At 35.8% G+C, this 144,179-nt stretch overlaps 1 protein-coding gene, 7 long non-coding RNA genes and 1 pseudogene across 8 annotated transcripts; 3 read left to right on the top strand and 6 right to left on the bottom strand.

Moving 5' to 3' along the window:
* The first annotated feature begins 27,329 nt into the window (after positions 1-27,329).
* LOC138128827 (uncharacterized) lies at positions 27,330-107,197 on the top strand. The gene is made up of 3 exons (XR_011158929.1): positions 27,330-27,630; positions 27,876-28,002; positions 106,910-107,197. It is a non-coding gene; the product is annotated as an uncharacterized lncRNA (long non-coding RNA).
* On the bottom strand, positions 31,160-34,167 carry LOC138128139 (piggyBac transposable element-derived protein 4-like; annotated as a pseudogene).
* LOC138127792 (uncharacterized) lies at positions 50,577-52,001 on the bottom strand. The gene is made up of 3 exons (XR_011158418.1): positions 51,200-52,001; positions 51,043-51,118; positions 50,577-50,983 (listed from the first exon to the last, which is right to left on the bottom strand). It is a non-coding gene; the product is annotated as an uncharacterized lncRNA (long non-coding RNA).
* On the bottom strand, positions 71,865-82,921 carry LOC138127794 (uncharacterized). The gene is made up of 2 exons (XR_011158420.1): positions 82,605-82,921; positions 71,865-73,627 (listed from the first exon to the last, which is right to left on the bottom strand). It is a non-coding gene; the product is annotated as an uncharacterized lncRNA (long non-coding RNA).
* Positions 74,959-85,809, top strand: LOC138127793 (uncharacterized). The gene is made up of 2 exons (XR_011158419.1): positions 74,959-82,371; positions 82,523-85,809. It is a non-coding gene; the product is annotated as an uncharacterized lncRNA (long non-coding RNA).
* Positions 100,278-101,461, bottom strand: LOC138128980 (uncharacterized). The gene is made up of 3 exons (XR_011158983.1): positions 101,193-101,461; positions 100,675-100,792; positions 100,278-100,613 (listed from the first exon to the last, which is right to left on the bottom strand). It is a non-coding gene; the product is annotated as an uncharacterized lncRNA (long non-coding RNA).
* Positions 107,198-110,265: 3,068 nt separating the features above from the next.
* LOC138129142 (tyrosine recombinase XerC-like) lies at positions 110,266-111,762 on the bottom strand. The gene is made up of 2 exons (XM_069045405.1): positions 111,083-111,762; positions 110,266-111,029 (listed from the first exon to the last, which is right to left on the bottom strand). The coding sequence occupies exons 1-2, from the start codon at positions 111,521-111,523 to the stop codon at positions 110,394-110,396; spliced, it is 1,077 nt and encodes a 358-aa protein (XP_068901506.1). The 5' UTR covers positions 111,524-111,762; the 3' UTR covers positions 110,266-110,393.
* A 16,286-nt stretch (positions 111,763-128,048) lies between these two features.
* Positions 128,049-129,795, bottom strand: LOC138128578 (uncharacterized). Its single transcript, XR_011158784.1, has 3 exons — positions 129,259-129,795; positions 129,116-129,209; positions 128,049-129,066 (listed from the first exon to the last, which is right to left on the bottom strand). It is a non-coding gene; the product is annotated as an uncharacterized lncRNA (long non-coding RNA).
* Positions 129,643-135,586, top strand: LOC138128579 (uncharacterized). The gene is made up of 2 exons (XR_011158785.1): positions 129,643-129,743; positions 129,793-135,586. It is a non-coding gene; the product is annotated as an uncharacterized lncRNA (long non-coding RNA).
* Positions 135,587-144,179: the final 8,593 nt, after the last annotated feature.

Genomic DNA, 144,179 nt, shown 5'->3' on the forward strand with positions numbered 1-144,179 from the left:
CAAATTCGCGTTCCCAATTACCCTTTTTAAATGATTTTTGACACATTTAATATTTGCTTCCCACAAACCTCCCATGTGGGGACTACGTGGTGGAATGAAATGCCATTCTATATTGTGATCAGATTGAATTCTTTTTTTTAACTCGTTTTTTGATCCAATAAAATTCGTGGCGTTGTCAGAGTAAAGTTTTGAAACCATACCCCTTCGCGATATCAAACGTTTAAGTGCATTTAGAAATGACTCCGTTGTCAAATCACCAACCAATTCAACATGTACTGCCTTTGTTGTCATACATATAAATAACGCAATATAGGCCTTAATTATTCGCTTACCGCGACCTCTACCTTCCTTGAGGGCAATTGGACCGGCAAAATCTACACCACTAATTAGAAAAGGACGATTTTTAGCTACTCTATCGGATGGTAGATCACCCATGATTTGATCGAATGTGGTAGGATTTGTTTTGAAACACCTGATACATCGATGTATGACTTGTCGTACAGCATCACGTCCCGCAATTGGCCAATATTTTTGTCTTATATAGGCTAATGTGCCTTGATGACCTGCATGTAATTGACATTCGTGAGCATGTCTGATAATTAATGTCGTGACAAAATGTCCCTTTGGAAGCAAAATAGGAAATTTTTTATATGCACTTATTGAATGTGGGTTACGCAATCTTCCGCCCACCTTGATCAATCCGTCTGTACGGTCGATAAAGGGGTTAAGAGATTTGATTTTACTCTTGTTAGAAACTACATTGTTATTTCTTAAAAGAGACAATTCTTGGTGAAATGATTCCATTTGGACCAGTTTTAATATTGTATTGGTTGACGCACTTATTTCCTGTGGAGATAATCTGTTACCTGCGATTCGCTCAGCCTTTACTTTACGACAGTTGGAGATGAATCTTTTACAGTAACCGATCACGCGCTGTAATTTAGGAAATGTTGAAAAACGTCTCAAAATCTCTAGGTTCAATTCACATTGCGTTACAAAAGCGTTTGTTTTGACTTCTGGAATGTTTTCTGACCGCGCGTAGTTAGATATATGATTGCAGCGCCATGTATCAGGGTGTGAATGTAACCAACTTGGCCCATGAAACCATAATTTTGAATTACGTAATTGACTAGGTAATAAGCCCCGCGATATTATATCGGCTGGATTTTCTTCACCTTTTACATGATACCAACGGTCGCTATCCGTTTGTGATTGAATCTCTGACACCCGATTAGCAACAAAAACCTTCCATTGTGTGGGCTCACCCGAAAGCCAAGACAATACGATTGTACTATCCGTCCAAAAATAATGATCGTCAATTTTGTGAGAAATGATTGGATACACTTTGTTGAATAATTTAGCTAATAACATCGCCGCTGACAATTCTAATTTTGGTAATGATATCGTTTTGATAGCGCAAAGAATGTTAACATGACAATTTTGTTTTAGTGATTGAAATCTCTTTAATGCTTGATCAAATGAGAGACCAATATTCGGACTTTCACTTTTGAACATCAATGGTACCTGAAATTTACCGTTAGCAAGCCGTTTGTGACATTCTAGGAATTGTTTCTCGCACCTTTCATGTTCTCTGGACAGAATTGGTTTATGGTCTATTTCCTCAATTTGCCAAAACTTGACCATCTGTTTTTCCAAGTTCTTGCTGGAGAAAGTGCAGATCGTCTTTGTGTTTTCTTTGTTAGTGTCCCAACAACCGCCCAAAATCCACCCCAGCTGGGTATTTTGAGCTATCAACCGTTTGGCGGGACCTAATTGCACCTTGCCGACGCACAGTACCTTCCAGAACAGCTCGTTTCCGAGAAGAAGATCAATCGGACCGGGTTTATTGAACGTCGGGTCCGCCAATTTTATATTACTAGGGATTTTGAAAGTGTCGTAAACTAACGGACTCGCTGGGATGTTTTGAGTGATTTTTGGCAACACTAAACATTTTACTGAAGCTTGGAATTTATTGAAATTTGATTTGAAAATTAGCGTGGTACTTTTGTTTACCTTGCTGTGACTGTTGTTTACCCCAGATAACGTGATGTTCGTATTGTAAGATGGCAAATTTAACATTTTCAAAGCTGACTCTGTGATAAAATTTGACTGTGAGCCACTGTCTAGAAGAGCTCGTAATTGGGTGAAATTTCCTGCTTTATCTTGCACCTGCACCAGTGCCGTTGACAAAATGACATTGATTGGCAAGGTAGTGCTCGAATTTAGTACATTTACATCATTGTTAATTTCATCCAATTGCTCCGATGTGTCCTTGTGTAATAATGTATTGTGTATATTACTGCCACACACTCGGCAACAACCACTCTTGCAGCTGTCTGCGTCATGATTTGTTCTTAAGCAATTTTTACAAAGTTTTCGTTTGTTTATTTGATCAATTCTGTTTGATACCGGTAAGCTGAGAAACTCCTTGCATTGATACAAGTAATGATTTGACTTGTTACAATATGAGCATTTTTTTGTGGTAGTTTCATTTTTGACGCTAACAAACGATTTTTGCGATTGTTTGGGTTTTTCAATTGTTGATGATTTTCCTTTTTGCGAATCGCTCAAAGCTTCTAACGTGAGACAATGATTTGTTAGTGTATCGCTAAATTCTTTCAGTGTCGGAATGTTTGTTGTTTTGCAAGATGTTTCCCATTCTCTGCGGGATTGATAATCTAATTTTGACAACATTAACTGAATGAGAATGATATCCCAACTTTGTACTGGAATATCTAAATTTTGCAATATACTTAAATTGGTCGAAAGCCCATCTAACAGTTGTCTTAGGGACGCTGGCGATCCCTTTGTTACCTGCGGTAGATTTATTATCGTATTGACGTGCTGTTGTACGATACAGTGGCGGCTCGTAACATTTTTGGCTGGGTGGGCAGACATTTTAATACTTCCCTCCACCAATGTTATTATTGTTATTACATGTTATATTTTTTGTTATGTTTGTTGTAATTGCTGGAAAGGAATTTCTGTGTTAGTCACTGCTAATTGCAGTGTCCAGCAAGAACCTACGGGAAGGTCCAGAAAATCTCTTGCCGGGAAAGGAATTAGGAAGTGTTATTTGTTATTATGGAAGTGATGAGTGTTAGTATAGTCAACAAAAATAACAAGATTGTCATAAATATAAAACAAAAAATAAATTCTCAATAAAATAAATAAAATAAATTCTCAATAAAGTAAATAAAATAAATTCTAAATAAAATAAAAAACAAAATATAACATTCTTATTAACTAAACTAAAATTAATAAGAACAAAAAATGACGTTACAGTTTTTTATAAATTAAATCGATTCTTCTGTCTTTGGCTTCCGCGAAATGATCAATTACTTGGTCAAAAAATGTATCCGTTTTACGCAATGATTTTAGTAATTCTTTTTCTATCGAAATTTGACCGAGATTATTTAGTCGAGATTGATCAATTGTGTTGCGAGTGAAACTTTTAATACGTTTAAGAACGGAAAAACTTCTTTCTACCTACGCGGATGTAGCTGGAATTGTTAAAATTAAACTGATTAACTTAAATATTTCTGGAATATCTTCCTGAAGAGAATTGTCAGTTATAAATTTTAGTTTTTCTCGAATTTCTACAGAGTCGCCTAAAATTCCAGGATCGGAATATAAAACACGTAACTCATTTTCAAGTTTGTCATTATTGAAAAATTGGGGATAGTTATCTAAAAGTTTTTTTAATAAGTTATGAGGGAACTGTTGCTTGAAGGTTAAAAATTTATCATTATTCATAAGGTTAAAAAAATGTAATTGTTCAAAATCTTTAAATCTGTTTGAAATTTGGTTTGTAATCATATCAAAAATTTGATTATATAATCGTCTGCAATGTAGTTGTAAATCATTTTCCAAAATTGTTCGTCTGCGCTTTGTAGGTGGACCTACTGTATTCACACTTCTTTCAAAGATGTTATTAAAAAACTGTTCTTCCGTTCTGTACGTTTGAAATGTTTCTAAAAGTTTATTTACGCGATCTTTACAATATGAAATATCTAACAATTTTGTTTGAATAATAGAATAAATTAGATCCGTTTCTTCGAATATTAAGTGGAAAATCTGAAGGAAAAAATAAGCGTTAAAGTCGTTTAAAAAATTTAAATAGCCTATGGATTCACGTATCGTCTTGGAGTCTTTCGCGAATTCAGCACTGGTGGATATTTCATTAAAAACCTCCAAAAGTTCATCTCTATATTTTAAAACTGTACTTACTATACGTGACTTGAAATTCCAACGCGTTTGAGAATTTCCCGGAATTTTACGGCTACATATTCTATTTAGAACGTTTGTACGTTTTGTTGATTTTGAAAAAAAAAACGATATTCCTGAAAGTGTTGCAAAAAATATTTTAACTTCTTGAATTTCACCAACCGCATCTTGAAGTACCAAATTTAATCGATGTGCATAGCAATGAATAAATAGTGCCTGCGGGGCCGTACTCTTAATTTTTGATTGTAATCCGTTTAATTCGCCCGACATTACCGCGGCCCCATCGTACGTTTGAGCTACTAATTTCTTCTGTAAATTGAATTTTTCAAATTTACCTGTTAAAAAAGAAAATAATTGATCTGCTGTACGACCAGCACTAACGTCAAAAAATCCGAGAAACCGTTCCTTTATTTCACCAACGTAAGTATATCGAAAAACCACCGATAATTGAGAACGACAGGACAAATCTGTGGTTTCATCAATTTGCCAAGAAAAACAAACAGAATTTTGAATTTCTGACTCTATTTGCCGAGTTATGTAATAGTTAACCGATTCAATTAATTCATTTTGAATTGTTTTTGACATACCGCTAAAAACCGAAGACGATTTTAAAAATTCTTCAAATTTTGGATCATAAGAAGACAAGAATTCCGCGAGTTCCCTATAATTACCGCGATTTGACGAGTCTTCTTTTTCATTGTGACCTCGGAAAGCCAATTCTTGGGTACCCAAAAAAATTGTCATATCGATAAGACGTTTTAATATTTCCCGATTACTTTTTACCTTTTCATTATATTCTAAAATAAATGTGCGATGTGCTGAATCCAAAGAATTTTCTATGTTTTGCTTTCCAAATAATTTTAATTTTAAGGCCGCGTACGTATGATCTTTAGATTTCCCGTGTCTTTCGACCGATTGATGTAACGCCTTCAAATTGTCAACTCCTGTCGTACACCATGGGCTTTTTAATTTGGAATCGTTGAACAAAAGACAAGGCCAGCAAAAAAGTTTACTTTTGATTTCACTACCCGTCAGCCAATGACACTTTCCAAACCACGATGAATTAAATTTACGGTTAGAAGAATTTTTATTAGTGTTTACTAATGAATTTAATGAAGGGGTTGGCCTGTCTAATTGTTTAATAAAAACTTTGTCATCGTACGATAATTTATTAAACGCGTTTGTCAATAAATAATTAACCAAATCACCGTTATTTCTTACTAATTCTCGAAGATTCTCCATGACGAATTGACGAACTACCACCACATGTACAAACGACAGAATCACATGAAAGCCAACGACTAAGTTGTGCGGACGTTACCGATTAGGTACCGATTCTTGACGAAGTTTCAGGGAAGACATGTCTGGCCTGCTAGATATTATACGAATGAATTTATTTATTATTGTTTTAATAGCTTTATGGTTTATTTTAGACATATGCTGTCGCGGACTTTTTTGAAGATTTTTCTCTGATATTCAACTTTCTTTTATAACTCTTTTTTATATTTTTAAGAATAACCCCAGCGTTAGCAAAAATTAAATCTTGGTCAAAGAAAAATTGTTTTAATTTTTTTTTTATTTAAAATTAAGTGCATAATTTCTCACAATTACTAGTTATTTCAATGTATCTTAGTCCTAAATATTATTACACAAAATTTGAAATAAATTAATTGAACAGATTGGGAGAAATAAAATAAAATAAAATGTAATGTACAAATGAATGCTTTTCTACTCAGGGTAGACATGTCTTGCCTGCATTTCTCCAGCTTAAACAAACGTTTCTACTTCGGTCTCTTTCTTTCGCAGTTTTGCACGGTTGGCCATAATACGCGTAGAGCTTTCATATTTCAACGAACATCTCTCAGGGAAGACATGTCCACCCTGAGAAAAATTCGCCTCGGAAATGTTTTGATTTGCCTATAAAAACATTTACTTTCTAATAACAAATCATCAAATAAATAATTGATAAATTTAAAAATGAAAATAAAATTAAAAAAAAATATGTCATTTGGTTTTGGGTGGGCACTGCCCACTCTGCCACCCCTGACGAGCCGCCACTGGTACGATAATCCGTTTGTTCTCAAACCGTGATTTTAAAAGATTATAGGCGGTAATATAATTGTCATGGGTGATTGCTAAATGAACAATTAGCTTTTGTGCTTCCCCCTTTACACTTGATTTTAAATAGTGAAACTTTTGTATGTTGGTTAAGTCATTACGCTCGTGAATCATAGAATCAAATGTATTTTTGAAATTTACCCATTCAATATAATTTCCCTCAAACGAAGGTAGGTTTATTGGCGGGAGTTTGGCTATTACACTTTCAGCAATACCTTTGATTTTATATTACTAGATTGGCCCAGTGCCGCGCCGACCTTGGCGAGCGCCTGTGTGCGAAATCCACGAAGCGCTTCTTTGATAAATTAGTGAACCCTTCGCTGCCCTTTGGAGAAATTTACAAAAAAGGAAACTCATATTATATAATAATTATTTATTAGGTACCTACTAATTTAACTTAAATACAAATTATAAATGATTATGTCCTTAAGCACATACATATAAGTAACTAATTTGTTGCTTCCTACTTTTCTCACGTTTTCGCGCTTGTCGGTTATGGCTATGTGTCTCTGTTTGGAATTTATAACATTAGTAAAAATTAAGAACTGAGTTATAAAATTTCAACTCTTCTAGCTTTTCTGTTTGCAAATTCTTTAATAATGTCGTGAGTATCTATGTGTTCTAAGATGTTCTCTTCTATTGATATTACAGCTAAATTGGATAATCTTTCCTGACTCATTGTTGAACGCAAGTAATTTTTAATTAATTTCAATTTTGAAAAAGATCTTTCTGCGCTTGCTACTGTGACTGGCATAGTTAGCAAAATTCGTAAGGATATGGTTATATTAGGGCATATGGCTGTTAAATTATTCAAGAATATAAATTCTAGAATTTTTGTTATATCATTATTAAAATCTTTAAAAAGAGACTGACATGATATAATTTCCTCGCACAAATCATCAGCATCTATATCAGATACACTATCATTCGCTGAAAGTTTGTCCCTTAAACGATTACAATTAATGAAAAGCTGGCTTCTATCTTGAACATTGCTTAGTTTAAACAAAAAACTAAATACGTTTTCATGGTTAAATAACAAATCAAACCTTTCTTTCACTGACATCAGAGCTTGATCTAAAATGTAAAAGTACACATTAACCTTGAAAGAAGTTTTCAAGTCAATTTGAGCCGCCTGGTCTTCATGTTCATAGTCAAAAGTTTTTGGAGTCTTTCGACGCCTTAGGGGTCTGCTAGTTTCAAACTCAGCCTCTATTTCTAATTTTTCTGCAGTTTTTTTGGCATTATTTACAAGTATTTCAAATTTTTCGTCAGTTCGAGAGCCGACCAAAAATTTGTCTAAATCTGACAAAGCATCTAAAGCGACCTGGATATTCATATTCGTGGACTGTAAAATTTTGCTAACAAAGTTTACTTTTGTTAATACATCATGCCATACATGAATTGAACAAATAAACGAAAACGTCGATATTTTTTCTGCTAGACATTTCGCGTCATATTTTGTTTTTTGGTCGAAAGATGTACTGGTTGTAATTTCGTATAAAGCATCATAAATTTCTGCTAAATTATTATGCAACGGTCTTATGGCATCTATTCTACTTGACCATCTTGTCTCAGACAATGGTTTTAATGTTAATATAGTTATGTGTTTTTTTAATAAATCCCATCTTTTTGTAGACGATGAAAATAATTTGTATAATTCTTGGATTATACTGAAAAAACCAGTAGTATGGTAATTCAGATTAGCTGCGTCGTTCACTATTAAATTTAAACTATGAGCAGCACATGGTACATAGAAAGCGCGCGGATTTAGCTCCAACAATCTCTTTTGCAAACCATTGTTTTTACCGCGCATGTTTGAACCATTGTCGTAGCCCTGCCCCCTTAAATTGTTTATATCCAAATTATGTTTTGGTAGTTCTTCTGTGATAAAAGATGTCAAACCAGCACCAGTTGTATCGGTAATAGGACAAAAAGCTAGAAAGTGCTCTCTTATTTCCAACATTCTTAAGTTTATGTTGAAATTAACAAATCTAATTATTATACTAATTTGCTCTACATGTGAAACGTCGGGAGTACAGTCAAGTATCACTGAAAAATATTTATTAGCTCGGCATAAATTTAAAATGTAGTTCTGGATTTGAGTTGCAAGTATAGAAATTATTTGATTTTGAATTTTATCTCCAAGATATGTCGGCATATTCGGTTTTGAATCACTCGTCGCGCGTCTTATATGTTCAGTAATGATTGGATCGAATTTTCCTAACATTTCGATACATTTTAGAAAATTGCCATTGTTACGATCGTATAATTTACTGCTCTTTCCACGAAAACCCATATTTTGTGAACTTAAAAACTGAATCACATTTATAATCCTTTTAATTACATCGTACCAGCGCTGTTTCTCAACTTCTAGAAGTTTTTGCTGAACGCTGTCGATAGTGGTTTTATTTTTTAAAGATTGACGTAGTCCTATCCATTTTTTATAGTTATTGAAATGAACAAAACTTTTCTCATGTCTATTTAAATATAAAGCTAAATGTTGCCAGTCACTAATTCCCTCACAAAATTTATTATATTTTGAATCGAAAAGCTTACAACATAAGCAAAACACAGCATTTTTGGAAATTGAATAGAGTAGCCATTCTCTGTGATACTTTTCACCGTTTCCTAAACGCCTATCATAATAGTAATCTGAAAACCTGCGATTTGAAGTGTCACGCGGATAATCATAATTTCTGACTTGTTTAGGTGGGTTTTCTATTAAATATTGCAATATTGCAGAATTTAAAACTGCTGGCCAAAGTCCAGGATCATCTTTGGAAATACATGGTATCGACGGAGACGGTGGTCTTGGCGGTGGCAATTGTATACAGGCCGCAGATGTGATTTCAACGGCGTCGTCTTCTAATTTTTGATCCTTGTCAGTAGTCATGAAATCTGCAATATCAAAAAATATATATTCTACTTACACAATACTATAAATTTTAGTGAATATCTAATAAAAATCTATCTATCTAATAATCAGGCCTCTTTCTGTGTTATTATGAAATACTTACCACTGTATGAAGTATTTTTTGAAGTTCCCACAACATCTTGAATTGATTGATTGCTCTCAGATAATTGTTTGGAAGTAGATGGTAGAGTCGTAAAATAACTACTAATTTTTGTTGAATTTCTATCACGTTCCTCTTCTCGTTTTCTTTTTCTTATAAGATTTTGGTAACCAGATAGTTTTTTTTTTATCTTCATCACGCATTTTCAATTATCAGTAATAAAATACAGTTAAAGTAGTTAATAGTTTAGTTAATAAATAATTGGAAACGCGGCGCGCCCTCACTTTTTCACTATTTATTATTGAATAAGACGCGTTGATTGTTTTGGTTGGCTATGAAAGCAGCAGTAAATAGAATCGATTCCTAATAGATTGTATGCAAATTACACTATTCGCAGAGCCGGATTTGAAGGCGTCAGGGCTCGGGGCAGTGGCGGAAGTGGAGGCCCTTTAAATTAAAGAATATTTTTTAACAAATTTATTTGATCAATGAAAAAAAATAAGAATATGTATAATAAGAACAATTGAACAATATAATAGATGAAATGCAATACTTACCACTATGTTTTAAGATAAAAAAAAAGAAGATTCAACCACTTATTTCAACTGAATAAACGTACGTCTACGTAAAGAACGTCTTTAAACTCTTTTCACTGCATCACAGTTCACAGTATCACAGTTCGCATTCAACTGATTTGGTCCTCCCTTAAAAATCTTTAAATAGTTATTGAAAGTACCCAATAATTAAGAAATGGGTCTCAAAACTGTCACTGATATATGTACTTAGATTTATTGAGGTCTTAGACTGGCACGTCATCGGTGATGTACAAGTACAAGTGACAGTCATAAAATCTCGGTCCAGTTTTTTAACTTCAACTCTTTCATCGAAATCCATCTGACAAAATAGGTCCTATAAATCCATCTAATATTTGGACTTAGAAGGAGTGGTCGACTGATCTGGGATGGCTTTTTTAACAAAAAAAAAAATCAGGGTGCAGGCTGCTCATATACCCTGGAAGAAAACGCTCGAACGCTCGTAAATTAACGAGAAAAAAATGGTGGGCCAGTTGGCTAAAGGCGTTTAAAAATAAAATCATAAACAAGTTTACAATGCGTTGTCTTTCTTTCAGCCGTAGAGGGATACGCTTTCAGCAAAAAAATCTCCGACAATAAGATCGAACCGTAGGCGTCGATCGCTGGAGCGAGGCGCTTTAGCGTAACTTTCCGTAACTTTATGGTATTATGCTATTTTCAAATATTTCATTACCTTTTAATGACAAGACAATTTTACCTAACCTAAGTCAGGGGCGCCTCGCGGCGCCCCTTAGTATCTGGCGCCTGTGTGCGCTGTACACATTGCACGCAGGGGCGGCTCGGCCCTGGATTGGCCACCTAAATGGAAAACCGTATGCAAGAAATTTTACTTTTGGATGCCACTGATAGAGAGCGTGGCAATCAACGAAACAAATTTTTACAGTCGACCGAATGAATTTGTGAGCACTAATTAGAGTTGATGAATATTCAGGCGAGCGGTTCTTTCTTTGCAACTTTTCACAGAATCACAGACACAGCGTACGCTATCAAGGGCCGAGCCAAGCCAAGTAGTGGAGCAAAATCGGACTGAAATTATGACTTCTAGTGATTCCAAGGTATAACTAAATGAGACCGATACTATCTTGTAGAGGACATTTTGGGACATAAGGAATGGTCATCTACAACTTTTTTTAATAAGACCGAACTTTGAAAACGGCTTTTATACGTAGTTGAGGTGTAATCCGAAACACTACGTTTCTCGTAACATTTAACGCTGTGTTAATTCAACTATTGAAGCTATAATTATGATTTTCTGTATATTTATACTAAAAAGTACAGCGCTTCCAATAGGGAATTGGAAATTTCGCAAATATTGAGAGTTTTGAAAAAAATAATTAATAAATTTAGATGAATCAAAAATGCGCATAGTAAACTTCACTCTGCTGGGACCTATGTGAAATGTTGAAAATTTCGATACACATGCAGCGAGTCAAATGTAACTAAGATATCGGAAAAGTTTTTTAAAAAAGAATTAATTCGGTGGTCTGTATACTTTTTGAGAAAATAATTATTTTTTATTCGACGAGTGAACGCGCGGCAGCTTCTGGCAGGCAGAAATAACCCGGCACGCGTATTTAGTCTTCTATATCGATATAGATAGAGAGTGTAGCCGTGTAAATATAATATAAAATCAAAGGCAATACCTTGACTTGAATTGACTGATGTTGACGATGATGTAAGTGTATGTGACTCTAAATAACTGCTTACATCCGCGATAACTTTATAGTAATCAGTTTCAAAACTCTCTCGATACGCTTCTTCATCATCTTTTAATAATTCAATTGACGTTTGAATGTCATTAAAATCGTTAAAGGTTTTGTTTAAAACTTCTTTCCGAATTGAAATTTGTTTTGCGTGTGCAATATTTGATTTGTGATTTTCAAAAAATGTTGTGAATCGAGTTAAACTTGACTTTAATATCGCGCGTCTTTTCAATAGCTCTGGTAATTCTGCCATAATCAATTTGAGAAACTGTTCTACTGCTAGGAAATGACTGGAAAATGGGACTGACCTTTTGTTTCTTGAATTCGATTTCTTGTACCTCTGGCGGATACGATGTCACCTTGATGTTCCACAGCCGGTGAATCCGATTCGAGGAGGACCACACGGTTTGCTTGTTTCACTGAAGCGACTTGAGTTGCTTTGGATTCCAATTTTTGTTTGTTACACTTTTTTAATGCACTGTCACTGGATCCGGCTCGAAGGACCAAAAATGTTTAGGACTGTAACCCTTTTGTATGCTGTGTTTTTGCTGGGTTGATCGAATTGGACGCTTTGTGATGGACGTCTTTATTCGAGAAAAAATAACTGTCACTTTTGTTGAGTACTTTATTCGTCTCTGGTTTCTAGTTATTCTCTCCTACTATTTACAAAATTTTACCTTAAATACTACCTACTTCTAGAAAAATGAGGGTGGGGGTGTAAGCACCCGTCCAGACCTTCGTGGGTACAGTTGGACGTAACAGAAATGCAACAAAAACCTTAATACCATTTTTTCCTAACATGAATGGTTTTCTTAAAAATAAAAATTTTAAATAGTGCCCCACTGTTTGAGAGCTTTTGCACCATTTTATTGTTGTGATAATTAAATAAATTGTTAAGATTTTGTAATGAAAGTCAATTGCTTAGCAATCAAAAACAACAATGCCTCATGTCAGATTTTATCGAGTACCTACTGTCACAATGACGTTTCGGTTTTAAATATTTCCCTTGGATATAGATCATCAAAAACTACCAGGACTGCATTTTTTATTAACAAAATCAATAATTATATTCGAAATATTTATCTAGATTCACCACAACCTTGAGGTAAGTCCCCTTTTATTGCTGCAATGAACTGAAATTATTTGTGATACCACATCTCGATCAACCTCTAAAGGGATTTGAATTCGAGCACTGACCCTAATAAGATTCGTTAATTTCTGTGTAACTTTATTTATTTGTATTGAAAACATTCATAATAAATGCTTAAAATATCCTCCGTTTGCCATGACATAAGCATTACCTTCGGACAGCAGCGTTTGCATTTCCGCTACATTTCCCATATACAAAATGCATATCTGCATACTCCTCGATACAATATTCTGGCATTGTAAACTATTGCATCTTTGCGGGCGACGGATAAAAGATAGATCAAGTCAAAGTGTAGACTTTGACAGTAGTAAATTTCAAATCGTTACCAAGCAATCATTTTTAAATCGAAACATACAAGATTTTTTCGTGCACAAAGCAATATTTCAGCAGTCCCAAAACAACAGGGAACAATTTTATTTTCAGAAAACGGTTCAATTTATCCAAAAGCGGTATAAAGGTTTTCGACCACATTTTCCCTGATAAACTCACCCTGAAATTCTTGGGAGACCATTCCCTAACACCCTGTATTTTAAAATTTATTTTATTGGTGGGAAAATTACCGATGGGATTTTACTCAACGGGGATGCGCAAAAAATTAAGGTAATTACTGGTGGCGAGATTACCTGTCCCCGATGATAGTTAAATTCTTTTTGGAAATTGAAAATGTTGTTGGGGCGGCTTGTCCAATTTGGTTTATGACGCTGCTTCCAATAATTCCGCCGACAAGTACTTACCTACTTTCGGTACGTCCAATTCTCAAACAATTGGTTAAATCCCATCATTCGACGTCTATTTGTCGCCATCCTGTGGCAAAACCCACAGGAAGACAGGAGGCAATATAATATCAATTTATTATAGTACCTGCATAAGTGCTGAGCCTTCAGTTGGGGATTAAGCAACCCTTCTGACCTGACCAAGTGACCACCTGTTCCTAATCTGTGCGCAGTTCGAGTGCCTCCGAATATCGACATAGTACCGGGTGGGGCATCGTATACGCGCACGCGAGAAATCGCGACTTCTAATTAAATAAAATTGGCGAAATTTTATATACCTGACTAATTATTGATAAGGTATATTTGAGAATTTTTAAAATTTTTTTTGTTAATAAATAAGGCCGTAACAGTTTTATTAGTTTTCTGAAATTAACTGTTAATTTACCTATAAAGTTTTTACACTAAATGAATCTGTATCTGCTAGCCCATCAAACCCTGGTGGCACAATTACAAATTTTGACTTGGTTAGCTAAATAATTCGCTTTTTTATGTAAACGTAAACCAGACGGGTGATTTACGGCACAATGGTATAATTTCCCAACAAAGGTATAGCCGACCGTTTTAAACCTTTTTGCCATAAAATTGACAGTTTCCATTGTCACCTAAATTTACGACAGCACAAGTAGCAGGTCATAAATAAAAATGATTTTGAAAGTTGAAATGTAAAACTGCGTTTAATTCAAAATCTAATTGGTATTTTTTTCCGTAGATTTCGTAAATAATTATAGGAAGTGAATCTGGGTAGGTTAGTATAAAAATCAGAATTTGACTTTTTGGTTGAAATTTACATTTTAATTTTTTTTGGCTTTGTTTGTAAGTGAAAAATTATCAAAAAATTATGAAATGTACCTTACCAATAGCCAAGTAAGTCTGAAAAATTTAGACAATTTTATTTAATTAGAAGTCGCGATTTCTCGCGTGCGCGCATACGATGCCCCACCCGGTATAATTACCACATTTTTTTCAAACTTGCCAACTTTATTTAGTTAAAAAAATATTATTATTTTAAGAAATATTATATTCTATTATTAGGATTAAAAGTCACTTTTAATCCGAATGACACACACTATTTTTTTTCCAACCAAGTAAAGGAACCATGTCATGAAAAGCACGAAACCCGTAGCTACATTAAAAATTTTATAGCGAAATATTCGTGTAAACAAAGAGACAATTTTGACATTTGTTTTGTTTAGGTACATAATTTAGTTGTTTTTTTTTTAAATCAACGAAGTGTTGAACTATTAGTTGAAAGTAAAAAATTTTAACTTAGGATTTGTAGGGCAGGTAGCCACCGACCCCCGCGCCAAGGTGTGAAAAAACCCACCTGACCACTGGTCGAGGCGGCAGTTGTTTTGTTCATATTACAATGTAGTCAGGTAGTCTGTACGTGAGAATAAAAGTAGTAACACGACAGGATTCATTTTATTAATTACTTTTTCATGCCGCCGGCCGTTATCGACGATTTTGCATGATTCAAAATCCGCCGGGAACGTTAAATTCCCGGCCTAGTACTTATGCCGGCGCTACACGATGCTACGAACACCCTCCAACGCTGGAGGGTTGATAGTGCGTCGCATCGTGTGGTCGATCTTCAATCTACGAACGACAGATGTCGAGCATCCAACGTTCGCGTTGGATCACGTTCCGGCTGTTGTCGGTATTCCTGACCGCGTCAAAGGACTTCTTCCAAACGTTTGACGAAAACATTCGTTGGTTTGATTGACGGCTACACGATTTGTTCGAACTTCAAAGCAGTTTTCAATTTCTGGGTGGCTGTTCTGAGGGTACTAGGCTACTAGGTGTAGCGCAAAGTGTTTCATTTGTATTTCACAGGTGTGTATTGTATTGTAATGGTCCGAATAGGTTCGATAAATAATTTTTGTTTTTAAATAATTTCAACGAAACGTCCAAAGAACCGTTCACTGGGGCAAAAATCGGTTGTAAATTTTATATCTGGATGCCTTTGTCGGCACCGTAACTCTTAAAACCGAAATTTGCAGCTACGGTTGTACTCTAGAGTCTAGACAAACCGGACAAACGTTTGTACCACACTTTTTGGATCAAACATTCGCTACACCGTGTAGCCGGTACATTTGTCGCACCAACTGTCGAACGTATTTGTCTCAAATGTTCGGTCCAACGTTGGAGCCAACGTACGGAGCATATATTTGTACACAAAATGTTGTCTGAGACTTTGTGGTCATGTTGGTGTATACACAGAAAAATTCTCAACACATAAGTCAAAAGTGAAAACTAAAGCGAAATCTATCAAGAAGAAAAATCGTATACATAGTGCGGACTCTGATTGCGGTAAAACTGACGAAAATAAAGCAGATTCAACAATTTCTGATTTATCTTTAGAGGAATATGAGCTACGAAAAAATATCTTTTTAAATAATTTAGAGAAATGTGATATTAAATTAATTCAGGAAAAAACTATTAATCAAAACAGCGATGATGAATGGCGTCAAGAACGAAGTATACGTTTAACAGCAAGTAATTTCGGAAAAATATGTAGAATAAAAGATAATACAAATACAGCAAATACTGTGACAAATATTTTACGCGTCCGCGAATCAAACGAGAAACTGCCATTGGCAAAGCAATACGGAATAAATAACGAAAATATAGCTAAAGAAAAATTCAAAACAATGGTAGAGGTTGAGGTTCTTTCTTGTGGTTTATTCGTCGATGAAGAAATAAGATTTTTAGGCGCGTCACCGGATGGTTTAATAGGTTGCGATTCAATTTTAGAAATAAAATGTTCGTTTGCAGCAAGAGATCAAACAATTGAAGAAGCCATCAAAACGAAAAAATTAGTTATTGTACAATCGATCCCACTGAATATGCAGGCGAGAGTGATAAAAGAATTATACTGAAATCTACACATGTTTATATGTATCAAGTGTTATATATTTTTTTTATTAATTTATTTTATCGTTGTGTATAAAATACATCTACATTTTTGTACAGGATTGTGGATTATGCCTATCGGGGAAACCACGTTAAAAACACGCGCCTTTTATTCTACCTCTGTGGTGGTGTGGAAAAGAATAAATAACAAAGAATAAAGAGGTATTTGGCTAAAAGTATAACTTGTATTCGAAGTAATACCATCAGGTAGAAAAATGGAAATTAGCTCGGGGCAGAGAGAAGTCCGCCGGCCCCTTGGTCCTTCTCCCAGCTCAACTAATGGGTGCGTTAAAACATGGGCTGCTGATATTGTTGGTTGCCATCATCACACTTTCGTGCAATGAGTTTCGTTTTTTATTTTGCCTCGTACTCGTAGGTCAGAATTTAACCGATTTCAAGAAAAACTAAGATTTCTCCTCACTATATTTTTCATTCATGATTACAATGAGCTACTTTAGAACTCAAACAAGTTAAAAATGAGACCGCTACGAGTAATTATGAAATTCTGTTTGTTTAATCGTAACGACCAATTTATTGCCTTAATCGAAAAATCATTATATTTCCTCATTTGATTAAGTTAAAAGGAATCGATAGAACCGTCGAGCAAGTTTTCAACTTCAAATTTGAAGTTTTTAGGAGTAAATTGCGTTTACATTGGTTTAGTATAGGGCTACGATTTCGAGATGAGGACCCTCCACCACCCGGCGGCACGGCAATTTTGCCGGAGTACATACACTATTACGGATATTACTATCAAGTAATAGTGCAGTGCTAATCAACATAATTACCGCCATCTCGTCTCCACATTTTGACCTTGTTTAAAAAAAATACTATTATTCTATTTTGGTCAATAATCGTCTTTATATGCCCCCAAATGAGAGCATAAATTGGCCTTTATGGCCTGGATTTTTCAAAAATCTGCCAAGCAACGGTTGGTTTAATTATTCAAACAATGGTATCAAACATTATTTGATTAAAGAAAATCATACATTATATACAGAGTGATTTACGAGGAATAATGAGCCCGACGGAATAGAAAATGCAACCCACAATACATTGCAATTGCATTTTTGGACACAGATTTGACTAGTGGCTCCTTTTTTATTAATGGCAGTCTTAATCAAGCAAAATATCATGCTCTATTATCAAAGGAAATAAGCACCTTTCTGGGTGAAATGCCATTCCATTAGCAGTGTTGAACAAAGTCGTGTTTCAACAGAACGGCGCCACACCACATAATGCACGCACTAATATTGCATGTTTGAATAATCATTTTGGTGATAAAAAAATGGGTACTGTTACGTTTGAAAACTCTCCCGGCTTCACCATCCTGCGGAAGACACTCGCGCCTTCCGGAGCGAGGTTTTTTTGGAAGGCACGACCATCGTAGATGGAGACTGAGGAGTCAGTGGTGGACCGGCAGTTCCAGTGTGAAGGTGTGAAGACGTGATGGGGTCCCAGAAGTAGGTCGGTGTCCTGTGTGGACCGACGCCTAGCGCCGAGGGCGGATTGGGGGGCCCCTCAATGAAAAAAGGGACACAGTGGTTGTCGCCGTCGCCTAGTGCGGATAGTTTCTTCCCCTGATCGCTAGGACGCCGTCTCCACTCACCGAGGAGGCGCCTCCACAACCCCGCACCGAAGGGAGGATCTTCGTCTCCGACTTTCCAGTGGGATAAGGAGGAACTCGGTAAATGTTTCCCCTAGACATTCATTTTTTTGAACATCTGTTGTTCGTCCCGATGATACCGTGACCTCGTCAGGAATCGAGTCGTTATCGGGACGGACAACTTTTTGTGTCCTCCTTATCTTGCTTCGCCTCTGCTGTTTTTCGTTATTGTAACAGGACGGCGGCGGCGAGGGTCGGAGCCGGAAGCAGTTCTCCTGGAGTAGTCCGGTTGGATCCTCCGCGGATCGCGGCTGCAGTCAAAGTCAGAGCCAGCGGGCCAGGGTGCAGGATCCAGCTCGGCAGGTGGTGCGTTGGTGGTCCCCCTTTCCGGGACTTACTTCGAAGACGAGGACAAGGGGTGACCCGTGGAGAGACGCGTGTAGTGAAAAGGACCACCGTGAGGTGAAGTGTAGATTTAAGGGTAGTGTAAGGTTTAGGTTAAGGCTAGTTTGTAAGTTAGGGTAAGTTTTAGGTTTAAGTTTATTTGTCTAAGTCTTTGTAAATAACTCTCGACGAGAGAAATGTAACCCGGAGGTTAATAAAGAATTTTATTAACGTAACAGTACCTACTTACGAACCTATTTGATGGCCCCCTAGATCCCCAGATTTGAATCCATTGGATTTCTTTCTATGGGGTTACATTCGAGACAATGTTTATTTGACTCCACGTAACTCTTCTCACCTGAGAAGAGTTAAGAAGAAGGATAGTGCAAGTCTGTGAGAAAATACCCCCAAATTTTTTACTGAATGCAACGATGGGCGCTTCTAGAAGGTGTCGACAGTGTCTGGAACAGCATGGAGGCAATTTTGAGCAACTAGAGTAGATTTTTTATTGTTTATGAATTTGGTTACTTGATTTTTCATTTTTTTTTTCAATTAAATTAAATTTTCGCGCAATCGTGTTGTTATAGCTACTTACAATTGTTGTTGACACAATCTCAAAGTTGAACTTAACAACCCTAATGCTGTAAGTAAATAACGACACCGATACCTACCGAGGTAAGTCATTACTGACATTAATGTCTTCAAAATATTCCTGGCAAAAAATTACTTCGAAGCCATATTTTTTCGTATAAGCGATTATGCGAAAAATGTTATGGGATATACGGTTAGTAAGTGCCATAACAGAATCTCGGAAGTTGAAAAATCTCGACTTGTCTCGATTTTTCAAATTCTTTCTCGATTCTTCTTCCTAACCTTAGGTATATCACAATATACTATTGCTGTTCTTTCTTTTAATGTACGGATATTCAGGAGAAAATTCTCTATAAGAACGAATAGAAAAATATATACTGCGTAAAAAAAAGTTGACCACGGCTTGTCAAAAAATAGATATCGAATCAGATAATGTTGTTGTATTTTTCGAACTATTTCATTTGATGTGTCATTTGTCAAATCGGATAAAAAAATAAGCAAGATACAGCGTCAAAGGTTTTTCGTCAGTCACCCGGTATTTGATTTAAAGTCCAGCATAGTCGATTTCAATGTTTAGCTTAATCCATATTAATTAATGTCGGCTACGAGTTATTGGTTTTTTAGCAACATAAAAATGATTTACAATATATTAGAAAATTATTTTAATTCTTAAAATCGATTTTGGTGGCTTACAAGACTTTACATGGACCTAAAGTCGAGCTTATCCCATAAATATTTTGCTTATACAGGAAAAACACTTTTTTAATATTGTGGTTATCAGCCGTGATGTGCAAGGCTGATTTTGGTTCATGGTTTACAAAATAAAAGTTGATGTCGAGGCGGTGACGGTCAGTCAAGGTGCTAATAAATGAAATTCGACCCCAGGAGGCATGATTTACCAGTTAAATCACTACTCAGTTTTCTCTGTGACATGTTTCGCTTGAACATGTTTGCTTAAATCCGCTTTGCTTTTCGCCTGTTCACATCCCAGCCACACTTTTTTCATTTTCGTGAATTCTCACTTTGTGCATCAACAAGCAATGTTTTCTTTTCGTTCTGTAATCACACTTTTCACAATTCCACCATGTCGAAAAGTCGGGAACGGCGTGACTGTTCTGCATGTGCGCCTTTAAACAATACTTCCGTTTCGATTTAAACGTGCACTGTTCACATTTATACCACTTGATGTTCTCGTCCGCGATGTGTAGCGTCTCAATGTGTTTCTTCAAGTTACACTCGTGCTGAGTTTTAAAACCGCACACCCCACACTTGAACCAAGTAATACTTTCAACGGGAACGTGTTTGGTTTTTATGTGTTGATTTAAGTTGCGCCTGCGACATGTTTTGTAAGCGCAATGTTCACATTTCAGCCAGATTTCGTCCTCGGGGGCGGTGTGGTTGATTCGGGTGTGCAATTTTAACTGAAAGGCGACTTTGGCTCTGTACTGACATTTATCACATTCAAACCATTTGATTGCTTCGGCTGACGTGTGTCTGACTTTGATGTGTTTGGTAAGTTGAAAACGGCGCTTCGCCTTGTAGGGACAATGTTCACATTCAAACCAGTATATGGACTCGTTGGGCAGATGATGCGCTCGAATGTGCTTGTGCAAGTCGCCGCGCCGTTTTGATTTGTACGTGCACTGGTCACATTTGAACCATTCAATGTTCTCATCGGACGTGTGCCTTCCTAACACATGAGTTTTTAAGTGTGACCGCCTTTTAGCCTTGTAGGGGCAGTGTTCACATTGAAACCACTTTATTTCCTCAGAGGCCATGTGTCTAGCTTGAATGTGAGCCTTTAAGTGAGCCCGCCATTTTGCGCTATAAGAACACTGCTCACATTTGAACCGTTGGACCTTATGTGGTATTGCAAGCTTTCTCATTATGTCAATTTTTACATTATTTTGCCAAGGCGGTTTGTATCGACAGTATTGATATTTGAGACGTTTTCGATTGAGACATTTGTGGCTCACATGTTTCAGTAGTATCAACTGTGAGAATGTATTAAAATCACATGTCTGGCAGCATTGACAATTTTCTAGTAGACTTGATCGAAAGACTTCTTGGAGGTGAACCTCTTGAAAGTGCTTTTTGAGATCTTGTAGTAGTTGACATTTAAATTTACACTTCTTGCAGTCGTAAGGTTCTGGAGGGTTGAAACAGTTGAAAAGGTGAGAAGAGAATTCATTTAATTCTTCTTTCATAATGATGTCTAGTCTGTAAAATAATGAATTTCATTTTTCTAAAATAACTTCCAAGTTCTTCATTTACAAACAAGTGCACTGTACGAGTATTACATCAGTGTAAATTTAATCAATAGCAGAATCGTTGTTATGACGAAAACTCTCAATACCATTTTCAAAAACAATATTAGAAAATATTATTGGTTACTTACATCTATTAAATTTTCATTCAGTTATTACATTAGAACTGGATATAATGAATACCTAAAATTAAAATAATTGCACTGTAGTATTTCAAACAATAATTTCAAATTATTAAAAATAAATAAACAAGTTTATGGTTATCATCTGTCAAGTACACTTGTCAATTGTCAAAATAAATCGATCTTTCCGTCTACCGTACGATGTAAACTTTTCTTAAGGCATAGAAACTGATGTTCAATTGTGGAATCAAATATTATATCTCAAAATATATTATATATTTTGCGAGTTTCTCACAACGCAATGGGTTGTTAGAGTTTGATCGTAAGCTTGGTTGTATACTTAAACGCTGTTCAAAAATCAAAAAACTATTGTGATGTAAATGACTTATCTGTCACTGTGATAAGTAATAAGAAATGTCATAAAAATGTGTGTCATTTGCACCGCAATGTTTTTTTGATTTTTGAACAGCGTTTATGTTGAAGATTTTTGTCAGGATAATTCATAAGGAATAATGAGCCTGACCAAATTCTCGATGCAACCAACATTACACTTTCGCAACTTATTTTGCAAAAATTAAAAAAATTACAATTTGTATCCACCACCGCCGTCTTGATGATTGAGATATTTTACTATCAATGGTTTTCTAACGTCACATGAATAACAACAGAATTTTATGGTTATGTTGCAGAACGTTTTTGAAAATAAGAAGAGACGAGTGGTGTTATGTTTGCAACAAAATGGAGAGCACTTTCAACATCTGTTGCAAAAAGAATTAAAACGATCATCATTAAAGAATTATTATTACCTTTGTTTGTTCTTAAGTAGTATGAATTATCATGTAGAATGCAATGACGGAAAAGTTCATTATTCAAGATGTAGTGCAGATGTATAATTGATTTCATATAAATGTTCATCAAGTGAGCTGTGTATTTGTAAAAGCACCTTTAATTTAGTTACATCAGAGTTACATTACAAAAGTCACATTTATGAAGATCATGTCTAATAAATCTTTACTTGGTAAAAATACAAAGACAAAAACAAATAAGAATTACTTTAATTTAATCAGTAAAAAGATGTAACATTGCTTTTGAAATCAGCAATGTTAAAATGGACAAAAACTGAAAAATTAGTCAAATCGGGTTCGCGCAGAGCAAGCAACTTTGAAAGTCAAAGTCACTAGCTTTAGCTTTACTACCAACAGAAAATCAGATTTTCATGGCTTGCTTAGATACACATTTATATAAAATTTAGTATATCTTGAGTTTGCATGGCTCATTTTTTTAGGTGAAAAGTATGGTGATGAGACTTTTTATAAAATTAACAATTGGATATTTGACAAAACATTCAGTTGTTATGCAACCAATTTAACTCCTGTCTGTGAACGGTGTTATTCACATAATTTTGATAATTTTGATATGGCGCGGGAACCATACATTTTACATTCAGTTTTCACGCCAACTTAATGAAATGGTCATTGACCATTTTTCAAGACGAGACGAATCGACCTGATTTTCAAATCTCTTTGTGCTCATAGTTTCAAAATAGGTATTTCCCGGTAACCCTCGAAGTGTAGGAAGTCAGATTTTCTACACGCCGTGATTGTTGCTGTTTTAATGTCCTGAAATTTGAAACTGAAATGCTGTAAACTTGTTAACATTCTCAGCTATGATATTGTTATCACAAACAAACTGTTCAAACGTATTTTTACATAAAACACTATTATAAAATTGTGCATCGTATTTCTCAGAAACGTTTTGATTCTTTCCAATGTCGAAAAACATCTTTTGTTTTCTACAGTTGTCAGAGGCGTGGTGCAGGCTATATTTAGCAATTTGAAAGACTCAAACAATAAATTCGTTAAATTATTCTCAACAAAAACCTCTGACAAAGGCAGATGATCAGTAGTACTTGCAAAATCTCTTCTCCCTTGTAAGGTACGTACTCCTGATTTTAGTTTGGTACCATCTACAAAAGGATAATATTGCAAAACTGTGTTAAACTGTTTTCAGGAAAATTCACATCATTGTGTTCGAAATATCTTGGATCGAAAAGGATAGCAAGTGAATGAGCTGTGAAAGACATCCGATCTTCAACAGCAACTGTCATTATGCCAGAAACCTCTTTTGCCACTATGTTGTTAAATATTTTTTCTAATTTGCTGTTTTAACAAAGCTGTTAACGCATCCGGTGTGAATGCGTTAGTAAGCTATTAACACATCTGAAATCTAGGACTTTTTTCAGTTGGTAACACACATTGGCGGCAGCAAATTAACTCTGGTATTTGCCGCGTTTATGTATAATTCATCTTAATTGCAATGTTTCTTGCGAAAAATGACAATTATGTTTAGTCTATATTCAAAATTAGAATGATTTTATTTGTAAAAAAACATGTATTTAATATGCAAATTATAAAAAATAGCATAAAAAATTCGTTTTATAAAACTTAAGAGCACTCGTCATTTACAGGCACTCCTGCCTGCGGCAGTCGTGCTGCAAATCTGACTCGCGTCTTAATAAAGGTAAGTTTTATAAAACTCATGTTTTAATATACTATTCCTTTTACCAGTGTAGGTACTTAGACCAGCATCTTCCACTCTTATTTTATTTCTTACCAATAAAAGCTGTTGTTTAAAAGCATCGACAGCTTTTTGAATCTTTATTTGTAGCATCTACGGGTGTTATGGAAGTCCACGTAATAAATTTAATCATCAATAGAACTCTTTAAAATAAACATTTCCTAAATATTGACCTTTTTTTTATTCGTCAATTTAATTCATGTACAAAAAATCTCATAAGGCGCTGTGATTTTGTCACTTTGACGGCGGATAAAAGTTTGCCCTAACCTTTATCCGGCAAAAACACTGAGGTAACTTATACCTTTAGTTGCTACGCATCTAATACCTTTTTAATGCCAAATAAAAAAATTAAATTTGTATTGCTCATTCATTCACTCAAACGAATTGCTTGACAATTAGACTCGAAAAATTGCTAAGCAATACGTTTTCGTTGCAAAAAATATTTATCCGACTAAATGAAACCTCTTGTGTAATTACAGTTGAATAATTTGTTTTGAAATTTTTGCCGAAAAAAATTACTTATATAAAAAAAATATTTATTTTAACGAGTCCTACTGGTGACTAAATTTTTTAGGTGGACTTCCATAACACCCTGTATCTCTGCTATTATAGTCATGTTTGCTCAAATGTGCAAAGTTTGCAAAACATATTTTTGGCTTCCCTAACTGGTAAACACACATATACCTTTCAATTTAGGTTAAGGTAGCTGCCATTTCCCGACAGACACGGTACTAAATTTCACAGAAAACTTAGCAGTAAATTTTCGAGAAAATTTAGACCACCGTGTCATACACAAAATTACCAAATAAATTTACTACTGAATTTTTGCAGAAATTTACCACTACGTGTTCTAAATCCAACTAAAAATGTACGAAAATTAGCGCAAAAACCCCAAATTGAAACAGTTGTGCCAGAATGCATGTGCTACCTTTGAAACTTTGAATCCGTTCAATTCAATTGGGTCTTTCGCATTGTGTAGCCATAACGATCAGCTGATGCCTGTACCAATTTGTGGCTTCTGTGCACATTTCCTGACATTTTTCCTGAAAATTTTAAAATGCGTTGCAAACAAACTACCTAAAGTCCATTCAAAAATCAAAAAACCACCAACGTTGCATTTTCCTCGATAATCTATCGGCAAAGCTGTCTAGTGTAAAATTTGGTGAGACTTGTAATTTTGAGGTTAAATGTTTATAAGTGTCTTGTTTTTCTGGGCATGTTTAGGTAAAAATAATAAAAATCAATAAATATATGAAACGTGCTGTTAATAAAACAATATGAATGAAATTCAAAGCAATTGAATTTTATTTTGAATCAAATAAATGTCATAATTTATAGTTACCAACATAGTATGAAAGAATGTCTACCCAGGGTTTTTTAAATTTTACCAACCTAAAGCAACAGGTGGTGGTTTTTTGATTTTTGAATGGACTTCACTTGCCACTTTCTGATAAATTCATTACTAAATTTTCTCAACAATTTGCTATTAAATTTTCATATATTATACAACTAGAGGATTGAAAATTCTCGATTATACGAGACGTGTTGCCCGGAAACATCACGAGATCGTAGATCGAGTGGTGTTTCCGGCAACACAGGTTGGTATATTCGAATATACAAAGGTTCGTATATTCGAAATCGCCCTGGTTACTACAATAATCGCTGTAATACATGGTAACTAAAGAAAATCAAAGATTCTTATTGGTTTATAAAGTAATGAATGATATAGTCTGTGAAATTTAGTAACGTGTCACGCCAGCTTTAATCGATGTAATAATATCGGGTGTTCCTTTAAATTTCCGGTCAAAGCTAGCCTTGAAGAGTCGTTTGTGAAAGATATAAAGCACTACGGATTACGGATCACGAATCAGGTGTTTAAATTTTACGTTTTTACGTTTTTGACTATAATTCTAACCTCTTTCTTGTAAGACGGTTTCACATTATTAAAAAACCAAAAAAATTTTGTCAATTTTTTTTGACGTGTCCCGTTTTTCAAAATCCAACTGTAATCGGTTAAAATCTCAGATTTGACAGATGATAAAAATATTCAACAGGGTTATTGTTTTCCGAAAACCTTCATTCGATTTATTGATAAAAATACTCACATATTATATCCCGAGTGCAAAATTTTTTATCGGAAATTTTTTTGCAAATGAACGAAAATATCCATAAATGAGGTCAGAAGACCAATTATTAGCAAATAAGAGCACGAAACGAAGTCGAGGGCTTTTATTTGATAATAATTGGTCTTCTGACCGAATAATATATGGATGCTTGAGTTCATTAGCAAAAAAATTGCCGATATTAAAATTTTGCACGAGGGGTATACGGCTGATTATTTCCTGAATAGAATGAAACCAAACGCATTATTTCCAATCCTTTTATTCAAAATAATAATAAAAAAAAAATCAGGTACCGACATTTTTTATCAGATTATTGCACATGTGCATTTTAGAGAAATTTTATCGGTTTTTTTTGTTTTCTCGTTTTGATTGGTCAATAGATATTTGTCACGCAATTGGTTGCTAAACACATGAAGGAAATTATCACATATTATATCCCAAGTGCAAAATTTTTTATCGGAAATTTTTTTGCTAATGAACGAAAACATCCATAAATGAGGTCAGAAGACCAATTATTAGCAAATAAGAGCACGAGACGAATTCGAGGGCTTTTATTTGATAATAATAATTGGTCTTCTGACCGAATAATTTATGGATGTTTGAGTTCATTAACAAAAAAATTTTGCACGAGGGGTATACGGCTGATTATTTCCTGAATAGAATGAAACCAAACGCATTATTTCCAATCCTTTTTATTCTAAATAATAAAAAAAAAATCAGGTACCGACATTTTTTATCAGATTATTGCACATGTGCATTTTAGAGAAATATTATCGGGTTACTTTTTGTTTTCTCGTTTTGATTGGTCAATTCACGCAATTGGTTGCTAAACACATGAAGGAAATAATCAATTAAAAAACGGTTTCCTTGAAATAATTAATACCTGTCCTGTGACGCCTTTCAGTGTGAGGCATTTGTAAGAGAAAAATTTGTACCCTCAAGTGCGACGGCTCTGAACTCATTATTTTAACATTTACACTAATTTAATTCTTATCGCTTTTCTTTGATTTAATGACACAACAAATTTTCTGTTAATTATGTAGATAATACATTTATAATAGCTGCTTTCTACCGTTTTAAACCGCATAGTTTAGTTCGAAAGCGCTCCGTAATACCGCTTTCGAGGACGCCACTGTCAATACACTGTCAGTTGTCTTGTCACAATTCGACAACAACCCCCACTTCAAGTCAAGAACATCTGTGAAGAACAGTATCTATGGATGGACCATTTCTGTTTGATTTCTGTCTGACTCTGCTAGTAGTGCCAGGGCACTGCTAATGTGGTGCTAATAAATTCGACAATTCCTAACAATTCGTAAGTCGTATTCGGTTTTCGGTTCCTTTCCGTGGCGTATTGGAAGGGTAACCTCGGTGTTTGGTTGTTCACTTTTTTCTAGTTGTTGCGGTGAGTGTTTGAGAACCCTCTGTGTTGTGATTACAATGAAAAAGTTATCAAGATTTAACACGTGGTAAGTACATTTTATTTCCATTTACAACCATTTTACCCTGTTAAACAGTAACCTAACCTAAAAGCGGCCAAACGTTTACGGAAACCATGCTTCCTACTACGATGTCGGTGATGCACTACATCGACAATTATTATTGTTTTTGTTTGTTTGTTAAAAAATTGCAAGACATTGTTTACTATCATCAGTTTTCCATTCAATATGCATATTCTTTTTTTTTGGCTCATCTTTTTATTTGTTGTCTTTAGTTCGAAAGTGCCTAAAACTGCTGTGATCCCAGTGACTTCTGTGAGGACTTGTTGCTTGCTGCCAACTACAATCAACTTCTTTATCATTTATTTGTGAGTGTTTATGGAGTTGTCGCTGGTACACGTGGTAAGTACTTTTTTTTTATCCGACAAGATATTGTTTTTAACAAATTAGGTAGTACATAGGTATCTGCATATTGGGTATTGGTAAAATGTCGTCAGGTTCATAATAAAACTATGTTCGTTATCGTTATTCATTATTCAATTCGAAATAGTAATTTATTATACGAGTTTTATAAGACACCATTTGGTCGCAAGTGTTTCTTAAGAGCACGAGGAGCGCAGCGACGACTGCTATAAACAAACAAGTGCGACAAAATGGCTTATAAAACGAGTATAATACAATTGTTTTTCTATTTTGCCCCTTAAATTTAAAAAAAGTTCAAAATATAGTGCTAGGAAAATTATATTTGGCAAATATAAGGGTTGGTAACACTGGTAAATAAACGAACAATTGTAAATTTTGAATTTAAAGTGTCGTGAAGTGCAGTGATCACGTAGCAACAACTCACTATGAGTCACTGCCAAGATTAAAAATTTAAGTAAATGTTCCTGAAATGCGTATCGAAAAGAACTCCTTTTCGAAACCCGTTTAACACATTGTAAATATCGTCAATTTTATTGCCTTCTTGAAAAACATTAAGATTATTACTTAATTACGTCGAGGGTGCTTCAAACGCAAACTCTTTATTTAGTCAATTTTTTTAAACGGAACAGCCTGTATTTCGATATACCGTTGGATAGCTTTTTCAATGAGCGTTCAAAAGATATAAGGTGTTTGGCATCTAAAATAAATAGTTTATCCACAAATTTCTTTTAAAATGTCAAATATTTCAGATTTTTCTTTAATTTAACTGAACCAAAAAAATACATTTCATCGAGTTTAATATTACTATAGATTTACAAAATAATTCAAAAGAGAATAAATTTAACCTTTAATTAACTTAAAAAAAAGAAATAAAAAGAACAGTGGCGGTTGTACACTTTCCAAAAAAAAAAAAAAATTTGTGGATAAACTATTTATTTTAGATGCCAAACACCTTATATCTTTTGAACGCTCATTGAAAGACCTATCCAACGGTATGTCGAAATACAGGGAGTTCCATTTAAAAAAATTGACTAAATAAAGAGTTTCCGTTTGAAGCGCCCTCTACGTAATTAAGTAAAAATCTTAATGTTTTTCAACGAGGCAATAAAATTGACGATATTTACAATGTTCTAAAAAAACCTAATCTAAATAATTATCGTCTGTTATATTTTTTATCTACTTTCATACTGTAATGTGCCATATTTCACAATTTTTTTAAGTGTCGTAATGGCAGTTTTTACGGCACTAGTGCGGTAATAAAGCACTAGTGCAGTAAAGAGACTAAATTTTGCAAAATTTACAACTATTTATTAACATAAATTACACAGTTTGAGACATTTTCAATATTGACCCCAGACGCTGTCCCCAAGTTAATGCTGGGCTTTTCCACCATGACGTTACTTGTTGAACGTAGAGTATCTGAAGAGCCCATTATTTTCGTTGCAATTATTTTCTTATTTTGAACTGATGTTTCAACATATCCCTCTGCAACATTGTCAGACTTCCAGCCTCCATGACGCTTGAGAGTATGCATATCTGCCCCTGCATCTGCCAATAATGATGCTGAGGATCTCCGAAAACAATGTCCTGTATAGTTTGCTGGTTCAGATAATCCAGTAGCGATTTTCTTTGGATTTCCTCCGATTGTATTCACTCCAACAGGCTGCTGGGTACATTTACTTCCCCTGTAGGTGAGAAAAAATCTATCGTGCTTGGTCTGACTGGGTCGCAAATCCATATATTTTCGAAATAAATCCAAACAACTTATTCCCTGAATATTTCCGTCTGTTATGGCAAATTCCCGTGTAATTTTAGTTTTTGTATTCGGCAAGGTGATCCAGATAAATTCTCCTTTATCTTGAACGTCTCGTCTCATCAAATTTGTGATCTCCTCGCGTCGACAAGCACCAAAAATTCCAAATATCAAAACGACCTGAAAGCATAATACGTTTGAGATTGTTTTTTATTATCTCAGCTCCAATTTACCTTCATAAATAAGAAATCTTTATCATTCATTTCCTTAAGAAATTGGTGTATCTCCTCTTTGCAAAAAATGCACGATTTTTTAGGTCGGTATCCTTCTGATTTCCTCTTCAAGAAAGCCACAACCTGATGATATTGACTAATGTCAATCTTTATCTTAATCGACACCGTCGTCCGCAACATAGAATACCGGCACCATAAGGAGGATGGTTTTAGCTTCTCTGATTGTTCCGCAAAATAGGCAAGGACCACCTTTTCAGAGACTTCACGAATTTTCTTGATTTCCATCCATTCTTCAAAATATTTGTACACTATCTCATACCGCTCTTTGGGTTTGGCAGGAATTAATGTATCTATAGCAGATTGAGCAGCCAATTCTATATCAGAAGGCAAATTTTCCTCTGAATCACTCATTTTTGCACTGACACTGCAACTTGCTTTCATTGGAACATTTTTGAAAAAAGTAAACAACTTCGTAACCACGGTTATTAGATAGATTAGCCGCCCTATTATTTTTGCATAAACGCAATTTTAAAAATTTAATTAAACACAAAAATATTGGTATTAATTATTAAAGTAGATAAAACGTTGTACGATATTTGTATCGTAATGTGTCGTTACGATACTTGATGGATTATCCAACTCGCCTTCGGCTTGTTGGACAATTTTTCCATTGCGTATCGTAAAATTCCACATTACGATACACATATCGTAAATAACTATTACAAATTTTCAAAGTTTGGTTTGTCCGGACACAAAAGAGCGAATAGTTTACTAACAGTAGAAGCTCGACCCATCAAATGTGGTATCTTCCTCTTTGTTTTGACGAGAGATTTCCAAAAACGCAAAAAAATACTGGGTGTTCCATTTAAAAAAATATAAGTTTGTGTTGCCACCGATACACCAAACACCCTGTATAATCTAAAATATTTTTAAACCGTGCTCATAACTTGTATGTATAACATGAAATAATAACATTTTTCAAAAAACTTGTATTAACTTAGTAAATCTACTTTGCCAAACCGTTGGGACACCCGGTATATGCAGTAAAAACAAACATTCGCTAACGAAAAAACTTTGGAATGCTTAATAAAACATGCACACTAAACCAAAATAAATCTTATACTTAAGGTAATAAAACAATAAACGGTTTTTAAAATTTTATTCATAAAAAAAACTTAATTACTTAACACGTTCGCTGCTAACCAAATATAGCTTTCGAACCCCCAGGGCTCACTAACTTTTTTTTTTGAAATTCAAAATATAAATAGAGAATATGATTAAAAAATTTTTTTTTCATATATTATGTGTCTATTTTGAAAAACGCATATGGTGCGTCATCAGCGTATGGCAACTGTTTCAGTCGTCACGCGCTGACAACGCACCGTGTGCGTCTAACTCACATTAAATTTCATAAATCAAAAACAAACTTTATCAATAGTTAGTTTATTAAAATTTAACACAAAAAAGAAAGATGATTAAAATAACACAGAAAAATTACAATTAAAAAAACAAAACAATATAATAAATGATGCACAGAAAAATTACAAGAAAAAACAAACAAAAGAGCAATTTAGCTGGTTAAATTTCGATGAAATTCTTCGAAACAGGGTTCTAAACAAAAACCGGCTTTGCAAACCTTACACTCGTAAATTGTGTCTTTCCGCAACCCTTTTTGGTAACAATTTTTGCAACGTTTCCGCAGAGTTTTGCCTTTAGCACTAGGCGAACAATGACTTACAAAATGTGTTAGGACTGTTGGAGAATATTCTACAGGTTTTTCTGGAAGCAAATTTTTTATAATATTTAATCTAAAATCGTAGAAGGACATGCGCGGATTCGTATATTTTTTATAAAAAAAATGAATTTAACAGTAGCAACTGAAAGATGTGTATACTAATTTTTTTGTACCATCTCAAAGTTTTTCTGTGACACGGATAATATGAAAGATATTGATCTTGTCGATCAATACCGCCCATATTTTCATTATATTTTAAAATTGGTAACGGTTTTGATTTCGAATTACCTCTTTTATCGAAATAATCAACCAAGCGATTTTCAAATTCGGTACTGATAAAAGTCACGTCTCTTTTGTCTCTCCATTTTGCCACCAGTACACCGTTGGCATAGTTGGCCACAGTTTCCCCAGCTATTAGTTTTGCCGTTGTAACTTGCGTTGGTGTATTTTTCCTATTGACCCGCAAAGTGCCCGTACTATAGGTTTTTCTGTCTAATAATTGTTTTGCCAAATTATAACTATTGGAAAAATTGTCCATATAAATGGCATGTCCTACATCCAGTTTTTCATGCAACAAATGCAGCACTACATTTGCCGCATGCCCTACACCTCCAAAATCCCCTAGTGCCCCTGTATATATTAAAAATTTAATGATGGTCCCTGATGGTTCAGTTAACATGTAAAATTTTACCCCGTATTTATGTCTTTTATTTGGGATGTATTGACGAAAGCTTAGACGCCCTCGCCAAAGAACCATGGATTCATCAATGCATAAATTTCGTTGTGGATAATAAATATCCAGCATTTTTTTATTAAAATAATCAATTAGGGGACTTATTTTACACAAGCGGTTCTCTGGGTTAACGCCTGCGGGTGGATTTGGCGCAAAATGCAAGCAACGTAAAATTGAAAGAAACCCCTCGCGACCCATTGATTCTCGAAAAATCGGAATGTTAAAAAAGTCGATTGGTTTTTCAGTAGTCTTCCAATCGTGGCAGCTGAATGGTCCCCATATGGAAAAGTAAACCCAGAAAAACTTTGAATTCGTTCGTTGTAACTGGCCTCCAACGCGATATTCTAGCATGTTCGACCGACCCTCGTTGCAAAAAAACAATTTCGGCTTGTTTATTTGTTTCGTCAACAATCAAAGCGCATATTTGTTCATCGAACAGTAGATTGAAAATGTCCATTGGCTGATCTCCTGTAATAAAAGTAAATTTTGAACAACCAGTTTTAAATATTTGAGAGCTATGTAACAAAAACAAACGAGCAATGCGTACTAAAATTTTACCCTAAAGCAGGTATAAAACTGTGGCTTATTGAGAATTTACATTCTATTAGAAACAAGATAATATCGTATAAGCCAGAAACCCAACCACCAGGTATCAGCTACAAGTACCTGCTCAAGACCCTATAATCCCTAATATGCATTCTGTAGGATATTGAAAAGAAAGTACTGTCTTGTTCCACAATAACAAGTAAGATTTTAGAGAAATAAATTCTTACCTGCATACGGTACTAAAAACTGCTCCGTTTTCTCAAACTGAAAATTCACTAAATCACCGGTTTTCTGCCAATCAATTACTGAGGTTGATGGCGGTGGCGGTGGTGAGGACAGAGGTTGAGAAGCTGGTGATTGACGCGATTCTTCCTGTTTGTCTCCAGGGCACTTAAGTCAGTTTTAGTTGACTTAAGCCTACCTAAACGAAGAGCTTTGTTCGATTTTCTCCGTGATCCACAATTCGTTAAATCAAAATTGACTTACCTTTTTTGCGGACCGCGAAGAGACCATGGACCGATTGGCATGGGTGGAATTCGACGATAATTTTGGACTTCGGTGCCACTTCAATTAAGTGGGTTTCACGACACGAGACGATGAGTACGAAAACTAGGTGTGTTCACAAGGACGGTCAAATTCGAAGTCTCTGTTTCTTCTTTCTTCCAAAAATGTCCCTCACTCGCGGGGGATCTTTCGTCAACCCCGATTTTGCACGAAATTGTGAATCGGTTAACGCGCAATAACCAATGACAGAGGGTGCAACTATTTTCGAATTGAATTTTAAAGCTAACTTAAACTACGCGCTAAAACTAAACCGAACAAAACCAAACAAAAATGAAAAGAACTAAAATTAACTATTTACAAACGCCAACACTTCCTGTTCATCAGCAGTTCCTTCATCGTCTTCTCCTAAATTTCGGTCCTCGAGCTCTTCATCTTCCACCTCTTGCTCCGATGAGGCCTCGTCGTCTTTTGTGAGCAAGGCCCATTCGTCTATATCTTCATCCGAATCGTACAATAACCGCTCTAGATCATCTTCGGTTAAATACTTTTTCAACGCCGTTTTAGACGACCTTTTTGGTTGTTTACGAGGCGGAGATTCTGTTTCGCGGCTTGTTGAAGGACCGGGTAAGTTCGAATCCATCACAACAACTTGTCGCGGAACCAGATACTCAAATATAAAGTTTAAAATCGTCAAAATACGTTGACAACAATTTAAACACGTTAACTAAATACTAAACAATACGTAAATTTCAGTGCAAGTTTGTATCTAAACAATTTTAAATTTTTATTTATTACAATAAATAACTAAATATCGTTCAATATTTTCAACAAGAAAATTTTGACGTTTCTCTTCTAAAATTGTTTTACCTATAACTAGAAAAACTTCTCTCGACATCATAGGATTTTTCTGCATCCATTGGAATTTCGGTGTCATGTGACTCATTTGTAATGTTACCTTTTAAAATATTGTTTGCGTTTCGTAAAATAGACAAGCCAGTGTTTTTTTAAGTAAATCACTTAATTTAGAAGTGAGTATATTACATATTTTGGTATTATTTTTGCTTAATTTAAAATTAAAATCATCCACTAGGCTTCTGTCAGCGGCAAATTTTTAGTTTCAATCTTTTCAATAATACTTGGAATGTTAGCAAAATGAGCTCTAATGTAAGCTAATTGACCTGATAGTTCCGGTTTTTTAAAAATTGTTTGACATTCTGCCACAGACGCACAATTTGGGTCAAAGCTGTTTACTACGTTTTTAAGAGGTGCACCGGCGCAATGTGTTTTGAAAGATGGTGCCACTAGTAAAAACTTTGCATAAACTTTGTGGATGGAAATCTTTTCATTAAGATGAGATATGTACTTTGGCAAAAAGTCTCAACAACAATCGATCTTTCCTCTACAGGATGACCAAATCTAAAAGTAACCTGTTACATAGTTTCGAAGATACAGACAAAAGTAATTGCGACATTTTCATCCAAAATTTTGCACAGAGGATAAAGAAACTAAGTCATCCTGTACAGTTTTGAAAACAGATAAAATCTTGAAAATATTTTTGTTGTACTAGCGATAATTACGCTGATTTCCATCCAAAAGTATTCCAGTTAGTGACCCCGTAGGTTTTGGCAACAGTCTTCCCAAGATCACAACCTATAGCAGTTTGGATAGTATGACATAGATGTCGCAATTACAAACTGCTCTACATGACCAACTTCATTCATATCCGAAGCGAAGCGGATATGAACGAAGTTGGTCATGCTGCTCTATGACTGCTAAAAATAACGTTTCCAAATTTCAACTACAAATAGGCACGAAACAAAAGTACAGTTGCGGAATTAAAATTTCGGGCACTATTGTCAATGTCATGATATAAATTCTAAAACAACCTTTACGTTAATAACCTTATTTTTCACTCTTGTCATGTTTTTGTCTTTTTGACATTCAAAAATTGTCATTTTTGGCATAATAACGAGTAGGCAACATATCAAAGCCATGTTTTAATTGCACTCAGTGCAACTAACTGAAATCTCAAAATTCAAAATTGATTGGGTGACTGACACAAAAAAGTTTAATTTTTGAATGTCAGTCATGATGACAGTAGAAGGTGCTTTACAGAGATTTTGTTGAAGTGACAGAAAAATAGTGCCTGAAATTTTAATTCCCCAACTGTACGTGTCTCTCATGTTTTCGGGAAAGTTTGTTTTTATTATTTTAAACAGCAAGATAAACAACCCAATCATATTACTGTAAAATGATAAAAAAACATTATTTATTGTCGCAAGATGAACTATTATGGCATTTTGAGTTTTGAGTCAAACCGCCATTTTTTATCCAAAAACAAACGTTTTGATAAGGATTTATGATTTTAATTAGACATAAACAACAATAATGTATGTTAAGATAAAGGAAACAAAGTTACATATGTAGTTATTCATTATTATGTATTTATTGATTCTCTTCTAGTAACAAAATGCCATCATCATTACTACCGGATGCAGATTTTTCCTTGGATTTCTGTTTTTGCTGATGTGCCACAATTGCAGCAGTAATGCAAGGTGTATCTACACACTTCTTATTTTTTTCAAATTTCCTCTTACTATCTCTGGGGCTATACAATATTCATATAAGTAACATAATTTTGGTAGCATTTTGGAAATCCACAGATCTCTATCCCTTTTGATAACTTCAACGTGAATTGGCACCTTATCGTTGACGTAAACGACAAAATAACATTTGTCTCGTTGTGTTACACAGGCTGTTTGATGAAAAACGCCTCAATCCATAACTTTTTTATTTATTACCCGATTTCAATGAACAAAAAAGTCAAAGATATGGTTTTTCAAGCGCTACAAAACAGCCATAAAATGTATTTTTTTTTTTGCGTTATCTTCAATAGCTAACGGTCGTCAACTTTTTTTTTTTAATGGACACGTAGTTTTTTAGGCTTGATCTGGTAAGGTTTTTTTTTCTGAATCTAATGATGTATTGAAAGTTATCATTTGATTCATAGCTAATTGAAAAAAAAAAAAATTTTTGTGGTTCAGCTTATAAAATTTTTAAGAATCCCGTGAAAAACAATCGGAATACAAAGTACGATAAATGTCATCTAGACGTCAGCTTAGAAATTTTCATCTGCTTTTTTAAACTTTTTTTTACTTAAGAATAAAATAACATCAGTCAGTCATGCAGGATAGCAGTCATTTATTCATGTTTTCTAAGAAAGAAATAATAAAACTCTTCAAGATTGCACCTGAAAATTTTCAAACTCATACTTGACATTTGTTTATATTTGTATTCCAATTGTTTTTCACAGCACACTTGAAAATTTCATAATAAGCTGAACCACAATTAAAAGTTGTTTTATTTTTTTTTCCGTCAGCTATGGACCAAACGATAACTTTTAATACATCATTACATTCAGAAAAAAAAACTTTACCAGACTGAGCCTAAAAAACTACATGTGTCCATTAAAAAAAAAAAAAGTTGACGATCGTTAGCTACTGAAAATAACGCCAAAAAAATATATTTTATGGCTGCTTCGTAGCGCATGAAAAACCATATCTTTGGTTTTTTTGTTCATTGAAATCGGATAATAAATAAAAAGGTTATGGGTTGAGGCGTTTTTTATCAAACAGGCTGTATTCAGTTGACCCTGTACCTATGATGAAAAGCAAACATAAGATCCTTATAAAATATTGGCTTGTTACAAATACCTGCAAGTAGTAATTATGCTGCCGTTTCAAACTAATGCCAGTATCACTTTTTATCAAAAAAGAATTTTTTTAAAGTGGAATTAGTTCCTCAATAGAATTAAATATTTTATCAGGAGCATAGACACACTTGACTTCTATTATGGCATCATGGTCCATAAGTCCTAGTCAAAAAAGGAAAAAATTACTAAATAAGAAATAATAACTAAAGAAACATTTGCAAGCATTGTTATACCATCGGGGGATGCCCCCAAAAATCCATGCTCCTCGTCAACCCATAGTCCTGAACATTGTACGTGCAAATTGTACTGCTCTTCAAATTTCAGAATAGCTACCCCTTCTTTGGCAATGCCATATTCAGTTGCTTCTGTAGAAAAATTAGTCGGTCTCAGACATGATTTCACGAGCGAATGGCATGGCGTATGCGGTCGTCAGTGGATAACCTTTCCAAATAATGAGGCTGTCAAACGAAACTCTCGTTGTGCATCAAATTCTTTGTTTCCAAATTGCCCCACAGAGTCTTGCTGAATTTGATTTATTTTTTCCTTTGCTATCTGAAACATTTTGTTGCCAAACAAATAGATACATAAACACTTAATACTATATACTTGCAATCTTTCCATTACCAATTTTGATTCGTTTTGTATAAATTCCAGATCTTCAGCAGTTTCAGGTTCATCAGCAGATTGCACCATAATCAGTATTTTTTCCAACTACAGTTTTCCGTTTCTTAGTCTTGGTTCCCTGGGTTTTTGATTCTTCCTCTTGAAACAGACGTTTTTTTGATCTAGCTATTTTGTTTGAATTTTGCCGTTCCATGTACGACGAGAAGTGATCACCTGGGCTGCTGCCTGTATATTTTTTCCATGGACTGCGGTGCCACTTAAAGGCTTTGTTAAATCTCAAACCAGCAAGATAAACCCGTCTTGCATAAGAACCTCTTTGAATGAGATTCAATCGTTTTCCCATGGTGAATCGTGACACTGTAATAAGTAAATGAGCTTTTCGTACTAATACATTCAAAGCACCTAAAATAAACAGTTACATGTTCGTAATGCTCATTTCATATGTAAACTTACCCTGTAAATGATTATAAATAAAAGTAGATTTCAAAGCAGGTACTTCGTTATTTCCAAGATTATTACAAATAGATTCCCGGCACCCTGAATGATCACCAAAAACATGGTGCAAACTCAATTTTAAATCAAGTTGAAGCTGTTGAACATCTGGTTGTTCTTTCTTAGCATGCTCATAAATGGAGCATTTGGCTCATCTTGTTAGTGCTTCAATTTTCTTGAGTGTTAACAATTTGGGGCCTCTCAATTCAGTGGTTTTGTCAGCCTTAACTTTTCTCAAGTGCTTGCCATAATTTTTAAGCGCATGATTCGTGCAGTCAATTTTTCTCACATCACTACCATATGGAACTCTTTGCTTTATTTTGGCAAAAACACTAAAGTCTCCATCTGCTATGAACTGTAAATACCTCATGTTGTGCATAGCTAATTGTATTGGGGTGATTATTGAGGGATGAATGATGTTTGGCAAATAAGATTGTTACATTCTTCATTTAAATTAAATATTAATAAGTTTAATACATTTAGATGATCCTTTATTTGGGCTGACTTGGTTAAGACATTAATTCGATTAGAGGCATTTTTTGAAAATAAATTGAATTTTTTTATGTTATCGTTCAACATTTGTTCGCTCTGTTTGAAACTTTGAGCAGATTGGTTAAAATTTGAAATTGAGGATAATAGAACAGATATTTATTGTTTTAATAATAATAATTAAATTTCACGATTCTTGTGTGATACTGATAATGAATTTATAGCTTGACCGTAGTAAGCAGCGTCATTAGCGTCGAAGATACCAAAAAGAAGTTTGAACGCATAGGAGGCACCATTGAAAAGTCGTCGCTTCCTTCGTTGATAGTTGTGACCCGTAAGGTGTGAAATAGTATCTAGTTTCTCTTGTAGTTTTGGGATTTAAATTTTTGTTAATTTTAATGATTCATTGCAATGAAATGAGTATGAGCCATTCGTACTATACATACAAATATTCGAAGACTGTGCGTAAATGACATTTTGATTGTAATTTACTGATATTGGTGAAAGAAAGTAGTGTATGATAGTGTGTACTAATTTTTGAATATCCGAGGTTATTGTAAAATATGCCTGAAGTGGCATCCAGTTGCTTTATTGTAAATAATTCGTTTGCTAGGATCATTCCTAACCAATAGAGGTACCAATAATAATTGATTCATCTTGCATCCGATCCTGCAAAATACGGTTTAATTACATTTATTTTTCACTTTAGTATAATTGCATGATATCTCCTAGGATACGAAATACGTAAACATGTCCATAACAACCGGGGAATAATACAGGGCGTAATAAGAATAAGCGGGCGTAATGAATTCATAACGCCCTCATCAATTCAAAATTGCAGAGATGCCAATTTTTTTTTTTTTTAAGAACAAGTAGTGAAAAATAAAATCTTGTATGCACCACGGCGTCACCGAATGATTACGCCCATCGAACGATATCCATCTCTCGGGCTAAAGCCATCGAGTTGGATTCATCGTTCTCCGGGCGTAATCATCGTTGTAACGCCCTTGGTGCATAAATAGCTATTTTATGGTACGTAACTTTAGACTTTTTGATTTGAATGACAACAGTTTGATTTTCGTTCGTTTTTATGATCTTATTGTTTGCGGCTTTTTCGGCAACATATATTAAATCACCAACCTTGTAGTCGTGATCGTTAATATTATGATCGTATTTCTTTTTGGAGGCTGGGAATAAACTTCCGAAAGGGTTTTTAGATCTTTCCACCGTAAATAACGCGATATATTATTATGAGAATGACGGATAAAACGCTGCAAAGCTATTATTCGAACTGCTTCACATTTGCCATCTTGCTGACTGACATTTTTACTTAGACGAACTGAATCTAACGCGTCTTTTTGACTATTGGCAGCAAGTTCATCTGCAATAATTGCAACAACGAATGAATCGACTGAGTTCATCTCGTTTGCCCGTGAATTCTGTGTTTATGATTTTGAGTAAATCTGATATTGTCAATTATTGTGGATTTTGTGGAGGATCAATAAAAGACATTATAATTTTAAATAAACAGAATACAATAGAATGATGCATTAAATAACAATGCACAAATGCCAAATTAATTTATTGATGTTTAAAAAGTACAACATTTGTTAAAAGCTGTCTTACAGACTTACCTTTTAAATTTTTGTTGAATTCTTTGTCTAATTTTGGTATAACTAAAAATAATTTGTTTAATCAATAAAATTATGATTTTCCGAAAAAACTTCAAAATCTAAAATATGGTTATCTATAGAAGAAAATAATTTAGAGGGTAAAGTAGTGAACGATTAATCACTGTTGGGTGGTGATATTAGCCGTTCAAATGATATAGTCGTCTTTGTATAACTACTTAAAAACTTTATTGTATGACAAAATGTTGATGTACAAGTGTTAAGTACCAAGGATAGTGGTAGACTCTGGTTTTTACCGCTATATCTCGACTTAAATAAGGGTGGGTGATTTCACCCCTCTCACAAAGAAAGTAGGCAGGACTACCTGCTACAGTACCTGTTTCTAACAATAACGTTCAAAATTACATTATTTTGTACATATACCGCCCCCCTTGAAGGCACGGACTTCAAAAATATTGGAATTAGCAAAGATCGAACATGGTTATTAGAAAAAGGATTGTTACATAATAAACATGACAAAAAACATTAAAAAATACAAACATTGAAGTCAATTGTAAAAAAAAAAGGGTTAATGCATAATTATAACAAATATTTACACGATACAAACATAGTCTATTCATTCGCTGGCAGAACGCACACCTTTCGCGTGGCTCTTTTGAAGATGCCATTGACAGTCTTTACGGACACTACGCGCACAACACCGTCACTTCCGGGATGAAGTTCTACGATGCGTCCCAATTTCCATTGTAGTGGCGGCGTGTTGTCCTCAACTAGAATCACCATGGAACCAACTTCCAAGGCGGGGGTGGACGGTCTGGAACCGGAACCACGGAGCTGCTTGGAACGATTGATGTTTTGAACAAGGTACTCCCTTTGCCAGCGGTGCCAAAAGTGCTGCCTCATCTGTTCCACTCTTTGCCATTGCGTCAATCGGTTGATCCTCGTCGTCGTAAGATCTCTTTCGCTTATAGAAGTTAATGGCTCTCCGATGAGGAAGTGACCAGGGGTTATGGGATTAAGGTCATTAGGATCGTTACTCAAGGGACACAAAGGTCTGGAGTTTAGGACTGCTTCAATTCTTGTTAACAGGGTATACAATTCTTCGTAGGAAAGCACGACTTCTCCAATTGTTCTCTTTAAATGACCTTTAATGGATTTTACGTTTATTTCCCAAATACCGCCCATGTGCGGGGATCTGGGGGGAATGAAATGCCACGAGATACCCTTATTAGCCAGATTTTCTGTAATTTGACTAAATGAAGCTGACTTTAGAAATGTTCTTAGTTCCAGTAATTCTCTATTGGCGCCAACGAAATTTGTAGCATTGTCCGAATAAAGATGGTACACATGACCACGTCTTGATATGAAGCGTTTTAGCGCATTCAAAAAGGTTTGAGTCGTTAAGTCACCAACTAGTTCTAAATGAACGGCTTTAGTTGAAAAACAGACAAAGACGCAAATATATGCCTTCACAGTACGCTTACTGCGACCACGACATTCCTTGATGTAAATAGGCCCGGCATAATCTACGCCACTGATTGAAAATGGTCTGGTTGGTTCGACACGGGATTTGGGCAAATTACCCATAATAGGATACATAACGCTTGGTTTGACTTTAAAACATTGCAAACACTGGTGCAAAATCTTGCGTACCACACTGCGTGGAGAAATTATCCAAAAATTTTGACGTAACGCGGCTAAAGTTCCCTGAACACCAGCGTGCAGTTGCTCAATGTGCACGTGTTTGACTAATGCCTTAATCAAATGGTGATCGTTTGGTAGCACGATGGGATGTTTGACATCGTAAGTTAAGGATGAGTTTTGCAACCTACCTCCCGCGCGAATTAAATTATCATTCTTGTCGAGAAAAATATTTAAGCACAGTAAACGTGATTTCTTGTTAATCGGTTTGTTTTGTTTAAAGCAAGCTAATTCATCGTTGAATGCAACTTCTTGAATTAAACGCATGATGGCCTTCATGGAATCTTTTAATTCTTCACATGTTAAAGAACTAGAGATTTGCCTTTGGTTTGGCTTCCTACAATTGTTGATGAACCGTAATACCCATGACATTACGCGTTCAGTTTTTTTGTAATTTGAAAATTTTGTAAGAAGCGGTAGTTGTCTTTCGCGAGAATGAATATTGGTCAGAGTGACAGTTCGCCGTTCTGGAATTTCAATATCCGAAAGATTTACGTTAGATACGGGCCAAGTGTCGTTGTTTTCTGACAGCCAATCAGGACCGTTCCACCACAGTTTATTAGTTTTGAGTTGACCAGGTAAAGCACCTCGGCTTAGTACATCCGCAGGGTTACTTTCGCTTTTGACATGATACCAATCTTTCGCATCCGTTAGCGTTTGAATTTCGGAAACTCGATTTCCTACAAATGTTTGTAAGTTTGAAGATGTAGCGTTTATCCATGCCAGAACGACTGTGGAATCTGTCCAGAGAAATTGCTGATCAATTTTGACATTTATCGTTCGTAAAACTGTATTAAATAATCGCGACAACGTTAAGGCGGCACACAGCTCCAAGCGTGGTAACGTAACAGCGCGAAGAGGAGCCACACGAGATTTAGCGCAAATTAAGTGAACTTGATGATTGCCACTATGATCAGTTGTTCTTAGATAGACAGCAGCGCCATATGCGATTTGTGATGCGTCACCAAAACCATGTAGTTGCACCTGTACGGGGCTTGATTTTATTATGTTTCTGGGAATTTCGATTTCGTTTAAGTGAGCGAGTTCTTGCAAGATCTTAACCCATGCACAATAAATAGTTTCAGGTAATAGATCGTCCCATCCAATTTTCAAACTCCAGCACTGTTGAAGGATTATTTTTGCTTTTACTACTACTGGCGCCACAAGACCCAATGGATCGAATACCTGGGCAGTTTTAGACAGGATTTCGCGTTTTGTTAGTCTTTTCGGAATGTCGCACTGTTTTACCTGATAGCGTAACGAATCGTGATTAGGATTCCAAAAAAGCCCTAACGTTTTAGTGTAAGCATCCTTATCGAAACTGACGTTGAGATTAGGCTCGTGACTATCTGGAATTAATGCAGGATGATTGGCGGCCCATTTACGTAATAAGAAACCACCATGAGCTAAAACTTGAATTATTTGATCTCGTAAAATGATTAGGTTTTCAAGTGAGTCTCCTCCCGTCAGAAGATCGTCTACGTAAAAATCCTGTTGAATTGCTTTAGCGGCTTCCGGGTACTGATTTACGTTTTGAAGAGCTAGTTCTTTAAGACATCTTGTTGCTAGAAAACTGGCCGGTTTTGTACCGTAGGTTAGAGTGGTTAATCTATACGTTTTTAGCGGATCTTCGGTGTTCTCGCGCCAAACAATTCGTTGATAGTCACTGTGATCGGGATGTATTTCTATCATACGGTACATTTTAGCTATGTCCCCGTTTACGACGTATTTAAAAGTTCTGAATCTCAACAAAATTGCAAAAAGCTCTGGCTGGATTGTAGGTCCTGCCATAAGATTGTCATTTAGACTTAATGCATCAGCTGAGCGAAATGACGCGTTAAAAACAACTCTTAACTTGGTCGATGTAGAATCCTTGAGTACCGCGTGATGGGGCAAATATGTACAGTTCGGTTTATTTAATTCGCAACCCGGAACTTCCTCCATGTGACCCAAAGAGATGTAATCCCGCATGAATTGCACATAATCTGATTTTAGTGTAGGCCTTTTGTTTAGGTTTCGTTCCAGATTGTTAAAAAACTTTACAGCACTATCGCGGTTTGACTTGAGAATTGGAGGATCATTTTTTAATGGCAGTTTAACAAGAAACTTTCCGTTTGTTTGTCTGCACGTATTTTGAATAAAATGTTGCTCGCACATAATCTCTTCATTTGAAAAGCATTTTTGTTCGGAAGGGTTGCTGCATTGTTCTAGTTCGAAGAATTTCTGCACCCGGTTCTCTAAAATGTCGGTTACCGACGTTAGAGAAAGCGAGCAGGTGCTTGAGCTATTGTTATTGTTCATATTTAGTGACCCACCCGCAATGAAACCTAAATGGGTATTTTGCAGCATTAGTTTGTTATGGTTCTTCAGTGTTATTTCCTTGCGGTCTTGACATAAAAGGTTCCAAAACAAATCAGCCCCGATAAGTAAGTCTACTGGTGCAGTTTCTAAGAATTTCGGATCGGCTAGCTGTAATTCCTTTGGAATATTTATTGCAGACATGTTTATGGTCACCAGGGGAAGATTTTCGGTTATTTTTTCCAGAACAAAACAACTTAAGTTCGCCGAAAATTTATTGTACTGAGACTTGATGTTTACCTGGACGGCCTGTTTGATGTTCGTCGAAATTTGACCAATTCCGCCAACGGTTATATTTACGGCTTTCTGCTGTAGACGTAATTTTTTGGAAAATGATGACGTAATATAACTGTTCATGGACCCTGCATCCAGGAGAGCTCTACATTTATGTGACTTATTATTACGATCTTCTATGAGAACGATCGCGGTTGATAACAAAATAATTGATGATTGGGACCTCATAGAATGAGCGTTTAAACTTTCTACCTGTGCTGGTGTTTCATTGGTTTGCGTGATTTGTCTTTCTTTGTGAAGCAGCGTATTGTGGCTTTGATTGCATTTACGGCATTTGAATTTGGACTGACAGTTGTTAACAAAATGATTGGTTCTTAGACAATTAAGACATAACTTCAGGTTTCGAGCTTGAGCGTTTCTTTCCTCTACATTTAATTTTGTAAATTCATTGCACTGAAAGATTGTATGATCGTCATTTTTACAAAATGTACAATGTAGTTTGTTTGTGGCAACATAAGATGTAGTGCTTCGTTTTTGTGACATATTGTTTTTTGCATTATTGTGATTCGGATTGACGTTCGATTTGGGGTGCAATAGATTTAAGGATTCCAACAACTGACATTTCTTTTCTAAAAATTCGATCGTTTGACCGTAAGTTGGAACCTCGTCGGTTAATGTAGCCTGCCATTCTCTTGCAAGATTGTCGTCTAATTTGTCCACAATTATTACGACTAGAAGAGCGTGCCAAGTATCAATCGGTACTTCTAGCTGTCTTAACGCGGCAACATTTGAATTCAACGTATCTAAAAAACACCTAAGTGACGAATGCGAGGCTTTAATTACTTGGGGTGCCTTTGTGATGGCTATTATGTGATCGTGAACGATCAGCCGTTTGTTGCAGAACCGTTTCTTTAAGATATCCCACGCTACATTATAATTTTCTGATGACACCGTTAATGACTCGACTGCTCGCAAAGCTTCACCAGATAAACATGATCGCAAATATTGGAAACGTTGACAGTTGTTTAGCATGTTGTTTTCGTCTTCAATAATGGATTTAAATGAATTTTGAAATGACAACCATTCCTTATAGCAACCAGTGAAAGATTTTAAATTTAGAGTTGGCAGATTCAATTTGATTGATTGATCACGATTAGAACAATGTGAATTAGCGCTGGAACAACTACCGTTACCGTTCGTTGTGGCCGCAGTGTGCGGTGGAGGCGTCATTTGTTCAATTTTTGTTTGAATTGATGATAATACATCGAAATATTTTGACTCAATTTCGACGCGGTCCTGAGTCTGCGTTTCAACAGCTGTCGTTGAAGAATCAAATAATTCAATTTCAGTTTGTACCTCTTCATAATCTTTGAATGTCTGTTCGATGAATGTTTTTCTAAATTTTAGTGGATTTACATCGTTATCATTTGATTGAAAGTTAGCAACAAAGTTTTGAATTCGCGTAATTTTTGTTTTTAATGAGGTTCTTTTCTTTTTTAAAGCCTCTAATTTGGCAATTGATTCAACTAATAAGGATGTCTCGGGCATAATGATTGATTTGATTTACGTGGTCGAGATGAAAATTTGCGAAATTAAGAACAATAGAAAAAGTCGTACGTAGTAATGTAGTTTGGAAGGGAAATTGAAAGGATTGAGAGCCACTAACCTTTGTTGATGTCTTGAGTGATGATCGCTTCGCTGCTACCCAATTCGGTGACTATTCGTGCTGCCCTTTTGCCCTTGCTGAAGGTGACGAAATCGTTGCTGCCCTCTGGGTGTCGAAACTGCTTCTTGAATTGTTGTTGTATTACACTTGTTATTACACTAGACGACCGTCGTGTGATATGGATTTAATCATCCGGCTCGAAGGACCAAAATTATGAACGATTAATCACTGTTGGGTGGTGATATTAGCCGTTCAAATGATATAGTCGTCTTTGTATAACTACTTAAAAACTTTATTGTATGACAAAATGTTGATGTACAAGTGTTAAGTACCAAGGATAGTGGTAGACTCTGGTTTTTACCGCTATATCTCGACTTAAATAAGGGTGGGTGATTTCACCCCTCTCACAAAGAAAGTAGGCAGGACTACCTGCTACAGTACCTGTTTCTAACAATAACGTTCAAAATTACATTATTTTGTACAAGTAGCAAAAACAGCATTAGAGATCCTTGTAATGACATTATCTATAGAAGGAGGATTGTGTTTAGTTAAATTGAATACATATTTTCAAACACATTCGCTCAAAATATAATTGTTAATGTAGGTTATAATTAATTGGTGTACATACTTACCGATGAAAACTTGTACCGGGTTCGGAATATTGTTCTTTTTTGCAAATTTTAAAATAACACGTGGGAGTCATCTTCAAAAAGTATTAGGCCGGTTTGCACCATTGAGGATTAAAAGTTAATTCAAGATTAAAACCTTAAACCCCAGTTTAAAGTTTTGCACGACATTTAAATTTAAGGTTAATCTCTAGTTTAGGTAATCTGTGGAATTGGTACGGCTTAAGTTTCTGAACTGAAGATTACGTTTGAGACGCATGTGCAGTAAGCGTGTAGCGTGTACGCACTAGGGGCACATAGCCATCGATCACATGGCGGATTAGAGTTGAAAAGTTCGATTCTTTTCAGTGAATCAATTCATTTGATTAATTTTTTTTAATGATTCGTTCACCAAAATTCGTTCGCAGCTGATTCATGGATTTTATTAGCCTACTCGACCCGAGCCCGAGAGTCTAGATTCGAACTCGAGACGCCACCGCAGCTCGGCACTACTCGCCAATGAATCGTGAATTATAATTCGAATATTCGATTTGTGAAATCATGGTTAATAGAACACTACTTTTATTTAAAGTTATCTATCAATAATTGCATTGAATACATTTGTAGTTTAAAACGTTAACTAGAAATGTAAGTAAAAAATGTGTTTTTATTTGCAATGGTGAAAATAATTTTCTTTTTAATCCTTATGTCCCGGGCCCGTTTTTAATAGCTAGCCCTGTTCCGTAAACCGTAGGTACTCCGTACCGACCAAACAACAAACCAAACACGTACCGATAATGAAAGCCGCCAAGGCCCAAAGTTTGGAACAATTTTATTTGTGTCAATAAAGTATCAAAGAAAAAGCCCCACAAAAAAAATATATATTTTAGCAGACGGTGGACGCAAATTTCCAGATGTTCGTTATCGTACACGTACCGACAATAAAAACCGCCAAGGAGCAAACTGTTGGAAGATCACTTTTCCGTTTTCACACGGAAAGATCAAAGCACATTGTAAAATGAACCGTAACAATTTTATTTGTGTCAATAAAATATTAACGAAAAAGCTCACCCAAAAAAAAAATATATTTTGGCAGAGGGTGGACGCAAATTTGCAGATGTTCATCATTATTCGTACACGTACCGACAATAAAAGCCGCCAAGGCCCAAAATGTTGGAACATCACGTTTCACGGAAAGATCAAAGCACATTGTACAATTATTGGTATCAATTAAGTATTAGGGAAAAAGCCCAACTCCAAAAAAAATATATATTGGTGGAGGGTGGACGCAAAATTTGCAAATGTTGAAATGTTCATCATTATTCGATTCTTCCAAAATCTTTGAAGTTTATGAAGAACTAGTCCGTGAAAAGTTAAATTTAGTACGAAGACAACAAGAATACACTGAAGCCGAACATAAGGAAAGACTGCTTGAAATGCAATTAAAGCAAAAAATTCTTCAAATTGAACTCGAAATTAAAACAGAAGAATTTGCACAGTTGAGACAATAGTTTATATTTATTTAGGCAATAAAAATTAATTCATACTTATAAATGTCTAAAATAATTATTAATAAAATTTCTTCTAATTTGAGCACCTATTCCTCTTTCAATCCTGTCATGCTGAAAGTGCGGAATTTGACCATTGTCAATTAATACTTGGAGTTCATGTCCATTGACCTCTTGAGGTAAAGGAGGTTCCTCTTCTCCCATTTGTCTAGCTATATTATGGAGAACAGCACATGCTATAATGAGATTTAATAACGTCTCTTGTTTTAGTCTGCAACCATATGCTAAAATTGGAAAACACCTTTTCCATACTCCAAATGTTCTCTCTATTACATTTCGAGTCCGTATATGAGCTTCATTATATAGATGTTCTTGTGGACTAACTGGATTTAACAATGGTGTTAACAAATATGGAGAAACGGGATATCCACTATCCCCTATAAAAATTCAGGGATTACTGTACATACACCTATAGATGTTGCCACATTTACCTAATAATATGCTGTTTGGATAATCACCATTTTCAAATTTTCTTTTCCGTCTACAATTATTGAAAATTGTAGAATCATGACATGATCTTGGCCATCTATCAACGACGTCGATAAATTCTAAGTTGGCGTTGCATATGGCTTGAACATTTATGGAAAAATACTATTTCTTATTACGATATATTTCTGCATTTTCTTGACCTGAAATTTATAAATGTCATTATACTTGAATTATTATTTCTCTCACCCCAGGATTGTACTTTTATATGTGTACAGTCCAATGCACCAATCGCACATGGAAAACGGGCAATTTCAAAAAAATTTTGTGTCGCCTTTATTGTCATTTCATCATTTGGAAATTTTACGTAACGACGATACAAACTTGCAATAGCCCTCGAAACTCTGGAAACAATACGTGAGGTGGTTGACACATGCATTCCAGCAAAGTCTGCAACACTAAGAAGATGACGACCTGTTGAATACAACCTCAAGGCAGTAAGTAACTGATCTATTGGGGACACTGAAAAATTTCTAAAAAAAAGCAAAAGTTAATTGTACATCATTTACATTATAAATTCAAAAAATAATAAATATAATATAAATTTGTTTATTATATTAACATGTAATTTACCTGTCATCAGGAAATTCTAATTGGTCTTCTATTAACGGTAATAAATGGAGTACTGTGTTCTTCGTTAAACGAAACCTTTTAAAGAAGCTTGATTGATCCATTGAATAAAAATATTCCTGACGATCATACACTCGTCGAGGAATGCCGAAATAAATCAGTTCTAAAATTTCCACATCATCATCGAACGCATCAAAATCTTTAAATAAATCGTTCATACATTAATTGATTCTATTCTAGATGTAACTGCAAAGTGTTCCTTGAACTTTTAAATTATACTTTGTTTACTTTTGTCTGTCAATAGTAAACATAACCTTACAATTGTTAGGAATGAACTTAGCTGCAAACGGTTAAAAATAAAACCCCCCAAAAGTAAAGATTTGGCCGTTTGCACCGTCAATACTAAGTAATGCTTAAGTATAGGACCAGACTTAAGTTGCCGATTTCATTTGCACCGCTACCAAATGGTTTCTTAAGCTGTGCCTAAGTTAAGCCCCCGAATATTCCTGTCCTAACTTTTAGGCAATGCTTGGCACATGCGTATAAGATATTTTGTTCGGACTTGTGATGTTGATGGCGCTGGCGCGAAATTATCCATTTCTTGTCGGTTGTCGAAGCTTCGCATCGGCGAATCTTTTACATTAAATTATTAGATCAGCAAATTTGTTGCTATTTTATCATGAGTTGCCAGGTAAGGTTATGGGACAAACGGCTGTCTATAGCCGAATTAACTGAGCAGCAGCTGAAGAGGAATGTGGAGTTTGACGAAGAAAAACGAAAAATGGAGATGCAAATTGTACAAGTAGAATTAGAGTTAAAAAAAGAACAATCAAAAAAATTAAAGAACTGGAATAACAATTCTGTATTGTAATAAATTTTGTATTATAAATTTGCAAAATGATTATAAATCCATTTCTAATGTCTCTATTGGCATGGTCCTCTGCATTTGGATTTATAGGTGGTACTTGTCCCATTTGGATCATTTCTTCCAAAACATTGTGTTCTATGCCCTCAGCAGGTGGTGCTTCTTGTTCATTGTTTAACTTGGCAAAGTTGTGTAGCACTCCTGCAGCAATAATTACTGTCAAAGCAGTGTCCATTTTTAACCGTAGGCCATATGCAAGTACAGGAAATTCAATATGGGTGTTAAAAAGTATGGCCGTAGGGGTGATCCACTATCACCTGAGTAAATACATTATTGTAATCTTATTGATGTAATTTGTGGATTTTGCACATTACTTAACAATACACAATTGGAAAAATGTCCAGCATCAAACCTTGCTTACACACAACTACTGTTAAAAATTGTGGCATCATGTGCTGAAAATAAGTACTTACATATTTATATCATTGCTACTTTATTTGTCTGTATTTCTTACAAATCTGTAGGATGTTCGATGTTCTATCTCAACTTCAATTAACTCTAACAAATTCAATGTTGTTTGCTTGGTTAGGCTAAAAAGGAATGCAATTTATTTTAAAATTTTGATTATTTTATTACATTAGCTAGGTTTGTGAGTGACTATAGGTACTTACCGGAATCTCTTATAAAAAACTTTTTCATCAAGAGTATCGAAATGCTCAGAATTATTTTGAGGATATCAAAATCGTCCTCGAATATATCGTCGTTGTTGTTTTCAAGCTAATTAGCCATCATGTAAAAAAAGTCAAAAACACTATCGTTAACCGTTCTCTGTAATGATAACAATAACAGAGAAGTGGTTAGAAACACCTGTCAAAAATCTAGTTTGTAACTAAGTTTATACCAACCGCCGCCAATATTACTAGAATTTTGCTGTGTTGCCAAATTGAATAGACCTTACCGTTGCTTACATTTAAGGAGTGCTTAACTATCTACGGTGCAAACGATGAGAGACTTAGGTAAGACCATTGTCTAAGTAGAACTAGTCGGTCAACCGGTGAATTTTGTTAATAGTTAATGGACGTAGCTACCAGAGGGCGATGGACTGGAAAAGTCGCTTCTCCAGTGCTGATAAGTGGTTTGAAACATTGCTAACATTTGAACCGAGGCGCTCGGTCTAAACTTATTGCGCTAAATAAACCAGATGACGGGATTTTCCCAATTGTGTGAGAGACCACCAACGTACCGGCACAGGGGGTAATTGAAATGTTGGAAGCGGCGTCATAAAAACAAATTGGACCAACCCTTCCGCTCCAACATGGATCGATACAATGGATCGATATAATTTCAGGAAAAACAACAACATAAACAGTTTGCACTCATTCTAGAAATTCGCTTAGGTACCTACTTTTATGGTTTTAAAGAAGAAATAATTTATTCATGTTTTCAGAAATTTTGAGTAGGTAAACTGTAGTTGTGAACAAGGTTCTTGAGACAGTGGGATTTGATACAGAATCTACACTATTTTTTAAATTTTTAAAAAATTTTTTGTTAATAAATCAGGCCGTAACAGTTTTATTAGTTTTCTGAAATTAACTGTTAATTTACCTATACATTTTTTACACTAAATGAAACTGTATCTGCTAGCGCATCAAACCCTGGTGGCACAATTACAAATTTTGACTTGGTTAGCTAAATAATTAGCTTTTTTATTTAAACGCAAACCAAACTCGTGATTTATGGCCCAAATCCTATAATTTGCCAATAAAAGGGCGATTCACTAGTAGCGGCCCGTTTTGACCGTCTTACTTCCAGCTTTGGCATAAAAATGACAGTTTCCATTGTCACCTAAATTTACGACAGCACAAGTAGCAGATCATAAATAAAAATGATTTTGAAAGTTGAAATGTAAAACTGCGTTTAATTCAAAATCTAATTGGTGTTTTTTTTTCCGCTGATTTCGTAAATAATTACAGGAAGTGAATCTGGATAGATCAGTATAAAAATCAGAATTTGACTTTTTGGTTGAAATTTACATTTTATTTTTTTTTGGCTTTGTTTGTAGGTGAAAAATTATCAAAAAGCGTGTATACGATGCCCCACCCTGTATGTATAATTATTGTTTAATAGATTTATATTTATTTTCTTTGACTTGACATTTTTAAACCGCTAGCGAAATAAAAATTTTAAACCGTTAGAGCAATTAAAATTGTATTTGAGTGGTTTTATCCTCTGTATCTAAGTATTTAAACATAAGGCAAAATTGGATAATAGTTATTTATTATACAAGGGGGCTAAATGAATGTTTAACGAGCGAGGCGTTTAACAGCGCGAGCGGCGAAGCCGCAAGCGCGTTAACATCGCAAGTTAAACATTCATTTAGCCCGCGAGTATAATACAACTGTTTATCCAATTTTACACTAATAAACCTCTCCAATTTGAGTATAATTTTTTTAAATCAAGTCCGAAGCTTTTGTCATTAATCACAAATAATTTTCGAGTCGCTGAGTGTGATTTTTTGTTGCCATGGTTTTAATGACACGAGAAAAAAAATCGGTGTGACAGTGAATTATTTTATCCAATATTATTTCTAATAAAATTAGGCGTATACACGTGTAGAAGGTGAAAATCTAGAAATTGGATGATACAATTATGAACAATTGCTTCCTAATACCTGTAATGTATGTATAATTATTGTTTAATACATTTTTATTTATTTTCTTTGACATTTACTTGACATTTTTAAACCGCTAGCGAAATAAAAATTTTAAACCGCTAGAGGAATAAAAATTTTATTCGATTATTCATTAAGCAACTGCTTTTATCCCCTGTATCTAAGTATTTAAACATGACTTTATAAGGCAAAATTGGATAAACATATTTAAAATTGACTAAAGTTGCAAAGAAACACTTGTCATTTGCAACAGCATTTTTTTCATATTTTTGAATCAAATAAAAGCACAAAGGGACCAGAAAATCATAGTTTGGATTGAATATTTTTCATATTTGCAACTTGAGTCAACTATAGGTACATATTGTTTGATGCATTTTTATGCAACTAAAATTTCTGTGAAAATATATCACTTTCTTTTTCTTTGTTTTGTTTTATTTTAATTCAGTAGTACATTTTGTTAAAACAATTACACTAAGGGCCAGTTTACAAAAGCGAAATTAAGTTAATCGTAATCAAAGGCAAGATTCACTGAACACGTGATCAAATTTAACCAATCGAAGTTTCGGATTCATGGGTTAATCGTATATTAAAATTTAATTCGAATTAAATGTTTAATTCTCTTTCTATAAACTGGCCCCACTATTAATACTTACCCTGCTACTCTGAGAAATGGTTGAAAGAATAACAACAGCTAGATTTATTTTTAGTGTAGAAATGTGACACTTTATTTGCGTAAACAATAGTGGAAAAATATATGGTCAAAGAATACTGGTACAACAATGCAACCAAATAATTAATTATTAAATACGCATTAATGACCGTTTGCATCGACGTTCCTTATTTTTAAACCAAGTTTAAAAAAATTGTTGTTACATATTATATTTTTTATACCTAATCTACTATTTTTACATATTTTATTTAAAAAATTACAGATAAATCCTGCGTAATTCTTTCGTGGCGATAAATGTTTAGGTACAAATAAACTAACTAAAGTCGAATTTTCAACATTACTGAAAATCAAGAAATAATCCACAACAACCCACTCTAGCATGCGTAAATCCGATATTATGCGAATTTTCACGATACGGAACGAACAGTTATGACTGTTTCAGATCCGAACCACATCATGATTTCTCTGAAGCATCTCTTTGCTACACTAGATGGCAGCACATTCTTACCTCACGGTTGACCGACTAGTTCTACTTAGACAATGGTAAGACATAACTTTAAGTCTTTCCTATGGTAAGTAATGCTTAGCTACAAAACGGTGCAAACGGGCATTAGACCTCCGATTAAGTAAGCACCGATTAAAGTAGATGGTGCAATGAACTTAAATGTGACCCTCAGATTAAGCGTAATTGGCGATTAGATAATCTTTGGTTTTAGGTGTATTCGGTGCAAACAGGCCTTAGTTTTATAAGGCTTAGATTTAATGGAGTAGCAAAATGTTAAAGTTTCGGTAAGCAAAAAAGGATGATTGAGTAGCAAAAGGTGATCAGCAAAATAAGAGCAGCCGGTACTTTTTTTAAATTTTTATGAGCAACTCGAAAACTAAATAACCATCACAAAATATAGTTGACATAACAAAAAAAAGTTTCATTAATGGATCAGCGGACTCTGCATCTGGTGGACCACCACTAGTTTTCAACATACAGAAAATATTTTTTGTGTTTTCGGCACGTTTCCTATTATAGATTTCAAAGTGTCAGGAGCATTATATTTTTCATTTAAAAGTACATGAACTTACTTTTGTTTCAAATTAGCCCATAACTTCTTCAACTGCTTTGATGATCGTGTTGTAGAAACTTCTGGCTGGCTGTTATAATGAGCCGCTATTTTCTCCCATGCGTCCTGTTTCGTTTAAACCGAAGTAGCATCGGTTTTTTTTATTCTCTATTTCACCGCCCATTTCTCGAACAAATGAGGCCAAAATTATTTTTTCGTTTTCAGTGTACTTGGCCGTTTTTGATATTTGACACGTCAAACTTGGAATTGGTCGCTCCGGATAGAATGCAGGGTTGCTTGCATGTCTCTAAAAGACAATCCGGAGTAATACCATTTTACTTAACTTTTTGGTAGCTCGAAATGATTGTTCGACATCCTCAAGGCGAATCTTAATATTATGGGTCTCGGAATAGAGTGCTTTCACCTTCTGCTCAACCGTCTTGACACGATCTTCTATACGTTGCACAACCTTTTCAGCTCTTTTATCAGAAAAGTTTCAGAGTTTAGTACAGCATCATATAGTGCAATCATCATTTGTTCGATGTCACGGTCATTCATATTTGCAATCACAGAATACCTCGGAAGAAATTAAGAGAAATCACCACAGAGAGCACAAACACGTCTACTCGCTCTTGTAGCACAACATAACAATCGAGCAAGTAGAACCTATAATAATAATAATAATAATAATAATACTTTATTAGCATACGCTATTTAAATACAAAAAAATAGAACAAAATCAAATGCTACAATACAGAATGAAAAAATATATAACAAATAAACAGACATCCTAAAAATAAAAATAAAAGTATCATATAAAAGAACCGATCTAGAATCCGAAAGGAAATCGGCAACCGTGACCACAGGATTCTACCAGACTACGAATCAGTTCCTTCCTAAAACTATTTACATTTGTACACTCTTTGATGGGCCAAGGTAACATGTTAAATGTTGATAATCCCTTATAAAACAAAGTATTGAACTTCCTATTTGTTCTGCAGATGTCAATTTTAAACATATTGTTATTTCGTAAACTATACCTGTGCAAGTTACTGTTATATGTTACTTTATTTAACAGATAATTCGGCATTCACTTATTTTTTATTTTATAAATAGTTACTAACGTATTGTAAATTATTCTTGTTTTTACATCCATAAGCTGTAGTATATTCAACATATATTGAACAGATGTATACCTATCACATTTCAGTATAATTCTCATACATCTGTTTTGTATAATTTGGAGTTCCTTAATTCTGTAATTTGGCAGCATATACAATAATGATGAACAGTAATCAATGTGTGGTGCTATTAGTGATTTGTACAGTACAAGTTTAGTATATGATGACAAATTTTTAGAAATTCTGCTTAGAAAGAATGCTTTCTTAGACATTTTATTTTGTAAGTATAGCACATAACTGTGAAATTTTAACTTGCAGTCTATGATCACTCCTAAATATTTTATTTCTTGAACTCTTTCTAATTTAACATTATTTATTTCTATATTCACATTATCCCCACTAACATTATATTCGTTTTTAATTATAATAAATTTACATTTATTCTCATTTACACTTAGTTTATGATTACATAAATATTTATAGATATTGTTTAAATCCTCATTTATTTTGTTCATCATATCGCAAACATCCCTACCAGACACATAAATCATTGTATCATCTGCAAACAATTTAATTTTACAATGTTTAACATGTTTAATAATATCGTTTATATATATAATAAATAGTACCGGCCGTAATGCAGTTCCCTGAGGAACCCCGTTTTCAACTAAAATTGATTTGGAGAAATTATCACAATATTTAACCTTCTGTTTTCTGTTAGTTAAATATGAAGTAAACCATTCAAGCACCGTTCCATTCACCCCAATTTCTTTCATTTTCTTGATAAGGATTTTTCTGTCCACAGTTTCAAAGGCACGTTTTAAGTCTAGGAACACCGCTAATACAGTTTGCTTATTTTCGATATCACAGACCCAATTATCACAGATTTCAAGCAATAGAGCTTCGCACGAGTGCTTTTCACGAAACCCAGATTGATCACTATTGATCACTAAATTTTTATCGCAGAACTCTATTTGATTTTTTATGATTTTTATGATTTTTCACAGCCACTTCCAAGATTTTTTCATACACTGGAACGATGTTGATGGGCCCAAACTCATCACATTTCCTGGTCTTAGGTATCTTTGGTACTGGAATCACAATCGATGTTTTCCACTTCTCTGGAAATTTACCTTCTTGGAGGGAATTATTTATTACATCTAGAAATCTGTTTGCTATTACTTCCACTGCATCTCTCAATATTTTTGTGGTAATTCCATTCTCTCCTCCCGCAGTGTTTTTTAACGATCGCACTATTTTTTTAAATGTTGGCATGTCCAATGTTCTGAATGTTGAGAATGTATTTCGATTATCTTGAAAGACATTATTACACGTAGGTGTTTCAATCCCGGTTTCTTACCGTACCACAGTTTATAGGGAGATGTTTCTGGAACGTTTCAAGGTCCTGTGCGATTCAGTTTGCTGAACGAACTATTTCAGCCCAAAGTGTCTGCGGAATGTTTCCGTGAGCATGCATCATTGCCCTTGCTGTTTCTACGACTGTGCGATTTTCTCTTTCGCTAGATCCGTTCTGTTCTGGGGTGTATGTCATCGTGAGGCGTAATAATTAGACGAAAACCGTAACTGTGGTCGAATACATTTTTTACCAGCTTCTTCTTTATTTATTATTAATTGATTTTCGTTAAGATTATGTGTCAATTTAGTTAAATTATTGATTACGTTTAAATGCTGATGAATCTGTTGAATCGTGGTATCATCCAAGTTGTTTAAATTCAACTGCGGTAGTTTACAAAAGGTTCAATTTATCATTCTTTTTAATTTATTACCATTTATGTTACAGGAATTATTACAGCCATTCTCGAAGCATTTAAAGCTCCAAACACATTTGTCACAGGATACAGCGTTTGTCTCTATTTTGTAAAACTTACGAATATGTTTGTTTAAATTTGATTGGTTTGAATATACAATATTGCGCTTATTACACAAGACTGGCATAGCTTTCTGATTTGTTTTAACCAATATTAATTATATCGCTCAGTCAAATGAAATCCTGGGCTGAGAAGGCGGTGGAATTGTTGTGCTTTTTTAAAGCGTAGATGAATTGAAGCATGTTGACAGCTAACCTAAAATTTAGAGCATGTTAACACTGACAACGTTGTCTCCTTTACTATCTCATATCCTATTAAACTATCTCTCCTTGTTCTGATATTTAATTTTGACGTCTGCCATTATATTTATCATTTTCATCATCAAAAGATTCAGAAAATGAGCGAACGTTCAAGACTATGCATTACAACATGGCATGGCATGTTGCCTTCTTGGAGAACAATAAGGAGAATTTGGCGCAAAACAGAAAGCTGTCACAAAATGAAGCTGGGATGCTAGAAAGCAAATGAATAAAGTTAAAAGCAATATTATTGAATGATCTTGAAGGTCCAACGCGCTTAGTAAAAAAGTGGAAACATGTATTTTACTACTTATTTGTCTTGAAGAATTATACAGACGAAATATGTAGTATCAACAAAAATATGCTTTTATGGTCTTTGTGGATCTAAAAGGAAATACCAGAAGAAGCGCTTGTTGAAAAAAAAAGAAAGAAGTGATAATGAAGATGTTCACAGATATTGTTATAACACTAAATTTTATTAACAGAACCAAAGCTAATAACAATGGATGCACCTAATACAGCATAACAGGTACTAGAGAGACGAAGAAAACGGAAATGGCCTCAAGTATCGCCGCAAGACCATTTTAATCGAGTTGATCTTATAAAAAGCCAAGAAAAATTGGCTTCATCCACGAAAAGTTTAGCTAAAGCCATCAGTGACTTGGTCGAAGCTATAATAAAATATGCCGCCGACAAATCAATGTTAACTCATTTTTCATCGTATACCTATTAATAATGTTTATTTGTTTTTTCTTCTTTTCAATTAAACCATGTATCTGTAAACGCATCTCTTTTCATTTGTCCTTGAAGAAAACATTATTTTGAGCATTATTTATCATAATTGTTTGCAAAGTTATAATTTCCACCATTTTCTTGTTCATTTATGTGAGGATCAGGCCAAGGAACTCGAAAATGTTGACACATGTTTGAAGCACTCCGCAACTGTAAATTATTTTGGCTGCTTAATGTATCAACCTAATATAAAAAGTAATGTAAAGTTTTGTCTTTCAGAGACATCTAAATCTTTCTTTTAGTCGACCAGATAATAATTTATAACATGATGTTAAATTTTAAAGGCACATAAGGAGAAGTGGTTAAAATTTTAATAGTAACAGGACATATTAACAGGGTCGATTAATTTTTTAACATAACATCGTTTTACAGAATACGATTTGCGATTTTAATGGCTGTTATTTTATAACATGATGTTTAAAATTAACATATTACTTACAGAATAGGCCTCGGTATGTATGTTATAGGTACAGTAGAACCCCGATTATCCGGGCCCCGGTTATCCGGAAGTCCGTGTTATCCGGAAACAAAATCGATTTTAAAAATTCCGTTTTATCCGGAAGAATTTAGTTCCAAACTCCGTTTAATCCGGAATTGGCCTTGTTTTGTTGAGATTCTCAGAAGCGATAAAATATCAGAAGTTTTTAAATTCATGTGGAGCCGAACTCCCTACCCCTTAATGAGGCAAATAATGCATTTAGTTTTTTTTTCTTCATGCTTGGAGTTGGAGTATCATCTTCCTCTATCAAACAAACATCTTTGACGTCTTAGAATAATTTTTTAATGAACACATATCTAAGTATGTATGTACAGATGTACTTATATCTAACTCAATAAATGTTAATATGAAGATTATGATTTCATTAATATAAAGACATTACATTAAAATTTCCGGATTATCCGGAATTTCGCTTAATCCGAAAGGGGTCAGGTCCACATTAGGCCGGATAATCGGGGTTCTACTGTATTATATTTTAATATAAATATTAAATTTTATATTTTTAAAACCAAAATGCCATCATAGATGCAATCAAGAAATAAAGCTATAATTTACAAAATAACAAAAAAAAACTTTAAATTTACCCCTTTAATCTCCTTCATTTTCATTACTGACACTACACTCTTCAAGAGCATTAACTCGTCTTTCATCTAATTGATTTTTTTTTTGTATAAGTCTAGCTTCTCTAGCTTTATTTGTAGTGACTCTGTTAAATAATGTTCCACATATTTCTGTTTTTTTTTTCTAAGATGGTTTCTTTTTTTACATAATAATTCTTTTTTATTTTGAGCAGTTCTGTCGATGGATTGCTTCTTTTTCGTTTACTTGATGGCATTGTGATTGTGTTACTAGGTTCTTTCCTGTAAGAATATCATTAACATTTTTGATGTAATTAAATAGAAATAAATTACAAAAGTTTTTGTAAAATAAATTGAGAAAATCGTGCTTTGGACATTGCGGATATTGAATTTTAGCACGCACAAAAGACAATAAAGTGGCTTTTATGTTTTTTTTTGTTGCTCACTTAACTAAATAATAATGTGCAACCTGGTAGCAAAGGTTGAACAATGTTGCAAACTTTGTACCCGGTCGAAGTAATGCTCGTTCACAGTAATCCCTTACATTAATTAACGCATGCTCCACGCAATCTTCTGGAGACATGTCTTCCAGACCCCTATGGAACGGAGAATTCTTTTACATGTAAATCCAGTAAGATAATGTTCTAGTTCAATTGGAGCTTGATTGGTAACAATTTCAAATTGAAAGTCGTTTTCTGGATTTTCTTCAATGGGAAATAATCCTTCCATTCCAGAAGGGTTGTCTACATTTGTCGAAATAAAAGTTTTCAAAGAATCTAAGGCTCCTATCGAAACATCCTTTTCACAATTAGCACCCGGACTGTGATGTGATACAAAATTATTAATAATCAAGGATTTAAAAGACGTGCGGAAACTTGTAGAAGTAGGATTCACATTTCTCACTCCGTGACTTCTGATGCAACCAAAAAAAATTTCGAGTGCATCCTGGTCGAGGTTCCTGGTGATAAGAAATGTGAATCCTACTTTTTGAAGCCTGGATCAGAGTTCTAAGAATCCATCAATAGTTTTTAACCAGTTCTTAATCGTTGGTGGAACAAATTCTTTTCCATCTCGAACAAACTGTATGGACCTTAAAACGGCCTTTGCTTCCGTCCAAAATGCGACGTGGGGTGATGTTCCGGAAACTGCGCATCGGAAGAGTTTGCCCATTTGCTCCTCAATTGTGGAACCATTGACGCTGTCCAAGAGTCGATCCACAAACAGTAAGAAATCCGCGGTGTCGATGGCTTCTTGAGGAAGAATTCCATTTCCTGTAAAATGAATACATATACGAAAATGTGTTGGACATATAAGAGCGGATCGTCTACGGTAAAAGAGTGATGTTATTAAGATTACCTTGCGCTAGTCCTCTCATTGTGACCGACACCCTCTGAGAAAAAACTTGAGCCGCATGTTTGACCTTAATTTTTTTCATTTTGTTTGGATAGATGTGCTGGTCCGTTAATTTATGCAACATCCTATAATCGGAGACATTTGGATAATTAAACTCCACATTTTTCATTCTCGTACCATCCAATTCATAAACTGCAATTATATGTTTCCATTTCGTCACTTGTTGGCCCCTTTTCCATTGAAACTGCACATCTTCATTTAACATGTTATTCCGTATACCTTTCATTAAATGAGGGGCATCATATAATGCAATAATTTCATTTCCTTCAACAAAAAAAGAGTTCAAATCATGTCTTGTTACTTCTCGGGCCTGCTTTTGCTTGTTCACTGCTGCTGAATTATATTGGTCACACACTGTTGCCACCACTTTCAGAACAATGTCCTGTAGTGACCTGATGATGTTTTTTATATTTTTCACCACATTGGCGCTTTTCATGGGGTTTTCAGTAAAACAATACACCAGTGGTTGTTTCCACTTTTTAGCAAGGCCCTTCATCATAAATACCATGGCGTGGTCTGCAATTTAGGCCTTCTTTCCACCCCACCATCATCATTTTTCTTGTATGCTAGTGATGGGTGTAGTGAAATTTCATCGAACAACAACATTCCGTAACGATGGATTTCATCCAGACCCTCAACATGTTTTTTAAGCTATCCAAAATAGCTCTGTTAATAAAGAACGATCGAGACGTGAGTTTGTAGACATTGTATTGAATAAAAAATGGAAAGCGCGACTAAAAGACATAATAAAAGTAACAATTATTGCTGTGTTCCACAATGTACTCGTAACTGATATTACAGTGAAGAATTGTCTTTTCATAAGTTTCCAAATGGTAAACTGTTACAAAACGAGTGGCGTCGTGTGTTAAAAATTGGGAAGTTGATTCCAAATCACATGCAAGTGTGACACTGATTATAAATTGTGTATTTTGACAGGAATTTATAGCTTTGCTTTGTTAAACGTTTTTAATGCAAGGGGTACCTAATTTTGATATAAGTAAATGTAAATTATCGGCCCACTCGTGCCAAAAAAGACCCAATTTACGCACGAACTCATTAAATAAACTACTATTTTAGGATTCCCAGGCTTTGATCTTTTTAACTGAGGCATTGTCTTGGAATTTAACTAATTATTTAGAAGAATATTTGCCTGTGTGAAGAGGATTTTTGTTATCAGACTGCTTTTAGGGTGTTCGTTGCAATTATAACCTAAAAACAAGTCTACATCTTCTAGCAATGATGTTCTTGAAATTTCCATAATTGTATTCCGTTGGTTTGGTTCCTTAACAAATTCTTTTACGTATAGTGCACATGTTATGACATCACTACTGGGGTAACTCAGCCCACCTCTGTTATTTGAAGATATCAAATTGCTGTGGAGGTATGATCTCGTTATTAATTAAAAATATTTTGCAGTATTCGCACCGAAATTTCTTTGTAGCAGAATATGCTGCATACCCAGAAACAAACCAGAATCGGCCATATTTCATCACTGATAATAATCAGATCCTCATCAAACACATGTGCTACATCTTTTAAAAATGGTGAAATTCCTACTTCAGCGTTTGAATCTGGTTGATTCTCATTGATTCCTATGTGTATTTCCCCAGAACATTGTGAGTGTAAAATTAGTGACATGGTATTTTGCGTTCTAATTTTAGACTCGGACTCAAACACTTGTCTAATGGACACATTATAATTTGATCCTGCCTGCTGTCGATATTTTCCAAACCTTTCTTCCAGTTTGTCTGTTTGAACTTTTCCACATAAAAAGTAATTAAATCCTTTTTTTTCCAAGCAACATTCTGCCATCCTAAGTAGTCCACTAGTAGTTTGTAGTAAAGCAGAATGTGTTTCTTTGGTTAGTTTTCCAATAGATCCCTTCATGCTGTTCCATTGATTTAACCAAGCAATACACGCATTCAAAAACTCAAAAATATGTTGGGAATTTTGGGTCATTGATTCAGAAAATACATCCTTTAATCGTTGGCCTTTTAGGGGAGTCTTTACATTTAAGATAGATCAACTAGTTGTAATTAATTTTTCTAAAACTTATCCATGTTTTTGGCGAACAGTGGCTAGAGTGAATATATGACTCGTTAGTAAAAATTGTTGGACGATTTTCATTAACGTATTGCTGCAATTGTTTTAAATAAATGATCCTTTTGTATCTAAGGTCATATGATTCACACAGCACTTTTCTTTGATCTGATGTTGTTCAAATTGAAATTCAAAATTTCTATTATAGAGCTTACACAAACAAATTTTCACATATTTCAAACCCATTTTATTAAGGCTCCAGTGGAGTAAAATAAAATTCCAGTTTCGGGGAATGTGGGTTGTATACTCTGTAAATTGTGACGGGTGTCAATCAATTTGCCGGGGGTCCTTCGAGCAGAAGTTATGGTCATAAAATGCATGCATTTCTGTCAGGTAGAAATACCGTAAAAGAAATTTTGTATTCAGAAAAATCATTCATTCGAACTTCTGTGACAAAACAAAGCGACAGAAAAATTGGAGCATATTATCGGGTTGAATGTTAAAAGTTGTGCCATGTTTATTGATAAATATAAATCATTTTTAGCAAAGAGATGGATTAATAAATTCGGATGCAATTCTTGTAATAAAGTGACCATATTCCACACGTGAATTAACAATTGATTTATTTAACGATGGATCATGAAAACCATATAAAATTAAAAACATCGCATCCTTATTATAATTAGGTCACCAATCGTGATATTTGTTACTTCGTTGTTTATATACTGCTACGAAAGAGAAAATCAATTCTGATTTAAAATATTGCATAATTAAAAGGGACGATAGATTCTGGCATGAAATTGATAAATTGGAAATTGAAAATCACTAGAAACATTTTATTTTGGGACTTTCTTCCAGAATTAGTGGATCCTAGACATCAAAGAGTTCAGCCAAATACTAAAAAAATAGTTATAATTTTGCATTGTTAATATTGTAAAATTAACTCAATACGAATTTTTATTCATTTAGATAAGGCGTTAAAAATCTATCTTTTTATTTTTATTAAAATATGTAATAAAAAGAAATTAATTAATGAAAGTTGATAAGTTGGTTATCTGAAAAAATTGTAGTAAGTAATAACACTATGTCGATGTCGATATTCTCTACCTTCTTGTTTAGCTGCAACATTTTTGGTAAACATTTGGAAGGGTCGTTTCACTTATTATACCTGCATCTTTCATATTGTAGGTAAAAAAAAAACATTTACCAATTGTTCCTGAAGTTTTGCATTTTGTCCTGTGCACTAAGAAGTTACTTGAATATTTACAAGAAAAATATTGATAATCTTTGAGGATTTTAATAGGGCCCATTATGGTCGTATTAATCCAGATATTGCCAGTAATCGGGCTGGCTTAGAAACCACTGGGGATTATATTCTGAATCAATTCCAATTTTAACAATGGGGCAACGCAACAATGGCGAGTGAGAGAGGCTAAGAAATAATAGGTTAACTGCTAGTAACTTTGGAAGAATAATAAATATGAAAATTACCACGGACACTGCAAATACGATAAAAGATATTTTATGCCGCCTCGAAAAATAAAAATTTTAAAAATTACCTGAATCACTGCAATGGGGTATTGACAACGAAGAAAAAGCAAAACAAAAATTGGAAGAAATAACGGGTGTATGCTCGTGCGGTTTATTTGTAGACATTGAGAAAACATTTTTGGGGGCATCACCAGACGGATTGGTTGATTTGGACTCAATTGTTGACCTCTTTACTTTAAAATTTATAATTTAGATTATAAATGTTTCATTAAATAAAATTGTTCCCTATGGTTCACTCATTCTTTCATCAAAAATGGCGCATAATATTTATGGCATAATATTTATGGAATCAATGAAAATCCTGATCAGTGCGACCTGTTTTTATAATATCGCAAAAATTGCAGAGCTGAAATGCGTTGAAGACCCCCTGTAATAAATGACGGCCCAAAGCAATGGACTGACCGAACCCTCGGTCATAAAAGTATTAGTGCGTTATAAGGACCTGCGTAAGTCGCTCTCACTAGCCATAAACTATGTCCGAGCGGCAAGGGCCGCGTCGTCTTAAGTACTTTTGGTTGCTTATTTTCGGATTTATTTTTTATAAATAACAAAAAAACTACGACAGTAAACGAAAAAAGAAAATGTTATCGACCTCCGTATTTTAATTATCTATCAAATGAGTGTTTACTTACCGCGAAAAAACGTTCCAGGACAAAAAAATCCGAAAAAAATGATTTCGCGTTTTTATTTAATTACAAATTAATTATTATCCTTTTTTTAAAAATAATATGTCATCGACCTCCGTTTAGGTGCCTACTAACCAACCAAAAGTCAAGAATTGCTTCAAAGTTGATTTTGTAGAAAAATTCCGAAAAAAATAACTCCATGTATTTAGTATAGGCGCTACGTGAGGGATCGTGGAGCCTTAAGGCTGTTGCACAGTAATAAAACTTTTGGGCGAGGTATAGTTCAAGTTGCAGAAGTATTCAGAATTCTTGGATCGGTCAAACACGGCACCAGGTACCCTCTCGAGACCCGTCAGTCATAAAATTAGCATTTTACAAGAGCATTAAATCTTCGTATTGTGAACAAATTTGTTGGCAAATTTTAGATTTTCTTATTTCTTGTAGTTATCTGTGCACTTTAGTGGCTGAATCTCTTGCTCGCAGAAAATTCTTTTGAAGAAAATAACGGACAATGATTATACAAATGTAAAGGCTATGACTTTGACAGTGTTAGATTTTTCGTATCTCTGCTATCTTTATAATTGATTTCATATAAATGTTCATCAAGTGAGCTGTGCATTTGTAAAAGCACTTTTAATTTAATTACATTACAAAAGTCACATTTATGAAGGTCATGTCCAATAAATCTTTACTTGGTAAAAATACAAAGACAAAAACAAATAAGAATTACTTTAATTTAATCAGTAAAAAGACGTAACATTGCTTTTGAAATCAGCAATGTTAAAATGGACAAAAACTAAAAAATTAGTCAAATCGGGTTCGCGCAGAGCAAGCAACTTTGAAAGTTAAAGTCACTAGCTTTAGCTTTACTACCAACAGAAAATCAGATTTTCATGGCTTGCTTAGATGCACATTTATATGAAATTGAGTATAGCTAATAAACGTCAAACAACTGACACTATTAATCAAATTTTAACGCAAAAATAGTTATTAGAGTCCAATTTTTACCCATTTGCGATGACGTCACGATTTCCTTCCTCGCTTTCTCTCTATTGAAACGACAGAAAGAGTAAAAAACAAAATAGCGGTGCAATGGCGGACAAAAAATTTCGTCCACTGTCATTCCACTCACATATGCTATAAAGCGACCTTTAGGAATGAATAACCTCGCTTCACATGTTGACATGTGTCAATCAAATTATGTCTATAATTTATGTTTTTATGGGTGACAGTAATAAATTTCAAATTTTAATTTGCAAACGTCAATCATGATGACAATAAAGCTTAAACTACACCAAATTTTTGTGAAATGATAGGAAAAAGGTGGACAACATTTTTTGTCCGGACTATGTAGTATGTTTATTTATTGCTGGTTACTTTGTGGTTATTTTATGTTCCTGTCAATTTGACAATTTTTAATTTCTTTCACTTATTGCATTGATTACAAACATAACCTTTCGAAGCAGTTGTCAGAAAATTTCATAACATGGGTATGGCTTGCGACTACAATCGTTTTAATACCTAACCTTATAGTTATTTATGATCAATTCAAATTAGTTTCTGATCCTAGCTCAAACATACGTGAAGTTACTAAATAATGACGTCATCGCAAATGGGTAATAATTGGACTCTAGGATCAGAAATAAATTTGGATTGATCAAAAATAACTATCAAATTTCAATTTTGTTGACAATTGCTTCGAAAGTTTACGATTGTAATCAATGTAATAACTAATAAGTGAAAAATAAAAAAATGTCAAATTGACAAGAGCATAAAATAACCACAAGTAATCAATAATAAATAAACGCATCGCATTTTTTTGTTTGTTCCTGTTGTTTCAATAAAAAGAAAGCGAGAAAGGAAATCGTGACGTCATCCCAAAAGGGTAAAAATTGGACCATAACTTCAGAGTTCAGAGATTGAATCTTATTTTCCTAATCCTAGGGATTATTTAGCGTAAGAAAGGTAGGATTACAATAGCGCCCGTTTTCATTACCTGTATGTACAAATCATTTCCATTAAAAAAAAACCTGTTATCGCATAATACATACTTACAACTTTTCTCCAATTGCAGAAAAATACTTAGAACTCTGTCAGAATCATTTAGACATTTATTGGAAAAAATTATAGTTTCTGTATAAATTAGTAGGGGTTTTAATATTCTATATTCAATCGTTACTGAGAACAACTAATTACCTACAGCTTGGCCGTTTACTCGACGTTACTAGACGCAGGTAGTTTGGCCCAAACGACCGATACCGGGTTCGATAATGGAATGGATGGGAACAGAAAACTTTATGAATGTATAATTGGGATAAATATTTTCCGTTTTGTGATTGCATTTTGAGTGTCACATTCTGAGATTATATAGTTTTTAGGTTAATAATAATTATACCTATTTTAACTTAGGTTTCTTAATTTAATTTTTTTCAATCCATTTTCATAAAGTAAAACGCCCCAAATTAAATAAACCAAATATCTTTACATCAAAACATTTTCATTAAATTCTAATCACGGATTTTATTTCTCTATGTATTATGGTTTCATAACGTGTATCAAATTTGAACTGCATCGAACAAAATTTAATTTTTAAAGTGATAGTTTTTTGACTGCTGTACCTAGGTAATTAATTTTAACAAAAAAGTAATACCCAATTTTTGTGGCGGTGAACAGTATTTATGCATCTATAATACTTTCCTATAAATATAATTTAGTTTTAAAGTCATTTTCGTGCTTGTCATAAGTGATGGGACACCCGGTACATAGTTTAAATTTTTATTTCATACTATCCGGTAGATGTTCAATTGCATCATCAATTTGAGTCCGGTAAGTAAATTATAATAACAATATCAGAGCCGGAAAGTGTCACTAAGCAACACCTAACGGGCTGTTTTATTTTTATACATCAAATTTGATATTGAAAAGTGAAAAAGACAAAAAATATTTGACAGTTTAACCTTGAAGTCGTTAGGGCTTTACGTGAATTTAGTTTTTTTGGACACCTGTATAATTGGTGCTCGATTAAAAAAAGTGTTATATGTAGGTATTAGGTATTTTAATTACTCGCTATTATTAGAATTAGTGATTGGTTTACTTTGTTAAAAAGATAAAAAGGTTATGATACCGCACCGCGGCAATCCGGCCATCTCCTTTCAGGTATATTTTAAAAATGGGATTCATAAGTTGACCATCGCGGCACGCCGGGCCTGCCCCGAGGGTGTATCCGTGAGCCCAGTGTAAGTATCTTCCCAACAAAAGTTGCATTGCGGACGTTAAGTAGTGATTATGACAACCCGAGTTTACGACCTCCAGGGGCTGCAGGTAGTTGAGAAGTATAGTGGACTGCCTAATAACCGAATTTTACGTGTTTTGTTGAGGCTTTTGTTTATTTTTTTGCTCCCAATCTAATTTGTTTTTCCAAAAACTGAGACAGTAGCCCGATGAGATACGTTCTTCTGAATCCAATGCACTTTTTAAATAGTCTCTAAATAAAAAATTGAGCAAAAGTAATTAGAATTACTGAAAAACGTTATTAATTTTTTTAAAAAGAATGAAGCGATTTTTCAAAAAACTGAGACAGTAGCCCGGTGAGATACGTTAATGTTTAACAAAAAATATAGTCACCATAGCTTCAAACATAAAACTGTGGAAAAATAATTAGAATCCGTTTAGCGCGCTTTACCATTGCTTGGCCAACCACTAGGCAACAGCCTTAAGTAGTGATTATGTCAACCCGAGTTTACGACCTCCAGGGGCTGCAGGTAGTTGTTTTTGCTTCCAATCTAATTTGTTTTTCCAAAAACTGAGACAGTAGCCCAATGAGATACGTTCTTCTGAATCCAATGCACTTTTTAAATAGTCTCTAAATGAAAAATTGAGCAAAAATAAGGAGAATTACTGAAAAACGTTATTAATTTTTTTTAAAAGAATGAAGCGATTTTTCAAAAAACTGAGACAGTAGCCCCGTGGAATACGTTAATGTTTAACAAAAAATATAGTCATCATAGCTTCAAACATAAAACTGTGGAAAAATAATTAGAATCCGTTTAGCGTGCTTTACCATTGCTTGGCCAACCACTAGGCAACAGCCTTAATAACAGTCGCCAAAATTGTTAGCTTCCCCTAAATTCGATTCCAGAGTCAATTATTTTTTGATAGATACTGTTACGTTATTAATTACTCTTTTGGTATAAATTTTTCAACTTCCACTGGGGAAAATTTAAATAACGCTTTTTTCTTCTTGTGACTGACTGTCTCCTCGTCTTATATACTCACACCAACGTCTCGAGAGCGAGAAGAATGAAGAAAAATATACAACGTCTAACAGGCACGGTAAAATTCCAGGAGTTTCGGGCGATACAACTGTAACCTAAAAAATTTTAGTTAAAGACTGAACTCTGATTCTAAATGATACAATAAATTAACGCAAATGTTGTAACTCCAAAAGTACGAAGAGAGACAAAGATAATGACCTTAATTAATAGAGGAAATATAATGCAATGATTTGAAAATTGATGAATGAAAAACGCAGAAGGCGCGTAAAATGCAAGGTAAAATTTACAAAAAGTGCCGGTTCTGACCAGGAGATAGTTAAATTGAAAATGATGATGCTGATCACAAAATACATTTTCTTACACAGGGTCTAGGGCGTGAAAGTCAATCCAGAAGATTCCGGGAAGAGCGCGCTGAAAGGAAGGTCCTCCGAGTCCTTCTTTCGCCGCTAATCCACTACGCCGTCCGTATCCACGGAAGGTCCTCGGGGTCCTTCCTTCCCTCGACCCTTCCTAGAGATGAAACGTAAGAAAGTAAGAATAAAGCCCCGATGTAAATAAAGGCGACAAACAACAAAAAAAATGATGAAAACCAGTCGACTTGTCTTTTCTGGCGAGGTCACTTCAGGTCCGATAACGCAAACTGTGTTAAAGAAATTTGCCAAAATGGCGGATTAAGATAAAATGTCGCTGAGTGACCTTGCCAGATACAAGTTACGGCTCCTGGATTTCGGGGTCCTCGGCCGAAGGCTGTCCGGCGTTAGGTCTGGCTCTCCGGTGGGATCCTGGGGGATGACTGCGGCCCAACAGGGTGGCGATTTGATCCGCCGAAGCGTAGGGTCGTTGACGAAGCCTTGATTCGCCGCAGCGTACGGTTGGAGTACCCTATCGACGTCTCCTCCAGCCGATACGGACTTCCTCCACGGGTTCGCCAACACCTGTTGCACTGGGAAAACACCCCCGAATCTCCCCCCTTTGAACACAAACACACACACACGGAGCTACGGTCGTGAAGCCTTGAAAATGGCGTCGGTTCCACCTTTTATACCTTTTGCCCATTTCTCGTAATTTCGTCGCGACCGGTACCGGAAGTCGGGGTCCGAGAGCCCGTTTCACAAGCTTGATGAAAGCTGATGTTGCTCTATAATTTGGGTCACTGATTAATTTATTGTCACCACAATATTTTATTACATTAGCTGTAGTTTCTGATAGTAATTTTGCTGCAGTGGAAACTTTTTGTCTTTGAGATCCTTTTACATCAAGCATGTGTTGAGTTATTTTGTAACCTATTTTCAAATTCGAAGTCAGATATTTTCAAAAATTGTTTTATGCTATTTTTTGAAATTATGTTATGTGATAAAATATATCCGTTGTCCAAGAAATGATTTCGAAGCAACGTAAGTAAATGTAGAACATCAGAGAATACGAACATTTTTTTCCTGTCATCACGGGGGTGTTTAAATGAATTGGTGTTAATGTTTATTCCGAATTGATTCCAAAGATTAATGTTTGTTATCCACTAATATGTAAATTTGTAATGATGCAATTTAATTAATCTTTGTCACAGGCTTGTCGAAATCATAAAATACTGGTTGTTTCCAGTTTGAACATAGTCCTCTTACTATAATTACTTGAACTGTGCGAATTATATTTCTTGTTAAATAAACAAGTTTTAAAAAAAAAGAACTTTATTTACAGACACAAGGGCGGTACAACGACTAATAACAACTGATTATCAATCTTGCTCTTACAGACATATATATAGGTTTTTCTTGTTTTGAAACTAATTGAAAACAGTGTTAATGTGACAGGGTTAAATATCTATAATTTGATAAGAATATGAATGATGGGCTCACAAATCTAGCTATGATATTTGGAAATAGTGGATAACATTGTATTCTTACTATAATTCGGTTAAAGAACTCTAACTGTAATGAGTAAGTGACATTATAATTGCTTAAATAGCGGGGTCAGATATCTAACTGAAATTATATTTTTACTATTTATGAAATAATGCGGTTAAAGAACTTATTCTGGAATAAACAAGTACATTATATAAAATTGGTGAGGTCAGATATCTAACTCCTCCCTCCTTAAGTTCGAAAATAAAATTGGTTTATTTTCGATTTTTTCTTCTGGACTTGGGTTCTCCGGGGTTGAATTTGTTTTGGTGATACTCTACAATTCGAGGGGTGTGGATTGATGAGGCTTCCTTTTTCAGTTGGGAAATGTCGTCTAAATCGATGTGACGTAGGTTCAGGTGTTCGATAGTAGGGTGGCGTTCAACTTCTTCTGTTCTAACTTCTGAGAGTATGAAGGGTTCACCTAGTATGGAGTTTTCCTCATTGATGTAGGTGGATTCCTTGTTTTTGATTTTACAGTGGTGAGGGATTTTGATAACACTGGGTTTTTCTATGATGAAGTAGCCGTTAGTTTCACAAGATTTTTCAAGTTTGGATATAGTTGTTCCTGGGATGACTAGAACACAGTTATGACTCAGTCTTTTAGTTATCGTATGAGGTGTGTGGATTGGTGTTAGGGAGCATTTCTTCTTCTTTACGTTCAGGATTAGTGATATGACGCAATCTTCTCCATTGGGGGTTAGTTTGTCTGGACAGATGTAGAGGTCTTCTATGGCACCACATGGCTCGTCTTCATATTGATGATTTAGCGAGCTGAGCATTAGGAATGGTTGTTCGGGTATTATGGTTAGGTTGTTTTGAGGAATTGGGTATAGGTGGTAATAGTCGAAGTTGTCGGAATTGAAGATAGGCATGATTATTGCGAAAATAATTTTATCTTTAATAAAGGAAGCTCTTAGATCAATCAATTGGTAGTATGAAAGGATGTTTTGAAAAAGTGGTATTTTATTGAGTTTATAGAGGTTGGTTAATGTATTTAAAATATGTTTTATGTCAGAGACGGAAATGATGGAATTGTGTACAGTATTTAATTTTGCAAATGTAACAGCATTTTTTAAGTTGTCCAATAGTGTTATTAAATTTTGTGAGTTTAAAATGATCTGATCTAGGGTATTCTGTGCTCTGAGAAAACTTGAAATATCATCAAAAGATTTAATGAGATTATGTTCGAAGTAATTCAATCTGGATTCTATTAATTTTTTGATTATTGTTGAGTGTGGTAATTGTATGATTGTAATGATCGATTAAGTGTTGAGTCAAAGAAATTTGCATTTGCATTTGTTCATTTATAGATTTTTGATTACGTGAAAGGGTATCGATTGCTTTTTCGAAATTGGTTGCGTCTTCCGAATCTAATGTACCAAAAAGAAATTTTGACGTTTTTCCTACGAAGTCTATTAGTCCTCTTTTAGTTCTAATATGTGGAGCGAGATTTTTTAATTTATTGTCCGCTTGTTTAATTAGAAAATGAGCGTGTGTCAGTAAGTTATTTAATATATTTCGATAGGTGACTCTAGAACTAAACGTTGTGTAATTACTTAAAGTATTATTGATTATGTTATAATATGTAATCGTATTATCTAATAGTTTAACTAAGGGGGCTAATTCTACATAGTGGATGAAGGTGTGTTTAGATTCTATTATTTTTCCTTTTCCTAAGTGGAATGGGAGGATTTGCGAAGGGATCGGGGTTACTTGGATGTCTTCTGCTTGTACCACTAAGTACGCAAGCGAGATGATGAAAATGTGTTTAGCGATCATCCTGTAAAAGAGAACCAGTGCTAAATTTTCTTGGTTCTTTGACTGTTGCCTTATGATAGGTACTGTAGTGAGACCGTCCATTTTGATCGTGATGATGTCGTAAATTTTTGCATTTTTAACTGTTAATCTAGCTTTTAAACTCTCAATTTGATATACTAATCTATTTGGCTCGTCTAGTAACCCTTTATACTTATTATTTTCACTTACCTACGTTGTGTTTATTTTTCGTCGATAATCACCTTTATAATGATGATGATGTTTTATCTTAAGGCCTATTAGGCAATACTCAGTAGTCGTAACACAAATTCGGAGACAAAGTAGTGTCAAAACGCATGGAGGAAGAGATTTAAACACAAGTTTCCCCACAATTATTTTATTACAAAATATTTCGAAGCCTTGTTTACAAAATGGATGAGTTCTGCGGGTTTGATCAAATTTTGCCCTGTGTTAAAATTATTGTTGAGGTTATGTTTGTCATCAAATTCGTAAGAGACTTTCTTTGTAATGGTGATCGTGAATTTAAACAAATGATTGAGGCGTCAGTCTTCACCTGATGATATTTTATGTTATCCAATTTAGATTTGAAAAAGTTTGATTTTGCTGTAACCCCCATTTTTATGCAACCCTATTTACGTACGGCAAATCTAACCTAACCTTCAGGTAACTTGTTCGAACTTATATCACCCAAGCAACATTTAATATCGCGTTTACTGAGCTAGACTTGTACCAGAGTCGGAAGATAACATGCTCGCGGCATTTGATAAGTGCATCGCATTTAACTATTACGCCCTACTGCCGAAATACCGCTTCCGATAAAAGTCCGGTGCTTAAACACCAATTACAACTTCCGAACAAAACCCGGATATACAAGTCCTCGCAAATCAATCTGAATGACTGTAGTCGTCATTTCTCTCACAAATTTCGTCCACGAGCTTCGACAAAGACTTGTACAGAACTTTGTCGTACGCGACACCAGTTTATTACAGGTAACCGGGATGGTTATTTTGTCGCGTTTGTCCTCGTGGTAGCCCACACATACATAGTACATGTCGTTGGAGCGGGAATTACGACGCCCATTCTAAGTCCACGGTCGGAAACTACGACCTGACACCGTGTCTTAGACCTAGTAAGTTGGAGAAGAGGGTCCCCGGGAACCACGACTCTCCTCATCGTTGATGGCCGACAAACGCGCCTATAATTTCAGGTGCAATTGGTGCAAAACAATAATTTTGCTTGGTCGCCTAAACACGACGCGGGAGAGAAATAGCCCTACTCTACCCTATATTGAATATGCAACCAATTATTCTATCTCCCTAAAGTTTATACCTAGAAATTTCGATCTGATTTGAGGGCACCAGTTGAGAAAATTCAGGAACGATTTAGTTATAACTTAGTAATTGACTGTTAAGTTTCAAAATCCCTGACTGGTGGTTACACTCAAATTTAGAGTAAAGAATTTAATATAAAAAATGTCGAATAAAAGGATCAGATAAGTTAAATTTGTAGTTTAAGTAATCCGACAACCAAAGTGTTGCGGCCCCTTTCTATCGGAAATAGAATCATTTGTTGCTGGCTACCTCTAGCTTTAAACATTTACTTCAAATACCTCGAAACTTGGAAAAATTATATTAAATTTGGATCTTGATTATTTCAAATTGTTGAATAAATTGAAATTAAATATTCCATGGTGAATGACTGATAAAATAATTTCAACGAAAAACAAGTAAATTTTGACATAGAGTTAATTAATCAAAATAATATAATATAACCCTTTCTCGGGCTTACCTAGAAAGTTTAACACCCTGGCTGATCGTCGGCACCGGTTGTTGGAACTGGCACTAACTTATTTATTAGCACTCGGCACTCTAAACGAAGCTAAAGTGATTTAATAAAAATATAGTTTAAACTTGGAAAATTTAAACAAAATCGCAAAGGCAGACACACGGATATCGACTAGCTCCAAAGACAGTCAAAAATCGAATCCCCCTAAGACAAATGTGCCAAAACTTTAAATAGGGGACGCTAACTCGCCTACCCCCCTTCCCTTGTTACTCATTTTCCACATGTGTGGAATTATGCAAATTTGACTCTTACGACGCATGGGCATTCGATCAAACCTCGTTTAACTCGCTTAAAAATATTATTATTTCCTAGTTAGGGTGGTTTTTTCGATTCGCAATATCAACATTATTAAACATACAATTTGTTTGTCCATTGGACAATATAATACAACATAGTAACGATAGCGAATCAACCCCAATTACGCTGAAAGAGAAATTAAACTCCAAAATTGGTTGTTGTTCTGTCTGCAACTAATTGTTGAACTGAAGATGGTTAATGAATGTAACAACAAATTTTGTTTGTTTAAATTTACGGAAAGCATATGGGAGAAAGACGTAAGAAAACTGTAAATTTCGTAGTACTACCCCTTGTTAGATGTCGCCCCCAGTACTACAGCGGTACTATTTTTACATTTTCACGATTTTCTACGCTTTTCTTACAGAAATTTCTACCTACTTCCCTTGTAAAACTATGTTAGTAAATGGGCAGTAATCGTACGGTGCAAGATTTGCTTACAATAATTAAATAAGGAAAATTGGTTTGTACATCAGAATTACGATTACACCAGCTTAAATTAGGGTTAAATTGGATATCAAAATGTTCAGAAAAATACAGCGCGTCTTTCTAAAATAGTGGGTTTGTAACTTGACTTTGTTTAAACAAGAATTTATTAATTTCGCTAAATTTTCCCACAACTGACCACACGTGCAAGTGTAATCCGATATCTTACTTAAAAGTCTCGATCTGTAACGCGTCTCTCGCCACCTTAACAAAACGGACCACCCTTGGCTGGCGACGCTGTGTTTACAATCTAAATCGCAGACATCAAGTTCTAGTGGACCAATTCAATTGTGAATATTTTAAACGATTTGACCGATTTACAAGGATTTAAACTAATTAACAATTTTTACTATATGGATTCAGCAACCCCGAACAAAGCTTCCTATTTAATGTAAACACCTTATGAGAAATTTAAATGAAACATCATTTACGACCAAACTCAGATGAATTGAATTATTATCAACATTGTTAATTCTAGTTAAATTTTGTTTGTGTCACTCAAAATACACGGCGACTCCTTTCTAAACGGATGTATTAATTTATTTATCGTTATATCTCTATTTTCATCAATTTTTAAACAACAATTAAATTATTTATCCTTTCGTATGCAAATGAATGCCTTGCTTGGTCGACTGGTCGAGTGTGGTGGGCGTCTCGCCACCCTGATAACTTGGAGAAATACCACATGGCCTTTTGAAAGAAACTAAAGAAGTTAATTTTGCGATTTGCCACGGTCTTAAATTCCAGGAAACCCTTCGTGGGAACGGCTCTGTTTTTCTCAACATTCTGACAGTTACAAAACATGTGTGTATTTAAAAATGGAAATAAATGGAATGCATGAATTGCACAGAAACAACTTGGAGGTCGTTAAGACAAATTTGAATTTGTTGAATTTAAGGTGAATAATTTCCGCGATGGTAATAAAATAAAATGTATAAATACCGCGTTCATCACAGTACCTTGACGAGTTTTTAATTTTTTATCATTATTAGCAAGAATTTTACTGGAAATGAATTTAGGTTTAGCTTTGTTTCTTTCTTTAGTGCTAATATAAGCCGAATGTCCGGGTATAAATGTTTTAGGTTCTTCTCTGGTTGCATTAAGTTTATCGATTATTTGTTCCTTCTTTGTTTGTGTTTTCTCTTTTATGTCAGCATATAATGTTTGAACTTTTTCCTTATGTTGTTGGATATAATTACTGATGATTTTGGTATCTGTCATTTCAAAAGGGTCGTCTGAGTTAATGTGTCCTTTAACTATTTCGAAAGGGGTGTAATTTGTTACTGTGAATCGCGTTATTGTATCCGATGATGGCATAACTGATTAAGGTTTCGATACTATCGCGAGGTTTTCCTAATTTGAGACATCTGATTTCTTCGGCGAGTGTCGAATGGAATCTTTCCACGGGAGAATTACTGTTTGAGTTCTTTGGGGTTGTATAGTGAAGTTCTATTTTGTGAAGTTTACAAAAGTCGCTCAGAACATTATTTTTAAATTCTCCACCGCAATCTGTGGTAATTTTTTGGGATAGACCATGGTGTGAAATGAAAGTTAATAGACTATTTAATATGTTAATTGGATTCAGCGAAGTGATGCAATATGCTTGTCCGTATCTTGAAAATGAGTCGAGGATGGTCAAAAATGAATGATTCAGGATTTTAAATGTGTCCATGTGTATGTGTTCGAATGGCTTGCTAGAGTCGGTGTTAAATTGAATTTTATTACAGTTGGGTTTCTTTCATATTTAGCGGTTTGGCATATTTCACAATTATTAACGTACGCTGTTATATCTTTTATCATGTTTGGCCAATAATAGTTTCTCTGAAGGGAATTGGTCATTTCGTTAATACCTTTGTGACATGTCTTGCTTTCATGATGATATTTTAATTTTTCTTTTTGATCTTCCAGGTTTACGAGGTCTTGTAAGATGATGTTACTCTTAATGAATTTAAAGGCTGTATTTTTGAAATACATTTGGACTGTTTTTATAAATCTTGGCTCAATTTCAGGACTTTTGAAGAATAAACAATGGGTTTGTTTGGGATCGAGGTTAGTTTTTAGTATGTTCACGGTGTTAGTTTCAAAATTTTTTAGAGGTATTGAAGCTGTTATTTTGGTTTTATCAAAAGTTTTTGTGATTTTAACGTTTGGTTTTAGTGCGTCTTTATTACAGTGGATTATTATTTGGCTTTTAAAGTAATTTACAGGTTTATTGGTTATTGGGATTTCAAGAACGGGGTTTTCAATGGATGTGTGCATTGTTTCGTTATCATCATAATCGGGTGGTTTAATTTGGATATCGGATATAATATTAATTTTTTGTTTGCTTTTTAATTTAGAGGTTAGTTCTTTTAGTGAGGGGCAATCGAGAGTGGGTTTCGGATCAGGATTAGTTAAATATTTGTCAATGGTTTCTGAAATATCGCCTTCATTTCCGATTGTGGAAAATCTATCATCGTCCTTTTCTAATGCATGTATTTCTATTCTCGACAAGGCATCAGCGTTGGTATTTTGTTTTCCTTTTTTATAAACGATGTTATAATTAAATTCTTCTAATTTGAGTCTCCATCTTACGAGTCGTGAGCTAGGTTCTTTCAAGTTGAAAAGCCACTGCAGGGGTTTGTGATCACTGATCAGTCACTATCGTAAACTTATTGCCAAATAGGTATGGTCTGAAATATTTGGTACTCCATACAATCGCTAAAAGTTCTTTTTCGATTGTACTGTAATTGCATTCAGCTGTGTTTAGGGTTCTGGATGCGTATGCAATTGGTAAATCTTTGCCAATTTCTCCTTGACTTAGAATTGCACCTATGGCGAACTGGGAAGCGTCTGTAGTCAGTATGAATGGTTTGGAAAAATCTGGATATTGCAATATTGGTTCATTGCTTAAAATGTTCTTACAATATTCGAAGGCTCGACAAAATTCTGTTGTATGCAAAATTTTCTCACCTTTTTTCACGCATTTTGTAAATGGTTTTGTAATTTTCGCAAAATTTTTGATAAATCTTCTATAATATCCGAGTAAGCCTAGAAAGGACTTTATGTCTTTTACGGTTTTTGGTATGGGAAATTTCTTGATGGCTTCTATCTTTTTAGGGTTAGGCTTTATTCCGTCAGGTGTTATAACATGTCCTAAAAATTCTACTTCTTTACGAAGAAATTCTGACTTATCAAGCTGGATTTTAAATCTGCATTTGCGAAGTTTTTCGAAAACTAATCGTAGATTTGATGTGTGCTCTTGAAGAGAGGTCGAGAAAATGATTATGTCGTCCATGTATACGAAACAGACTTTGCCTTGCAATTCTTTTAAAACATTGTCCATGACGCGTTGGAATGTGGCTGGGGCGTTTTTTAATCCAAAGGGCATTCTAACGTATTCGTAGTGTCCATTTTCGACATTAAAGGCAGTTTTGGGTATGGACTCAGGATCCATTTCAATTTGGTGAAATCCTGACGCAAGGTCGAGTGTTGTAAAATATTGGCATTTACCTAGTTTATCTAGTATATTGTTGATGTTCGGTAGAGGGTAACGGTCGTCTACTGTCTTTTCATTAATTTTTCTATAATCAACAACGATACGCCATTTTGTTTTGCCGCTAGCATCCATTTTTTTTGGGACGATCCATATTGGAGAGCTCCATGGGCTTTGTGAAGGTCTAATTATACCGTTTTCTAGCATTTGCTCTATTTGTTTTGCAACTTCTGCTTTATGGACGAATGGGTATCTATATGATTTTGTGTGGACTGGAATTTCGTCTGTCGTTTTGATTGTGTGTTTAACTTGATTAGTAAAAGTCAATGTTTTATCGTCGCTGTGGAATATATCTTTGAATTCGTGGCATAGGGACAAAATTGCTTTTTTTTCTTCGTCATTTAAATGATCTGTTCTTATGAGATTTTGTATGTCTGGGCTATGTTTGATGTTCTTTGATTTAGTTAAAAAGGAATCAAGGTGAAAAAAGTCGAAATGTTGTTGTTGTGATGTCGGAAAACTTATGACATTTATCGGTGATTCTAATGTTAAGGTAATTCTATTGTTTGTGTTGTTGTGTACTTCCGTATTGGCAAAGCCGTTGTCGGCTGTTGTTAATGTTTCTGGTACGTATAAGGCTTTTATTTTTTGTTCGGGAATTATGACGTCTCCTTTTAGGCAATTCACCGGTAGTTTGATTTTAATTACCTCGTGTGCATCGACACTAAAGGTAAACGATTTTTCGTGCGTTTGTCGAAAGAAAAGGGATATGATTAAAGAATCGCTGATTAGTCGGTTATGTGTTAAGTCTATTGATAATTTTAATTTTAATAGGTCTCGGAGGCCAATAATACCGTCAGAAAAATCGTGAAAGTCGTAAAGGAGGAATTTAAAATTGTCATTTGAACAACATTCTGAAAAAGCGGGGATGTCGGCTTTATATTTAAGTTCTTTTTCACCTGTTGCCGTTTTAATTTTGGAATTTTCGTGGTAGATTGAAAAAGGGAAATAAGTTTCTGCGACAGATGGTCTTATTATTGAAACGAAACAGCCTGTGTCTATTAGTAATTTTAATGGTGGGTTTTGAATTTTGATATACGGTAGTGAGTTGCAAGTGGACACGTTGTTAATTTCGCATGTTATGTTGTTTGGTAAAATGGGCTGGCGTTTGGAAAATTTTGCTCATTGTGTATTTGTTGTTCGTAATGATAAGGTGGTTCGGGAATTTGTTGATCTTCGGTATTAATGTTTTCTTCGTAAATTGTGTGTTCGGGGTAATTATTGAGATTTGAATTGTCCTAGTAGTCGTCTTGGAAATCGTCACCGTCAAATTCAAAAGGATATGTATTGTATTCTCAATTTAGTTGTAGGTCGTAAAATTTTATTGCATATTATGAGCGATTAACGGGCACAATGGTTGGGTTTGAAAAGGTTGAGAAGCGGCGCGTGCCGTTTGCCGTACAATGCAAATATACAAAATGTACAATACAACCCTGCTTAAAATATTACCTGCTAGTGGTAAACTAGGATTTATAAGCCCCGCAAGATCTTTAACTTAAAGTACCATAAAATTTTACGACCTACAACCAAATTGAAAATACAGTACTGTGTTGGGCTTGGTCGTTTTCGATGTTATGGAGTTCTTCTGACACGAAATTTTTGGGTCCATTATTAGGTCGGAAATGGTTGTTATTCGGATTATATGGGTATGAATGTTTAACCGTGGGATTTCGAGAGGTAGTGGACATCGGTTCAGGTTTACCGGTTGGCTGTTGGCCTGTAGGACGAAATACGTTTTTTGGCTTACCGAAAACTTGATTATTAGTGAAAAATTTCTGTTGTGGGGGGTTACGAGAAGGTGTTATGTTAATTGGTTGCCTAGGGAATTGCGGTTGAGTGAATTGTGCAGGTTGTCTATGAAATTGTCGTGAATTCGGGTATGATTCGTTGTTAGTTGCGTGAGGTGAAAATGATGTTGGGTACGATGTATGTATGTTCGATGGTATGGTCGTTTGTTTTTGATGTGTTTTTGTTGAAAATGAGGTGGGTGGTCGTTGATGGTGTAAAAATGATGCGAAATTTTGCGTATATCTGAAGTTTTCCTCTTCAGTTACGTACGCCATTGCTTGTTCGAGGGTGTCGGGATTTCGTAATCGGATAATATTTTGTAGTTGTGGCTGTAGTCCGCGAATAAATGTTTTGAGAGCTAATTTGTTATATTGGTTGCTGTAAACTCTCTTTGTATTGATACACATTTCGGTTACACTGACGCTACCTAATTTCGACTCAAGTTTACTTCTAACGATTTGAATACGTTTTCCGAATTCTAAAGGTGGTTCGTTTTTAAACGGAAATAAGGTAAGTAAGTCTTGTTCCAGGCAATCCAAATTTCTTTGGTCACCAAAACTCAGGCGTAATGCATTTTTTAATAAATCCCAAGTATTTAAATCTGTTTTAGTGCCGATCAAGATTAGGGCTCGACCAGTCAGTTTACTAATTACTACTCTCAACAAATAAGCGTTAACGTCGTTTGCCAAAGTGCCAAAAGTTGTGAATAAGTAGTCGCATGAGTCAATGAAGACTTCTAATGTATTAACGTTTCCATCATATGTGGGAATCGTGTCTACGTATAATTTTAATAAGCTGAGGTTGATTGGTTGATTAGGATCAATATTTTGAGGTGTGGGAGTCATTTTGATTTGTTTTTTTTTCTTGAATTTGTCGATTAATTGATCTAAGTTAATACTACGAAAATGTAGATCGTGAAATTATTATTTTAATTATATTTTTCTTTTGAAGAAAATTAAAAATTCAAAATGTTCATTCAACTCCGATGCAGAGAGTTAAAGGAAGGAAAAGAAAAATTGGAGCTCAGACTCACCTAGTGCAGGGTTGCGTCTGTTTCTGGAGGTTGTCTCTCGATGGATTCTCCGGAAGTTGACTCCAACTTGTCGCCGATTAATCGTTGAACCTCGAAATCTTGGTACGGTACAGGATTTGCGTTGTGGGTCTGCTGTAGGTTCTTCGAGATAACACTTAAGGAATTGAAATTCCAAATCGCGGAAACTTGCACGATGCAGGATTTTATTAGCGATCGCGTTATCCTACCGACTGCGCCAATTATATTTCTTGTTAAATAAACAAGTTTAAAAAAAAAAGAACTTTATTTACAGACACAAGGGCGGTACAACGACTAATAACAACTGATTACAACTGATTATTAATCTTGCTCTTACAGACATATATATATAGGTTTTTCTTGTTGTGAAACTAATTGAAAACAGTGTTAATGTGACAGGGTTAAATATCTATAATTTGATAAGAATATGAATGATGGGCTCACAAATCTAGCTATGATATTTGGAAATAGTGGATAACATTGTATTCTTACTATAATTCGGTTAAAGAACTCTAACTGTAATGAGTAAGTGACATTATAATTGCTTAAATAGCGGGGTCAGATATCTAACTGAAATTATATTTTTACTATTTATGAAATAATGCGGTTAAAGAACTTATTCTGGAATAAACAAGTACATTATATAAAATTGGTGAGGTCAGATATCTAACTTGCGATGGGGTCCCAGTACTTGTTGTCGGTTTTTGTCAAAGCATATTTCATTTTTAATAAACATTTCGTCGAAACTTAAGACGGTGAGTTTTTCCAAAGTAGATAAGCTTTTTCCTTTATGCTCCACGAGCATTAATATTCTCTTCTGCATTCCAGGCTGCATTTGAAATGTAGCAGCCCAACGCGTCCAAAGTACTGAGACCAGGGAGTGGATAATTACATTTGCCCCTTAAATAGCGATGAGATTGCAGATGCCACGTCCTCTGCTGTCCAACGAACCTGCCTTTTTCCACTCAGTTTTTTTTAGCTGTTCAGGTGTAATTACATTTCTCGCAGCTTCTGCTATTTCTTTCTCTCCACTAGTTTTCCTTAATTTATTTTGAAGACTTCTCTGTTTTGTTAAAGCTTCTCTATGTTGGGCCTTTAATCTTTCAAGTTTATTTGCCCACTTTAGATTTCTTCTTTTAAAATTCTCCTTCAACAATTTTGTTTTTCTTTCGTACTTCGCTTCGCAGGAACAATTGATGCACTTTTCTTTCCACAAGCGCGTTATATCGTTTTCAATGTTCCGTGCAGCATCTTCTCGGGAAACAGCAAATAAATTTCTCGAAGATTTAGTTACAAGTCTCTTTGCTGCATGTCCACTGTCATCTGGTGTTAGTGCCTTATATGATTCTTCACTTATAGACGAACTAACACTAATAGGCCCTCCTTTTGTGGGAACACATAAGGCACATATCCTTCTTCGATTTTTTGGACTATACAGTAAGAGTTTATGGTTTTCCAAGGCATCTTGATTTAAATTGCGAGTTAGCAGAAACTCAAACCCAACTGCTCTTAGTTTTCGCCAGAGATTCAACAACCCATCTAGGGTAAGGATTCAGTTTTTGATGGTAGAAGGTAAATATTTTTTGTCGTTTTTTTGTATTTAATTGTCTTTAACACTTGTATAGCCTCCACTCAAAATTCACGATGTGGCGAGTCGCACTTCTCTGCACATCGTAACAGTTTACCCCTCGCTGGTTTTATGACCAATCCGTTTACTCTCTCAAAAAGGGGAACGACAAACAACACAAAGTTAGCAGTCTCTTCTGCGTCTCCTGTAATAATACAATAATAATAAAAATTAATTATAAAAGAAAATTTAGAAAAGCAATTTTATTTAAGAATTAAATCTATTTTAAAATCAAAATTAAAGGGTAATAATTTAATTAAAGCAGTTAATACATATGCTGTTCCATTACTGACCTATTCTTTCGGTGTTATAAAATGGTCCAAAACTAATTTACAGAACATAAACATTAAAACTAGAGTTCTTTTTACAAAATTTAGTAAACACCATCCTAAATCTGCTATTGAAAGATTTAATTTACCACGCGAAAACGGTGGTAGGGGTTTTTCAAATCTAGAAATACTGCTAAAAAATCAAATTGCTTCACTAAAAAATTATTTCCTCAATAGAACTCGTGATAACACCTTTTTCAATGCTTTGGTTTCAGCCGATAAAGGCTACACACCTTTAAATTTAAGTGATAATATAATTTCAGACATTGTTAAGCCAAATATACCTGACACAATAGCAAATATAAAACAGAAGTCTTTACATGGGAGATACTTTAAAGAACTGGAACAACCAGAAGTTAATATTCAGGCATCTCATGCATGGCTTAAGAAATCAAATATTCACCCTGAGACGGAGGGTTTTATATTTGCAATACAAGATCGTGTTATAAATACAAGAAATTATAAAAAACACATATGCGGTTTACAATCGATAATTGATAAATGTAGGATTTGCGGAACTGAAGGGGAAACAATTGAACACATTATTTCTTCTTGCACCGTTTTGGCTCAAAGCGAATATAAAAAACGACACGATATATTCGCTAAAATTATACACATGAATTTAGCTGTTAAATTCAATTTATTAAAGAATACACAACCACATTATAGTTATACACCAGAAAGTTGTTTGGAAAATGACAGTTACAAGTTATATTTTGATAGAACAATTTTAACTGACATTCATATTAAGCATAACAGACCAGACATTATTATTTTAAATAAACAACAAAAGCAAGCATATCTTTTAGATATAGCTGTTCCAAATTCACATAATATAACACAGACATATAACACAAAAATTAATAAATATTTAGAGCTGTCCGTTGCTATGAGAAATCTTTGGTGTTTAGAAAAAATTTCGATTTTACCACTTGTAATTTCAGCAACGGGAATAGTACCACAATCTCTTTTTAAAAATTTAAAAATTCTGGATTTAGATAACACATTGGTAGTTGAAATTCAAAAAGGTATATTATTATACTCATGTCACATCGTGAGGAAGTTCCTTAACATTGACACAGAACATAATACACAACAAAGTCAAAATGCGGAGGCGAGACGCCGGTAATTATGTTGATAAGTACTGCACTATTACTTGATAGTAATATCCGTAATAGTGTATGTACTCCGGCAAAATTGCCGTGCCGCCGGGTGGAGGTGGGATAGTATAAAACAATTGGTTTTATTTGATTTTTTACAAACCATCTTTTGCAGATCGTCTCATTGCTGCAGACACCCTCTGAGAAAACACTTGCGCAGCGTTTCGCACCTTCATTTTTTTTTTTATTAAATTCGGGTAGACGTGTGCGTCCACGAGGCGCTTAAATATTCTGTAGTCGCTAACGTTGATATCCGTCAGATCCATTTGGGTTTTTTCCCACTCTTCATTTAACTCGTATAACTTTACAATGTGCTCCTTGGCACCTTGATACTTTTAAGTACGCCATTTAAAGTGCACGTCACCATTTAACATATTATTGCGTATGCCTTTCAATAAATGAGGTGGATCATACAAAGGAATTACTCCTTCCCCATTGACAAAAAACTACGACTCATGCTGTTCTCCCTTTCTTGCCAACTCACCCCGAAATTCTTCGGCAAGCATATTTATCTCTGACTTGTTGAATTGGACGCATACTGTTGGAACAACTTTTAAACCAATTGCTTGTACTTCGCGAATAACCGTTTTGATGTGTTTCGCAACCATAGGAGATTTCGTGCCATTTGCGGTAAAATAGTACGCCATTGTTTTCTTCCATTTCTTACCCACACCTTTCAGCATAAATACCATAACGTGGTCGGCAATGCGAGTGGTTCAACGTCTTCTAATCCATCCATTTTGTCTTCTGCAGAGTTGTAAAATAAAGACGGCTGCAATGCTATTTCATTGAAGGCAAGTATACAGTGCTTGTCAGGTTGCTTAGATTCAAGACACTTTGCTCTAAATTTTTAAGAATTGCCATGTTCACTCCACAACCAAACGGTACTTTTTTTAATAATGCCATCAAAATTTTTCGCGAAGGGAACGCGAACAGTTTTTGCAACAGTGTTACAAATTTAAAATAGTGATAGCTTTTAAAACACTCTCGAAAAACTTTTGCTGTTGCTTTTCGGAATCCGGAGAGTCGTCGTCAGAATTGTGGAATTTCAGATTGGGATGAGCGATTTTATTTCTGCGTTCAATTACTATCTGTACGTGTTCGTCAAGTTTTTGGAAATTTAATCCTATGTTCGACAAGTGTATACAAACATTGACATAGGATTCTATTTCCTCGTTGCTTACAACTAGCTGTGGTATCCTAATCAGTTGTTTTGTGTTTACCCTAATTACAAAGGTTTAGTGTATAAAAAAAAAAACGATTTCTTTTAAAGGTGTGCCATATACCCTCGGCACACGTATGGTATTCTTAAACCCCTTAAAGAAAGTTAGTTTTGTTTATTTACCAAAATGCTGTACATAATCTAGAATCTTTTTAGTTTCTTAAATCACATCTTATTATACAGGGTGTCCCAAAAATGGCGTACTAACTACTTACTACCGTATCCAGGATGTTTAAATGTACACGAAAAAAATATGGAAAAAAAATTTCAGACAAAAAATTAATTATTATTATTTTTATTATTAACGGTAATACAATGTAAACAAAGATGTACTCGTACATCATTACCTTACAATGTTACCGTAGTGGATTTAAAATATTTTTTTCGATTTCCAAAGCTTCTAAATTCACTATTGTGCAGGATTAGATATTGGTAGTGAGTAATCTTGTACTTTGTGATAATATGTACGATTAGAGGTAGCTGTCATGACAATTTAATACATATATTTCAAAATAATTTTCCTGTTAAGTGCCACTTTCAAGGACCGCTAAATCAGCAATTAAGTCCAATAGAATGTTTTAAACATTTTTCTGACGTTTACGGTAGTCTCTTCTACGCCGTTAGTACGCCATTTTTGGGACATCCTGTATAAAAAAACTAAAAAATAATTAATAGAGTGGAATTTACTCACTCAAAGCCAGCATTTTGCTAAAAAGCTGTCCTTCCAAAGAAACATTTTTTAGGAACAATACAACACAACTTTATACAGTGTGGAATAAAATGATTTACATCTAGTTACCTTTGCATTACCCTTGTAAAAATACGAAATGCCGCTCTACAAAAAAAAAGAAAGCCTAACCTCAAAATATTCCAAAATTCCAAATGTGATTTATTGCGAAGGGATGATATGAATGCAAAGTAGAGATTGAAATTAAAAAGGAGCTAACAAAAGCAAGTCACAGCTAGTGTTGAAAGTGGCCACCAACGTTTGTTAATTCAATTTAGTAAATTGTAACAATTGTCAATTCGATTGATGACATTTATTGACAGAACTAATAGTTCGGCACTTAAAAAAAAAAGTAGAGCGGTATTGGAAAATTTACATGTGCAAAAATTCCAAAGGTAACTAGATGTAAATCATTTTATTCCACACTGTATAACATACAAAAACGAGAACAGTCATGCAGAGAGAAAGAGAAAATGACATATACACTCCCGATAATCGTTAACCCTTGCAAGCGACATCCTAATGCCGCCGCATTTCAAGTTTATTAAACTCGAATTAAGATTTGCACCGATCCACAAAAAATCTTTTTTAAATGGGAATAGTTATTGTTATGTTTCTCTTTTTCGAGACTCGTGTATTAAATGACCCTGTTTTTTGCAATAATTACAAATTTTTGTGCTATGTCTGAAGGGCTGATTGTCATTAGGAGATTTTTGAATTTGTTGTTGGTGGTCCATTACGGATTTGGAAAAATTTATTTGTTTGTGATAATGGTATGACGATTTTGTAAAATTTGAGTTTCTTGAAGATTTAGGATTTATGAAACCACGTTCGGTTAATGCAGATTCTTCCTCGATAGCTAGGGAATAAGTTTCCGAAAGGGTTTTTGGATCTTTCCACCGTAAGTACCGCGATATATTGTTGTGAGAATGACGGATAAAACGTTGCAAAGCTATTATTCGAACTGCTTCACATTTGCCATCTTGCTGAGTGACATTGTTGCTTAGGCGAACTGAATCTAACGCGAGACCTTGTAGTTTTTCGATTCCTTGTAGATATGAACTAATAGATTCTCCCGGATTTTGTTTGATGGTGTTGAGTTCCTCCATTAGTTGAGTAAGATTTATTAGTGCCATATAATTGAATTAAAATGTCCCTTAAACCAGGCCATCCGTTTACTTCTTTACCTTCGATTTGTGAACTCGCGTGTCCCGTGATTCTTGTTACGATGTAGTAAAACAAGGCGTCTTTTTGACTATTGGCAGCAAGTTCATCTGCATAATTGCAATAATGAATGAATCGACTGAGTTCATCTCGTTTGCCCGTGAATTCTGTGTTTATGATTTTGAATAAATCTGATATTGTTAATTGTGGATTTTGTGGAGGATCAATGATTGTGCCATTATCAGAAGGCATTTTGTTAGTTGATTGATAGGTTTGTGGATGGAAACAATAATAGATAAAAGATCTCTCAACTCACTACTTGAACCAATGAAAAAAAAACTGTTACAGTTGATCTCGGAACTCTGCTACTTCGGGTTTGGTTTGCAGTCGGTTGGACTTTTGTTCCAGGTTTGAAGATGTTTCGAGGATCTGAGGAAATCCGACTTCTGACACCAGTGTTATGTTTCTGCTTTTGGGTTCTTGTTCTTGTTCGATTCAATGGAGTAAATATTGTTTTTTTCTATTATTCACTTTATTTGACACTAATACATTTAACTTGACTATTGCTAACTACTTCTTGTCTTCTTGTCTTCTTGTCTTCTTCTCTTCTTTTCTTCTTTTCTTCTTTTCTTCTTCACTTTTTTTAAAATGGATGAGGTGCGTATTTATACAAAAAAGTGATTGTTAGAATGTGGTGAACGGCGAAACATAATGGTGTTTTAAAATGCAATTAATGATGATCCTGACCTTACGCTAATTAACTTAAATTACAATTTTTCTATAACAACAGCTTGTAACCCTTTGGGCTTTATTTTAAAAGCAACAGCCCAAGCATCTAAGCATCTTGTCCTCCAGTGTATAACGTCGACCTCTCTTCTTCGGCTGTGGTTTTAGTTGTGATTTCAAAAAGTCGAGTGTGGTTTTTGTTCACTTTGGAACTAAGCAATTTACTTCATCTAAACGTCTTGCAATATCTAAATATTCTTTTGCTAAAGAATATAGCTTTGTTTTGTTTGGTGTTACATAAATTCATTTCGTGAAAGAAATTAATGTTTCTTTTGTTACCTAAAAAGAACAATGAATATAAGTGAATCTGTGTGTACTTTGCTGGCTTTAAGATATGGCACTAAAACCACAAGAATGAGTCAGCTTATACCTGTACCACCACCTTTTCAAAAATCAAAATAATAACAACTATACCTTCTAACAATTTCAATCTCTCTGATGGTGTTGTTCTCTTCCTCTTTAATCTTGGGAAGTCAGCAATTTCAGGTATATTTTCATCAGAAGATGGGTGGATCTCTGGATTTTGTGGTATTACTTACCATCTGTTGCATTTGATGTCCCGAACATTCTGGCACATTTTGTTTAATTGGAATGTCACTCGTTAAATCATATTTTTATAGGATTGGAGCAATAGTACCATAACACATAAGTTATAATTTGAAAAATAATTATCGAAAAATAGGGCTACATTTTTTTCTGATATCCGCTCTAAGCTTGGAAACCACTGCTCCAGCCAAAACGAAAACTCCTTTTTCCATTTTGTCCAGTTCACTTGTAGCCCCTTGATAAATAATAAAATCATAAAGTAAGCCACTTTTTCCACAAATGGTAAAATTTTTTGTAGCCCATGGATTAGGTTTGTTTTTTACGTATTGCTTGACGTTCAAGCGGCATTTGAACGGCACCATTTGCTCATCAACGCAAAGGTCCCTTTCCAACGTTAGAGACAAACAGTGTCCGCGTATGGTGTCAAACAGAGGTCTGACTTTCCAAAACCTGTCTTTTGATGTGGGATCCTTGTTGGTCTGATCAACAAATTGCAGGTTTTGCCTCAGTTTAAAAAATCTGTTCAATGGCATATTGTTGGCTATTACGCCCTTCTAATGGATATGTTTGGAATTTACGGAATAGCACATACTCAAAATTTAATTTGTTTAACAAATGATTGGCGAAATTAACTAACCCTTTGAGCCCTGAATCGATTGGAACAAATATTTTTTGAATGTTTTATTTTAAATATGTTTATAATAACACCAAAACTACATGACGATATTAACTCTTTATATTTTTTTTGACATGGTTATTTGGAGAAGCCAGTAGGACCTATCGCCTATGATACTTGACCAAACAATTTTTTTTTGTCCCTCAAGCAAAGGTGCAGGTGCTACATGCCCATTTGCTTCTATGGGGTTGAGTTGCAGTGCTGCAGTGAGTGAATCTCCTTGAAGTGCCATAAACTGGCATATGGGCGGCGGAGTCATATCGCTTGTCGAGGGGAACACATTTTCCCGAAAAGAAAAAGTCCTCTTTAAACTTTCTCTTTTCGCTTGAACTTCCGCTTCTGCACCTACTACCGGGGTCATTCACAAAACTCAGATAATTTGCAAATCGTTAACCAAACGGCAAATATAGTGCTTCAATCATATCAGTTGTCATGGTTTTGAATTTGCAATGTCTTATCGAGCCTTACCGAGTTTCGTGACTTCAGACATAGAAGTCCATTGTTTTGCATTCTCGAGTTATAGTCTCCTCTTTTCATCAACTTCTTTTCAGTAAAACCAGTCGGGATCTGTTTCCGGCCTTTGCATTTAATTAACAGATGAAAAAAAGTTATCGAAATATGATATTTTCCCACGATATTTCGAGTAAAGTCCTTGACCACTCTAGGACCTAATTCCTTTTCAACAGAATCAATAATTTTTCCAGTGTAAAGTTGAAACTCAGAGACATATTCGGACTTATTAGCCCTCAGCCGCACTTTGTACTCCATTTTCACGGGTTTATTGGGGATATATTGACGTAAATAAGACCTGCCTTTGAAGCGAATCATCGATTCATTAACTGCCTGGAACTCTTCTGGTTTGTAGGCCCTCAACATAGATTTTCCCAAAAACTCTTTGTTTTTTCACAATTTCATTTAACCAAGCGAACGTGAGATGTATAATACCGGGACATTTTTTTAATACTGAACATAGCCCATACTTATTCCCTATGTTCAGTTTTAAAAAGCACAGGTCAATGCATGTATGTAATTTCGTAACCAAGGTAACGAAAATAAGTACTTGACAGTTTAATAAAATGGTCAAGTTGTTTGACGAAAAAAGTACACATAATGCACTTATTTCATGCTAATAAGATCATTAGAAATGTGCGTAACATTTCCAATACAACACATGATAGACCAATTTCATTAATTGGAACAAATTTTAACATTATTGCAAAATTTCGACCATTTTTGTAGATCGTGTATAATTGGTTGCATAGCAACTCACAATTCATTGACCTGTGTTTTTTAAAATTGAACATAGGGAATTAGTATGGACTATGTTCAGTGTTAAAAAAATGTCCCGGTATATCAAAATTTACGAAACTGCTCAGTTGACTATGTTTTAGGTTTTTTAAATCAAAAAACAAATATCCACGTTAGCGCTGCAAATGTATATTGTGGGTTGCATTTTCACTTCCGTCGGGCTCATTATCACTCGTGAAATACGCTGTACCTGTAATCAAATAAAATATCGTTTGATGTCCCCTTATGTAAAAAAATATACAAGGGGGTGGTGATGTGGTAATGCGCTAATAATAAGTGAAATAATAACGGTAGCCATAAATACAGGCTGTCTCACAAAAAACGGCCCACGCTATAACTTAGCTATTGATGACCCAAATGAAAAAAATTATACAGGAAAGGAAATTTTCTATTAATTCCACTGACTGGTTCAATAGAAGGTTGCGAGTTTCAAATTTTAAAATAGTTTTCGAAATATCAGAAAAATACACTTTTATATGAATTAACTGAGATAACAGTTTTAAATTTTCAAAATGGTTTGCGTAAAATAGGGCCGCTTCTAACCATGTACCCCACCTTGTAATTACAGCTTGGGGAGGTAGGGGACTGTCGGGGAAGCGCTTTAAAATTTTTTTTTCACATTATTTATCAATCGATTTACAAGAAGATATTCAGTTCTTACAACTTCAGTAACTCTATTAATTCCATATGCAACACAAGTTAGATGAAACAAATTTGGGAAAAATATTTTTAAATTTTCTCCCGTTTTAATCATGTAAGTTGCGGCATCTGTAACCATCATTAAAATTTTTTCATGTGGTACTGCAGGTAAATATAAACCCGACAAACTATCATTTACAAATCTCGTAATTGTTAGATTGTTTGTTTTGTCTAATTGACTAACAGCTACTAAATAATATGAACCGTCTAGAACACCAACAATTAAATTTGCCATGTAGCGACCAACACTGTCTGCAGTTTCATCTACACTAAATCCATAGACACTTATTTTTTATGACTGTTCTTATTTCCTCCATGCGTTCTTCTTATAATTGGGGTACATATGTTCTGCAGATCGTTCTTGTGGATACTAAGGTTTGGTTGTGATATTTTGTCAAAAAATCTCGAAACTCAGCACTTCAAAATTATTCAAGGAGATGTTACAACGCAGCACATAGATCTATGTTGTATGAATTTATATTCTCACGTTGATTTAAACAAGTGGAAAGAAGTTGCTGTTCGTTAAAAAAATTGTTTCGTAACCCGTTCCACTTTATTTTTATATCGTTTATATCGTTTTGTGATATATGGGGTTTCGTCTTTCTCAACGATGCCTCGATTGCTTCGAGTGCTTTCTGGCGGGCGTGTGTATTTTTATGTACGGTGATGTCACCACAAATTTTTCATCTTTGATGTTCCATTCCACAAGTGTTTTTAAAATCTGGTTTCCTATATAATCCGCTCTATGACTTTGGTCTAATTCTTCCATCCCCAAGCAAATAAAATTAATTCGTGTGTCTTACACGAAATGGACGTTAATGCCAAGAAAACTCTTAGTTTGAAGATCTGTACATATATGTGTTGTAATCGACACATTACTTCTTATATCACACAATTTTTCTCGAAACACCGGCACCACTGGCACTTCTGTTGTTATTGTAAATTTTAGACTGTTTTTGTTTTACATGGCATATCAAGTTTGAAGTACTATATACCAGATGTTTTTAAGATTTTCGAGCACTCTCAATGGTGAAAACAACATCATCTCAATTAATTATAACTTACGAGCAGTCCTGATCACTGTCAGCGACTCTCAATTAATTATTATTAATCACGAGCGATCCTGATCTCTGTCAGCGACGCTCAATTAATTAACAATCACGAGCAGCCCTGATCTCAGTCAGCGACTCTCAATACTCTCAATTCATTATTATAAATCATTCAAAGACTCACCATGCTAATTGTATTTAATTATAGCCATGATCATCATATCAATTATTAAAATAGGTAAGCTCACCACATCACCAACAGAAACAGGTTACTCAGTGATACACTCACCTTGTGTAAATTAACTACACCTTTCACAAACTCACTTTTGCATAAACTTTAATAACAAATTCCATTTGGATTCTTTACCCTGCACAGTTCGTTTTCGACTGACCTAGTCCGCCCTTTAAATACCCTAATAATAAGTATTCAACAATCATGAAATGGGTCTTATGGTCTGACGCTGACAGATTTGTGACTATCGGGGTGTGCGAGAGGGTTGTAAATAATGTCTCGATACTGTTTTGTGTATCTTCAACTATTTATCGAAATTCCTGAAGGTCCAAAACAAGTCTATAAATCCATCTAACCTTTGGACGTGACTTAGACATATGTAAAAGACGAAAAACAGGAAAAAAATGTGTTTAATATTTCGTTGTCCTACACGAGTTCCTTTATTATGGGGTAAAGGTGTCAGCTGACAATTTTTTGTTCCATCGGTCCATATTTTTTTTTTTGCACTGTTGTGCGTATTATACCCAGTTTCATCTAAAGGCTGTATGACACGATTATGACACGATGCTAAATTTTGTAGAAAATGTGTTAAAAAATGAGAGAGACCCTCGATCAGGACCAATGAACGATCAGGATCATAATCTGTCTTTGTCATTTTTACAGAATTTTCTGTGAAATTGAGTATCGTGTCACACTAGTTTAAATAGTATAAATCTATTTTCACTGCGATATTTTTTTTTATTGCTTGTAAATACAAACAGCGCCATTCCACTATTCTCTTACTTTCTAAGATGGCTATGCGTTTATGGATAATTTTAAATCTAAATGCATTTTTTTTTTTAACTAATTCCGCAGAGTATTCTGGCAACAAACCATGTTATATTCCATTTCTTTCAGTTTTCTGTAAATTATATCAACCGTTGGAATTTCATCGTTTTTGTAAAAATCGTAGATAGTACATATTTCTTAATAATTTTGTTGAAGACAAAGTTAGTTTTCTTGTTTGTCCAGCGTCAGAGCGTTGTTTTCTTTTCACAATTCCATCTTTCACTAATTTGCACACTATATGGAACATCGGTCAAATCTGCTGCTGCTGTGATGATACTCCCCTGTATCTGTAGCACCTTTTTAATAAATTATAGACATATAAACATATTTGTTTTGCTTGTTCGTTTAAATACATAATGTGTTTATTAATGAACACTATCTTATGAGACCTGGGCATGCGTAAATAATAATTAGATTTGAGTTTCTCTATAACAAGAGGATTTTTATTAACAACAATTCTGCTTAATTTTTCCTATTACCAAATTGACAATATAATGCAATCTTATCTGTAACAAGAGAAACGACATTAAAGCTATTGTTGCCTCTTCTTTTATTTAGATTTACTTTAAAACAATCTGAAACACTGGGTACCACTCTCTTATCACAGGCTAACAATAAGATAACTTCCTCGCCATCTTTCTACAGTTGTTGATTTGGTGTAACTTGTGTCTTAACAATTGTAGCTACATTAGGAGGGTAATAAGATTATTAAATTGTAATACCATTTCTTCCATGGACTTCTCTTTTTGACTTGATTATTGTCAAAGCAAAATACCTTCCGCATCAAAGACAAACTGTAAATTCGATAGCGGATCGGAGTCGCCAACTTAAGAATCCGGTGTATATAAAATCTTCATAAGGAAACCTTTGATGTTTCTATTTCACTGTTGGTGATGGAAAATCGTCATTGAAGACGTTTACACATTGATCCCGATTTTAACTACATCTTTTCACTTATGGAACAGTAGAGTGCTTTCAATATCTTAAATGCAAACTTGGGTTCTTAAAAATTAGCCATAGAACTTTCAGTTTTAAGGATTTTTCAAAAATTTTTTTTCTTGTAGATACATCAGAATATGAATGGTGTGGCGAGATTGGTATGGACAAACGTCCTCCACATGATCTTACAGTGTGCAGCCAGAACCAATCAGAAATGCTACATGCTTTAAAAATATTTTAATTTCGTATCTTGTTTTACGCTGCAATTGCCTAGAGAATTACAACAATTCTCAATAACAATAACAATAGTAGCCCATCCTGTTAACCCAATTTTGCAGTACATTGTCGATTGTTTGTGGGTCTATTTTAGGAATAGCTCGAGGGATGTATTCTTTAAGTGCGTCAGTAGTTTGTGGATTTTTGGAATAACAACAGTCCATAACATTTCCCCATAAAAAATAAATCTTTATTCCGCATTTGCATGTAAGTTTTCGAAACGTTTTCCTTGACACAATGGAGGTTCTGTCGGGCATCCCCGACAACGCAACGCCATGAAGTTTGACCCTTTCTGCCTTGTTTCGAACACTGACGACACCTCAAAAAATAGTTTTTTCTGGAACAGTTTTCCGGGAGAGGTATTTTTTCCAGTAAGTGGTCCAATGTATTTCTGGGTGGTGGTAGTGATGGTCTTGCCGGGAAAGCCGTTTTTTCGCGCTGACCGCCATGCAAAGGACCTGTACGTACTAAGTTCTGTCCATCTGTTAGATCTGCAGGAATTCCCAACAAAGCCTTTATAAGTGATTCCTGAAATGAGAGTAGAGACAAACATTTTTTGTTTTTTTTTTTTTTATATTACGTCTTACTTATTACAGTTTACAGTGGTTTGTTTAGATAGGTCCTCACTTATAATAATATTACACGAAAGCACCAAGAAATTACGTCCGACGACATTCCACGGGACAGAAATACTTCTCCACATAGAAATACAGTACTTAGAATGTCTGCACACGCCGTGTTGCTACTGTAGAAAACGCACTCTGCCTTAGTCATTCACAAAAAGAAAACAGGTCCCAGCGGGATATATCACAAAATATTGTGGGTTCTCTATGGACACAAAGGTCTAAACTCCATAAGCATGCATGCAGTTTGCGTCTGCCGCTATAGTTGGCATTGAAAGTTGTCTGCAATTGCAGTCTTGTCCCATCAGTAGCTTTTTCCGTTGTCTGCAAATGCAGTCTTGTCCGCGAATGTGTTAAAATGTTTTTAAGTAATGCTGGCAAGTTTGGTTTGCAACAAATGCGACCAATCGCATAATGTAGCCTTGACGTTGCCAATGAAATGGCCCAATATAAAAAACTACCAGGCTTTGTGAGATGCGATGCACTGTAAGTTCTGGCTTCAATCACTTCAACTGGAACAGCAGTCCCATCGGATGTCAGCAACACTTCCCTGCACATGTTGCAATTCCCATACTTTTTTAAAAGCGAATTCCCAATAAAACCTGCAATATAGGCTAAAGTCGCCTTCCCCACACGTGACTTTCTGTGATGCAAGGGCAAATGAGGTAAATCAACAGTACTAGTGCTGCTATGAAAAGAAGTTATCCCCGCAATTTCTTCTCCAGTTACAAAACATCTCAACGTATCCAAAGCACCGTGAGAATCGTCTTGCTCGCAATTCGCACCAGGTGAGTGGCGTGCAAAGAAATTGTTTATTGATAATGTCTTGAATGACATTATCAAGGTTGATATTGAGGGTTGGAATGTAGTTGGTGAAGTTGGTCGTGATGTTTTCTGCGGCGATCAGACTGGTTGACAATGTGTAGGCTTGGCATCCAGGTTGGAGTTCGAGAATTCCGATACCTCTTAAGGTGACATCCATGATAACCTCTTAGTGCGGCTCACATGAAATTGTTGTGGGAATTGTATGGGATGTTACATACAGCCACTGGTTGGGAGTTAACTTGTGCCAAATTTCCATTTCCCCCTTGAATGGATTTCGTCAGACAGTCCGTTGGAATTCTGTCGAGATCTTCAGTTCTTAATCTAGTGTCGCAAATATAGTATTTTCAACCAAGGGAGTCCGATATGTTGTAAAGCCATCAAGGAGGCGCAAATTCCCATAAGCTGAATTTTGAAAACATTGTATACCTTATATTTTTAACAATAGAGTCCACTTTTCGTTGCTACAGAACTTACGGAGCGACTGCAGTTGGAGTTTGGCCGTCGTGGGTGGGGTTGAACCCAGGTACATTAGAAAGCGCCCCAGGTTATTTCAGAGCTACGATTACGTTGAAGTTTAAAAATTAAAATGTAAAGCAACTTTAATATAGACTTTATTTGAATTTTATAAAAATTAATGAAATTAATTTTCATCGTCGGAGTCCGAATAACACTCGTCGGAGTCTTCTTCTTCCAATGATATAATAAGCGGTCTTACTTCATCCAGTATCACTTCTTTTTTATATGCTTCTACAATTAGTTTTTCAACATGACAAACACAGTTAGACCAAACTTCTGGTGTTATTTGATTTAAAGCTTCAGTCCATAGGTTCAGCACTTCCTCGTCCTTACCTTAACTTACCAGACCATTTCGATAGGATTAAATTGACAATGGTAAGGGGGCAATCTTAAAACAACGTGTCCATATTGTAACGCTAAATTGTCTACAACATATTCCTTTGTCAGCGGACATTTATTTGAAATTTCCAACAATTCACATTTCAAAGAATCGGGATCAGAATCTATATTTCGGTTTTGTAACCATTCGGATATTTTTAATTTGGTCCAAGAACATGATGGTCTCGTCTCCACCTTTCGGGAGTGATATCTAGCATTATCTAAGATAATTATAGTTGGTCCTGTCAGCCCTGGTAAAACCTTTTCTTCAAACCATTTTTCATATAACTCAGCATTCATGTTATCATGATAGTCTGCCGACTTATTTTTTGTTGAAAATATAAGATTAGCATCGTCAATGAACCCTTCTTTTGTTCCCACATGAACTATTACATATCTTTTACCACAAGAACTTTTTCCTTTGTTGTGCAGACTTTTCGATGAATTATCTTACCACGTTTGTTTTTCAGAACCTTTGCTAAATACCCATGTTTCGTCGGTGTAGGCGAATGCCCAAGGTTTATCAGATCGTAAGTTTTTAATGTACGATCTCAGAAATGATATTCTTTGCGCTACGATGTGGCTTTGGGCACAAAGACCTCGCCGATTATCCGTCTTCTTATATCTGAATCCTATCTTCTTTATAGCGTTATATAGAGATGTCTTCCCAATTTCGTATATTTGTTTCTCAATAGTGACTTTTCGATGTAGAGACTCCAGTGTTACATGTTCTTTGTCTAAATACATGTCATCATAAATTATATTACGAATTTCTTCTAAAACAACAGAAGGAATATCGCAACTTTTAGGTGCAAAACGCTTACAAAAGACCATTCGATGAAAGAATTCTTCCAACAGTACGTAAGGACACTTAAAACGCATCTGCTGTTCTTTGATGGACAGCAAATACTGAGTGGAGAGGTCCACCATTTTCCTTTTCTCTTCTAAAATAATCAGCAGTATTTATCAGAAACTGACGACTCTGATTACGCAAGACTTCTCTTTTGTTATCACCACTTGTATCCATTTTTGACGAATGCTGCTAACAATATACAAGAGAATAATAAAATGTACAAATAGTAATTTTGTTACAACTTACCTGGTAAAATATATAAAATAACACTGAAGAAAAAACTAAAAATCACAGGAAAAACCGAAGAGTTGAACACTAATGAACACATAAAAGGTAAAGATATGTTTTCGAAGATTTCCTACAATATATACACTTTCATCTCCACACTATTTTTACCGTTATGGCCATAAATTTATCTTTTCTTAAAACTAGATGTTAGGAAAAGATGAAGTTGATTTGAAAGCCTGCTGTCTCGCACTCTGTCTCGAAAAGAAATTTACCTTTTCTTTGAAGGTTTGGAAAAGATTAAGTTCATCTGTTTATTGTTTCGGTAGTACAGGTACAACAGATAACTTCTCCAAGTATGGTCGCATCTCATTGTAAATATTGTAGGTACCTACACTTCTGTGCAACAAAATTAAGCATAGCATAGTTTAAACGGAACATGACGATCTTAGCAACAACATTTTTTTGTTTTTGTTTTTTGTAGGTAAACCGTTCACGTTAGATTAATCTGAAAGTCAACCACTAACATCTGTTGGATGACTATCAACCAATACTGCCACCAGAGTATTATTTGTAAATATTTTTCCTCCAACGTAGGAGCTGTTCCTTGGCAAAATGAAAAGGCATTAAGTAGATAAATGGGTACTACTGTGAATATAAATATTTACTTATTTCAAATAAAATTATTAAATAGAAAATGTGTCTAATTATTTAATTTAATTAATAACTTAAATGTCTTCTAATAGCAATACAATTCCCCGCCTTTTAGCAGAGCGTTGCTGCATTCCCATCTCTTGCAACCTTTCAGCTACATACTGCCCAAAAGCGTTGTCTGTATTAGACTTTTCGTTTTGCGGTTTAATTTTAGACGCTATGTCTCGAGCCACTTCTATTAAGTCATTGGCCACCTTACGATCGTTTTGTTTTGATGGCTTATGGGAAGTTGGAGTGATAAATTCTATTGTGCTGCTATTTGAAAAATCTTCTCTGTACAAAGTATTACCTGTGCACTTACAAAATTTACTTAGAAATACTATTGCTGCCAGAACTTGTTATAAACTTACCGTCGCTTTGGCGATAGAGTAATATCATCATTGACATCTTCAAGATATATTTCCTCTTTCTCCAACGGGTCTGTGCTGTTTTGTTAACAGTCCCCTGTCATAAAACTCCTGCATGTGCCTATAATAAGAAATTGATTTAACAATGTAGGTATCGTGCGCTCAAATGAAATCCTGGGCTGGGAAGGCGTTGGAAACCGTCAATTGTTGTATTTTTTTAATTGTAAATTAATTGGAGCATATTGAGCTAACCTAAAATTTAGAAACAAAAACTCTTTTTTTTTCTTTCTTTGCAGTGTTTTACATTAAAAATAGAATAACTTAACGAATCCTATTGTCGAAGCAAATATCTAAGGGCACCCTTTGCTAAAAACAAACATGTTCAACACTGTCTCCCTTGAACATAAACAAATGTCATTCGTGTCAAAAGGCGGGACATTCAAATGTTCCAAATGATTCACTTTTTTCAACGCCTACTTAGAACGCATGATATGTTGGGGTTCTAATTCTAAAATACATACTACTTGTTGATGCAATCGATCCAGAACAGGAAGCAACTTTGGTAGCCGTGTAAGTCGCCCGTGGTTTTATATAAGGAGCTAAAAAGCTCATACTCTTCATATACGGCCATGTGGATTTATCGTATGACCCGTCACGAGAGTGTGTCACCATTTTCCTCTTCTCCCTGACATATCGGTTCCTTAAATAGTGTGTTCGGTTATCTTTGACGGAGTGGAGCTGGAGTAGAGTGAGTTAACTGTCAATTGTTGTGGAGTAAAAGGAGCGATTAATTTCCGAACACGCACTAACTTATGCATGAAATGTCAGTATGCTACAAGACTGTTCCAAAAAAAAGAACATATAATTATAGATTGTCTCGGGCTCGAAGATACATTGAATGTACATTTGGAATTTTATCAAACAAATGGAGAATATTTCATAGACCACTCAATGTATCAGTTGAATTTGCAGAAGATATTGTAAAAGCCTGCACTGTGCTGCACAATTTCCTACGCGTACGAGATGGATACAAACACGAGGATGCCTTGTTTTACGAAGGATTTTATGACAGACTGCAGAACCTTCGTCAAAATCAGCGATTGCCGTTCTAGACTCCTTTGCGGATTACTTCAGACTACTGATGTAATGTATTGGCATGGCAAAATTTGTATCTTCAAAATTTGTAATTAAATATGTACTTTAATAAATAAAGATGTAAACATATTTACCATATTCATTTTGCCTAACGGATGTTAATTCATCAAATTCTGTGTTCATTTCTTTAGCAATTTGTAACCAGCAATGTTGTTTTTTGCTTCTGTCCCAATAATTTTGGTCTGATGTATTCCACAGACAGGTATTCGGGTCTACGAATGAAATGAATTTTTCGTTATCAAAAATTGTGCGTTCCATGTTTTCTCTTCAACGTGTTATTCACCACTGAAGCATGGTGCGCAAATGATATTAGTTGCAGTCGCTCGAAAAAGAATGCATGTCTGAACACGTGCATTTGACATAATGTAACATCTGTATCTGAGATACTGAATTTGTCGCCGGCGGCTGAAGAACCGAGGTGCAGAAATTTGGTATCAGGATACAGTATGCGTCGCTTGAACATGTGTGAATAGCTCCATTTGACCACATGTATAAGCTGAATGCGAGATACGCGTATCCCGGATACAGTATCCACGTCTGAAAGTGCTCCAAGTGTCTATTTTATTATTGGCCGAGCACAGGCAGAGGATTGACTCTTTTATATCAGCACACGTGCACTCTAAATTAAAGTACAATTATCAGTAAATTATTGTAAATGCAAATGCAGCAAAAGTAACGGATAAAATCATACGAATCGACGCGTGATTCGACAGGTGTCGTGGAAGTTCGAAGTTCTCGTTCATTAAATCTTTTCTAATTGGCTCGGGCCGACAGCTTCTTGCCCGAATATGCATTGTTGACACATATTAAATACCACTTTAGCGGTTGTGTTTTAAGCGTATAGAAATGGCAAGGCAGACAGGGTTTCCACTGAGCTCGCCCGTACACAAGAATTAAATGTATAAAGTGAACGCATCAGCGGGCGCCCCACTCCCAGGACTTGCTGTTGAAATCCGCCTATCAGAGCTTCTCCACCCTTCGTCCGAATATCGTCCTGCAGGAGGTTGAGGTATTCCTTAAAATCTGCCAGCGTACAATTTGGTGATACGTATGTAGCAGCTCTACATTGTCAGGGTCCTCGTTCGCAGCCAGGTGAAACCCTTCCCGGAGCCGTGTTGAGTTGCGCCGAGCTTTGTAGTCCTGTTTTTGATGGCCGTCCTTCCTTCAGTATCCGTAACCCAGCCCCCCATTTATTCATGGTCATGCTAACATTCGGCTCACTCACCAGGACGACATCTACTCGTATTTGTTGCTGTTGGACCGTTGCCTCCAACAGGTCTTGAGCTCGGACGTAACAGTTCAAATTTGTTTGAAGAATCTTTAATTTGAAGGCGCGGCTTTGCGTTCCACGGTGGTCGCATCCACCGTCACCTTTCTTGCCTCCTTCTCCATCCCTGAGGCGAAGGGCCGAAGGCTTTGTCGTTAGCAGGTTTGTGTTGGAGTCTCGGAGATTGCCCTCACCATACCATGTCCGTTTGGAGGAGGTCCTTCTCTTTCCGCGCTCGCCCCTTTGACGTAGAACTGGAGATCCTCCGCCACAAAGTCCTAGGGAACGAGACTGCCTTTAGGCTCCGTTCAGCTCCGGTTGCTGTGCATGGTGCTTTCTATTTCTTCCCTTGTCCCGGGCACTTCGGATGCCCGCCTCCTCCTCGTTTTTTGAAGGTGAACCTCCCGTGCTTTCTTGGCCTCCTCAAATATTTTTCAATATTCGGGGCAAGCTTTGGAATCATATCGATGTCCGTCTATCTTGCAACCCGTGCATCTTGCGTTCCGCTGGCACTCCGTGGCTTTGTGGTCGGCCGCTCCGCAATTAAAGCAGGTTACGCCCTGTCCTCTACTCGTGCAGTCTCCGGCCGCGTGTCCGAACTGCCAACATTTCCTACACCTCGGGACAATTATTTTTTCCCTTATCCTGCAGACGACCAGGCCCACTAGAATTTTTCCCTTCTCCACGAGTTTCTTCGCCGTAGCTACGGGTACCTTGACCACAGCAACCTGGTTTCCGTTTTGGGTTGGTCTCATCATCGGCTGTTCTATTTGCCCCTCGACACCTTCTTCGGCCGTGATTGCTTCTACCACCTCTTGTGGGGTGACAAGAGCGTCCACTCCTAGTACGTATATTGTTTCCGTTCTTTCCGCTATTCTAGCGTTAAGATTCCCCATATTCTCCTCCAGCTTCTCCTTCAGAAGTCTGGCCGCCCCGTTCCTTTCCCCACTGTCAGCAGTGGCTTTCCTGTTTGTGTTCTTCTTACCGACTTAATGGCTTCTTTGGAGGTAGTACCCGCCACACTTGTTTTGACCTTTTTAAGCAGCGTACTGCCCGTCGCCCGGGTCTATTATGAACGCTTCCGTGTTTCGTTCTCGTAGCCCATTCGATTTTTTTCTGCTGTCTTGTGGCCCTCCTTGCTTTTTTTCAGTACGCTGTTTCGTAGTATAAATTATGACATATGTTTTCGGTCCATGGAAAACTGTTTCAACCATCTTCTGCAGCCTCTGCACGCTCATGCACTGCACGTGATGGATCGCAATCCTCTCTTCGTTCCTCGTCTCATCTCAGAGTCTATTTTTTCCACACATCTTGGTCTGTGCCCGAGTGGCTCTGCTCCCTCGAGTTGGGTTGTTTGTTCCAACACGGCCCATTCTTCTTTTACAGACGCCAGTTTCGGGAATCTGTTCCTGTACAGCCGCTGAATACTGATCTCTATCGCTGCATCCGTTGGCTCAACGAGAACAGCCTTGACTATCGAGTCTGTTACATCCACCAGGGGGTTTACCACCAAGACGCTGGTGTTGGTATAAACCTCTTTGGGCCATTCCTTCTTTTCCGCTTCTAACCATGTCTCCAAGGTGTCGACCCCCTGCAGCGTGTCCAGCCGATTTTTGTCTCTGGACCTTGGCTCCGTCTGGCATGCCATATCCCTTTTCTCCGCATTTTTTAAATTACTTTCGTTGTCTTTAGATGTAAAATCTATCTGACATCCAATGTTCCGTATCTTCGTCTTTCTCTTATTTCTTTCGGTTTCCCGTTGTACATCAGCCTGGGTGTCAACATCTATCCTGGCCTTTTCGACCGGCTCATACTTGTGGGCCTCCATCCATGCTTTCAGTGACTCCCTTTTGAAGACAGCAGCCCACTTATTTAGCTTGGCCACTAATTCCACTAACTCCCTTTAATAACTTTATCAATTTTGCTTCCGATTCTCGTGACCGCGTCCATAGCTTCTTTGAGATTGGCTGCCTCGAGGTTCTCTCTTTTTTTATAGGGATTGATTCCCACGTCTGTCTCCATCGACGTGTCTGCCACCTTCCTTTTCTTGGGCCTGTCGTCCGTCAGGGAGCTAATTTTTTGCAGCTTGCTGAGTTGATTTAGCATCAACTTGGGGCCGGGCCACTCTTGTCTTTGCCGTCGCTCGTGCCCTTTTTCCTTCGACTGGCCCATTCCGGGGTTCTTGGGCTCTATCCTTACGACGGATTGGCCCTTTCCTTCATCCCACATGAATTCTACCATATCCACGTTTTCCGCTCCCGGAGTTGAAGCTCCGGAGGGGCATGGCGAGCCGATAGATTCCGCAGGCGACACAACCAGGAAGGGTGGTCTTCTCCACAGGTTCCTTCCCAAAGTCAACTCCAAATCAAGAGTTAAACGCTTCGTTGGTTTTGTTTCTTCCTTTCTTTCGTCAAGCCGGTCCCGTGCCTCGCCTTCGGTCGTCTTCTTGTCTTGTTTCACCAATTTTCCTTTGTTTAATTTTTCGATTTCCATGTTTCGTCCCACCCTGTTCGGGTTTTTTGATACGCACCTCTATGTCCCCGGCATCGGTGCCCGCCTCCACACTAATTGCTTCGCGGATCTCTTCCTCAGTGACCACATTGTCTACGTCCCTGAGCATGAGAGTCCTCTTTGGCTCGTAACACGTTATCTGGGCCTTATCTTTCGCGTGAGCCTCCGCAGCTTTTTTAAACGCCATTCGGCTACCCTTCTTGGTCTCTTGTATCTCGACCTTAATTTTACCGTTCTCCTTTTTCGCCAGTCCTTTGACTTTTACTCCGACCTCCTGAGGGTTTATGCTGCTCCTCATTAGCTGCTGCACCACCCTCGCACTCTGCTCGTCTCTGGCTTTAATTACCAGAGCCCCTCTTGTTCTTCCCTTGTTTTCTTTTCCCTCTTCGCCTACAAATAATTGTAGCTCTATTTCGCATCCCCTCAGGGCCCACTCCAGAGCTTTCCGCCACTTGGCCTCTTGACCCCCTGGGCCCGTCATGGCGACGACTTTCTCTTCTTTTTCCAGCCATTTTGCCACTAACTTTTTGGCTAGGTCGTCTAAGTGTTGCCACTCTTCCCTCTCGGTCTCTGGGGTTTGGCAACCCACCACGTACACTCGCCGCTCCATATCTCCTTCGGTTACGCCCTCCGCCTCAACTGAGCTACAAGTCATGGCGCACAGCAGTTGCCCCGGCTTCAACCCCCGCTCTATTATTCCTCGGAGTTGAGGGTTGGCAGCGCATGCTTTCCACATGCGCCCGCCCTCTTCTTTATTTATTGTTGTGAGATTTTATTTAATTTCCGTTTTCTGGAATCAGCTACTGCTATTGATTTCGTGGGGCTATTTGCGGCAGGCAGCGATTCTTCCAAGTGCTGTAGTTCCTTCTGTAAACGACTCATTTTCGATTTTCCTCTGCTAGTAGATGGTCCAATTTTTTCATTTTGCTGAGCCATTTCCTCATGTTCCATATCGTTCTCCGCTTCTTCATGCTATGACATATGTTCCTGAGAGTCTTGAGACTCATATTCCTGCCATTCATCTTGCTGAGAATCTTGAAACTCACAATTTTCTTCCTGAGATGCAGGCAAATTTCCCTAGTTTCTCTAGGAGTTGTTATCCGTTTCAAAAACTGCATGGCTTTGAAGTGGCACCATGATCCTGTGTTACGAAATGCTTCTGCTTCGTCACCTGATCTATATTTACGGACCTTCTTTAACTCCTTCGTAAAGGTGTCACGTACATTTTTCCACTTCCCTTTAACTGTTTCCTTTAGAAAAGAAGAAACATCACAATTAGGGCTATAAAAATAATTTTTGTTTCAGATACGTGGCCAAGTGCTGTGGCTGTTATTGTTGTGGAAGTATGTAAAATTATTTGGAATACACTGGTAATGGAGCATATGCCGGAACCCACGGTTTCATCCTTCAAAGACAATGCAAAAACATTTTGGGAAAGGTGGCAATTTCCTAATTGCATGGGGGCTATAGGCGGCAAACATATCAGAATAAAAACCTGCAAATTCTGGCTCTATGTATTACTGCTACAAGAATTTTTACTCCATTGGTATGCTTGCTGTTACAGATGCTACCTATAAATGCTTTGCACCTTAAGCGTTATTCTTCGTCTATGAACCAACCACTATTTTACGGTACCGATACAATGAAAATGTGCCGCTTTCGTAATTTATGGTGTTTTGAGTTTACAACTTTACCCAACATTTAAAAAATGATTGTCGACTATAATCGACTCCTCCAAGTTCAAATAAAATATTTTCAAAATAGCGACACTTCCGGAAAGACCGGGAAGCGACGCCATCTTTGTTTTTTTTAATGGAAAGGCCCCATTTTGATTTCATATTTGGATTCTACGTTAAATTTTGAGTTCAGAACGTCCTCTTGTCAACACTTATCTGTCATCGCTTTTGACCTTTTCGTAAAAAGCGGAGTTGCAGGGCTTCATTAAGAAATGTATAGCTCCTGAATCATTGGAAAAAGACAATGAATTTTTTTAAATTGAATCCCTAAATGTTTGGCCAATCTTTTGTGCCATTAGTGACATATTTTTTATGTTTCATATGGCTACTACAATTTTTCAAAATTGATAATAAAAAAATGTCGAAAACTTAATTTTTTTAAATGGCAACTACCATTTCTGACATTAGATATAAATGTAAAATTTAATTTTAAGGACCCTTTTATTAACATTATGTATGCCTATTTCCAGCCGTTTTGATGTAATTTCTATTTTTTGAATGCAATATTCTTTTTTTTATGAAGGAATTGTTTTATTTAAATATTTATTCAACAATCGCATTGCAGTAAATAGTCGATAACAATAACAACAACAACAGCAACAACATTGTTGACTGTCTCAATGAAAATGGTTTACACGTTGAGCTTTGCATTGCATTAAAATATATTTTTTTGTTAATTTGTTTATATTTTATTATTTTGTTTTTATCTACTATTTATTGCAAGGCGATTTGCTTGATAAAAAAAAGTTATATTTTATTAAAAACATTGAAATTACGCCGAAACGGATGGAAATAGGCATACATAATGTTAATAAAAGTGGGTTTAAATTAAATTCTGCATTTATATCTAGTGTTAGAAATGGTAGTTGCCATTACAAAAATGAAGTTTTCGACATTTTTTGACAATCAGGTTTGAAAAATTGCAGCAGGCGTATCAAACCTAAAATAAATAAACTCTTTTTTCCCTTTATACAAAATATTATTGATTTCATGCTTCATATCAGCTATGATTTCTTCATCATCAATAGTGCTCAGTTCGGTGAAGATGTAGTCACTGAAGCCACGATGGGCTGACTGGGCTGGAGGCTGATTTAGTGTACCTTGCAGGTGCTGCAAGGTCTCCAACGTTTGCTTCACAATGGGATCCTCGTCAGTTGTTGTCGTTGTCTTCCTTTTTTTTCGGGAAGGAGTCTCTATAACTTCTTGTATATTTAAAAGGTCACCACTGGAGCATGTGTTGTCATTGTCCTCTTCCTGGGAATAACGTTGCTGACTCTTAAAAGTAACATTTTACTGCATAATTTAACGATATTTAACTCAATCATACTTCAAACGTATCCTTTATATGGGAAGACAAGAAGTTTAAACGGCTAAACCACCACGCTGAGGGTTCATATATGTCCTCTTCGGACATACCGCTGTGAGTGCCCTTTTTTATTTTCACATACTCGTGGCTGTATTGCGAACGCAAATTCGTAATTTCTGTTTTTTACCTCTTCAATTGTTATATGGGGTACACGTTCTTTTAATACCTCTGCTATTTTATGGAAAGCGTCCGTTCTGGCATGCTTATTATGATACAACTTGTGTTTTGTATCAAACAAATACGGAAACTGTTCGTACTGGTCGATCAGTTGATCGTTGAACACTATTTATTACTAACTAAATTATTAGGCAAGATATAATACTTACTTTATCCATCACAAGTATCTCGATTGGATCTAACAGTACGAACGTCTATTCTCACCAAGTTGTTGTTGATATCTGTCATCTGTCAATTTACATGGTTCACCTAACCCTACCCTACTTTTAACGGTTTAACGCGGTAAATTTAAAATATTCTTACAACAAATCATACCGAATAGGTACGGTCCAAATCGATATGACATCCTATGTTTCGCTATGATTTTGTCTATGATTAAGCTTATGCGTCGAGTCCTGTGAGAACTCGCAGCATGTAAACAGCCAAAACCTCGACATAAGAGTAGTTACATGTTAAAACACATGAAAACGCATATAGTGTAAACTAGCTTTTCCAACATCGATTATTTTCATCACTCAATTTAGTGAGGAAAGTAGGCGTTTGCATTACTAGTGAGGGAAATGGAGAAAGTAAACTCACTAGTGAGGAAAATTTATTTAACAATCTACTACATTAACAAACTCCAGATCCGGAAAATTCAAAAAATAGGGGAGTAAAATAATTATTAAGAAATTTAAAATTGAGACTCATTTTCATAAGCGATGTTGGAAAAAATAGTACATATACACAATTCGTGATCAAAGTGCGATTTTTCAACTCGCAATACTATCCTCACTCGCTGGCGCTCGAGAGTAGATCATGTTTTGCTCATTAAAAAATCAGGCACTTTCATCACTTATAGTGCAATATACTATTATAAGTAGGTTTTTCAATGTGATATAAATGGGTGAATAGCAAAAATGTTGATGGTTTATTATTTTTCTTTAGGTCCATGACGTCATGTGGATTCGTTTCAGTGGGTGGAACATTTGAATCGTGCATCGACCTAACATTTTCACTATCTGAATTAGATCCGTCTAGACTAGATCTTTTGAAAATAATAAAGCATTTGGGGTTTTTGAAAATGGATCTTCTTTAATAATATCTATGGTTGGAGGTTCTTGATTTTCATAGGTTTCCTTATCGTCGTTGGATATGATGATGGGATTTTTGGATAGTGAGTCCACGTTGGAATTGCTTCTTTCTGGTTTGTTTGTATTGTATTGATTTTGCTAGGTGTACTTCGTCACATACATGAAGTTTAGAAGTTATTCCCTGTTTGATTTGAGGATTTAGCTGTTAATTTTAATTACCGTTTCGGATCTTGGTTTTAGGATATATGAGGATTGATTATTAGGATTTGAATTAAGCCATAATTTAATTGCAAATGGTAATGAATTTTATCTACTTTCATACTGTAATGTGCCATATTTCACAATTTTTTTAAGTGTCGTAATGGCAGTTTTTACGGCACTAGTGCGGTAATAAAGCACTAGTGCAGTAAAGAGACTAAATTTTGCAAAATTTACAACTATTTATTAACATAAATTACACAGTTTGAGACATTTTCAATATTGACCCCAGACGCTGTCCCCAAGTTAATGCTGGGCTTTTCCACCATGACGTTACTTGTTGAACGTAGAGTATCTGAAGAGCCCATTATTTTCGTTGCAATTATTTTCTTATTTTGAACTGATGTTTCAACATATCCCTCTGCAACATTGTCAGACTTCCAGCCTCCATGACTCTTGAGAGTATGCATATCTGCCCCTGCATCTGCCAATAATGATGCTGAGGATCTCCGAAAACAATGTTCTGTATAGTTTGCTGGTTCAGATAATCCTAATGCAGTAGCGATTTTCTTTGGAATTCCTCCGATTGTATTCACTCCAACAGGCTGCTGGGTACATTTACCTCCCCTGTAGGTAAGAAAAAATCTATCGTGCTTGGTCTGACTGGGACGCAAATCCATATATTTTCGAAATAAATCCAAACAACTTATTCCCTGAATATTTCCGTCTGTTATGGCAAATTCCCGTGTAATTTTAGTTTTTGTATTTGGCAAGGTGATCCAGATAAATTCTCCTTTATCTTGAACGTCTCGTCTCATCAAATTTGTGATCTCCTCGCGTCGACAAGCACCAAAAATTCCAAATATCAAAACGACCTGAAAGTATAATACGTTTGAGATTGTTTTTTATTATCTCAGCTCCAATTTACCTTCATAAATAAGAAATCTTTATCATTCATTTCCTTAAGAAATTGGTGTATCTCCTCTTTGCAAAAAATGCACGATTTTTTAGGTCGGTATCCTTCTGATTTCCTCTTCAAGAAAGCCACAACCTGATGATATTGACTAATGTCAATCTTTATCTTAATCGACACCATCGTCCGCAACATAGAATACCGGCACCATAAGGAGGATGGTTTTAGCCTCTCTGATTGTTCCGCAAAATAGGCAAGGACCACCTTTTCAGAGACTTCACGAATTTTCTTGATTTCCATCCATTCTTCAAAATATTTGTACACTATCTCATACCGCTCTTTGGATTTGGCAGGAATTAATGTATCTATAGCAGATTGAGCAGCCAATTCTATATCAGAAGGCAAATTTTCCTCTGAATCACTCATTTTTGCACTGACACTGCAACTTGCTTTCATTGGAACACTTTTGAAAAAAGTAAACAACTTCGTAACCACGGTTATTAGATAAATTAACCGCCCTATTATTTTTGCATAAACGCAATTTTAAAAATTTAATTAAACACAAAAATATTGGTATTAATTATGAAAGTAGATAAAACGTTGTACGATATTTGTATCGTAATGTGTCGTTACGATACTTGATGGATTATCCAACTCGCCTTCGGCTTGTTGGACAATTTTTCCATCGCGTATCGTAAAATTCCACATTACGATACACATATCGTAAATAACTATAATCGCAACTCTAATTTGTTGTTCAATTTTTGCTCCTTGTTGTTTCAAAAAGTCATTGCCTAAAATTCCGTCCCATGATATGTGACTCGCACCTTTTAACTATATGAAATTTGATGCCTAATTGTTTGTCATGGAAAGTTGGTTTGAGAATTAATCGTATGCGATTTTTACGTACGTTGCACTATTATTACTGCTCGTTAGCATAATATCAATAACCGAATGATCTACGTTTTGAAAATTAGTTTTTAGATTTCTGGAATTTGGTGCCATCTTCGTTTTTGTTTAATGTGGTCGACAGGTGCGGCTGTTGCCTGCGACCTTATCAAGTTTAATTGAATGGGCCGTATGATTTCCCATTCGTTAAGCCTTTCATTAGCTAAATAATTGATTAGACAAAGTGAGAGTATATGCCAAGCACTATGTTAGACAGAGCCCAAACAATTTAACGACGCAGTTCAACTTTAACGAAAGGGAAATCATACGGCCCAATGTCATTAGTAGTCTCATTATTCACACTTTTGTTGTGTTGATTATTAGTAAAGAAAGTGTTAGTGGGACAATTGGATTCGTTCGGATTATGACGATTTTTATTATTGTTATATTCTCTTTTTCGACATTCGTGTATTAAGTGACCTTTTTTTTTGCAATAATTACAAAATTTTGTGCTATGTCCAAAGGGTTGATTATCATGATGAGGTTTTTGAAATTGTTGTTGGTGGTCCATTACGGGTTTGGAAACATTTATTTGTTTGTGAGAATGGTATGACGATGTTTTAAAATTTTTGGATCTTTCCACCGTAAATACCGAGATATAACCTAAGGGAGTCCGTTTCAGCTCAGGGACGCGAGGGTCGCGGGTTCGATTCCGACCCAGGGCGAAATTAAAATTAAAAAAAGGCTATATTCTGTCTCGTGATTCGGAAGTCACGTTAAGCCATTGGTCCCGGTCTATTGAGTTGGTCATCATGCCCCTCATAGATTTGTAAACCTGTCCTAGACTGGGTAACAAATTTTTTTTGATAATGACGGATAAAACCCTTTTTTTTCGGGAGGAGGGGAAAATACATTTGCGTACAACCCCCAGAACACCGAGATGCCCCGGGGAGTGTGGGGCTCCTCGCCGTGCTGTTCGGGGCGAGACTACCCACTAAAAACCCCTCCTCATCTGTTCCTTGCCGCAGTGTTCCTGCCCTTGTGGGGCCTACCTCCTGCGACTGTCTAGTTTTATTGTTACTGTTGCATTCCTATTTCGAGTTCATCCTTTTGCTTCGTCATCATGATTTTCCCTAGGAAGCTTTCCACCATCTTGCACCTCTCATCGCTTCTTAGCATCTCCTCGACTAAGTTTTCCGGTGTCAGCTCGCAGTCCAGTCTCTCCGCCAGTATCGTTCTCCCAACCTCCCACCTTGGGCAGTGGAAGATAGTGTGCTGCGGGGTATCCTCTCCCTCGCAATAAGGATATTCAGCATCCTCCCTCTTGCCTATTCTTACCAAGAATTGTCCGAAACTACCATGCCCCGTCAGGCATTGGGTCAAATTATAGTCTACACGACCGTATCGTCTCTCCACCCACGTCCTAACCGTTGGGATGAGTCTGTGTGTCCATCTCCCGTTTGTCGAGGCATTGTGTTGGACAGAAGGCTCCTGTTTGGGAAACACATCGAGGCAGCATGCGAAAAAACGCGAAAGGTAATGAGAGCTCTGTGCAGTGTCCTGCCGAACGTCCGCGGAGCCACAGCGAACAAGAGGAGAGTGATGGCGATGGCTACACAATCGATCATATTGTACGGAGCGCCAATTTGGTACCCGGCAATGAACATCGGGAGGCACAGGGAGAGGGTAATCTCAACACAGAGAATCGTGGCACTGCGCACGTATTGTGCGTATCGAACTGTGTCGACGGATGCAGCTTTGCTTATCGCCGGGCTTGTGCCGCTACATCTCCTCGCCAGGGAACGGAAGCGGAGGTAACCTGATGTGAGGTTCCTAACAAAGTTTCCTCCAGGCTGAATGCTATGTCATCGTCCTTTCTGCCGTTCAACACTACAGCAACCGTCTTTTCAGGTGCCACCTCCGGTTGGTTTCTCTTCATCCATTGCGCCACCGCGTGGAGAGCTTCATCAACCTTAATCGTTAGGCCCTGCTTATCCTCTGCAGTGACCGATATAGCCAAATCATCGGCGCAACATATTAGTTCGACCCCGCTAGGGACTTCTGTCTCCATTACATCGTCGTAGAGGACATTCCACAATGTCGGGCCGAGGACCGAACTTTGCGGAACTCCCCCCTCTATCGTCTTAGTTCTGTTAGAGCCCAGTTGGACAACGCGGCCCGTGAGATACGTCGCAACTACTTTTTCAAGGTGTCCACTGACACCTTTTCTTCTCAATTTAGATAAAGACGTAATTGATGACCAGGCCGGCCTTCCGAAAAAAGTCGATTCCCAGAAGTGTGGTAGTTTCGTGTGCATCTGGGATGGTGATGAATGTCGTTTCTATCTCCTTCCCTTTCCTTGACTGGCAACGTCTCAGTCTTTACGTTTGTCAGGGTACTACTTCCGTCTGCTTGTACCAGTTGGACCGTGGTAGGTAAGAATTTGTGTCCCCTTTCCGCAAAAATGTGATATAACTGAGCGCTGGGAAGGCTTGTTCTCGCGCCGCTGTCAATATACGCGGTGCCGGGTACTCCGTGTATTTGGATTTTAATAGCTGGTCGTCCCAATGGTTTTATATCCAGCAGACAGAATTGCACATCCGGGGCAGCGGATACCGGCTTATTGTTGCACTTCGGGCAATTTCTTCGAATTACCCCTGGGTGGCCGTATCCGTAGCAGGTGAAGTTTGTATTGTTTCCAGACTGCTCCACATTTTTGGGTTCGGCTGTTTGTTGTGCGGCTCGTTTAGCCTTTTTTCTACAATTTTTCGCTGTGTGACCGAAGTTGTGGCAATACTTACATCGATTGCGTCCGTTTTCGTCGTTGGGCCTAGCTTTCTCCTTCTTTCTCTTTGCAACGTACCTTCTACGTCTCGCGCTTTTGCTAGTAGCTCACAGAACGTCGCAATGCTTGTCCGCGGGATTTTGTCCTTAATTTCTTGCCTGAGTAGCCCATACAGGAAATCAAGTTGGCGGCTTTCGCTGTCTGGTGGCGTGACTTGAGCTAGTAGGGCACGCTTCTGGGCGATGAATAGTCCGATGGGAGTGTTGGCATCTTGCTTCGTCTCAAAGATCATTTGATAGATCCGATGCGCTGGAGCTCGCGGGGCGAACTGCTTTTTCCGCATTTTGCCATGTGGTGATGGTGCTTTTTACCCCCATCCATCATGTGAAGGCGTCACCTTGGAGGAGGAAATAAATAAGATTTACCTTTTTTTTTAATTCGGGGCGGTCTTAGATAAAATTTTGTACATAACACGTGGGCTAAAGCATATTACAGGAAACTCGTGTGATTACAGATGAACTCGGGCTAACGCCCTCGTCATCTGCAATCTTCACACTCGAATCCTGTAATATTGCTTTTATCCCACTAATTGTGTAAATAACTATTATTTTACCTGGTCAATTTGCATTAATATAATAAAACGACATATTCGGCCCACAAACAGCCATTACATTAATAGAATGTTTGCCATGTCTGTCGACGAACATGGCTTCGTTTTCAACAGGTGCATCAATGGGTATTAACGTTCCATCTATTTGCTACCTCGTGAAATCTTCCTACAACTTCAACCATTTCGTCACCACTGGGCCATTTTATAACTTGAGGCAAAATTATTTTATTAATTGCAGTGACTATCTTGTGCACTACACGCAAAACTGTGGCTTTCGATACACCATGCATATCTCCTACTGCATCATATTGCCCTATCATTACCTAACCAATGTAGGGCTATCAGAAGTTGCTGTTGAGGAGTCAAAGCTTTATTCCTCCTAGTTGGGTGCCGTAATCTTTCCCCAATTTCATTTAAAATTGTTTCTATATTTTCGGCTCTTAATCGAAATCTTTCGTTGAATTCATATTCAGCATGGAAATGAAAATTGGTTCTTAATCGGAAATTTCTTTGCCTTCAAACTATATAACTTCTTGAATTTCCTCTTCGCTGCTGCTGTCATACATTATTCTCTAAATTTATATTTATTTTATTAATTTAATCTAATTTTGTTTGTGTAAGCAAAATCGTCAAAATAAAAATGACAATTTATTAAAATTGCGAGGTTTAGCAAATTGTGTATGATTATTTGACAAATGCTTTATGAACCCAAAATCTAAAGATTTGGTCCGAATGACATTTGTCATTTGTCGTTTGTAAATTGTATTTGTCAATTGTAGATTTATGAAACGAAACTTTTGACAAATTCAACAAATTTGTCGATTTGTAATTGTCATTTGTCAATTGTAACTTTTATGAAACAAGCCCCTAGTTGTATCTGCCCATAATATTGATGGTTTCTTTTCAAGAAATAATTGCTGTCCTTTTTTATGATAAATTTGCAGTGGTTAGGCAAGTCTTAAGCATTAACTTCAATGTCTATAATAGGAATATTATAATTGCAAATATTTTTTATGTTTACATAGGGAATAACCCATCCAAAGATATTTCTTACAAACTATTAATCCTAATGCTACCATGTCTTCCTCAGTGAATTTCCTATATTCCTCCAACGCTTCTTCTTCATATGTATTTTTAAGTCTTGTAGTGACAATCTTTACAATTTTTGTGAAAAACAAGACTTTTTCTTTTTTTCCCAATCAGATTTTGAATATGTATAAACAGAATAGCAGGTTGAACCTTTAATGTTATTTTATTAATTTTATTAAAAATTATTAATTGTTAAATAGTCACCAGTTATTTTAAAACGCCTCATCTCATGACATTAGAATTATTTTTGTGAAACCATGGGCAGTGTGAATAAGGGTAGAATTAAAATTAAGCCTTTGCTAAATGTAAAAAGTAAAAGCTTATACTTTAGGTATAAACTAAATTTTCCAGCATTTGCTCAAAACTGTATTTCTAAGCCTGAGTTCTCCCTAACTTAAGAATTTTGAAGTGCTTGTTCTCTCGCATAATATGGCAGCTGTCATGAATGTAAGGTCGCAGAAATACTATCCTGAACGAATTACAAGTCGAAGTGAAGATTACCACAATTTGTATCGCTTTAGGGAGGAAAATGTGAACTGGTTAGCTGAGCACTTTCTGGGGCAGAACAACGAGACTAGAGGTTTCTTAGTGACCCAGGATTTCAAATAGGGATCGGAAAAGAAGAGGGTGTACATAGATCAACAGTCAGTAAGACCTTAAGTTTCGTTTTACCAAAAAATAGTGGCTAAAGTACATACATGGATCAAATTTCCCGACGACAATACGGATAAAGCACTTGCTGATTGGAGTGCACATTATAGATTTCCATGTGCCGTCGGAGCAATAGACTGTACTCACGTTCCGATTTTAAAGCCATCACAACATGGGGACGAATATGTAAATGATTAGCCTAGTTTCAAAGGCAGCCAAATCCATATCACTCTATTTTGCAGGAATCGCAAAAAAAACGATTACAGAGCTCCCAGAAACCATTTATTATTCGACAACAAATTTTAGAGAACCACAAACGCGACATCGTTTAGTTATTTCGAATTTTAATATGGTTAAGGCTCGTTTTAAAACTGAGAAGTGGATTTGGCTTGTTTTGAAAATAACTGCAACAAAAAATGTGTTTGAGAACTTTTATTTGGAGTATAAAATAAGTATTGTAACGAGCATAATATTTTAAAAAGTATATTTAAATTATTAAATCGGAGGATTCCGGTCGTGACACGCAGCAGTCATGTTCTTCAACCTCGTCATCGGTTTCCTGGTTTCCAGTGATTTCATTATACATACCATTTTTCTAGTACGTTTCTATAAAAGCATACATTTTCAAGGGTTTTCCAAAAGATGCCATAATGTTTACTCAATAGCCTATTGACATCTTTAAGTTTTAATTGCTTTGGCTGCACTCCCATTGAAACTAAAGTTGGTCTCATTAAGCTTGCGAATTTCCCCTTTTTCAAACGTTTTTAGCTACTCCTAGATCTGTTTTGTAGGCCATTTCGCCCTTTACACAAATCATTTGTTTTAATTTTTCTAAAATAAATCTCTTTGTAGATTTGAATTGAAAATGCCACTGGTCAGGTGGTTTCAGAATCAAATGTGTCGCATTTTTCCACTCTAGAATATCACTTGTTCCAGAACCTACGTCGTGGACTGTTCCATTTGGAAAAAATGTTGTAGTATTCCTTAGGGGATACTATAACTTCTTTTTTTTTATCTCACGATCGATGAGGGCAAATACTCTGTCCGCGGGGAGAAAAGAGTGACCGGTTATAGGGAAAATTATTTCCTGTCTTTGGACATTTTTGGGCGCGAAATCAGATAACTATTTACTGCACATCGTGATGAGGGTCGTATTTTTATTTTGTCCCCCACATCCACCAGCAACCAAGCGCACGGTATGTATGCCATTTGGGTTTGTCACGCGAAGCGTGTACAATACACAAGAAGCTATTTCGTTTGATCCTTTCTGAAGTACATCTTCGGTCCACACGTAACAGTGTACCTTTTCTTTGTCTAATGTTGACTTGGACGATCCTATCACGACTGTGAAGTTGTAAACATATAACTGCTTGGAGTAATACGTAGCTTGGTCAGGTAATTTTGGCAATGGCTGATTCTTCTGGCAGTCGAAAGAGAATATTTTCAGACCTTCGCGTTCTTCTTTGAGTAAGGGATAGAAAGCTTCTGCTCGTAAGTTGTGCACTTTAAACTATGTCTGTAACTCCTTTTTGGTTTTGTTTTTTGATACCTTTATTTGTTCTTTCAGTTGAAGACAGGTGGAATACACATCGGTTCTTAGTGAACCGAAACCAATGTTGAACTTTGTATTAAAGATAACTCGAAAGTACGAAAGTTTTACATTATTTGTGTCAGGTTCAACAGATGATCCATACATCTTCCACATTTTTGTTACATTCAGTGCAGATGACAGATATTGCCGACTGCTTTTTTCTCGACAATAATGCGATTCGACGGGTTTAAACTTCTTGATAAAAGTTATGACAGCTTCTTTTCTATCGTGAAATTTTTCAGAATGTCCATCACCTCCCCGATTTTTGAAAGCTACGGTCCTTGTCTGACAGTGTCTCTTTAAAACATCCTGAAAGCGGTGTTTTGGACAATTAAAGCGTCGATTTCCAGTCTTGCAGCATCCTGTTCGAGTAGCCAACGACAAAATTCCTTTGGTTATTATAAGTTGTTGCGTATTACATAATGTTGCCAAATATTTAAAAGACAATTTACCAAATGATGATGAAGTTCAAGATTTACTTGAAGAAAACGACGAGGATAATGAAGAAATTAAAGAAAATCAACGAGAAGATTTGCACCAGCGTGGTCAAGATAGAAGACGTGAAATTCAGAATATTATGTCAGTTAAGAGGTAATAAATTAGTGAAGGATAATAATAATTTATTTTCGTTAGTATAATACAGCGACAAATAATTCCGAATCAACCATTAATCTAAGCAAATGCTTAAATTTTCCAGTTTTTGCTAGTAAGTAGAAGTAAAAGGTTATTCACATCGTTTAGCAAATGCTTTTAGCAAAAGCTTAAACTACGTAGCAAAAGACTAAATACTAAAAGTAAAGACTTAATTTTTATTCACACTGCCCCATAGCCGTTGCTTCTAAATTTGTTTCTGAAAGATGCTTCAATCATGTTTAGACAACAGTTTTTCAAATTTGGCATCACGACCTGCTGTATAATAACCGGCCTGTTCATTTCATTAAAAAAGCATTGCGAAAATGTTTCTGAGAAAGAGCCAATTTTCGCCGATGAGGGCGCCACAGTACGGGCGCTTCTGAAGAATAAAAATGCGGAAAAATAGGTTTAGACATGATTTTAGAGTTAAGATTGAGCACAGTAAGTTCGTATTTTCTTTCTAAAACAATACTGAATACAATTGCATTTTTGTGTTTTTGATTTTAAATTCGAATGTCATTTGAACCAGAAAAACTCTCGGTGACAAAAACTTAAGATGAATAATATCCCCAAAAAGCGCCCGTACACTAGCGCTCTGCGGGGATCACTCAAATTACACTTTTGAACAGGCCGGTTATAATACAGCAGGTCGTGTTTGGCATCTCAATCTGCAAACTTTGAATAAAAACAGATCCCTCTGCATGGCATAGTACAGTTTTTAGCACATGATCACAATGTGCTAATGGCATTTGATTATTTTCAATTCATTCCACGACGCTTGTTGGATTACCCCCACAAATTCTTAAACAAAAATGCAAATACCAATGATTAAAATCTACTTATAGTGAATATTAATTTTGTTACCTATGTTTAAACAGAATTGATGACGTTCGAGAAGAACGTAACAATGTCAGACAATCTAATTATTCTTCATGGTTTAACATTTTGAACATCCTGGGTCGCTTTACTTTTGGCACAGTCAGCGAGAGGTTTAGCAAGAAAACTATCTCCGACTTCCTTCTTGTTCTTATCCCTATAACATTTAATATCGGTAGATGATATTTTTTCTAAATCGGCAGTATTACTCCTACAAAAAAAAAACAGCCAACCAAACAACTCAAACATAAAATGTGTTAAATATCACAATAAAAATTGGTAGGCCATGATGATTTGCCACTCATAACAAAAAATGTATATAACCTGGAGCAATGCAATAAACACACCGAAATATGTTTGCAAGTTCCTGATAAACCTGCTTTACAGCTGCAGCTAAAATTGTCCACTTCGACGTTGTTATCTTCAACAGATAACTGTCCTTTAATTTCATGTGGAGCACTACTCAAGGCACTTGTTTGTAGACACAATCCAAAAATTTCGTGCCTTGTTTCCACCACTTTAGTGACACCACACAAAATTAATAATTTCGCACACAGCACTTCTTCACCTTCCCGACACATCTGCTTCCTGCTGTTGCCTCTAAAGAGGCTAAAATTTTGTGTAACCTTAAGAAAGCCGAAAGCCTTCACAAAACCCGCAAATTCACTTAAAATCAACAACAAAACAATGCACAAACATAAGCCGGATTGAGCGAGGTATGACTTGAAATCTGGCAACAGTGCGCGCTCAGTGGCGTCCCAACGGTAGGCGAAATCGCCAATTGCTCCATCCGTCCGCAGCAACTGCTAGACAGTCGGAGTTTAATATGCATTCAACGTACTTTTCTTTGATCTTGTCGTATTCCTTATTTAGAAGAGTATTGGCTAACAAATAAGTGGATGGCACTTTAAATGCTGGCCTTGCTGTGGTTAAAAAATCCTGCCAAAACTCATTATTCACAAGGGAAAGTGCTGAACCGGTTGCGTATATTGCCGTAGCCAACTTCACTTCTAAATTTTTCTACAAATTAACAAATAATATCAAAATGCCCCACCATACTACATTTGTTTAGCAGGAAGAAACCAGGTTTACACAGCAAAAATTATAAATCGGGTAGCAGGATTGCAGGAGAAAAATGGCGCGATAATTTGAAAATGCCGAATATAAATCTCAATTAAATTATTATCGCAGAATGTTATTCAATTCAAAAAATTGCATTATGTAGTAATTTTTTCTTCTAAATCACTAAAAGATTCAATTTGAAAAGAGGTAAAGCCTGTTTATATAAAAATTTTATTATAAATTCATATTCAAAATGTTGAGAGGTCTAGAAAAAATAACAAATACAAACAAAATATGTATAAAAATAAAAATGCGGAGGCGAGACGCCCGTAATTATGTTGATAAGCACTGCACTATTACTTGATAGTAATATCCGTAATAGTTTATGTACTCCGGCAAAATTGCCGTGCCGCCGGGTCAGTATAATAAGAATATAATTGTCTTTGAAAAAATTCTAATTCTTTCAGCACTTTATGTAATTTTGATCGACCCATCTTAGGAATTTCAGGATTAAGTTTAGTCTCCTCAAGTACAGCATCAATTGTTGGCGGAATTTGTTTAAAAAAAAAATCATGCACAGTTTTCCTAATTAGATAGTTTGCATGATCATCTAATATTATTCTTTCTTCATGCTTCGCTTTTTTTGCTGGGCTGACATGTCAAGTTGAGTGTACTTCACCCAGAAGAGTATAAATTGTAGACAAAGAGAAACCTGTGAATAATTATATTGTTAGATTTAATTCAAGACTTAAATTTATTTAACAGAAATACAATCACGAATTATAATAATTACGGCACATTGGCCCAAAAACCCAAAACAACAGAACAAAAGCAAAAGAACAGAACCAAAAGCGACAGTCGTTATCACCAGGCCGTCCGAAGAGCAAGAGTAAGAGTTTTCAAGGGTCGCGCCCCTCTTCTCAAGTAATCGGGGAGGACAGGTAGTGGCGTCTCTCTCTCGTCTTTCTTTCTTCGAGCGCGCCAGATTCAAATTTGAAATTGTCGCTAACAATATGTTAAAGAATTTTTGTTTTTAGCAAAATCACAGTAATAACAGTATATGAAGCTGTCTTCTTTTTCTGTTCAGTTGCTCCAATATCTGAGAAATCCTTTACAATGTTTTGGTGAACATTATGTATGACAGTTTGTTTCTCGAAGAGTCAAATGACCTATATGGAACAAAATTAATCATAACATGCAATTTTCATCACCATAGTTAATTATACCTGTTGGTAATTTTCGTCTTCTGGTATTTACTGTAGCAGAATTTGCAGCTGGTGCCTCCATGATACGAGGAAATAGGTTCTTCGAAATCTTGAAATATATACAACAGTATATCATTTTGTTTTCTCATTGATACAACTTACCACGAAAACTGTAAACACAGCAAGGATTAGTTCTGACAAGAACTGGTTTTTAATAGACAAATAAAACGAACACAGGAGAACCAAAAGATAACCAAACCACGCCAATCTCAAAAACGAATACCAATGACAGTTGTCAAGTGTCAAATGCTCAAATGAAATGGGGAGGGGGGGTGGTTACTTGGAAGAGCAACGTTGTTGAAAGGCGCCACCCCAGTTATTATTAGTATTCTTAGAATTGTCACTGTTGTAAATGATTTATTTTCTGGAAATAACTGTTATTGTATTAATTGAATTTTAACTACAATTATCGAATAAAGACAATATTATTATTATTATTATTATTATTATTATTATTATTATTATTATTCCCTCTGCACTGTTGTCAGTCTCATATCCTGCAAAATCCTGCGGATAATATTATTTATAATGGGTAAAAAAAAAATTAACTTACGAAAATATAATACTTACTAAGTTTGGTGAAGGCATGAACGCATGAAGAGTTTTATCCATTTCGATGTGAACAATTATATAATTTTTCCTACTTTACACGAACACAATGTGGCAACAACGCTTAAAATCTCATTTTATGCGATTTTATTAAAAATATCTCAAAATTTTTGAAACTGTAGATACCTACCAATTCCATTAAGCTTTAAGAACATTACATTATAGTTTCTTTTTTTTTTCAGTCATAATTTAGAAGTTTTTATTTTAGATCATGAACCCTAAACTTTGCTCGTGTAAACGCGCCTCGCTGTTAGCCAATCAAATTTAAATACTCCCTAACACGATTTCCATCTAACAAGAGGATATACTATAGAATGAAGTTATTTGTGGTGACTCTCCCATTGAATCCCAAAATGATTCCAATAAGGCATGTTTGGAACTTGTAGCCGGTGAATCGACAGTTACAGTAACTCATCTATGTAAAAGTTTACACATAAAAATTGTGTAGGTGGTTAAAATACCACCCCATCTTTTTATGTTCATACTTTTTCCTTTTAAAGTTTACAAAAATGAAGTAATGTTTTGAAATCATTTGAGAAAATACCTAGGCACAGTGAGTTTGAGAAGAAACAAAGATTCGTTAAAATGACGCCAAAATCTGACTTAAAACTTTGAAACAGTTCTGTTCAGAGATAAAAACTTGACTTTAGTTAAAATGGTAGCTGATCCTTTTTTAGTTTTACGGAGGCTGCAAAAAAATAAAACACAATACTTGTTCAAAACTATTTTTTAATTGCTGTGGTACATCTTAATTTATAAATGGTCTGTTGAAAAGTCCATAACAGCTCTTTTCAACCTTGCATAATAATCAGAGTCGTCAATTACATTAATTTTATATCTATTCCAATACTTTAAAAACCATGGGTGAAAAATAATGCAGTGTTTCAGGTGACAGGTAATACTGTGGATTTTAATAGTTTCTGATTAGCCTGTACCAATAAACATTTTTTTAAATAGTTTAGCTGATTCTCCAAAACATCAGGATCTACATACAAATTCGAAAAACACGTTTCGACAACCTTGTGCATTGCTTTATAGGCCGAAATAAATGGCACTATTTGGAGTGGAGACACATTTCCACGCACATCTGCTTCTAAAATTGCATCCGATTCTTTGAGAAGTTTTCGATATGCTGCATTTCCTTTAAAACTATGTCCGTGATAGTTTTTTGGAATTAGTTTTAATTTTCTTGGCCAGAGTAACGCGCTTATATGTAATTTGATCAAGTTGTTAATATTCTCAGTAATAAGAAATTTCGACACACTGGATTTTCCGAATATAATTTTTCTTCCACAAGTTGCACAAACTTTTCTTCTATTTTCTTCATGGGTACATTTAAATTTCGCTTTCGCACTCATTGTTGCAAAATATTAACGTAGAACTGATAAACTGTTTTATATTTGACACATTATCATCTGTCAGTACAGTTCAAAACGCCTCCTTGATATTATTTAACATATCTAAAAATACGGACACAGCGAAAGCTATTAGAATCAGTAAAATTATAAATATGCGGTATAAAATGTAAAAAGGATCAGCTATGATTTTAACTAAAGTCAACTTTTTATCTCTGAACAGACCTGTTCCCAAGTTTTAAGTCAGATTTTGGCGTCATTTTAACGAATCTTTGTTTCCGCTCAGACACACTGTGTAGGAAAAACGATTTTATAATTCTAATGTTTCCAATACACACTCCTTTTCTTCATACGTACCCCTCCCCTTCCTTTTCATTTCTTTGTCAGAGCTAAATTGGCATCCAGCAAATCTTTAAATTCTAAAGGTGCCTATTGCACCTATCCTTCTTTTCTGTAATTCTGCAAAAAGGAGGGGGGAAGCGAACCAATTATCAAAATAGAGCAAATATTTTTTTCCTTCTGGTAGTATATCTGCCAGTTGCAGAACAATGTTTGAGCTTAGCCCTATGTCGCGATGGTTTGGTTTAGGTCGTATTTTCCCACCATATATATTGAAATTATAAACTGTTCCCTTTACATTACAAAGCGCAAATTTTATACCCCCATTTGTGAGGTTTTTTAGGGTTATAGGTTTTTAGACCAGACTGTCCTTTGAAAGGAACAATTTGTTGGTCCACGCAGAACATTTGTCCACGTAGCGGAATATCTTTGCATTTTGAGACAAGGCTTTCAAATAAAGGTCGAATTGTGAAAAGACGGTCTCTATCTTCAACGTTTCGGTAAGGCATGTAGTCGTTGAAATGTAGATACCTACGTATTTCTACACATCTGTCACGACTTATAAGGTGCATTTTATTGTAGTCGAAAGTAATACGCAGTAGCGTAAACGCAATAATAGTATATTGTAGACCTAGGCAGTAAAGTGACATTTTTCCAGGCTGAAAGAAGTAATGTACAGGCGAGCTTTAGCGAGCCTGGACACTTCTTGAAGTCTGGAAAAATCACTTTACCGCCAAGGTTTACACATTATTTTTCTTCCTACACAACATGACTGCAATAATTTTATACTGAAGCTGATATTTGCCTTTTGATTTTTCCGGTAGCAAATTAAGCGAAACGTCAAGCGCTTTGTCTTGCATTTCAGGCGGCGTACAATACTCTATCTCTTCTTCACTTGGATCTTCCACATGTTCCATTATTATGGATTTAAAATTTAAATCAAATAAATACAAATATTTTTATACAAACAAAATTTGTTTTGTCTGTCAACAATAACCATTTGATATAATAACAAAACAAACAGTCCGAAACACAGCGGCACCTACACACAGTTAGATATAACTTTCTGCAGAAATCTATATCTGTTGGTAATTTTAATTTACTTATGTTAGATTTTATTAAGCAGGTTATTTTATAAAAAGAATACAGCTTTTGTTTGAACAAAAAAAGTTACCTAAAATCGTATTTTTTTTTTTTTGTAAATTTAATTTAACATATTATTGCAGCGACCTCTATTGAAAAAAGTAAAAAAAAATTTTTACTGCCTAGCTATTTGTGTTTTTTTGCAAGGCTAGGCGTAGAAACACCTACTTTCTCGTCCCTATGGAGACGGTAAAATTCAACTTTACCATAGTGTAGGAAGAAAAACAGTTTTCTTTGAAATTCCATACCACAAATGTCACCCAATATATATCTTTAGTCTGTGACAAATGTCATTTGTCAGTTTGTCAATTTGTCATTCATATTTCGTATAATCGAATAGGTTATGTGAATCTTATTTTCTGTATTCTGAGCTGAAGAGTACATACATCCATACCACAGATCCATACCCTAGTCCATACATAACATAAGCTAAGTGCTAACTAAAAAATGGAGCGGTTCGTTATTGCGTTGGGATTAATTGAACATAGGCGCTTTCCTTTTACATGTGAGCTGAGATACACTTAACTGATCTGAGAATCTCAACTCACTTGAACTCACTTCACTTTAATGGCATAAAAGGAACGTCTAATTGAGCGGTAATCGAATCGGGCGGTAGGGGACAAATGGTTAATGGTATCTCCTATAAGTTAACCTCAAAAATAAATGTCAGGAGTTGACGGCTGCTTTACCAAATACTTTCAGATTTATACCTAACTAAAATAAGGGAAATATGGCATCATACAATACAATTTTTATGGTACGTCAATGATATTAATTACTACAAAAGTGAGACCTTCATTCTTTTTAGCATTTAGTTGATGCTGATATAAATAGAGATGATGCAGAGTCTTCAGACTCTGATTTGTATAATTTTGGTTATCACCATACTTCCTCGAGTTCAAGCGAGAGTGATAGTTCTACTGATTATTATCAACCTCGAAGAAAGTTGCATAGAATCGAAAATTATTTGCAGACAATTGAAGATTATGATGATCATGAATTTAAGGAAATTAAGGAAATTTGTAGGAGAATTACCTACAATATTGTCAATGTCTTCATAAAAAAGAAATCTGGCACCAGCTCCACACCCTGTTTTTTTTTGCAGTCCTTAATGGCCTTGTATGTTCTTAATAAATTCGCCCATTTCTTTTTGCAACTATCTTCAGAAAAATTTACCTTTTGACTTTGTAACTCCTGTGCAATTATGCCCCAAAATGTCTTCCTTTTTTTGACATGGTGCATGTCTTCATAATGTGCATCAACTGCAGCAATAAGGGCTTTAGTTTCGTCAAACGCCCACTGCCGCTTCTCCTCGGTTTGTTTCTGATTTTCTTCTTGGTTCTCCACTATCGGTGTCAATGGCACTGTATCTAATTCTTCAGTCTCCACTGTTGAAACAGTTCTAGTATTGACTGCCCTAAACGTTTCTTCAGTTTCGGTGAACGTTAAGATGTCACCTGCATTCGCATCGTCTTGTCTTAACACTGGCTGATTTGCCCCATTAAACATTATGATATTATTGGGAATCCAAATTTCTGCATTTATTTCTAAATTCAAACAATATACTGGGTGCCCCAAAATTCGCGGAACAACTCAATGAGGTAATGTCAATTCATGTTAGAAAATAACGAGAAAAATAATTAAAAAAGTCTATACCTCTTAGATTTGAAGATATGGGGGCCCAAAAGGTGCAGCTTTGATCTCATTTATTTTAAATAATAAAAAAGATTTTGACTATTTGTCTTTTACTATCCAGTGGGCAAATAATTTTGAACGATTGTGATCAGGTTTGCACTTATTTTCTCCATTATTTCCAGCATTTCCAAGTAGTAATTTTATGTTCGTTTTACCTCAAATAGCATACGGCAACACGGCTTGGATTTTTCCCTCTCATTTCCATGGATACAACAAAAATTAAATATTCGCAGACTATTGGGGTGCATAGAATATTTTTACCTGATCTCGTAATGACTACTTAACAACGTAATACTACGTTGTTCCGCGTATTTTGGGGCACCCAGTATATAAGAGATTGCAACGTAAAATAAGTTTTAACACAAACCTGCATCATGTAATAAAACGTTGTGACCAAAAGTTGGCCACTGACAGCTCCGGGCTCTCAGGGGGTTTTTCGGGGCAGAGGGCGTGGGTTCGGATTTTTTAAAAAATGGGCGCCAGGCAGCTATTGTCTTGAGCTGGTTGTTGCTTGTCCAGCTGCCGGGACAAGTGCTCAGTTCTTACTCGTCGGAGGGAGTTTAAAAGCAAATTCGTTTTGAGTTTTTAATAAAATTGTTTTATTCGGTCACTCCAAAACGATAGACATTTGAGCTGGTTATGGTGATTTGGTACTGGCTCGCACGAATACGAAAATGGTTCGTTTGTAACTGTTAATTGAAAAATAGAAAATGTGGAACCAGTACTCTCAGAAGGCCTTAATATTTACTTGGTCGTAACCAGAAAAGCTTTTCTTCACAATTGACCGAATCTTAAATTAAAACAAGTGATTCTCCGACAAAATAAAAAGGTATTTGTTCCTTAATGAAAAACTTTCCGAACTTAAGAATCCTTTTGATCAAAAAACAAATGAATGAAACTAAATGAAATTCAAGGTTGATGTTGACGAAAATTAAAGAATTGATCCTGGTAAGAAAATTCAAATTCGGTAAGTTTCCGAAAATGTTGGTCTCAACAAAAATTCCTGAATTTGACAATGAAAATTGAAATTGAATGAAAAAAGGTTTTACATAAAAATCTTACTAATTGCAAAGTATTAATAAATTATGAACATACAAGAAAATAGCAAACTTGAGAAGCGGAAAATTCGAGGCGTTTCTAAATTTCACAATGCCGCAGTAAAAAATGGCGACTTATCTTTATGCCGGGTCTGTTGTCTCCTCGAATAGCGTCTTTTTGACTTGCGGTGTGACCTTGACGATATTCCTTTGTCCTTGGCGAAACGATACTCAAAGAAACGATGCGTGGTCCGACGACCTTAATGAACGGCTTGCGGTCTGGCGATGACCACTCTACAGAACGATATTCCCAAAAAAAGCGATCGCCTCTGCGAACGATAACTGGTCCGGCTGACCCTAAAGAACAACCCCTAACGAATTGTCGTTAGTGTTGCGAAACTCGGAAGATTCGGTAATTACCTTTCCGCTGAAAGGGGTTGCTTCACGATAATTCGAAGGAGGACTTTCCGGTTCTCCTTCGTGGTACGGTGCGGTAATCTGGCTCGAACTACCCCTAATAGACGAAAATTAGTGAAGTGAATTCGCTAATGAACGATAATTACCTCTTTCTCGCTAGATGACGAGGGGTTTCTCGACCACGGCAAAATGGTAAACGGTAGCGGAACGGTAATTTTTCGGGCTCCCCGACGGCCCCGAAGGCTGGCAGCGCCGGACGATAAGCGCCATGGCGTTCGGCAATCCACCCACAGGGATGATTGCGGATCCCGAACGCCACGCACGTGATTCGCAGCTCGCGACTTGCGGCACCTGCCGCCCGCTCGGCGGTCGCCGACCGAGTCCTTTAATTTCCGCTCGCGATCGGTTTTTTTGGCTACCCCCGCCTCTAGGAGATCAACCCGAAAGATCTGGACCTTATTCCGTTGGGCGATAAGGCGTCCCGGTAATTGCACGGACCGCGCATCTTGATGACAACTTCCGGCGATCCTACACTTGCGCGCTAAATGACAGATGGTCGAACATGGCGCCGGTTTGTTTACGTTGGACATCACCGATCCGAGAATCCAGATGTTGAAGCGGTAATGTGTCGGTGAGTCCACGCGTAACACACGATAGATGTTGAAGGCTATTTCCCGCAGGATCTCAAAAGGATGAACACACCAGGATGAAGGAAGAAGGTTGGGGAAAAGAAGAGAAGAAGATAACTGTCCGGCAAGCCACGGGAACAAAAGGGAATCGGAACTAACTTTGCCGTACGGTTACCCGAGCTGAGAAGAAGAAGAAGAAGGATTGAAGGAAAAGGAAAGGAGAAAGAAGAAAAAAAGCGAACGATAAATAGATAGGCCGCAGCTAGACAGCCTAGAGGCGTGAGGCCACCTCAGCCTAAAATTTAGGGGCTAACATGTGTTATGCCAGCCGCCCCAAAACTGGCTGGCACAAAGACTCTACATTGAAAAAACTCTCAAAAATGAAACCGCAAAAGAAACAAAAGAAAACCGAAAGTGAAACTGAAAGCGAAACTGAAAGAAAACTGAAAGTGAACCGATCAACAAAAAAATTAACCCTGACCCGATAAACTCAAAATGATTTGACTGACGGCACAAACAAACTGAATTATTTCGAAATGAGCGTCCCGAAAAAGGTTACGGCAGGGTGGGCGCGTCGCGACGTCATGTGCCGTGCGTTGTGTTGCTTGTTCCTGATCTTCGAACAGCGATCTTATTGTCCCGCGAGCATAAGTAGGACCTCTTGGCCTCCTACCCCGGCCAAGACGAATAGTGGCAAATTGACCTGCTACAACGTCTCCCTCATCATTTCGCACCCAACCGTGTTGGGTTCTTACAATTTTATAAGACATTGTTAAATCAACGTTAAATTAAAATTATTTAATACTTTTGCACATTGCTCATAAGTCATAACCTCGCGTTTGCTTGGCGCTGAAATGCTGTCAATATGTGTTCGTGACTAGGACTGTAATGAGGTGCTGGTATTTGTTATTTTGTGTAAATTGTTCGAAGGACCTGATGATTAAAACTCAGTGTTTTAATTTTAACAATATATATTCCAACAACAATGAAAGTGGACCGAACTGTCCGGTGGTTAATACAGAAGTCTCTCTTTGAATGTTTGTCTAGCGAGGTAAGCTACCTGGAGGGAAGTGCCCACCCTTGACGGACCAAACTACCTGCAGATGCACGAACAACATGCATTTTTAACCCCCCACTTCCGAAGTGAGTTTTTCTCACTTATCTGATGCTGGCGCTTAGGTAGTGCATCAGCGGCAAGGGGGGAGGTAAAAAAACTCAGATCACTTCATTTGAGAAATGTAAAAGGAACGAGTTTAAAAGCGAACGACAGTCAACTGAGTGGAGAATAACTGAGATTTGGTGTAAAAGGAAAGCTACACATGAAAAACGGATTGCGGAGCGAATAATCCACCTATTCAATGTGCGTAAAATGCTTTTTTCTACTAGAGTTTGGAAAATTTCAACATTGTAATACTAATTTGAGTTAGGAAAAGTGAAAAATTCCCTACTAAGGGCGGAAATAATATTTCAACACTAAAAGTTCAATTTTGGTCGTTTCCTGGGATACGTAACGTAAAAACTGGTATTTATAATTGAGACAAAAGCTTAAACGCCTTCACAATTTTTCATTAATAAATTGTTTCTCTATGGTAACGAAAGCAGAACAATTTTGATTTCGCTTTTTAATTTAGAAATAACACAAGCCTGCACTGATTTCGATGTTTGCATAAAATTGACAGTTTTTGAACAATTTCGACCCCCTGATTACGAAAATGATTTTGGTTTTGCGCTATCATGTCTAGTTTTTTCACAAATCGTTTTTTCTTAAAATTGAAATGTTCACCTAGAATGAATGAATTATTTCAAAATTTCGATATTGTAATATCGGACAACAATATGGATATTCGAAATTTCCTTATTTTATTTGCGAGTGGGACTGCCGGGCACGAGACAAGCACTGGACTCAAAAGAAGTGGCCTTTAAGAACTAGACTTGTACCGGGAAGCAATAATAAAAAATAATTTAGTTGTATCCTAAAAAAGTAGTATAAGGTACCACCAATGCATATCAAATTTTGTTTGATGAAGCAATTTGTAAAGCCTCTTGATAAAAATAGACAATGTTTCAAGTATTAATGTACTAAGTTACCAGATCTCTCCAATGCCAAATGAAAAGAGGTTAGGACCTCAAATAAGATCTTTGTACAAAGGTAATGATTTTCAAAATTCCATGAATGTTGTTGAAAGGAATGCCTGGACGGCATTTAAGAACGTCATAGAAAAATTGCTTGGAAATCACAAAGATGAAGACTACGAAAATATTGTAAGAATCATGTTTAAAAATTTTTACATCTTGGGATGTAAAATGAGTTTGAAAGTGAATTTCTCTTTTCGCACTTAAATCTTTTTCCTAAAAATCTTGGTGCTGTCAGCGAGGAACAAGGGGAACGCCTTGACCAAGATATAAAACAAATGGAGAGGTGATATCAAGGAAGATGGAGCGTATCAATGATGGTAGACTTTTGCTGGACATTACAGCGCGATGTACCCAAAAAAAAAAAAATACAGCAGGCAATCAATTAAAAGAAGTTTCCTCACAAAGCGTTAAATATGCCATTCTCATAAGGAATAAAAAATGTAGTTAGATTATTAACCAAGAATTATTATAAACATCTTATTTTCCTAAATAAATTGCTTAATTTTTTTTTGTTAATTGTGAAAAAACCTGACGTGATACAAAAAAATGAATTGTATTTTTGTAATCAGGGCTCCAATGTTATACAAAATCAGTTATCAAAATCAAAACATCGATTAAAAAGTTTTGTTTTGCAGGCCTGTGTAATTAATAGTATATTAAAAATATCCAAATTTTATGTATTTTCCAAACTCCAGTAGAAAAAATCATGTGTGCAATTCGTAGGAAAAGTGTTTTTTTCGTACTCGACGCGTTTTTAATCTCGACTTCGTCTCGATTAAAAATCCCGCATCTCGTACGGAAAAAAATCACTTTTCCTAACTTATTGCACAAATAGCTATTCCATACATGCGCAGTTGTCAGGAGTGTTGCCTATGTGACTTTAACCACTTCCAGAAGTTAGTAACATTTTTGGTGCAATTTTTAGTAATATTTAACGTTTCAAGGTTTGAAGCAAGCAAGTTTGACTTTGTCGATCCTCTATATTTTTCTTTACAACCAGGTACACAGTAATTCGTAACCATGATAGCACTTTAAAGAATTAACTAATATTTTCTCTTGTTTTAACCTCAATAACCGATATTCAGCTGCGAATGAGTGTTATGACTGTTTGTAGCTTTAGCCACTTCTAAGCAGTGGCAGCGCGCGATATACAAAAAAAGGTTAATGACGCTTTCCATACCCACTCCTGCGCAATCGTCTGTCTTATTTTAACATTGGGAATTTTATTTCTTCTATCTTTTTTCCACTCATTGCCTTCTTCCCTTGAATAGGTGGATTGACGTGTAAAAATGTTATAATTTTGTATATGCCATTCACGATGTTTTGGCATAAGGGGAGGCCATGGAAAAAGTGCATTTAAGTTGGCAGTAAAGCTGTCTGTTGAATTAGGTTATTTTTTTTCTAAGTTTGAGGTTATAAACTGCGTCATTGTCTAGTGCATTGTTGTCAGTTTTACTAGTTAGCAATATAAAATACTCACACATTTTTAATCCAATTTAACAAAACAGGAAACTGACTTGAACAGCTACAGAATAGTAGGGACCGGGACCGAAAGATGAAGTGGCTCCTGTTAATTTATGCACCACTTAGATAACCCACCTATACAGTGTCTTAACTAACCAGTTAGTAACTTCTCAATGAATTTTTCATTTTAACCAAAACATTCCTAGAACTAGATTGTATAAAATCTTGTACCTACTTATTAAGCCTTACTTTATTCCAATCTTTCTGCAAAATATTTACACCCATCGTCTATGACAAAAAAGAACAAAACTATTCAACTTCTATAATTTCATTAGAAAATTCTAAATCATCATTACCTGCATCAAAATCCCAATCAAATTCCGAGTCAGATTCTCCTAATAAAATTATTAAAGGAAGAATGTTTTCAAATGAAAGATTTCACATTAATTTTGCCCAATCTTTCGAAATAAATTCTTTACAATATCTACAAAAATGTTGGCAAATTTCAGGAGTACATTTCAAAATAGACTCAAGCCATAAATTCACAACTTTATCGCGAAGTTGTAATAGGTCTTACAAAACCCCTGTCCTATTTCAATTGGGTCGTTGATTCACTATCCGTGCTACATATTTATCTTGTACTCACCTACGATTTAATTTATACACAAAAAAAAACTTGACTTCATTGTAACTTACTGAAAAAATGTTCTGCAGTCTAATACAAACACCATCAATACGTTTTAAAGTCGGTTAATTATGATTACGGTAAATTCGGCAACATATTACTTTCATTTTGATAGGTCCGCATGTCAGGCACTTTAGTGACAGTAGAGATGACAGAAATCAAACATGTATCCAACGTTAAAAAAGAAAATCATAGCCTCCCCTTATGCCAAAACATCGTGAATGGTATATATAATTAATTTATTAACAAGTTGTCACTTTGTAGCTCAAGTAATGACAAGATTTATCGATATGAAACTGTAATTCTGAAACAAAGGCTGTCTACTTTTAAAAGCCACGTTCGAATGTCGCCTTCAACATTTGAAGCTATTTTACAACAAATTGCTATTTGTCCAGAAGTAAGAAAGAAAGACCAAAATATGCATGGCGGTAGAAGGCAAATTAATATAGAAAAAACCTTATTAATTGTTTTCTGGACATTGGCTACACCAGATTCATATAGATCTGTGGCAGATAGGTTTAATGTGGCTGAATCCTCAGTGTACAATTATTTAAATTCTATTATAAAAGCCATAAATAACAATATAAGCAAAATATACAGTGAGGTGCAAAAGTATGGAATAAATTCCTTAAAAATTAAACAAAATTTTTTTCAAAAAAATCTTTGGACATGTCAATTTTAGTTTATAAAAATATATCTTTCTTTTTGGTAAATTGACTCCACAAACCACCAGATAAAAAAACTCGTCCTTCGGACGCGTTTTTTTTGTTGGGTGGTTTATGTCGTCAATTTACCAAGCAACCAAATTATCGTAAAAAAATTCAATTTTATCCGGACAAAAAAAAACCTCTCGTGTAATTACAGTCGATAATTTAATTCATGTATAAAAAATCCCATAAGCCGCGATGCATTTGTCACTTTGACAACGGATAAAGTTAGCCCTAACTTTGCATCTGGAACTTCCATGGCAAACTTTTTCGAACCTGATTATTGTTTGTTGTTATGATAACGAACCAACAATCTTAAACATTGACACAGCTTGTAATAAATTGAAGTGCAAAATGGCCAGTTCAATTTTTCATAATTACCTACCTATTATTATTCATTAAATTATCTCATCGAATTACGCTCGAGGTTTTTTCGTCCAGGATAAAATTTCATTTTTTAAACTTCAATTTGGTTTCTTTTTGGTAAATTGACTCCACAAACCACCAGATAAAAAAAACTCGTCCTTCGGACTCGTTTTTTTATCGGGTGGTTTGTGTCGTCAATTTACCAAGCAACCAAATTATCGTAAAAAAATTAAATTTTATCCGGACAAAAAAAAACCTCTCGTGTAATTACAGTCGATAATTTAATTCATGTATAAAAAATCCCATAAGCCGCGATGCATTTGTCACTTTGACATCGGATAAAGTTAGCCCTAACTTTGCATCTGGATAAAATGTGCTTAAACTTCCATGGCAAACTTTTTCGAACCTGATTATTGTTTGTTGTTATGATAACGAACCAACAATCTTAAACATTGACACAGCTTGTAATAAATTGACGTGCAAAATGGCCAATTCAATTTTTCATAATTACCTACCTATCATTATTCATTAAATTATCTCATCGAATTACGCTCGAGGTTTTTTTCGTCCAGGATAAAATTTCATTTTTTAAACTCTAATTTGGTTTCTTTTTGGTAAATTGACTCCACAAACCACCAGATAAAAAAACTCGTCCTACGGACTCGTTTTTTTATCGGGTGGTTTGTGTCGTCAATTTACCAAGCAACCAAATTATCGTAAAAAAATTCAATTTTATCCGGACAAAAAAAGACCTCTCGTGTAATTACAGTCGACAATTTAATTCATGTATAAAAAATCTCATAAGGCGCTGTGATTTTGTCACTTTGACAGCGGATAAAAGTTTGCCCTAACTTTTATCCGGCAGAAACACTCAGGTAGCTTATACCTTTAGTTGCTAGGCATCTAATACCTTTAATACCAAATAAAAAAATTAAATTTGTATTGTTCATTGATTAAATTGTCTCTGCGAATTAACTCGAGGTTTCATTTAGTCAGGAAACATATTTATTTGCAACTCAAACTAATTGCTTGACAATTAGACGAGAAAAATTGGCACGATAAAAGCACGACGACCGTAGGCTAAGCAATACGTTTTCGTTGCAAAAAATATTTATCCGACTAAATGAAACCTCTTGTGTAATTCTAATTAGAGTCGACAATATAATTCATGTATCACGTGATCACGAATGATCCAATCAACACGCGTAAAGTCCTTAGTTGCATGCCTATCACAGCGATAATAAAAAACAAAAAAATTATTATCTTATTTACTTTCGTCGTTACGATTTTGATTGAAATAAATTTGTTAGTTTGACAAATAAATGAATAATTTTGTATTTCATTAATTATATTGTCTCATCGAAAATAATACGTGGTATGATTAGTCATCCATGATATTAAATTCGTGAAATTGAAGCTGGAGATTTCACGACTCCGAAGGACGAGGAACAAACATTTCATGGAACCACTCCTTAAATATGAATACAGACTTCGAGTTTCTGTAGTGCACAGGAAGTTGAAAATTATTAAAGCTTCGTGGCTTTTTCGCTTTTCCTATAACTAACGGTGTCAGTTTATGTAGTCCGGTGGCATTAGTACATGCTAAAAATGTTACTCGTTCTTTAGCTGTTTTTCTACCAGGAGCAGTTTTTTCTGCATTGGATACAAAAGTTTTTCCAGACAATAGCTTCCAATACAATCCAGTTTCATCTGCATTGTATAATTGATTGTCATCTAAACCAAGCACCTTAATTTTACTGGACAGTTTTTGTAAAAAAGGAGAAACAAGTTCCGGTTGTGAAGATAACTTTTCACCACTTATTGATAAAAATCGTATTCCAAACCTTTTTTTAAATTTTTGCATCCATCCCGAACTAGCAGCAAATGTATGTTGATTTTCTTGCAATTTTTGATGAAAATATTTGGCTTTTTCTTTTAATATAACACCACTTACAGGTGCATGTCTTTCCCGTTGCTGTAGAAACCATTTATACAATGATATTTCCATCTTGGGAAATTCGGAAGTTATAAGCGATTTTCTTTTTCCTGGTCTGGAAAATGTTAGGGCAACTGCTGACATAATTTTTGCTTCTTTTTTCTTGAAAGCACACACAGTGGACTTTGCAACCCCGTATTTTTTCGATAAAAATGTTACACCGAATTCTTTACGCACATCCGACAAAAGCTGGGCTTTTTTTCTAATGTTAAATAATTTGGTTTTTTATTAGACACCATTATATCTGTGGCGGTCGTGAAAAAGTAGGTAAGTCAAATAATTTCAAAAATGAGTTAACGATGTTTACACCTTAATAATAAATCATGGAATTAAATAATTCAGATTTTCACAGTTAAAAATTTACTTATATTGAAAGCAAGTACAGGTAGAAAAGAAGTTTCTATTTAATTACAGGATTTTAAGAATGATGTGGAATTTTGAATCGTTGCCCTCAAAAATTTACATTTTCGACTTACCTACTTTTTCACGACCGCCACCGATATGTATGTTTGTGTTATGTCTTCAACCAGGTCTAGATAATGACTAATTGTACACCTGTACGTGTTGACTTGCTTCTGTTTGAGACGATGGAATGTGTGATTTTTTTTTATTGTTCATGTTTTAGAGTACCTATGTGAAGTTTTGACGTTCACGTTTTAGAATATGTAAAACTCGTTTTTGGATGTTCACGTTATAGTATGTGCATATTATCGAGGCTCTACTGTACATTGAGATGATATCACAATCATATTTTATTTATACAAGTTTATATTTTTCTGTTAAATTATTATACATTTTTGTACAAAAGTCTAAATCTATTAAAATTCTTTCTTCAAATAGTTCATTTGACTCCCTAAAATACATCACAAAATCCTCCCATCTTAAACCTGCTAGTAGCATCTGGCTCTGTATTTGATAATAATATTCTGAGGTGTCTTTTAACATAGGCTGATTATTTTCATTTAACCGCAAACAAAAATTTTTAACCCCGCATCCCTCCACCGCAGTGTTAAACTTTTTTGAATAAGGGCATTTTACCTCAAGAACCCCATAGCCACATTCAGATTGAAACACAATACCGTCAGGTGATGCACCCAGATGTGGTGCATATGGGTGGATTATAAATCCACATTTGTAATAACTTATGTTTGGATGTTTTAAATATCGTAAGATGGCCTCCCCCTCATACTTCCTTCCATGTCTGATTTGTGGTAAATGACCAATTTCTTTAAATAATGAGTTGTAAAATTCTGGAGTAAATTGCTTCCTTGCAGAAATTTTTTTGGAATTTTGACGCCTTGAATCTGTATCTCCGCTCTTCATGCCACAACGCGTTCATGTTTTGATCCCTTGTAGCAAATTCGATTTCAAAAGATTTGAGAAAAATGAAATTTTGAAAACGTTCATTAAAAATGGGAGGTAGAGATATTAAAATATTTATGATTTCATTGTCCACATGGGGAAGTTTGATGGGAAATTCCACCTTTGTACAAAATTGGTAGCCGAACAATGACTTTTGAGGTGCTGTTAGCCCTAAAAAATAAACCACCACGATTAGCATAAAATCCGAGGGGTGTCTCACTGATTAAAATTTTGTCTCGTACTGTAGTAGTGGTCTTAATATTGGCTGCAAAAAATACAAAATCAACTTGTTTGTTTGTTTATTTTTAAAAGCGTCACAAAGTAGCTTTGCCGTGTGACACCTTTCCTTAGCAGCAACCATGGAAAAAAAGGTTTCTAGCACAAGGTATTGAACCAAAATTTTTTCTACCGCACGGTATCTTGACAACAACCTAGTGCTTGACAATTTAGTTAATTTATAAAATGTTTCACCATTATTAATTAAGTCATATATTTCTTGATACTGGTGCATTCTGATCACACTATTTTTGAACTAGTTATAAGTTTCTTTAATTAAAACATCTATTTCATCTGAAAAGATTTCTGAAGCTTTTGAGGCACATAAGTGTAGACTGTGACATACACATTTAACTAAAATTAAGTTTTCCAAGTTTAAATTAGTATTTAAAAGTGTAAAAAGGGAGTGGTGCTTGCCACACATGTTAGAAGCACCGTCTGTACCTATGCCAATTAAGTTATTTAAATTTAGATTAATGCTACTGAAAAACTTTATGATTTCGTTGTAGAGATCTTCAGCTGTAGTGTACACTACACTTAGCAGTGTTAAAAATTGAGTTACAATATCATTTTTTTCTACTGAATAATATCTAATAATTATACATAGCAATTTTTCAGTTGCAACATCAGTTGACTCATCAATAATGAGTGAAAAAGGACTACCTTTTATATCCTTAATTAATTCACTCAATAATGAAAGCGATATCACCCTCTTAATAATAACTGGACACTTGGTACGATGCAAATGTATTTGGTCTTGATCTCCAGAGTAGGTTGAAGTGGAAGCTTGGGCCTTGTGTTGATTTTTGCTTTTTAAAATATCATTGATGATCTGTGGATCTGTGATATGATCCACTGACCTAATGCTTGTGTGGGCAGCAATATAACTCGCCAAAATAATTTCAGTTTTCTTGGTGCTGTTTGTAACAGTAATAGCTGGAGAAATATATAATAATTATTATTGTTATTATCTTTAATTTACCACCTACCAAATTTTTTAATATTCAGTTGAGATTTATCCAAATCCCCTTTATGAGATCTTAAAGTTGTTTTACAAAGTTTACAATAAGAGGAGCCATCACCACTGGGATTTACACATAGCCACCCTAATTAACAAGATTAAAGGTAAAATCACCATCACCACAACGTAATATTACCAAGATTATTGTACCGTGAGATCTTTTAAATTTATAATACCGTTTCATATTATTTTTATATTAAATCAAGGTGGTAGCGGTGTTGCCAATATAATTTTCAAGTCATAGCCTCCTTAATTATAAATTTAAATGATCTCACGGTAAATAGAGAAAGAGAATGTGAATATTGTTATATAGTTATAGTATTTAACATTACTAGCGTGGTAAAAAGGGTTTTTACTGGCGACAGAAGGATATGACTGGAGAGCCGAAGGTGAGCCAGTCACCTTCTGAAGCCAGTAAAACCCGTTACCATGCGTGTATTGTTGAATATTTTATTTGTTCCTCACTTGTAAATAGTTATACAAACTATTCGTATGAGCTTTACACGTATTGCTTTGGAAACGCACATCACTCATATGAGCACGGGTGTAAAATTTTACTGGCTAGCCAGTAAAATTTTACATGCTTGCTAGTATAATTTTACATGCTAGCCAGTTAAGAGACATTTACAAGTACTTTATCAGTGCGTGGGAGTCAACGTCCAGTGATCAGAGAACTCTTGCCAATCTGATATCTCGCCTTACTGCTGAAGAATCTAGAATGAGTACAGAAAATCCAGAGAATGTAGCTTTCGCATCCACCAAGGTCAACTGGAACAAACCGGTACTCAAGGGTACCTGCAACTACTGTAAAAAACCCGGGCATTGGATTCGAGATTGCAAGAAAAGGAAAGCAGCCAACGAGAGGAAAGCAGCAGCACATCATGACGGTCGGAATGAAGCACTCATCGGGGAAGCCCTCTCAACCGTGCAGGACAGTGAGAAATCATCAGAAATTTGGTATTTGGACTCCAGAGCGACAGATCATATGTCAAATCAACGCAGATGGTTCCAGAATTTCAAGCATTACCAAGAACCAAAATTTGTCCGAATTGGCAATGGAAAATTGATTCCTGCAATCGGATCTGGAAATATTGATATACTTGCTTATAATGGAGAAAGTTGGATTCCCAAATTTCTCTCAGATGTTTTGTATGTACCCGATCTGACTTATAACCTCTTTTCCTTAGGTGCCACACTTGATAAAGGCATCCAGTACCAATCAGATGAGCGCACATGCAGGTTATTTAAAGGAGGAAATGTCGTTGCAGTGGGAGAGAGAAGAAATAAATTGTTTGAGATGAAATTTCGCAGCAGAATCTGCAATCCGGAATCTCAAGCAAATGCAGCAGCATCAGTGGACTCTCTTCAGACCTGGCACAACAGACTGGCACATCAACATGCAGGGCAAGTAAAGAAAATACTCAGAAAGTCGCAAACACCTTTTGATGATCAAGATTTTCTTTGCAAAAGTTGTATTTTTGGGAAAATGCACAGACTTCCTTTTCCGAAAAGCATTTCAAAGTCTTCAAGAGTGGGAGAATTAATACACATGGATTTATGTGGACCCATGCAGGAAAAATCTTTAGGAGGAGCTCGCTACTTTTTGCTGTTGAAGGATGATTTTTCACATTGGAGAACCTTATACTTCATCAAGCAAAAATCCGATACGTGTAAAAATCTTGAAGATTTTATAAAGAAGACTGAAAAACATTTGCCAAAGGGTTTAAAAATTCTAAGATCCGACAATAGTTTAGAATTTATAAACGCAGAAATCAGGAACATCACTCAACGTTACGGCATAATTCACCAGAAAACTGTGTCCTATACTCCAGAGCAAAATGGAGCAGCCGAACGGCAAAATCGTACAATTGTGGAGCTCGCCAGGACGCTTCTTCAGGACAGTGGACTTCCGATGAATCTGTGGGCAGAAGCAGTCAACTTTGCGACTTACAATTTGAACTGGACAGGAAACAGCAGTCAGTCCAACGTTTTTCCGAGTGAGCTCTGGCTGAATAAAAAACCCGACGTGAAAACCTTCCATTTCTTTGGTGAAAAATGTTACACACACATTCCGAAAGAAAAGAGAAGAAAGTGGGATCCAAAAGCCGAAGAAGGTTATTTTGTGGGCTACGACTTGGACACGAAAGGATACAGAGTTTGGTTGCCATGCAAGAATCAAGTCAAAACTCATCGCGATATAGTCTTCGTGAATCAGAAATATCAAGATCACCAGAGGGACAACGACAAAGACGTAGTTGAAGTGATCGTAGATCCTCCACATCAGGAGCCGGAACACGAAGAGCAGGAAACGCCATAAAATCAGAAATTAGCAGAAAGCGAATCAGAGATGTCCGATGAAGAAGAGGATGAATCAATTCACGATTCACTTCCAAAAACTCAAGAAGAGTCAGAACAGGAGCAAGATCCCGTGCAGCAAGACACATACAGTCTACGAGATCGTTCAAAAATCCGTAATCCGGAAAGATTTGCAAATATTTCGATTTTAAATGCTGAACCTGAGTCATTTGAGGAAGCGACATCCAGCGGAAATGCCGAACAGTGGAAGCAAGCCATGGACGAAGAAATACAGTCGCTCAAGCAAAATCAAACATGGACGTTAGTCGAACCTCCGAAAAATCAGCAAGTCATCGATAACAGATGGGTCTACAAAATTAAAAGAAATGAGGACGGCAGCGTGCAGAAGTACAAGGCAAGATTAGTTGCTCAAGGCTTCAGACAAGTTGCAGGAGTTGATTACAATGAAACATTTAGTCCTGTAACCAAATTTGATTCGATTCGAATGATTTTATGTGTTGCAGCATCAGAGAAATTGATTCTTAGGCAGTTTGACGTAAAAACTGCATTCTTGTACGGAAATATGTATAGATGAAATTCTATATATGCAGCAACCAGATGGGTACCAGGATGGAACCAAGAGAGTATGCAAGCTGAACAGGAGTCTGTATGGTTTGAAGCAAGCCTCCAGGTGTTGGAACCAACGTTTCACATCAGTACTCAGCAGACTCGGATTACTTCCCACAAATGCAGACGCTTGCGTTTTTACCAACGGGGATCCGAAAAATCAGCTGATCCTTGCTATACACATCGATGATGGATTAATTGCAGCTTCAAGACAGAGCGAAATCGACAAACTACTTCAAGAACTACACCAGGAATTCGAAATTACATCCAACCCAGTGGGCACATATTTGGGACTGCAAATCAAGAGAATGGATGACGGCTCAATATTCCTACACCAGAAAGTTTACGCTGAGAATGTGGTTCAAAGATTTAGAATGGAACATGCAAATTCCGTGAAAATCCCAGCAGATCAGCATCATCAAATGGACCCCGAGATGCACACAAATGGGGACAAAGAGACTGACAATAAACTTTATCGTCAAATTATCGGCAGCCTGATGTATTTGTCATTGGGAACGCGACCTGACATAACGTATGCTGTTAACAAAGCTAGTCAATTTTTAGAAAATCCACGAAAAATCCACTGGAAGGCAGCGAAGAGAATTGTCAAATACTTAAAAGGCACGATTAATCATGGACTTTATTTTCCAGTGAAGCAAGAGGGGCATGTCTATGCGTTCAGTGACGCCGACTACGCTGGAGACGTAACATCACGAAAATCCACAACTGGAATTGTTGTAAAACTGGGCACAGCAATCATCGCGTGGAAATCTACGAGACAGAAAATCGTTGCGTTGTCAACAACTGAAGCAGAATACGTCGCAGCCTGTCAAACTGTCAAAGAGCTAATCTGGCTAAAGCTTTTACTTTCAGAGCTCGCTATTTTTGAGGACTTCAAGGCCACGTTGCACGTAGATAACGAGAGTGCGATCAAGCTCATCAAAAATCCCGAGTTTCATCAACGAAGTAAACACTTCGACGTGCGTTACCATTTTATAAGAGACAAGTACACCATGGGCGAATTCAACCTGGTTCACGTATCGTCAAAGCAGCAGCAGGCTGATATCCTCACGAAGCCGTTGCCCAGAGTTGGATTCGAAGAGCAAAGGAGGATGTTGAACTTTCGGGACATAAAGGACATCGACGAACATCACCTCCAGACCGCCGGACCATCCTAATTTATTGTTGTTTGCTATGTAAAGACATGTACACATTTTTTCATTTAGTGGGAGTGTTAACATTATTAGAATGAATGTAATTTGTAAATTTCAAATTTGCCGCGTAAACTGTGTGTCAATTGTTAACCTAGAAAAGTCACTCTGCGGCATTCGTATCATGTTAGTGTGTGTGTACACGTGTTGTCTCGTCATTTTGTTATCGTCCAACTTGTACAACCAACAACAATAAAAATCTCCCATTATTATCGGTAATCCACAAATATTTATCGATCCCGGACCCCGATCTCAACAAAATTGTCAACAATCAATGGTGCCAACCAAATTG

The sequence above is a fragment of the Tenebrio molitor genome, chromosome 4 (assembly GCF_963966145.1).
Source record: "Tenebrio molitor chromosome 4, icTenMoli1.1, whole genome shotgun sequence".
In the NCBI taxonomy this organism is placed as follows: domain Eukaryota; kingdom Metazoa; phylum Arthropoda; class Insecta; order Coleoptera; family Tenebrionidae; genus Tenebrio; species Tenebrio molitor.

Excerpts from the sequence above, each read along its gene's own strand:
- LOC138129142 (XM_069045405.1), bottom strand. The coding sequence starts at position 111,523 with ATGAAAGCAAGTTGCAGTGTCAGTGCAAAAATGAGTGATTCAGAGGAA. Across the intron at positions 111,030-111,082 it reads AAGATTTCTTATTTATGAAG|GTCGTTTTGATATTTGGAAT; the intron begins GTAAATTGGAGC and ends TTATACTTTCAG.